A 144179-nucleotide genomic window follows, 5' to 3' on the forward strand; every position below is an offset into this window, starting at 1 on the left:
AGTGTGATGCTCGAAAGCGTGCTCAAATTAGCTCTAAGGATGAGACAGATAATTGTATCATAAGTGCCCACACCTTATCAAAAAGCCACCCTTGTACTCTTACCAGCCACGAAAATGGCGAGAAGAAGTAAGTGCGTCCCTCTCATCTCTTTCACTTGATGTTGCCTGGGAAGAGAATGTAATCAGCTTTTGGTGTTCAGTGGTTTTTATAATGATTCCTCTCTCTCTCTCTCTCTCTCTCCTCTCTCTCTCTCTCGTCTCTCTCTCTCTTCTCTCTCTCTCTCATTGTGGAAAGTATAACCGAGATGATCTAATAATTAAGGTTTGTTAGCAGATGATAATTGGGTTATATCCTGAATCTCGTGCAAGCTTGAACTTCAAGACAGCAAATTGAACACTTATAAGGTCACACCTAAGAAGTGCCTCACAAAAGATTTTAATGAAAAATTTTATTTAATTTACATAGGATGGAATAGAATAGAGGACATTGGTGGGAAGAGTGATTGGTTTGTTTATGTATAGCACTGAATATAAAGTAAATTTTTGCTTTCTAGTTTATATGAGTGAAGAATAACAACAGTTGGTTTTCAGTTTTAGTGAATAATCGTTGGAAAAAAGAGAATTCTTCAAAGGCAATAACCTTGTCCCATGCGATGTCCTTCAGTCATTTAACTTGTTTGCAGCCTTCTAGCTACTGTTGCTTCTTTCCCAGTATCACTCGATACCGCGGCCCTCAATCAATGACTAATATCTTGTGGTGTTTTCTTGATCCTGAGGCTTTGCGGTACTCTCCTTCATTTCTACAGCTCTATATACCGTGTTTGTAGATTGTTTTGCTGATTAGTTACGTATTTGATATATATATCTATATATATATATATATATAATATATATATATATATATATATATATATATATATGTGTTATATATATATTATATATATATATATATATATATATATATATATATATTAAGCATTGCTATGTGTGTACCCGTGTATTTGTGTCCTGATTTATATGTAAAGTGAGAAAAGATGTAGGTGGAAATTTCTAAGATCAGAATTTGCAGTGGTTGATTTTAGCAGACGTTACAAAGTTAGGCGGTAGCATTGAAGAGAGGCTGCAGAGTCCGTCAAAAAGAAAGTGACAAGAAATTAAAAGCAAACTTGAAATTTTGAGGGTAAACGGAAGTCAGAAAGATGGAGAAATGTATTTAGTAATTTAGTATAGATGATGGTGGAATGTAGTCGGGAGATTGGCAAGGGTATTCAAGAGTAAACATAGCGGTCGATGGTAGGATAAGCGAGGGTGAAGCCTAGGAAAAAGCAGGATTCTGTAAAAGCTCTGAGCGCCTCAGTTGCGTGATCGGTATGGTCTTGACCTGCCACCTTGGTGGCCGCGAGTTCGGTTCTCGGACATTCCATTGAAGTGTTGGAGATGTGTATCTCTGGTGATAGAGGTTCACTCTCGACGTGGTTCGGAAGTCTCGTAAAGCCGTTGGTCCTGTTGTTGAGTAACCACTGGTTCCATGCAACATAATCATACAAACAAACAAACAATAAAAGCTCTGGAGGAGAAGAAGAATATCTTTGGAAGTGAAAGTTTGGATGTGTGTTGTTATTGTTGAATAATTTATTCCCTATTGAAGTGAAGTGTGGGCTGAATACAGAGATTGAAAGAAAAGTTATATTAATTGTTTGTGTAGTTTCGTTAGAGTAAGAAAACCTGAGCTGCTTGGAAATGTTCAGAAAGGACAGAGACATAGTAAACAAGATCATCAAAGGTGACGAGTTATATAAGACGGATTTGAGATGGGTTGGTCATGAGGTATGGATGGAGCGTGATAGGTTGATGAAGAAACTGGAAATATTTTGATAATGAAGTAAGCAGTGGTCAGTTGTGGTGAAAGAAGAAATAAAATGATAAGGCTTTACTAACTAAGAAGTATGAGAAAGCGTGATGTATGAAGGTGAGGTGTTGGGTTGAATCACTGATGACGAGCTTTGTCTGTAGATACCTTAAGTTCCTTCTATTGTGGAGGCTTTATGAATTGGAGGTTCATCTTAGCCTCAGAAATCATGGGATGAACATTGAAGTAACAGTCATCCTTTACACATGTGGAGCTACCTGTATTAATTGACAATGGTTTAAAAGTTCTATATATATATATATATATATATATATATATACTATATATATATATATATATATATATATTGTGTGTGTGTGTGTGCGCGCATGTGCATGTGTGTGTTTGTGTGTGTATATGTATATATGTAATAACCATAATGCACTCTTATATTCTCAGTTTTTTCATACATTCTGGATATGCGTGTCATTGCAAAGTCTAAGATATATATGGGAAAGAATATGAAGCAATTCAGACGTCTGTAGCAGGATTCGAACTCTCATTGAGAGTATCAGTACGAAGCCACGTACCCACGTACGTACTCTGGATGCGGGTCTGATTCCTGCTACGGACGTGAATTACTTCTTAACTCTTCCATTTGGTTCTTACGCAGTGGTGTCATTTCAGATTGTTAGCGGGGGTAGGGGTAAGGTAGCGAGTGAAGTGAGCCCTATCAACTGGGACGACAGTGTATATCCCTGAGAATTTTTTGGAAATTCGTGCCCATTTTGGAGCATTTTGAAGCCATATAAGATTCACCCTGTAGTGAATTTTATTATTATTATTATTATTATTACTAGCAAACTTACCCATCTACGATGGGTGATAAAATACGGGTGCAGAAGTGAAAAGTTTATATGTACTATTTGTTCAGCAATATTAAAATAACGGTGATTTTTATACATACCTACTACAGAACCTCTTTGTACACAATATTATCAGTTTGTCCACAACTTAATTTCAAGTTGGCAGAGTCAGTTGCTGTGCTCATCGCCACATACAGTTGGCCATGCGTGAACATGGGTGACGGCAGAAACACACCAGCACAATCCAAAGTCTGGCCCTGCGAATGGTTGCATTGAATGAGAAGGCCAGGTTGATGGGAAACTGCCTGCGCCGTAAGTGGAATGGAAACTGGTTGTCCGAAGGCATCAGAGGAATCCGGGGGATGAACAGATGTTTGCCGGTGTGAGGGCCCGTTGCTATCACTGCTTCGATGACGTGGGAGTTTAGCTCCATAACGGTGTACCTCGTTCCATTGCAATGTCCATTGGCAGGATCGAAATTCCGAAGCAACATTACCGGGCAGTACTTCTTCAACGTTATTTTGTGCACTGGCAGTCCCGATGGATTTAAGTTACTCAAAAAATCTTGCGGATATTGATGATTATTTTCATCTTCTATTGTGTCCGAGCTGAAATATTCGCGACTTGCTCCGGGGAAGTTGTACAGAAATTATGTATGAAAAATCGTAAAGTAACTAAGTCTACGGGAATAACCAGCCTCGTTTCACGGCCAGAAACCGCTCCGTTTCAGGGAATCCCTTCTCAACCCCACCCCCTACAAAGGAGGGGGTTAGGTTGGATGGAATCCCATTACAAACCATCTTAGGGGTCCTCACCATAACCCTGAAAAGTTTCATGCCCATCTGACCAGCCGTTTGACCAGCCGTTTGGCCGTGATTGAATGACAGACAGACAGACATTACGCCCATTATAGTATGATTATTATTATTATTATTGTTATTGTTACTATTATTATTATTATTATTATTATTATTATTATTATTATTATTATTATTATTATTTCAAAGGCTAGGGGGGCCAACCAAATCTTTGGGAGGAGTGTCTCCAGGGGGACAAGTGTCCCCAAGCCAACAGGCCGCCCCCCCCACCCCCCCCCCCCCCCCCCCCCCCCCCCCCCCCCCCCCCCCCCCCCCCCCCCCCCCCCCCCCCCCCCCCCCCCACCCCCCCCCCCCCCCCCCCCCCCCCCCACCCCCCCCCCCCCCCCACCCCCCCCCCCCCCCCCCCCCCCACCAATGATGCCCCTGATCTTAGGCTTTGTAATTGCAAGCGTATTGAAAGAGTGAAGAAGTTATGAGGGCATATGGTTATTACAATTACATATATATCTAGTAGAAGTTACCCCAGTAGATTCTATGAGTATTACACACGTGTGTGTATGTGTGTTTATTGTATAATTGTAATGTACCACAAGTTATAATTCTCGACTGTATCCTATGTAGTTGAGACTTCGACAGGGTATGCTGGGTAACAGTACAAACCAACAGAAGTATGAGGCTATCTAACCTCATTTGTAACAGAGGCCAGTCATTTAACAAATCTTGCTTTTCCATGCAGATGAGTTCACACTTTTGTTATTGAACCCGGACAAGCTAGTTTCCTTGAAATCTGTACATTATAGCTATAAACTCGGTAATACTTCTTTCTAGTATATTAGAATAAACTTACTTTTTAGCACCTATCCAACTGATAGTATGCAAATTTAGTTGTTCTGTTCATTCTGTTCATAGTTTATACATCTGTACTGGTTTCCAATGACAGAGAGAGATGGAGTTCTAACTTCTCTGGTGACTGAGGTCAGTGCTGAGTCACAAATAAAGTTATGACTCTTGTTCCTCTTGTCAGGTGCTAATGTTTTGTCACACACTTATGTTTATACTGTTCCCTGACATATATATTGTGTATTATATATACACCAGCCAGGTTGAAGTTGTTTTAACTAAAGTTTATATTGGTCTGGGGTTTGCCTTGTTTTTCAATTCCTTGATAAAGTTAAGTATATCTTAGTTTAACCAGATCACTGAGCTGATTAACAGCTCTCCTAGGGCTGGCCCGAAGCTATTAGATATATTGACGTGGCTAGGAACCAGTTGGTCACCTACAGCTTATTGTGGGATCCGAACCACATTATATCGGGAAATGAATTTCTATCACCAGATATTAATTCCTTAGATTCCGTGTTGGCAGAGCCGAGTATCGAACTCCGGACTACCGGATTGGCAGTCGAGAGCGAAAACCACGCGTCCAGCGAGGAACTATGATACCTTCCATATGTATATCACGCATTCATGTGATTTAAAGAATTAATGGACACCATGTGCCTCTTTCAGTCTTTTGAAGAGCTCTCTTCCCATTCCTGAATATGTTGTTAAAGAATATGCCAGTACCCTTGCACAAGCCCATGAAGCCAAAGAACGCCTCTGGTTTCTTTGTAAATGTCGGGGTGATCAGTTTATTCCTAGATAAATGATAATAAAAATTCAGTTAGAAATGGGTTATATTGAGCACGGGCAGCGAAGCGCATTCATAGACACTTCAGCATGACTAAATTGGAAAATATTAATCACATGATAAATTTACGAAAAAAGTTTTGAATCTCATCGGCCATTGGAAGGTAAAGGTACACCACGAGGTTATTGCATTGAAGAATGGGAAAAAATGTTTCTCAAGTTCTGAATTAAACATAATGATAGTGTGGACTGTCTAATTCAGAGAAATCTTGGATCGTCGACGCGTATCATTGAATTGTCAGCTTATCTAACAAATGTCTAGTTCGAAAAATGACTTTTGACTTAGTTTGTAGGCTAAATGAACCTTTATCATCTACTGCGGTGAACATTGCAAAAATAACGAGAGGTGTGCATTCCAGGGAAGTATATATGTGAATATAGTATAGAGAATAACTCAACGCAAAGGCAAATATAGAAAAAAATATCCAATTTTCCCAAGATGAAGTGTTAAGAACATACACCAGATGAAAGCTGACAAATTTCGTGTATTATGCATTACTAAATGAATGTCTTTAGGTAGAAAAATGAATGAATGAATGATCAAGTTGCATTCAGAGATAAACTAAATAAACCTTAGATTGTGGAAATAGTAATTTGAATGACAAAAGATTAAAAACTACTAAAGAGAAATGGAAACTTAAAAGCAAGATTTTATGTAACATAAATTTTCCGGATGGGCCAACTATCAACTGTAAGCTGTGCTTCATACATTTCATTTAAAATCTTATTGATATTGTTAATCCACTGGTTGGTACCATTTCTGATAAGAGTATAATGTAGATTTTATAAATAATATTGATATTGTAGATTTTATAAATGAAATAATTATTGTAGACCTAATAAATAAAAAAAATCGTGTTCAAGTTACTAGTGATTTTAATTATCTGAGTTTTGATATTTCATTATTGAAGATTTGTAAGAATTTTTATCAGATACCTAGCAGAGAGTAGACAGTTGGGTGACCATTCACTAAGGAAACTTTAATGAAACTGATTAAAATGTGTAAAAAAAAAGGTGTAAAATTATAATGCAACGGGAAATATTACTCTCGAACTTTGACATGGCCATGGGAAATCTTGTCTAGTTTTAAGCATATTGTACATCATTTTTTTTTTAAATAATAAACTCATCCCGCGCAGTGTAAATGATTTAGGCACATTGGAAATATTTAGCCAGAGAAAAAAATTTAAATTCTGTCTTTGGCAACTGAGAGAATTATTGTCGCCAACAAAATTCACTAAGGAAACGAAAAGTGACTGTAGCTTATCTTTTTGGATTCCCCAGCACATACTAATCATAGTAAGTTTAAACTTACAGTATTCAGAAACGTACTAACATACCAGCCGCCTTCGTATATATATATAATATATATATATAGTATTATATAATATATATAGATATAATATATTTGATATTTTATTTTGTATTAATATATATATATATTATTTTAGTTATAATTTAATATATTAAATCAGATAGTATTAGATATAGATATAGTTATATATATATATCCGGATTATAATATACATAAATATAGATATATAGATATCGATATATATATATCTACTATATAGTATATATATATATATATATATTAGATATATATTATATACATATATATATAATCTTTTTTCTGTCCGATGCAGTAAAGAAATAAGTTTTTACATTCATGTTTTTGAGAGCATTTTGTGTAAGTATCTATGAATATATTGATGAAAAGGATATAGTTAGGAATGCAAGTAAGATATTAAAATATCCTGATACTGTGTTAGACGACGTATAAAGACGTTCTAATGATAATAACCGAAACATACAACGCAGATCTCCGCTTCTCTACCAAGCAGTAGTGATTTCAAAGATATTCAGCATCTGCTTAAGAAGATTATCTTCAAAGTGCCGTTAGGAACAGTAATTCGATGAAAAAATAAGTACTTACAAAGATATATCCTGCAAATAATAAATATGTGTATATCAAAAAAGTCATGTGACAGTTTTTGCCATGAATCGAAAAATGAATAGAAAATAGAATATAGATTAGCTGTGCAAAATCAACGATATGTAGGTGCCAAAAAGCTAGTTTCTCATTATGTGTTGGAGAGAAATACAATTGAAATAGGTTTTTATGAAATAAATCTTTTGTAGGAATATGGGGAGGTAGTTTGTCTTCGGTAAGTAACAAATATATGAGGCCGCCTGCAGGAGAAAGCATGATTTGTGTTATAGCACTGACGTACATCATAAATGGGGTAAGGTCTCCTGTTCTTATCAAGTGTTAATACTGTTTAACTCCTGTTTACTAAGTTCGTTTGCACTGTCATTCAATGTACAAGATTTGTACCTACTCTTCCATTTTTTCCTGTGGTACATCTGCTTCTGTTTATATAGCTCATCCTTCTTGTTATATGAATTCCCTTAAATCCTGTGAGTTTTTTTTTTTTTATTAAGTAATATAATTTTTTGAGATATTTTGGTGGCTGTGATCAATAGCGGTTATGACAATTAATACTTCAAGGAAATTCCATGGTAGTGAATTGTGTGTCCTTCCATACCACAGAAGAAACAGTATGTTTTTGAGAAAGTTTCAAAATTTTGTACCCTTTAAGACCTAACGAGATACTCTCTGAAAAGCCTCAGTAGATCTTAGTGTCGTCTATGACTGATTACCCAAAAGACCGTAGCTATAGTTTTCTGTAAAAGAAAGCTATAGAGATAGCTTTGTCTGTCTGTCCGCCCTCAGACCTTAAAAACTACTGAAGCTAGAAGGTTGCAAATTGGTATGTTGATCATCCACCCTCCAATCAATCAAGCATACCAAATTGCAGCCATTTAGCCTCAGTAGTTTTATTTTTATTTAAGGTTAAAGTTCACCATGATCGCGTGTCTGGCACCGTTATAGTTGCCAACAACAGAGGCCATCACCGTTCCTTGCTGAAAGTTCCATGGGCCGTGGCAGCGATTGTCATACAGCATTACACGCTGTACTGAAAACTCGATTGCACCGAAGAAACTTCGGTGCATCTATTCATTGTATACTAGCGATTTCATTGTTGGCCTAAATTGAGAGTAAAAATGAACATCATATTCTTGTTGCTCATGTTTGTTCCCTCTTATGTGAAATAAATTGCTCCTAGTTGTAACAGATAATTGAAACGAATCAGTAGGACAGGCAGTCAGTGAGCTTTGAGGCTTATCTTCAGCAACTGGGAAACAAAATAGATATTTTAATTCTCCAATATATCCTTCTTCATGATACTTTGCATTGGCATATTGTATGTAAATGACCTTAATTTGTTTTAATTATACGTGACGATTACTTCAAGCTGTCTTTTTCACATCGCTTGAGATATGTGTTATCTTTTGTTACCAAAAAAACAGACACTTTATACCCCCAAAGGTTAATGGTAATAAATGCTAAAGATTTTTCTTCACTATTTATAGAATCTTGTTTTCCTATGGGTTGTGGCCTCCCGAGGGCCTTGTGTTTTAGACAAATTGTTCAAAGTGCGGTAATTATTGACGTAGCCCAAGGCTTTTTCATAAGCTGTCTGGCAACGAGGAACTAAACCATTGCCTTTAGTGCCCGTATCTCTATAAGTAGTACAGGCTACTCGGTTTCCAGTGCCTCAACACCCACGTTCTGGCAAGGTGTCGCGTTGTCACACAGACCTGCACCAGATGTCTTTCTTTTTATTCGCTGCAAAACTTTGAAATGGTCTCTTTGCTAGTTTTAGATGTAAGTGCCAGAACTTGAACAAAATAAAAACAAGCTCTACTGCTTTGCTTCACGAGCGCTTACATCTGGATATTTGTTTATTTTTTATCATTTTAGTGATAAATGGACGTAGTATTACCTTTATTAGGACTATCAACTTGTATTATAAGTGTTGATTACTTAAGTACCTAGAGTCCACGTTTCAAAACTTTTTGAACCGTGTGTACATATTTCATTTTTCATTTCGCCGAAGATTGAGACCCTAGTTTCTCAAGTTTTCAAATGTTCGTCCTGTTATTATTCGTCGTTATATTTTGCTTGACTTCGTTTCCAATGTAGGTATCAGTTTTCCTGATCAGGTGCTTGATTGTGATTCTCTTCGAGGGGTTTTTCTCATATATAGTTGCTTTTGGAGCTCAACTTGTTGAGCCTTGAATGCCTATCTGACCTTCAAGTTCTCTGTCAACCACTTGGAAATGCGAAGTAACAGAAAAATATTTCTGGGAAATATAGACTAAGGACAAATAAAACGACCAGTGAAAGGTATAGGGGCAACTTGCATATTTCAGTCTTCACTTTTATTGGAAAGGAATTGTAGCAAGTTTTGTTGTGTTAAATCATTGCTGCTGAGCCCCGTAAGAGATTCTGCAATATAGAGGAACAAATTTAGGACGACACTGAAACTGTACATATACTAATGTAAGTTTTTGCTATTCGGTGCATTGTAATGCACTGTAAACCAAACACTGAATAAGTAAAAACTGACGTGAATAGATGAGTAACGGTAACCTAAATTAAAAATCGCATGCAATAGTAGCTTAAAACCTATCCAATTATGTCAGAAATATTTATAAATGTAACTAAATGCAAACCTTGGAGCAATGAAGGATACATGTTGCAGTTTCAGTAATCCTAGATGTTTTCCCCAGTACTAATGAGGACACTTCTCTTACCAATATTCATTAGGACAATATATATATATATATATATATATATATATATATATATATATATATATATATATGTGTGTGTGTGTGTGTGAGTGTGTGTATATTGTGACGTTTATAGAACGCCTCGCCTTCCCAGCAGTTTTTTTTATTAATTGTATTTATAAAAGAAGCAGCCATGCCTTCTCCTAAAGCAACTGATGTTGGGAGAGAGCATGTCGTAGTAGGCTAGAGAGACATTTCCGGTCTGACGGAAGCTTAGGGTAAGAGAGGCAAGTCACAAGAGTAGCTAGGCTTCGAGATGGATCTTAGGGACCTCTACAATAAGACCTCTTTTTCCTTCCCAATTTGCTGGCTGTTGTGATCACTTTTCAGGCAGTGCCCGAGGCGGTATTTGGAAGCCCCGTGATACCAAGACAATAAGGATCTTCCTCGACTGCAGTCTGTGACCCCGGACGGATGTCCAGCCGGCCAGCCTCCCACACTTAAGCCTATCGGCTCGGTGTACTGGCGGGCACGAACCCCAGACCTGAAACAAAGTCAGGCCGCATTCTTCCACAACGATACACTGAATATTGCATCCAGGTACGTCTAAAAGTGTAAACTCCAACCCAGCACCTTTTACTACCATACGACTCTTGCTAATTTCACTTTCAAGTCTCATTTTTATCCCTCCTACATCAAAAGCCCTTTGTCCTCATCGGGCCACGTGCTCCCCTTTGTGACTTGTTAAAGACTAAGCCTTCAGTGCATACCTCAGTGAAACATTAGAGTTCCTTCCCCCAGTGTTAGAGAATTAATTATCCTTAATCAAAGCAAGAAGTCATTTTTTCTTTTATCTTGTGTAATCTGGGATCCTTTTCCAGATTCCCTGAGTCACGTACGAAGTCTGTCTGCCCGCAAGTGTTGCATTCCCGCAAGTTTATGAAACCAGCTTTATCAATTCCATTTTGAGCCATCTAACATCCATTTGTGAGAAATTATAAGTCCACGTGGTGACCAATAGCATTTACTTTTCTCCAGGCCAGTACGAGCCTTTTGTAAATAAATAGCTATAAAGTAACTAGCTGAGTTTCTGGCGACCTATTCCTCTAGATTAAATATTCATTATAATCAGTTTTACGGTAAGTTCAATTAATTTCATCTTGTCCTCCCTCAATTATTTCTGTTTACATATCGAGCCTCTCTCAAGGCCGGGCTCATACGTAAAATATATATATATATATATATATATATATATATAATATATATATATTATATATATATATATTATATATGTATGCATACATATGAACAAGGGATAGGAATGCCCGAATATAGGCATCAGACAGGAGATCAGACAGGAATACTCTTGATTACATTAGATTACATGTTTATTCCCAACGTTTCATGATCCATGATTACATCATTAGGGATTCTAAAATTAAAAACAAAAACATTGACAATAAAATTTACAGAAAAATATGCACAAAGGCAAAGTCAGCACATAAGAAATGACAATCGACCTAAACATGAAATTTTACACAAAGGACGCAGAGGAAACCGGAAAAATACTGAGAAATTAATTAAGACAAAGAGAACATATGAGAAATAAGTAAAAATATTTTTATTGATAATTTAAAGTGCTAAAATGTTAAAATATTATGAAAACAAATAAATAAATAAAAAATTATTAAGCGTTTGGAGCCAACCTGTCAGTAGTACACAAATACAGAAAATGAGGTGTTTAAAAGAAAAACAAAACAAAAGCATTATTATTGCTACAGGGATAAAGGAACAACTGAAGTCTGAGTGTACAATTTCGGAAAAAGTTGTTTTATAATCAACACCTCGAGTATTGGTAGTTCTAGTTGGCTTATAGTTCGTCCAAATATGCAGAAATCTCTGCTTACAATGAAAGTTTTACTAAATTTCGTGTGACTTCTTATTTTGAAGTGTTTGGGGTTGGAGATTTTTGCCCCAACAAAAACTTACCCATATGAGAATAAATTCTTACTTTTAGAAGCCTTCGAGTGGATCCCACATAAATCCCCGAGTTACACTTCGGACACGAATACTTAAGTACCACTCCGGAGAACATCGTAGCACAAAGCTGATCCTTAAGATTAAAAGTAGAGCCAATCGTTAAGAATTGACAGAAACAAATTTAACATTCAATTCACCAATATGTTTTTAAATTTTGCTAGTCAATTTTGTTCTAAAAGTGGACATCATGACAGTATGGGAACTTTGTGTCAAAATGTAGTTTTGGTGCCGTGAAAGTATAACACAGAGTGAGAAACCTCCTGTTTAGTATTTTATTGAGGCTTTTGAAAACTATCTTTGATGGAAAACAATTGTGTTCAAAATATCTTGTGGTGAGGGAAAGGGACCTATGAAAGTCATAACAGAATTAATCTTGCAATTATAACAGCAATAACTATAAAAATTGGCAATCAATCCTGTAAAAGTGTATTTCCTAAAAATCTTGGTAGTAAAATTACTGTTGTCTGGTGACCAGGATGTCAAGAAACGCCAGGTCGATTGCCCTCTTCCTTTTCAAGAGTAAACTTGAGACTGGGGTGGCAAGCATTAGCAAATTCCCAAAAGGAATCTCAAGTCGTACTCTCTTTGGAAGAGGGCAAAGGTTTTGTCAACATACTGTACATAAAAAAGAGGATGGTAACTGAGAAGACATTCGTTCAGCATCTTAAAGCTATTGGAGAACGTAAGTCCGAGTGGTGAGCCCAAGCCATACCATCAACCTGCTTGTATACTGTATTATTAAAAAGGAAAGCTGTAAAATAATTTCAATTGTCTCACTCACAGGCACATAAGTAAAAAGTGACTCAACATCCAAACTGGTCATATAGAGATCAGAGTCCTTTAAATTGACAAGAATTGTTAATTGTGTCAATATTCCTGGTTAATGGCTCAAGAAGCAACCAGATACTTAGCAAGTTTGTAGTTGGGGGTATTAATAGAGACAAGAGATGAGGGTCCTTAAGGAAGTATTAGAGGTGGTGGTGGATTGCGGAATTAAAGAGGAGGGAAGAGGGATTTGCTGTGACGTGATATTGGCAGAGGTTTTGCTTGTTTGCTTTAGTAAGTATTGTCATGATCTGGGTTAGGGTAACAGTGGTAAAGCCAAGGTGCCAAGCGTCCTGTCTAGCTTTCAGTCATTCCATGCTTGAAGTGGAGGGGGCCCACCTCTGATTCGAACTTGCAGAGAGGGCAACCATGGTAAAAAACAGAAAAAAAAAAATGTTTGCCAGCACAATTAGCATAAATACGCTTCTGTGAATGGCAATTTGCTTGATCACGGCTAGGTGAGCTGCAAAGGGGTACCGTGCTTATGATCTGCAAAATTTGGCTGGGTGACCGAAGCACCAGCTGTTTTGGCATTACTCTTGGGGAGAAATATACTTCTGGACTTTGTAATGTTGAATGTGATCCCAAGAGTGTAGCATGTATCATAGAGAACTTCGTGGTGGTCACTTAGGAGCTTTTTGAGATCCGTTGAGCAGTCATTCCAGCTGACATTGTCAACTGGGTACTGCTCAGAGGGTATCATCACTATTCCAGTGCAACTGTTTAGGTAACAAAACGTGAGTGATTGCGTCTTGTTAGGAATTTCACCATTCCTACCTGTCTGCAGGCACTTTTTAAAGGGGTATATTGTTCGCATAAGGAGCAGTCGGGGTGGGGGGGGGTGATAAATTACTTGTCCCACTTCTGGGGTCCAAAGGGTGGTTGATGGAGAACATTTGAGTGGGGTAGGAGATAGTGAAGGGAACGATGCTAAAATTTTTAACGACTCCGATTTGAGTCGCAGTACTGCATTAAATTTCTTATTCCGATATGAGTCCGATATTGGCATTGAATTCGTGGTTATTTTCAGACCCTGTAGTTGGTTAAGAAACAATTACTTTATGAATAAAGGACATTTGTTTACCACACATTCAGTATGAACATGAATAATTCTAGTCATAACATACAAAAACTGTCATTTGAAATGAAGTTGAATCCATTTTGTTAAAAAAAAGGGTTCTACTTAAAATTTTAAGATTAACATTAAAAAGGAACAATTTCTTTAAGTAAATATTTTGAAAATACCTATTCATATTCACGTCCCTATAGTGTAAGAACATTAGCATTACTCTGGTTTCACCTTACAATCTATTTCTTTTTGGTCAGTGAATAATTAATCCAACACTTAATAACCTTTTGCTTTTTACAGAAGAGGGTGGTGCAGACTGATGCTTTTGAGTGAAAAGTACCATGATGTGTGTATGTATCAACTAATCCCCATGAATCACGTTACATTTGAAAGGTTTACCAGCTAAAAATGGCTGAAAACAAATTCAAACATTGGAATTCCAAAGAAACTAGGAGTTGAAGACTTATAAAAATATTTTTGAGAAGAGATGCTGTAGGGCTTGTTGGTGTTTCATGGTAGAACCTTGTGGCTCATACGGTTGTAGAGTAATCACCAAAAATGACTTGGTGGAAAGGGAGCATAAGGCATCATGCCAAGATGACAGTTGGCATGGTAAAAGAGGACAGGAATGAGGAGATTTCTGGGGGAGTAGTCTGGCTCGAGGTCTCTAAACTAACTAAGCCAGAAAAGCCCAAAAAATCAGGGGACTGATTGTGAGCAGGGTCATTCTCCAACCCCATAGGATTTGTTTGATTTCCATTATTGGCCATATGGGCCTGGGCATATGAGAGGGAACTATACAGTACACTCCTTGAGAGCCCCGAATGAAGTAGGTAGGGAAAAAACAAAGGATAAGGACGCTGTTCCATTTGGCGTCTAGGAAGCTGTTAAAGACTGATCCAAAGTTTGCCTTCTACCCCCTTGCAGCACGGACGCTCACACCTAAGAGATAGGAGGGTCAAAGGAAGAGGATTGGTATGATAGAGAAAGAATAGTGATAAAATAAAGATTAAGAAAAAACCAAACTGGAATTGGTTGAGCATAGGACCAAAGCCCAAAGCTGGAGCTGGGTCCAGGTGGAGGCTGAATGGTCGCCTCTGCCCCAGCATCGTGGTCTCTAGTACCAAAGCTCTCCACAACGACAATGTTGCTTGGTATGGGATGTGGTGTATATAGTTATGTTTATATGTTTGTCAGGATAAGGAAAACTGGAGGATATTTCTGATTCTTTATTTTGACGTCTTACACTCGCGTACTGCTGGTTTGAAAAAAGTAGTGAGGACATGATAACTAGAAAAAAAAAATGTTAGAAAATTATAACAAATTAATTTAGGCCAATGACGATGCGATAATAAAAATAAACCATGTTATAAAATAGCAGTAGAGACTGATTTACAACGAAAATGGGCTATCATTCAGGTTTAAGAATGGTTCTTTAAACTAAGCAGCACAGTTTTGGAAATATGAAAGACTCTCAGCTTAGTTATGTTCATATATTTACAGATTTTTTTCCTATAGCTGACTGGTACCTCTGTGTTGAGTAACTCGGAAACAAAGATTTTTAGTGCTTTAGTTGATATATTCCAGAACAACCTGGATCTCTAATGCTTACAAACAATGACATGATTTTATTTAAAATCTGTAGTTTCAAGTCAGTTGGTGATAGGTATAATTAAAATGACTGTTTCAGGTTTTTATTTTATTTTATGGTCATTGTTTGTAGAAATATAAGGGAAATTAAATTTAATACATTGTTCCTGTGTTGGTGGTGCCATAGCAGTTGTGAAGATTAGTTTTAGACATTTTTTACTTTGTTTTTTTTCCAGAGGTGAGGTGTTGATGATATTCTACTTTTCAGCATAGGGTTTCCCAGACACAACATCTATGAGATTTTTATGACTTGGCATTAAAGTTCTTACACAAAGTAAGTTTATGTTAACATTAAAATTAGTATGAATATATCCGTTGATATGTTCATATAAATCAGTGTCGATTCACTTGAGCAAAATACGAGAGTGAGTGGTGAATGAGATGACTTACATTATTTATTCCTGGATCTGTGCGTCTGACTTGAAGGATGGGAAGAATTGTTATCAGCCGCTAAATTTGTGCATATTGCATTTATAAGGCATTTATACTGCTCCCAGAACCTGTTTTTAAAATCCCGCAATCTGATGAAATTTGAACAGCAGCGTTTAACTGAAGGCGTTATATGTACAGTTAAACTATATTTCAGATATAAGGGTGAAAGAATTCCTCTGATACTGAACGAAGGATTTATCAACCTCAATGGCTTCATGATGCTTAATGTATACCAAAGTCAAGGGTGTTCAGGCAAATCTTAATATTTTATCGGAAGACTGTCATAACATGAGAATTGAAGAAGAAAGGGATAGACTGGGACTCTTACCCTAGATGACTCCCTGAACCCCTAATTGACATATGTAATAAGAGAGATGTTCTTCTGAATAATCGCCAATCCTCCTCCGAGGGTAACTTTCTTCCGAGTTGTGCCGAATTATTAAGACATTTTGGTTGGCATCTCCACGGTCAGGCTCGTTGTGCTGCCAGTAACTCTTGAGCATGTCCACGGGGCGTCCGTCTACCCAGATCCAGTAGCCTTCGTGACCTTTCTCTGTCCCTCCGATCCAGTATTCACTCACCCCTGATTGAGTAGTAGTGTGGTTATTGTTATTTTTGTTGATTTTTTTCATCAATATACATTGTCAGATTCGATCACCTTGAATACTTTTAAGTGGCTTGGACATTTCCATCAGCTGGTGAAGGAGAATTTATTTCGACTGAATTAATAATTGAATTTCTTAGTCCATTTGTATAGATAGCTTTTGATCGTTGTACTATGAGCAAGAAAACTGAAGATACGGTTTTCATTAACTTTCGTTCATCGAATTTCCCATTTGATTTTTACTGAAAAGACATAATCACGCTAAATTTACTCTTGAATATGAAAATACAGCGCAAATTATATAAGTTAAAACTGCAAAACAAAAACGTTCAGATGCTTGAAAAATTGGAATTTCTCGGGTGGATTCGTTCATAGAAATCTGGAAGATAGAGTGGGTGATAGCTGGTTGTGTTACTCCGTATCACAACGACAATATTTACTCGGTTTTCTCACTGAACAGGATTATTTTGCATCATCATAAGCAGCAATGGTCATTATTTTAGATTCTATAAATTTATGTTTGTATTCCTAAGGTTTTAAAGTTAGCAAGCTTCAATGGCGGTCAATGTTGTGACAGCTAAAGCTGCCCTCACACTAGGCCTTTTTTTCTCGAGCAGCGAGCCGTTGCTGCCGAAAATCGAAAACCGCGAGCTGTTAGCTCGAGATTTTAACTTTCAGACAGAACGGGAAGCAGCCAGCACGAGCCGCGACCCACAGCGTAGTGTCAACAAACAAGATGGCTGCTGCTGATAGGACGTACTCTCAGACCTTTGGCTTCTCTTCTCCTGAGCCACTCTTGAACCCACAAAAGTTTTTTGTTACTCTTGCATTTATGTAAGTTTCCGAGAAATACACCACTGCAGCACATTTTGCCACAGTCCGACGATTTCTGGCCGGCATGATGATATCAGCTGATCAGTTTTGTTTACTTTTTCCTACAGCTCCTCGAAACCACAAGTTCCTAGTGTGACGATACAACACTTTAGCTCGCGAGCATCAGCTGGATGCTGGCCAAAACCGCGAGCAAGAAATGACTAGTGTGATACCAGCTTAAGGTAGGTTTAACAAATCTAGTAAATCCGAGAACTTTGGCGAGAAAGCACAAGTCACTGGATACTGGCTTATGTAACGGCTTTCACACTTGAATGACTGACGCTGACATGGTTTGAATGCTATTAGTTGTTTACAAAGCTACTGTCATTAAAAGGAAATTTTTATCAAGGTTAAAGTAGCCTGTCAACTCGAAGATTTTCTGGCTATGCTCCCATTACAAGGAGTTGGGAGTTAGCCTACACAGCTTAAAACGGCTGCTTACTTTGCCGCGAGACTGAAAGATATCCCAATGCATCAGGATTTTTTTGCAATAGATATAGAGTTATTTGTGGCAATAAATATTTTTACAAGCCCCCTTCAAGTTTTATCTAGTATAGTGAAGCGCAGTCTTGGCAACCATATCACTGTTTCCCAGTAATCTGTCAACAGACTCAACACTCTTTCCTCCCATTTCCCATCACAAGTCCACCACCAACGCTACAATTCTTTCTCTCTCTCTCTCTCTCTCTCTCTCTCTCTCTCTCTCTCTCTCTCTCTCTCTCTCTCTCTCTCTACTTCTTGAACATATTTTAAAAATATATTATCACTCAATCTCTCAAAGTAAATATATGAATGAAGTAGCTATAAATAGGTCTATGCTTTCTCTCTCTCTCTCTCTCTCTCTCTCTCTCTCTCTCTCTCTCTCTCTCTCTCTCTCTCTCTCTCATAATGTTGCCTTCATTCCTGCATTGTTCCTCATGGATTCTACTGGTTATTGACCAAATATTACTGCATACAGCTATAAATGATTACAGGAATTTAACAGAATCTTTATGGTTTAAAGTTACTGGAAATCTAGATGGCAACAAACACGAGGACTTTCTTGAAGCTCTGCCCGTTTTCTAGAGTTGCCATGTGTGGTATTATTAAGCAATTGGCGTCCGAAGATTTCAGAAAACTGTATCTTCAATTTTCTTGCCGATTGTACGTCAAGCAACATCTGTTCAAGACGCTATGCAGTATGAAACGTAGGTTATTTTAATGGTAATTTCTTAAAGTGAGTAATTCTAGTAATGTTGCATAGTAAATACCTAAGAATGAATTTTTTCTTTTGTCAGATCTGCTGAAGACAGGTTTCAACTTGTAAATGGTTCTTTAATTATATAAATTGTTGAAGGAATATTTTAGTTATTTTTGCTTTCGCTAGTGTAAATGCATCCAAAGGCAGTAAAAGATCTGTAGTACGCATATCTTTTATGTAGCGGATGTTTCCGTTATTTTAAATTTTCCACTTTGTACCTGAGAGCTAGTTTAAAATTCCATCACAGGTTTGTTAGATTTCATTTCTCACCTATTAGCGAAACGTGATTGAATATGAGATGGTAGTCGTCGGGAGCTACGTCGAACACTGCGAGGTCCGCGGGGAGGCTGGTGGTCCCCATAGACATGCAGGATGACCTCGCTGCTGGCCAGGATTCGATTGTGTCGGAGAAGTAGTAGCACTCTGATCCCAGAGCGATGAAAGGGTCAGGGCAGCTTCCTGAAGGAGAAGTCAATCTTGCTCAAAATCTGATTTGGGTACAGTAAAATGTGTCCCACCTGTCTCTTAAAGCCCCGTCCACACGGTCGAGCTTTGGTTGACGAACTTTGTCCTTTGTGACGTCAGAAGCGGAGAAACAGCGAGAAAATTCAGAAACTCATCCCCTGTTTCTCTGCTTCTGACGTCACATCGAACAAAGTTCGTCGAGCAAAGCTTGGCCGTATGGACGGGGCCTAAGAAAGGGGTGACTTATCCTTCATCGTGTGTTCTTTGGTTGTATGTATCATGACTATGTTTTTGAATTTATATAGCGTCTCATTTTGAAATTATTGCAAACTGATCGAGCTACTTTTAGACTTTATGACATTTGACAAATCTGGTGCAAGGAGAGAAACCAATACAAATAAGACCCGGCAAAGGGATCGTGCAAATGAATCTTGTCAGTTTTGATCCTACGGCTTTTGCTAGACTTACTTCTTCTCTAAAGGGGAGACCCAATATTTTTTGTGTATTTGTAACCATAAATTTTCCGTCCAATTGGATTAGCGAGGATTACAGCCTCATATGTAACCATTAGATTACCTTCAGATAGGGTTACAGCTTCAATGTGGGAATAAGCTGGAGATTTCTGTTTGTTGCTTTCTTGTTAATTCTTTCAAAGTTAGGAATCCCACAAAGTCTGTAACATATGTCTAAACTATAATATAATATATATATTATATAATATATTTATCTATATATATATATATATATATATATACTATATATATATATATATATATATTATATATATATGATGTATATATATATGTAATGTATAATTATAGGGTAGTATATATATATGTTGTTATATATATATGTATGTATATATATATGTAGTTTATATATATGTAGTATATATATATATGTATGTATATATATATGTATGTATATATATATATGTTGTATATATATATGTATGTATATTATATATATATATATATATATATATAATATATATATATATATATATATATTATTTCTTTATGGTATACCAATGAGGCCCATCCTCACCTTCTATGCTACTATATATATATATATATATATATATATATATATATATATATATATATATATATATATAACTTAGCTTCGTAGTTCTTGCCCTAATAAATTAAATACTATTGCTACACATATACATCAAGCGTTTAATTTGTAATGCTTCGTAAGAATATAGAATTTTTACAATCAATTCTTAAATGTCAGCTGTCAAGAAAACTACCGAGAGGTTTGTGTTCGTCGATTGTTTGGATATTAAAGGATATTTGTAGTTTAATGCATGTATATGAATCACGGTGATGTGATATATTTATACATATATATATAGAATCTAATGGTCACTCATTACCAAAAACTTTTCTAATTGTAATAGCCATAATTCGGGAAGTTAAGGGGGTATAGTATGGCTATTGAAATAACGCAAACACACACACACACAAACACACATATATGTAAATTACATAACCGCTTAGATATAGTGATAGAAGTGTGTTCATAGGGTTTTGTTTATTGAGGTCAGGGTCCATTGTAATGTAACAAGAAATTGTAGATGTTTAATTGTTAAGTGATTACACACTAGAGAAGACTGAATATTCTCACCAGCAACAGCTGCAGCCACGAAAAATGCTAGAAGCAGCAGCAGCGATGACGTCCCTTTCATCTCTCTTGATTAGATGCCGTCTGGGAAGGGAATGTAGAGAGCCAGTGCTGTCTAATTCTTCTTATAATGATGCTTGGGTCTCCCTCTCTCTATCTGTCGATAGGGTTGTTAACAATCGTCTGTCCTTATTCACTGGACACCTTATAAACAAGAATTTCTCTCTCTCTCTCTCTCTTCCCTCTCCTCCCTTCTCGTCTCTCTCATCTCGTCTCTCTTCTCTTTCTCTTCTTCTCTCTCTCTCTTTCTTCCCTGTTAATAGAAAGTTTGTAAAAAGAATATCTGTAGAATAATTGTAGATTGTCTCTTGATAGAAATTTTGCTAATTAGTATTCTATTCTGCTTGAAAATCGCTATATGTTACAATTGATATAGAATTTAATTTTCGGTAGTTACCAGATGATGCATCAAAGTCAGTTGAGGTATAATTGGGTTTGCATATATATATATATATATATAATATATAACTATATATTAGTATATATATCTATATATTTATATTACATACATACATACATACATCCTATAATATATATATATATATGTATATATCGTTACGTAATGCCGGAATTTCACTTAGAAAATAATTTTTAATTGGAATTTCAGTGTGGTTTGCTTCTTGGAGCTAGTGGAAAAACGACAAGAAAGAAAAACGATATCTTTCACAATCTCGTTTCTTACAAGTATGCAAGGCTGTAGCTCCCCCAACGTTTGAGTACAGTTAAAACTGTCGGTTAACAGTTACTCCATCTCACTTGCCAGGGTTCCGCACCAAGACTGAACAAACCTTTTGAATTTGTTCCCGCTCTCTCGGAAGAGACTCCAACAGAATTTTTTCTACTATGGAGATTCTTATCTCATCTCATCAGATTCTGGTTGACACCTTACGAGCACACAGATGCGGAGTCATAAAGAGTTTAAATCATGATCTTACTTATTTTCCACTCAGTAATTTTAATTACCATTAGGCTCATACATACTTCAGTACTACCAAAGCCTTTTAATGGTACATACTACTAGAGTTTTACACGCGACTACTTACTTATTCACATAAATAACAACACTAGTAATTGATTCACACATGAAAATGAAGTGGAGGAAAAGCAAAATAAGAATCTACACATGCAACAAAAACGAAAAAAACAATAATGAATAAGCGATTAAGAAAACAGAGACTGATCTTCGAAGATAAAAGAAATTATTCAAGCTAATACCTACCAGCTAAATATACATACAAAGACTGATTAATAACGACAAAATGGGATGCGTTTATGAATCACCAAATCATTTCATGTCCCTGAGAACAGAATCCTAACTACAGACTTCACACAACTATGATGAATTTATATTAATGCAAAGGACTGAATGTATCTTATAATAGACTCTAAAATAGTCAGAGTTTAAGCTGACTTGAATGCAACAAAAAACTGCATCTTTATGATTACATAACAAAAGTAGTGTATCAAACAGAACTATGATTATGATCATGCATATTATGCATGTCTAGAATAGATTTTTGTCAAACATTCTGCTATTTACTTCAGGCACATCCCTTAACTTAAACAGTACATAAAATGACTTAGCTTAACTCACAAGATGATATATCTAAAGCTATAACTTTACTAGGGGGCACTTAGTCTCCGCCATTCCATAGGGAATTTAATTTGCCCTTGTTATTATTTCAAAATTATACTTAACTGTGAAACAGTATGTTGGGCTTTACACAAGAATGCACTTGGTCCTTGTTAGAAATGGGTGATGTTTGTTAAAGTGTGATAAAATAGAAAAATAATTTCTTCTTGAAAAATGATTACACTTGGTATTAAAATGGTCAAAAGACTCCTGAATTCCATGTTTAAATAAAGTTACAGAATCCTTAGTTGTCAGCTGATCAGAATTCTGAATTGCCTGATACAGCTACATTCATTATTTGAACAAATAACGCAACTTTGTCATGACAAAACCAACTCTAAATTGCTTCAAAGAAACATCAGGAATATATCACGTCTTGTAAAAGTACACTAACTGTATGTGCTGTAATTACCTTTGTATCATATTTAGAAATGTGCAAAAATATAAACATAAGAATCTTCAAAAATTAAACGTAAACATTACTGCAATGTTTCTTGAGGATTTCTCAAATGTAGCATTTAGGAAAAAATTGCTTGTGCCAATTAGTTAGGCACCAACGAAATTTCGTATATCTGTGAATTCGTGCAATTCGAATCGTGTCAGATTGAGGACTGACCGTGTATATATATATATATATATATATATATATATATATATATATATATATATATATATATATATATATATTGTTACGAAGTGCCAAGTATCTGGTTACCATGCATCAAATATTACCTCACCAAAAGCCAGACACCTGAACCCTCATAACACATTTAAACGACTGAATACTCTAAAGGCAACAGTGATCCCTTACCACTTACCAGTATTGCAGAAAATCAGACTGAGTTCATCAAAACAGGTGTGAGGTAATCTTGTAAGTAATTAAATTAATCAAAGGGCATCACTCCTTCAACAACTTTCAAACTCTAAGTATTTCCCTGATTTCAGAAGTCTAAGTACTTTCCTGGTTCTAAGTCACTTCAAGAAAATTGAAGGAAAGCAAATCAATTACCACTCTGTCTCTACCTATCATGAATATAATCACAATTAAATATATTTATACTGGTGTAAGATAAAGAAAACACTTATATTATTAAATTCAAAATTTATAAGTGAAATTCACAATATCAGGGAAAATTACTGTTACTTGAAAACAAAGTAAAGTTTAATTAATTCTTGAATCAAACTAAGTAAAACTAAATCAAAATTAATTTATCACAAAATTCAAGAAAATTAATTCAATCAAAATTCAAAAGTGTTAGGCAATAACTGAAAATTTGAAATTAATTCACAAGTGCTAAACAACAATAAAACTTGAAAAGAATTCTAAGTAAATGCAAATCAATTCACAAGTGTTAAATTTAATTAAATGTGCAATGATAAAGCAATGAAAATAACTAAGTCAATTAAATTGTGAATGCAAATGAAAATATAAAACAAAAAGACACACTTCAATAAGAAAATGAATAAATGCACAAACAATGGAACAGACACAAACACAAAAAATATCAGCAATGTGTAAAAGTGTAAATCTTTTTCATTCAAAAACACTAACCAACAGTTTTTACCAAACCTTCGTAACAGACAACAGTTCCTATCAATTATTAGTTAAACACACTCCCTATCCATTATTAGTTATTCACTGTTCCTAACAATTATTAGTTGCAACTAATAAAAATATACAACACTTTACCTTGGTATACCAGTTTCTTTCTCTTTTCTTGTAAATTACACTTTCACAAAAAACCCAGGCGCCGTTACGAAATGTTTGTTCAGATTCCACAAAAGAAATTAAATAAACTAAATAAATTCTAAGAAATATCAAATATACAATTCTCACAAGTTATGAGTGACCAAATTTACGTTACGTTAAAATAATCTCGATGTCGAGTGAGAGAGAGAGAGAGGGAGATCTAACTGCCTCGAGGTCTTAAGATCGAATGCAAATCTCTTCCTTTATGGAAATGACAGAGCAGATGTCTCAAAACGTTCTAGGCACGAAAGCTTCTCAAAAGTTCTGAAATCTGACGCAATCTTACACACATAATGTGCAACATCCACGTGGGACTTGGCAAATACATACACGTACAAGACAAGACTGCTCAACAGATACGTACCCGATTGAAACGGAGGGTAAACGATAATTAAGATTGACATGTTTTTGATGACAACGAGCTCGCTATCAAACGCGCTGACAGAGCAGGGAAGCAAACGGATCTCGCAGACTCTAATTTTAAAGTGCTGACATAAAAGTTAAACATTTGCAGCTTTGAAAAGACAAGGATCTCTCTCTTTACGTTATATATATATTCTTTTACAAGACGTTAATGCGAAATCTGAACACACATTTTAAAACATCCTATTCTAAGCTATCTAGGAATCTGAAAAAATGTTACACAATCTATAAGACATTTCAAAGAGGGGAAAACATGCATTTTGAAAGTAGCAATATATAACCCTCTTACGCCGATTGGACGTATTAAACGTCGAGTCAAAATGTCTCCCGTATGCCGATTGGACGTATCATACGTCGGCTCAAAAAAGTTTTTTTAAAAATTCGCGGAAAAATACTTATAGGCCTACCAGCCAAAGACTTTTGTATCACGCGCCTTGGGGGATGCTGGGAGTTCACGGATCAAGGCGTTGTTTTGTTTACAATCGCTACGCAGGCGCGCAAGCGCGAATTTCTTTCTTATCGCACTAAAAAGTATCAGTGACACATCTCGGAAATTATTTCGTCACTTTGACATAATTTTTGCACCATTTCAAATTATCCTTTACATGAAGTATTATATATGAAAATGTGCACAATTTCATGTAAAATACAACAAAAAAATACTCATGATTGTAGCTTTTATCAATTTTGAAATATTTTCATATAAATAACGATAAGTGCAAAAATTTCAACCTTCCGTCAACTTTGACTCTACAGAAATGGTCGAGAAACGCAATTGTAAGCTAAAATTCTTATATTATAGTAATATTCAATCATTTGCCTTCATTTTGCAACAAATTGGACGTCTCTAGCACAATATTTCGATTTATGGTGAATTTATGAAAAAACTTTTTCCTTACGTTAGTGCGATAACTCTTCCGATAAATTTTTTCGTGCGATTGTCCTCATGTTTGCACCCTTTTAAATTTGCCGTTACATAAAGTTTTATATATGGAAATGTGCGCAATTTCATGCACAATACAACAAAAAACAACCCATGGTTGTAGCTTTTATCAGTTTTGAAATATTTTCATATAAATAACGTTAAGTGCAAAAATTTCAACTTTCGGTCAACTTTGACTCTACCGAAATGGTCGAAAAACGCAATTGTAAGCTAAAACTCTTATATTCTAGTAATATTCAATCATTTACCTTGATTTTGCAACGACTTGGAAGTCTCTAGCACAATATTTCGATTTATGGTGAATTTATGAAAAAAAAAACATTACGTTCGCGCGGTAACTCTTCCGAAAAAATCCGAATTTTTTTGTGCGATTGTCGAAATGTTTGCACCATTTAAAATTAGCTGTTACATAAAGTTTTATATATGAAAATGTGCGCAATTTCATGTAGAATACAACTAAAATTGATTGAAGGTTGTAGCTTTTCTCTTTTTTCGAAATATTTGCATATAAATCACGATAAATAGAAAAAAAACCACGTTCGGTCAAATTTGACTCTACCGAAATAGTTGAAAAACGCAATTGTAAGCTAAAACTCTTACGGCCTAGTAATATTCCGTCATTTTTCTTCATTTTGAAACAAATTTGAAGTCTCTAAAACAATCAATATTGTGATTTATGGTGAATTTTTGAAAAATATATTTACCTTCACTCCGCGCGCCGATTCGCGGCCGCAAGTCTCCGAAATACGTACATCGCATTATCCTAATATTTGCTCCTTTTCATATTAGCCTTTTTATAGAGTTTCATATATCAAAATGTGCGCAATTTCATGAAGAATTGAAGGTTGTAGCTTTTTCCATCTTTGAAATATGTGCATATAAAAAAATATATATATTAAAATTTCGACATTCGGTCAAATTTAACTCGTCCGAAATGGTCGAAATCTGCAATTCTAATCTAAAACTCTTACAGTATCGTAATATTCAATCATTTGTCTTAATTTTGAAACAAATTGGAAGTCTCTAGAACATTATTTAGAATTACGGTGAATTTTTGAAAATAAAATTTTTTTATGCTCGTGCGTTACGAATTCGTACATCATTTTGTGATAATATTTTTATGGTGTTGCTTTTATTGTTTTACTATGTATTATATATCAAAAGGATTGCAATTTAGTGTACAATACAACGAAAAAAAAAGTAACTCGTTAGCTTTGACCGTTTTTTGCACAGCGTGATTTGAATACAATTATCTATGAATTTTTTTTTTTTCGTTACCATATATCGCATTATTTACATATGATAATGATATTATTTTTCATTTCTGATGATTGCATACTAAACTTCAGGCAATGAAAAAAAAATGAGCCAAAAATGAACTCTTAATCTTCAAAACTAAGCGCGCTGTGATTTTTTGAAAAAATTATTTTTTCCGGTTCTGCGCTCACTCCAAACTGGCGCCGGCATACAGGAGAGGTTTTGATTTTTAGGGCTTCGGTGTAAGAGGGATAATATACCTCCCCCCAGAAGATTTTTTATCACGGTGTTGAATCCAACGATTCGCAACGAGATAAATAATCAGCAACTACATTGTTTTTGCCACTAATGTGCTGCACTCTTAAGTTATACTGTTGCAGGCACAAAGACCACCTGGTCAGTCTTTGATTATGGTTTTTCATTTTCTGGATAAATGACAGTGGATTGTGATCAGAAAACACTACAATTTCTTCATTCCTAGGTCTATTCACATACACTTCAAATTTTTTCAATGCGGTGATTAAGGCTAAAGTTTCCTTCTCGATTGTCGAGTATACTTTCTGATGTTTTTTCAATTTTGTAGACATGAAGCATACAGAATGGTAGATATTATTTTCATCTTCTTGAAGTAGAACAGCTCCAACACCACAGTCTGACGCATCAACTTGTATCACAAATTTCTTGTCGAAGTCTGGAGCTTGAAGTACTGGTCTTGAAGTTAAAATGGCTTTTACCTTCTCAAAGGATTCTTGACACTCTGGAGTCCAAATAAACTTAGCTTTGGGACTAGTCAAGTCTGTCAGGGGAGCTACTACGGCTGAGAAATTTGGGCAAAAACGACGATAGAAACCAGCCATCCCCAAAAATCTCTGTAGCTGTTTCCTGGTAGTAGGTGGGGTAGCCTTACGGATACCTTCTACATTAGCATTTACTGGAGCAAGAAGGCCTTTCCCAACTTCAAAACCAAGATACTGTACAGTTGCCTTTCCAAACTCACTCTTCTCTAAGTTGATTGTTAATCCTGCTTCTTGTAGTTTCTTGAAAACTTTCTTCAGAATCTTCAGATGTTCTTCCCACGTTGTAGAGTAAATCACGATGTCATCTAGGTATATACCTACTCCTTCTATTGATCCTAACAGTTGATCCATCACTCGTTGAAATGTTGCGGGTGCATTCATCAGACCAAACGGCAGAACAGTATACTGATATAGTCCAAAAGGAGTAATAAAAGCTGACAGCAGCTTCGCATTCTCATCTAAGGGAATTTGATAATATCCTTTCAACAAGTCTATCTTGGAAACAAACTTGGCTTGCCCAATATTATCAAGTAACTGATCTATAAGAGGCAAAGGATAATTATCAGCCACACTGATAGAATTCAGCTTCCTATAATCAGTACACATCCTAAATGAACCATCTGGTTTCTTCACTAACACACATGGAGAACTGAAGTGACTTGAACTGGGTACTGCTAATCCATGTTGCAGCAAATACTCAACTTCCTTCTTCAAAACATCTCGATGATACGGTGATAAGCGATAGGCTCTTTGCTTGAAAGGTTTTCCATCTTCTTGAATCTTGATTTCATGCTTGGTCAGATCAGTACGTCTAGGCACATCTGAAAAAATTTCTGGAAAACTTCTAATTACGTCACTTAAGTCTTCACCTTGTTCAACACTCAGATGTTTCAATTTATCCTCCAAATTTTCCAAAATTGAAGAATTATTCATCTTGCTTGCAGCTCCCAATTCGTAGCCATCATCGTCTTCTGTAGATAAAGTTGTCTGGGTTACTGACACAGTTTCAGTTATAGTTTCTGAGAAATAAGGTTTCAAGAGGTTCACATGTATCTTCCTTTGTCTTCTTCTTCTTTCTGGTGTTTCAATCACATAAGTTCTATCACTTAACTTCTGAATTATCTTGTAAGGACCTTGAAATTTATTAGTGAGGGGAAATCTCTTGACAGGTAAGAACACTAACACTTGTGGACCAACACTAAAACTTCTTAGCTTAGTCTTAGCATCAAATCTCCTTTTCATTTTCTCTTGACTCATTTTCAAGTTTTCTAAAGAGAATTTTCTAATCTCTTTCAACCTCTTCCTTAAGTTCTTTACATACTCTGCTTGGCTTTCCTCTTGATTTTCTTCCCAATTTTCTGCAAGAATCTTCAACGGTCCTCTCACTTCTCTTCCAAAAATCATCTCATTAGGTGAACATCCCATACTTTCTTGATAAGCATTCCTAACTTCAAATAACATTAATGGTAAACCAACATCCCATTCTTTTCTTGACTCAGAACAATACTTTGTCAGCATACTTTTCAATGTCTGGTGGAACTTTCCAAGGCACCTTGAGTTTCTGGATGATAGGCAGTGGATAACTGTTGTTTCACTCCTAACAAATTCATCACATCCTGGAATAACTTTGAAGTAAAGTTTGTTCCTCTGTCACTTTGTACTATTTCTGGTATTCCAAACTTTGAGAAAAACTCCACAAGTTTTTCAGCAACTATCTTGGCATATATGTTTCTAACAGGGATTGCTTCTGGATACCTTGTCACAGGACACAATGTCAACAAATACTCATTACCTTTCTTTGTCTTCGGCAATGGTCCAACCATATCTATAATCACTTTGCTAAAGGGTTCTCCTCTAACTTCTATAGGTTGTAGGGGGGCTTTCTTGATGGTTTCATTCGGTTTTCCAGCTATCTGGCAGGTATGACACTCACGACAGAACCTGCTAACATCTCTGTGAAGTCCAGGCCAGAAAAAATATTTCATGATCTTCTCCACAGTCTTCCTGATTCCCATATGTCCAGACTCATGAGCTACTGCAATCACTTGCTTTCTCAACGGATATGGAATCAAAATTTGATGATATTCGCCCCATACAGCATCTCCTGGTATATCTGTAGGTCTATACTTCCTCATCAGTAAACCTTCCTTCAGATAGTAACAGGTAGGAGTTTGTTGCATCTCTTCTCGATCAACAACTCTGAAGAACAAATCAGTTAACGATGCATCCTTCTTCTGCAAGTCCATCAGCTTCTCTCTTGTCACTTGACCAACTTCAAAGGTTGAATTCTCAATATCTGCTAACTCAGCTACTGTAGTTTCACTACTGTCTTCAGCAACACTTTGACTACTCGGAGTCTCTTCAGGAACATCAGGTTCTTCTTCTTCGTCGTCGTCGTCTTCATCTTCTTGGGAAATCTCTTCTTGGTCAGCACTATGGGAAACTTCACTTCCCTGGAATAATTCTTCTAAGCACAAAGATCCTTCACTTGATCCTTCTTGAGTGTGTAAATCCTCAGTTTCTTCACTTACAGTCGTAGTCCTCTTCATACTTCTGGTAGTTACACAACTAGGAAACAGGTGGGGGTTATTCTTTTCCAACTCTTCTGTAGGACTAATCCTCAATGGTTTGTCTGTCACTACAGGACAAGGAATAAATGGCACACCACCAACTTCATTCCCCAACAGAACATGTATACCTTCCACAGCTAGTGAGTCCTTTACAGCAAAATCAACATTCCCTGTCACCAATTCACATGACAGGTGTAAGCGGCATATAGGAGTTACTTCCTCTCCTCCTATACCCTTCAAAATAACTGAATCTCCTGTGAGACTCTTCTCCAACTGAGGGTGAGAACCACGTACTACCACACTATGGTTACTCCCTGTATCACGTAATATCTTGACTGGTACCTGCATACTTCCTTCTTGAGTTGACAGCATACCCTCATAGATATATGGCTTAAAAGCCTCCACACTGCTTAACCACTCACTGCTTGAGGTAACATTTCCACTGGTTGCTAAACATTCAGCTTGTTTAGTTTCATTCTTCTCTGGAGTCTGATTCTTTCCCACACTGCTCTTCGTAGTTTGTTTCACAACTTGACTAACTGGTTTTGACTGCTGTTGATTCCGGTAACACTCTTGACTGTAGTGTCCTACTCTTCCACACTTGAAACAGACAACATTAGGTTTCTGTAACTGTCTTGAAAAACTGGATGAGGATTTCACATTAATTTGCTGAGCTGTATTACCTTGTGTACTCTTAGTAGTATCACTTGAAGGTTTCCCATTAAATTTGTTCCTGTTATTTGGATAAGACTTAAAACCTGGGCGTTGTTGACTCTGGTACTTGACATTGTAATTACGTTTGCTACTGATTATATTGTAATCTTCACTAAGTGTAGCAGCTTTGTCAAGTTTTTTCACTTCTCTCTCTCTTAAATAGGCTCTTATATGTTCAGGAATTCCCTTAAGATACTGTTCAAGAACAAGTAACTCTTTTAACTCATCAAAAGTTTAACTTAGCAGCTTCTACCCAACGTTTGAAACACCTTCTCACTTTGTAAGCATAATCTAAGAAGGTTCCCTTCTCATCTTTTCTCAAGTTTCTGAATCTCTCATTGTAGTACTCTGGGGTCATCTGGTAAACTTGTAGCACACTGTGTTTAAGTACCTTGTAGTCTTTACACTGATCAGCTGTTAAAGCTAGATAAGCACTTCTCCCTTTACCAATCAAGACACTTTGTAGCAAAACTGACCATTTATCCTCTGGCCATCCCATACCTGAAGCCACTTTCTCAAAGTGATCAAAAAAACTCATCTGGAGCTTCTTCAGTAAACTTAGGGATTAACTTCTGTACTCTCACTACATCAAATACAGGGTCTTGATTACCTTGGTTAGGGTTAGACGGTGTTACAGGTAATGTGGATCTAGCTCTTATTAATTCCATTTCCCTTTCATGTCTTGCGATTTCTCTTTCCTCTTTTATTCTTTCTCTTTCCTCTTCTGCTGCTTTTTCTTCTTCTCTTTCTCTTCTTTCTTGTTTTTCCCTGTCTATCCTTTCTCTTTCAGCTTGCATTCTCTCTCTTTCAGCAAGCATTTTTAGCTTAATCAAATTCTCTTCTGCTTCAATGCGTCTAAGCTCTAACTCTGCATCACTTTTCTCTTTCTTTTCTGCTTGCTTATTTATGAGATCAGCACGTGCTACATCAACAACAACTCTTGAGCCAATTCTAACTCATCTTCAGCAGTTATTCTACCAGAGTTTATCAATGATTCCATAGCAATACATCTTATTTGTGCCTTTACCATACTAGTAGACACATAACCACCACATGCCTCTGCTAAAGCGCTCCACTGTGCTTGAACTAGACAAGAGTGGTTTCAGACAAAACTTGGACGGAAGGAGCTGCTAAAAATTCCTGAACATTGAACTGAGCCATTTTCCTCTAAGTTATCAATTTACAATTCAATACAATAAATGCAAAACAAAACTATATGGTCACTCTCCTAACAAAATATATTCCTAACACCACCAGTATATTCTAGAGTGATAATGAAATCTGCTTTCCCGGGTCTCTGGGCACCATTAAATAATGTTACGAAGTGCCAAGTATCTGGTTACCATGCATCAAATATTACCTCACCAAAAGCCAGACACCTGAACCCTCATAACACATTTAAACGACTGAATACTCTAAAGGCAACAGTGATCCCTTAACACTTACCAGTATTGCAGAAAATCAGACTAAGTTCATCAAAACAGGTGTGAGGTAATCTTGTAAGTAATTAAATTAATCAAAGGGCATCACTCCTTCAACAACTTTCAAACTCTAAGTATTTCCCTGATTTCAGAAGTCTAAGTACTTTCCTGGTTCTAAGTCACTTCAAGAAAATTGAAGGAAAGCAAATCAATTACCACTCTATGTCTCTACCTATCATGAATATAATCACAATTAAATATATTTATACTGGTGTAAGATAAAGAAAACACTTATATTATTAAATTCAAAATTTATAAGTGAAATTCACAATATCAGGGAAAATTACTGTTACTTGAAAACAAAGTAAAGTTTAATTAATTCTTGAATCAAACTAAGTAAAACTAAATCAAAATTAATTTATCACAAAATTCAAGAAAATTAATTCAATCAAAATTCAAAAGTGTTAGGCAATAACTGAAAATTTGAAATTAATTCACAAGTGCTAAACAACAATAAAACTTGAAAAGAATTCTAAGTAAATGCAAATCAATTCACAAGTGTTAAATTTAATTAAATGTGCAATGATAAAGCAATGAAAATAACTAAGTCAATTAAATTGTGAATGCAAATGAAAATATAAAACAAAAAGACACACTTCAATAAGAAAATGAATAAATGCACAAACAATGGAACAGACACAAACACAAAAAATATCAGCAATGTGTAAAAGTGTAAATCTTTTTCATTCAAAAACACTAACCAACAGTTTTTACCAAACCTTCGTAACAGACAACAGTTCCTATCAATTATTAGTTAAACACACTCCCTATCCATTATTAGTTATTCACTGTTCCTAACAATTATTAGTTGCAACTAATAAAAATATACAACACTTTACCTTGGTATACCAGTTTCTTTCTCTTTTCTTGTAAATTACACTTTCACAAAAAACCCAGGCGCCGTTACGAAATGTTTGTTCAGATTCCACAAAAGAAATTAAATAAACTAAATAAATTCTAAGAAATATCAAATATACAATTCTCACAAGTTATGAGTGACCAAATTTACGTTACGTTAAAATAATCTCGATGTCGAGTGAGAGAGAGAGAGAGAGGGAGATCTAACTGCCTTGAGGTCTTAAGATCGAATGAAAATCTCTTCCTTTATGGAAATGACAGAGCAGATGTCTCAAAACGTTCTAGGCACGAAAGCTTCTCGAAAGTTCTGAAATCTGACGCAATCTTACACACATAATGTGCAACATCCACGTGGGACTTGGCAAATACATACACGTACAAGACAAGACTGCTCAACAGATACGTACCCGATTGAAACGGAGGGTAAACGATAATTAAGATTGACATGTTTTTGATGACAACGAGCTCGCTATCAAACGCGCTGACAGAGCAGGGAAGCAAACGGATCTCGCAGACTCTAATTTTAAAGTGCTGACATAAAAGTTAAACATTTGCAGCTTTGAAAAGACAAGGATCTCTCTCTTTACGTTATATATATATTCTTTTACAAGACGTTAATGCGAAATCTGAACACACATTTTAAAACATCCTATTCTAAGCTATCTAGGAATCTGAAAAATGTTACACAATCTACAAGACATTTCAAAGAGGGGAAAACATGCATTTTGAAAGTAGCAATATATAATAATATATATATATACATCTCCCCGAATACAGGGGAACACTGCACCCACCCCCCCCCCCCCCCCCCACCCCCCCCTCCCATGCAATGTTGTATATGTATTATACAATATATATATTTAATATATATATAATATATAGATATAATATATATATATATATATATATATATATAATATATACACACATTGCAGTGTTCCCCTGTATTCGGGGGATGTGATGTATATATATATATATATATATATATATATATATATATATATATTATATATATATATATATATATATATATATATATATTGCAGTGCTCCCCTGTATTCGGGGGGGGATGTATACCGGAACCCTTCCCCCACCCAAAAATAGCTAGAATCCACGAATAGTTGAAACCCCTATAAAAATGCTTAAAACTGCCTATTTTGTTAGTTAAAACTCAAGAAGCATTCATCGAGGAAACGTATATCTTCTGGCTACCAGTGGATGAAGTAGGCAGGGGATGACTGGAATGGCTGGTCACACAAGGGCCATGATGAAATGATATGTAGTGAGGCTTTAATATGGAGTGTCAGCTAGAGTATGAGCCCAAAATGGAATGGCTCATGGGTAACTTGCTTAGGCCAAGGTACTGGGCTTGATGAGTCACTCTCAATGCGTTATGGACAACTGGGTCCAGAGATACCCACCCATGTTTATATCCCCGTCTGTGGCCACCAACTTGGATGTTTTCCAATCAGCGGCATCTGTTGTCTTATCTTCAAAGAAGACCCTTGTTTAAAGCAAAAGAAGGGCATTGCAAGGGAGAGAAAGGTTGGAATGGGCTGAGTTACTAGGTGCAAAAGGCAAGGATCAGGTCAGATCTTGAATAACCCACTGATAGGTTGAAAGGGGTCAGCTGTGGGAGTGGAGGTTTTAATGGTGGTATTGTGACCCTAAGGGAATTGATGCAATGGAATGAGGGTTGGTGGGAAAGTGGAATCTGTTCCCTTTCCCATGTGTTGTGACCAAATGCAGGTGACCTGCTAGTTGGGTGCCGTGAAGCTGTAATGAAAGCTAGAGGTCGTTAAAGGTGGTTATACGTAAATGGAATGAGACTTTACCAATAGTTTTAAGGGATGGTCAGCTTCTTTGCCTTGTCTGAGACGTCATTAAGGGTGACAGAGGAGTTCTCAAAGGTGTTGCAATCCGTGCTAATGCTAGTTAGAAAATCCTGAGGGAATTCTCGAGGAGTGTTCTAATGTTGACCTGTTGTATTCTATATGACTTGAGAAAGGAATTTTGAAAACGGGAGAAGGTGTCGAATCTGAAACTGATTTATAGTGACACTAAGCTGATATACGGTGACATTAAGTTGTCGTTCCCATTGCAAGTGAGATTCTTGGGGGGGGGGGGGGGGGGGTTTACGACTTATTAGACAGCTCTCTAATTGGAGCTAATTTTCCACTGGCATTATTTGTGCCACTCCTATCTAAATATAAAAAACAGCCCTGGGCAAAACACTTGAATTTGAACTACAAAGAAACATTTGCTTCTCCCTTTTTACTCTTATTTTACTTTTATTAGAAAAATAAAAAAGTTAATTGAAAATGCGGTGTCATGAAGTGACGTATTCAACAAAATATATATATATATATATATATATATATATATATATATATATATATATATATATATAGTATGTATGTATGTATGTATGTATGTATTTATGTATGAATATATATTTTTTTATTTTAAATTACAAAAATTTGATGATCACATGAACAAAGTTACATCCGCGAAGGAAAGAAGAAACAATGAGATGCTAAGTACTTTCGTCTGATTATCAAGACATGCTGATGGGTCAGGGAGTTGGACAAAATACGCTGGTATGTTAGGCCTTAGTCGCCTGCCTGAGAAAAACTTTTGGAACGTTAATGCTTAGGTTCTAACTACTTATATGACCTTTATGCCTGTATTGCCAATATCCTGGACTCTCTCAAAAGACCGGGTTTCAGTCCCATGGAGAGTTAGAAGTTTATCTCTGTGAAACATGTTCCCATGTGTTCATTTCCATCATATCTCACAGACTGTGAGGTGTGATGCACAATAACAATTTTAGAAGGTGATTTTAAAATCATTCAAATTTATAGGCGATTTTCAAGATTCTAAACAAAGTCGATAAGTACCTGCCCTTTTTAGACGTGTTTGTTCACTGGATGATGAAATAAGTCTTGTAAATTTCTGTTTTCAGGAAAAGTACTCAAACGAATAGGTACATATATTTTTATTCTTATCATGACGATAAAATAAAAAGTAACGTTCTGACCAATTTGCTTTTAAGACCGTTTCGAGTTTGTGACTCTAGTTTCATTGACCAGGAAATTGAATTCTTGACTACGAGTTTCAGAAAGTTATGTTACCCCAAGTGTTTTTATTGACAAATGTTTTTGTAGAGTCAGAAGAATGTTTTATAATCCAAGGGAACACTGTTCAACTGCTCATTTTTAAATGCCTTCCTCTTCCGTATAATCATGACCTGAAAAAGTTTCTAATAATCTTAGAAAAGAAAGACATGGGCACAGCGTAGGTTTTCAATACCCTAATACTCTTGAAAAGAAAATGATCAAAAACAGTTGCAGAAAACCAAACACCGATGTTGGTGTCTATGCTATAGTGGGTAAAAACAGTGACAAATGCTATTTTAGTGAAAGTGGTCGTTCTCTGGAACTGAGGAAACGTGAACATATTGCAGCTTACCGTCAGGTTAATGTTTACAGTGCCATTGCTAAGCACACTTGCGATTCTGATCATGCCATTGACTTCCGGGGAGTGCGGATAGGACCACTAGGAAGATTGTGGAAGGGGCTCTCATAACTTTAAATGGCATTTTGGATAATTTACTTTTGAGTGAAGAGATTGGCAAAAGGGCCAGAATTAAGAACTTCAGAAATGTGTACAGCCTTCTTCAATCTCATACCCACCCCTCACCCGTTCCAGAGTCTGATCTACCAACTACTTTTTTGGAGAACGACTCTCAAGATTTCATTCAAGAAGAACACCAGCGTTTTGTCCCCCTCGAAGATCACAGAGGATTCGGGAAAGGAATACGACCCAATGACTTTTTGTCATATTGTATCCTCGTTTATCATTTTTGTTTGTTTATATTTATTTCTTTTTCTTTACCACTGCTGTGTCTCTCATTTAGTTAGTGACCAAGTGCATAGAAGGATGGACGAAAGCTTTAAGCATTGTAAATATTTCTACAAACAAATATCGTCTTGATAAACAAGCATATGACTGTGGATCCTTCTACTGATTACTTAGAAGCACGATACGTTGTTTTTATATTGCATATACATACATTATATATATACATATATATATATATATATATATATATATATATATATATATATATATATATATATATATATGGCAGAATGTTGTTTTGCAATACCATCATCATCGTCTCCAACACCACGCGACACAAAAGTCCCTGTGAAATTCTGCTAATCATGTTTTTTCATATGATTTCACTGCCACAAATCTCCACTCACTTCCAGCCTACCTTCCCCAAGTCCTCATCCTGGTAGGTCTGGGTGTTTATATCTATTTAAGCTCATTTTTGTTACCCTCGGTCCACTCAGTGTAACTCCTGTTTACGCATTGCCGCTGTCAAAGCGTGGGAATTTTAATGATTTGAGATGTCTTATCATGGCGCCATTCAGGGAAATCCGTTTTTTCAAATGAAAGTCCATTTGTGGACTTAACAAGTGCCAGTTGTTTTCTTTCATGAAGAGGCTTTTGTTTTACTTGTATTGATATCATTGGGAAACTGGCGTATGTTAGGATGACTTTTTACAGGTTGGAAGATTTCGTTGTAGCTTTTGTTCTGAAAAATTCATTCTCTAACAGGCTTTGATACCGTTGATGCAGCCATTGGTTTTTAATATCTATCATAGGGTATTCATGCTTGCAAAGTCGATTGAAAAATGTATTATTTGATTATTGAGAACTTTCTTAACTACAGTAATGTAATATACCGATCTTAATCAAAGTTGTATTAAGATCATTTAAATTTCATTATATTTTCCAGTGCCTTCAACGAATCGTTATCGAAAATGGGATGTGCCAATGTAAAAACAGAGAGAGAGAGAGAGAGGAGAGAGAGAGAGAGAGAGAGAGAGAGAGAGAGAGAGAGAGAGAGATATGAAAAAATAAAATAAATATATAAAGTTTATCGTATATTCAATCTCATACGCCGACCTTAAGAGCTTGTCGTATGTTGAACCTGTACAATTTCTCAAGATATATACTCTGGGTGAGTATTTTCATTTCTAGTCTGACATTTCTCTTCTGTGCATAAATTATAAGATTTTTGATGAGTTAATGAAAATCTAAGTAGGTGATGACGAACCAACCCTATCAAGGGAAAAACAAAGAATGAAATGATTTGCAAGTGAACGGGATATACATAAATTTTTTTTCAGTGTATTATATATACTGTCATTATATATTGGCGTCTTTAAGTTCTTTAAAGTAGGGTTAACTTAACAGTAGTTATATTATATATTTTAATCTTTATTTTTTTCTTTATGCTTCTTTTACTCCATAACTGTTAAAGTGTCTGAGACATTTTTCTTCTAATTCACAAATCGTGCAATATTCCTCCTGCCTTTCCTCTCAACTTCATATCTACTGAAAGTTCTGGCATCCCTCCTCCTGCAAACTCTTGTTGCGTTATTATCCACTCCATAGCTCCTGCGAGGTTGATTGTGCTTTCTCCTGTACTCAAGAAATCCTATTGCATATAATTGATGATCTTATAGACCAAAACAGAGTATCAACAAGAACACTATGGAATTAGAAGTCTTCATAGTTAGAATTGGTTGCATGGTATTCTCCCTTTCTCTTTGGTTCACCCCTTTAAAAAAAAAAGAAAAAAAAAAAGTCATACATGATATTAATTCACCAGTCCCTGAATAACTGCACCACTTTTAGTTTTTATTGTTATCATTCAGCTGCCTTTCATACTACCGTCCTATTCCGTAACTCTTTCTACGTTACGTACTGTCTTTTATCAGTTAAATTAATTGAAAAGTCCTATAAAACTCTCTTTTGCTTGTGATTTTTCTTCTACATTACTACGGCGACACTTTTGGTGTCCCACAAATTTACAGCTTAATTTTCTGTTTCTTCTCCTAATTTTCCTTATCATTCCTCTTGCTGACTCGCATTATCGTTTTGTCAGGAAAACTAACAAAAAAGTGAGCTGTTATAAAGACTGGAATACTACTACAACAGCTTGTTGCTAAAGGAAAACTAAACAAAGAAATGAGCTGTTACAAAGACCATAATCCTACTACTACAACTTCTGGCTAAAGGAAAACTAAACAGGAAAGTGAGCTGTTACATAGACCTTAATCCTACTACTACAAATTCTGGCTAAAAGAAAACTAAACAAGAAAGTGAGCTGTTACAAAGACTTGAAACTTACTACTACAACTTCTGGCTAAAGGGAATATTTTCAGCCAAATATCATGATAAATATGCAACTCTGTCTTCTTGACAGAGCCTCTTATTCGTTTCCAAAGACCATTGTGTGAAGTAAATGGGCCTGCACCTCTAACCACAATAAGTTTTTCTAATGAGCATTTGATACACAAAACATCTTCCTTGCGGAGAGAGAGAGAGAGAGAGAGACGAGAGAGAGAGAGAGAGAGAGAGAGATTCGCCTTATCATACCTACATGCTTTTGGTGGGTATCATTTCTCTCTCTCCCATCGAATAAGAAATAACACTTTATGTTAAGATTTTATTGATTATGTGATTGATTAATGATACTCATCCAAAACTCTTCATTGAATCTGTATCTCACACTTAATTTATACTCTCTCTCTCTCTCTCTCTCTCTCTCTCTCTCTCTCTCTCTCTCTCTCTCATATTTAAGACCCAGAGAATACAGCGGAAACAATTTGGTTTCTCTTCATACTGTTTCACCTTCCAATCGTCTTTTTTATGTATTTTGTATCTTAAAACGTTTTCTTAAACGCAGGAATCCATACATAAAACATTAAATTTTTCTTTCCTTTTTCCCCTACATCCACCGTCAGTTTTATGCTTTTTGATATTTAAAATTAAAGGTGAACAAGACTGTTCAAAGCTCTCATACCACAAAGAGACTTTCCAGGATGAAGAAGAGTTTCACGTCTTTCAGACGAGGAAATAATCTTAAGGCAGCCCTGTACCCATTGACAGCAGAAACAGAAAGAAGTTTCTGTGTTCTGAGAAAAATCAAGATCATTATCTACTGAACAGAAATTCTGAGTGGAGAGAAATCCTGTCGACGACACCAATCACAGCAGACGGCTGATTTGCTCTTGCAACACGGCTGACAAAGATCTCCCGTGCCTCAGTGGCGTGATCGGTATGGTCTTGGCCTACCACCTCGGTGGGTGCGAGTTTGATTCTCGGGCATTCCATTAAGGGGTTAGAGATGTGTATTTCTGGTGATAGAAGTTCACTCTCGACGTGGTTCTGAAGTCAAGTAGAGCCGTTGGTCCCGTTGTTGAATAAGCACTGCTTCCATGCAACGTAAAAACACCATACAAACAAAACAAACAAACAAACAAAGATCTCCTGAGGTAGCCGGGCATCTGAAAGAGAAAGATCACTCTCTCAAAAGAGATGCTGAAAAGACTCAGATTCTTTTCTAGGACTTTTACTTTTATGAATCAAAGGTCATCAGTATGGATTCTGTAATGCAAACTCAGCAGTTACTCTCCTCTCCTATCATACTTAGTATATATAGTCATCCAAGGAATTTTGGGAAATGTTTTAATTTTTTTGTTGTTGACATCCATAAAACTTTTAATAAGGTCTGGAATGAACGTTATTCAAACAATTAGTTATGGTCCTCATTCCTTGTAATATCTAGTGGTGCCTCTCGCGAATCTGTTCGCATCCTTAACCCTCTACTTCGGATTCGATCTCATCCTCTCCACCCCGCCCCCTCATTTAACTACCGACGATTCTGTTCGCATAATTCTCAACCTCTACCTTTTTAGCGCCCTCCAGATGGTCACTTTCATTTTAAATTATTATTGTGTAATCAGACAGAATGGGTTAATTTTTTGTATTTTGCAGACAAATTTGTATAATTTTCCTTTTATTGGCTTCGCTGTACAGGTCCAGACTTCTTCAGTATTCTTCCATCTTATTCTGAAATTATTATTTCGTAGTCACAGGCCATCTTTTTAACATATCACAAACCTCTCCCTTTTTATTTAGGCATGGCCCTTCAAGTGTAGGAGACTGTTCCCATTTCTCAATGCATACATTGCATCAACGCCAGTGAGCGTAACAGTCTTCTAAGAAACCAACCAAATATTTTTTCAGATTTGAATTACTCCTATGGGATTTTCACTTCCAACCACACAGTTCTTGAACGTTTATGTGGGTGTTCTTTTACATAGTCTTATAGTTTATAAATACCATGATAGAAACTCACTCCTTCAGTCCCCATTCTGTACTAGACTTTCGATCCTTTATAGTATTGATTGCCCTAGAACTTTGGGCTTCGTCTTAGTTTAGCTACCTTCCTATTAATGTTTTCATTCTGAAAAAACTATCCTTCACTTGCAATCATTACCATTTATGTTTCATCAGAGCTATCGTGTTGAAGTAATCAACAACAGTGAGCAGCAAACCAGTCCCTTTGGTTTTGCATTTGGTGTAACACAAGACAAAACTGTGAACATTTTATGATTCTAGTCAGCCAGCATGACGTTAAACCCGTGATCACTGTTAATCTGAAGGAACTAAAGTTAAATTAGATTAGAAGCAATTCTTCCTGCAAAAGATTCAGAGCAAGCCTAACGTTTGGGAAATGTCTTCCCTAGTGAATATTATAGTGGTGTTAGGAAGTTACTATTAGACTGGTAGATACAAAGATTTAAAAGACTGGAATTTTACCAATGCATTGGAACATGAACATATTTTTGTTGCAAGTAGGAAGAATGTCTTTATTATTTTTTATTGTTAGTTACCACTGTACTTTTCTAAATGACTGCCTTGACACCCAGCTGGCAGATGTAGAAGTGTCTTCTTTCACCCACCCAGTCCCCAATCCTCCTTCGAGGGACTTTTTCACTTCCCTCGTACCAGATGATAAGGGCGTTCTGGTTATCAGTGACGTCAGGTTCATCTGGGCGCCAGTAACTCTGGAGCATGTCTATTGGGCGTCCATCAACCCAAACCCAATAGTTCTCATGACCTTCATCAGTTCCTCCGATCCACCATGTTTCATTTCCTGTGGGTGAATAATAGTTTATCGTTCAGTATTCTGTTCCATTGGCTCTTTTTATCTCTTGCTTTAGCCATCTGGCACGTTTTCTGCTTGAAGTGGAGTATAAGTACTCATTTAAAAATAAATAGGTGAACCTGTTGGAAGAGTCGTGGATATGAATCTCATTTAAAAGTTCTTTGGTACAAATCTTCTTGCCCAAAGTTACATTCTTTCTTTGGTGATGTTGCCATTCCTAAAACTGCTACCATTACCATTAGACTATGCTGAAAGGTAATATTATTAATTATTATTGTTAAATGTCTTGATATATTTTCATATACTTACATATCTGTAGACTGTCAGGATACCTTAATACTATTCTAGAAAATGATGAATGTTGTTTCATATATATATATATATATATATATATATATATATATATATATATATAATATATATATATATTATATATTCTTCATATATTATATATATATATATATATATATATATTATATATATATATATATATATTCTTACATATTGGGCACGGCCGTGTGGACCTCAATCGTAAAAATATTAGAGGAAAAAAATGGAAAATAGCGGGCTTTTGACTTACCTTAGATAACTGTAAAAACGATTGATTTGGTTCTGGGAGGTCGCCAGGAAACTCAGCTGATTAATTTACATTACATTTATTTACAAAAGTACATGGACTGGCCTGGGATAAAGGCACGGCATAGAGCCACGTGGGCAGAGAGCTGTATAATGTCTGGATCGCTCCTATCTCTCACAATATGGAAAAACTGGCCACAATCAAATCTAATTCAATGCAGGTTTCCAAAATTGATGATAGGTATCTTGCGTTAAGGAAGCTCTTGCGTGCGATGAGACATGACACTTGACTCAGCAAAAATCTGGAAAAGTTCCCAGATTAGATACAATCTAAAATAAGGACTTCTTCACTATATTTCAGCTACAAGGGCAGTCACTTTTATTTAACACACACTGGGGAGGAACTCTAGTGTTTAAATGAAATATTCAATGAAGACTTTGTTTGTCTGGGACTATCACAAAAGGTGGCATGTGGCCACTAGGCAGGGAAAGGAACAAAGGGATGTTCATTTGAGAATTAGGAGTTTGAATTGGAAAATGTGGAAGAGTTTACTTGACTCGGAGGAAAAGAACTGGCAATGTGGCTGTAACTCAAGATGTATCTCGATACCTTATGTAGTGGACCTTTGTAGAATATGGCGTTGGCTTTGTCCGAGGTCAGGGCGCCAGTTAGCCCCTTTGTAGGCCTATGGGCAGGCTGGCTTGGATGTCTGACCTGGGTCAAGGTATGTGCTGGACTGAGAGTGTCATCGGGCGCGAAGCTTGGGTTTTGGGGGCAGCTTCTCCCCTTCCCCCCTGTTGGCAGGCCATCCTGGGAATAGAGCATATTCCCCCCCTGCTAATAACGGAAAATGACGATCTCTGGCCTGCTTTGTGTTTCCTGCCTTAAGTCAGCTGTTTAGGAGAAAAAATGGCTGCTCTTCTAGCAACTGAATAATTTAAATGACTGCTGGGTAGGCGATTGGGTCAATAAACGTAATAGCTCCCCCTGTTAAGAAGGCATTCGCTCCCTTTCGGGTGTGAAGGCCTTGGCTAAATAAGTTGATCGCCTCGACTACCCAGTTCTCCTACTCTAACTGAGGTTTTTAGAGCAGCGATACGGCTAGCTACAATGGCCCACCTAATTTATAGGTGGAGATGCTAAGTGTACTAACTAACTGAATTAATTAACTGTAGTCTACCCAAAGTGAGAACTACTGGTTGTCTGTGACGACCAGGCTACTCTGTAAGGTTACTTTGAAAATTCTACTTTCTACTACCCTAATGCCTTGGTACTAAATTATTAGCCTAACCTACTCATTACAATTAATTAGAGATGCAATCATTCCAGAATGTGGTACGCACTGCAGAGGTTTAGCGACCTGAATTGTTAAAATACATAAGATCAGTTAATGATGCATGAGGGTGATGAGTGATTAGTAGGGTACCAGGATGGAAATATAATGAGGTAATTATGACATTTATGTGAGGGTTAGCGACACAAGTTCTAGGGGGTTAGAGAGTTAGTCTACTGGCAGAGATCAGGCTGGCTACCTTCTCTTGGTAGGTGCCAGGATCACTCTGCAAATTAATGTGACACTGTACCTAGGGCACAGGCGTGCCCGTGGTGACGGGAGACAGAGGCTCCTGTCTCTTGTGGAAGGCTAAGCCTTGTGGAGATTGGACAGTGTCCACTGCTGGTAGCTTGCTAGGGCACCTAGGCCAATTCATGGAGTGCCCTATTACGTTGCAGGTTTTGCAGCGGAACTGTGAGTGATCAGTCTCCCTCCTTGGTGACGGGGGAGACTGTTGGTGGCCGCACTTCTGGGAGGAAGTAGGATTTTGATGGCTCCTTGCTTTGGAGTAATTTGTCGTGGGGTTAGGACCCTTAGGTTTTTTAAAATGAGAAGGGCACTTCAAATCTTGTCCCAGGAGGAGGTTGTAACCTCCTGGAATGTAGCTTGCAACTGCAAGAGTACATACTTTGGAGAGGTTAGGTCTTGTGACTCTCAATTGGACAGTGGGAAGCATCAACTTAATGTGGTTGATGCCTTCAATTGTGATAAGTTGGCGCCTATTGACGCTAGCCCCGTGAGGGATTTGGTCTTCCCGTATCAGGGAGATTGAGCCCCAGAGTCATCAAAGGCTCTGACATGGCTTGGGGGATAATGACCTTGGAGGGGTGCAATGGTTATAGGGCCCTTAGCTGGGGGGGCCTAGCGAAGATGAATTGGTAACTGCCATTGCGATGGCGGGAATATTGTGATTAGCGCACCCTCCGTTATTTACTGACATGTGACCCTTGCGGCCACAGTCCCGGCAGAACTCGTTCCAGAACTTCTTCCGTGGCACTGGATGATAAGGCCGAGATGGCACCACAGGTTGCGAATCTGTGGGGTCACCAAGGCTTGCAGTGTGCTCTGGCACAGGTGAAGAGTTCTTTCTGGCAGTGATTAGATGTGGGGAGGTTAAGGTATACTCCTTTGAATTATCCTCGGAAACAAGTCCGAGGTTGTCTAGTTGGCTCACTTCTTCCGAAATGGAGGAGGCAGGCGGTGAAGAGGTAAGAGGCTGGGATGATGCGGAAGAAATTTCTAGCTCTAGCACTGGATCAGGACCAAGCTTACGAATAGAAAGGATGTTGGTGACATCGGAGGCACTAGCCTCTGAATCCAAAACGGAGGTTTGGTTATCTGGCATGCTGCAGGGGTCTGGTGCATCTGGTAGTGGGAACTGTGTCCAGGGGAGATACGGCTTTAGGAGATCTCGGCCCAATATGACCTGATAAACGTCATGAAATTTATCAACAACACCCAGGGGGCACAATGTGGTTTCCCTGGTCTCCTGGTCCAATAAGGGCATTTGCACCTTCAGAAGGACTGAAGGCACAAAATAGAGGTTACTGTCAATCCATTTAAACTGAATGGCTTCGTCCTTCTGGATTTTGGCACCCCTAGGCAATGCCTTTCTTGAAATGAGGGAGACCTGGGCTTTGGCATCGGCCATGACGTGTACCCACTGGTAGGCTGTAGGAGACTGTTCATCAGGGAGGGCTACATGGTAGCCTTGGAGAAGTTCACCCAGGAAGCTCTCATCCCAAGGTAGGGATCGACTAGGGCACTGGTCGGAATTCACAGCATGCCCACGCACACAACAAGGGGTGCAGAACCTCCGCAACCACCTCTTACCGGAAGTCCAGCTCATGGTCTGGGGCTTGGAACCAGGGGAAGACATTTCCCTTAGGCTGCAGTAGAGGCTTGGATAAATTTTAAAATGATGGCCAGGAATAGTACAGGATGGATGGGAGTGCCTACTTGGTAAGGTGGCACTCACCTAGAAAGGTGTTCTGCGAATGAGGTAAAGTTCGTGATGAACAAGGTAATGTGTCTGAGAAGACTGGGTGCTCTGTGGCACTTTGGAAGTGTCCCATAAATGGTTGGCAGTTCGAAATGGCACCTTCTAAGGAAGTGATGAAATATGAAAGTGTGTGCTGTGTAAGTCACACTTAAGGGCGTTCTTAACTTTGGGAGACGCAATGGTTGGGTGATCCGGGATAGCGGATACACTAATGAAATGGGTGTTCCGTAAGACGGATACGCAGGTAAATACAGGCAGTCCCCGGGTTACAACGGGCTCGGCTTACGATGTTCCAAGGTTAAGGCGCTTTTCAATTATATTCATCAGAAATTGTTTCCAGGGTTACGACACATGTTCCAGGGTTATGACGCCTACAATACTCATCTGGCAGAAGAAATATGACACCAAAAATGCAAAATAATCAATATTTGAAGTTTTTTTTTGTGAAAAATGCAATAAGAATGCAGTTTACAGAGTTTTCAATGCACCCAAAGCATTAAAAGTAAGGTTTTCTTAGGATTTTTTATGATGTTCCGGTTTACGACGATTTTCGGGTTACAACGCGTCTCAAGAACGGAACCCCCATTGTAACCTGGTGACTACCTGTAGCTACCTGTACGTTTGTACAGGTGCATGGCACTTATGGAGGCGTTCCTTGGATAGCACTAGTAGAGTGCTGGTATTGCGGCACTTATGGAGGCGTTCCTTTGTTGAGTGTTCCGAAGGAGCACTGATCCTTGTACATGGAAACACTAATGAAATAGGCGTTCCGTAATGGCGGATACGTGCTTGAATGGCTACCTGTACCTCCTGTACAGGCGCACGGCACTTATGGAGGCGTTCCTTGGACAGCACGAGTAGTGCTGGGATAGCGGCACTTATGGAGTCATTCCTTTGGTGATTGTCATGGTAATTGCTTTATAGCAAAGAATTATGAGTTAAAGGAAAGGAAAACGCATCTTCGAGAAGTTCTGCATCACAGAGGCTTTCGCGCACGTATTGGAGGTGCCTGTTCTCATGATTGTTCTAGAATCGGCAGGATTGTTGGGGAACTTGACAGGCGCCGATGGGACGTGAGGAACGCCGTAATTTCTGATGTAATACTTCATCCAGATTCTTCTAAGAAGTTCTAGTAATCTTGGGAGTCTGTGACGTTCGTGCTCCGCCTCCCCCGTAGGCCCCGCCCCCAGGTCACCGTATAAATACGACTGACGAAGTAGCATGGATGAGAGATCATCAGTAAGAGTCACAGATCAGATTATCACTGAGAGCCCAGCAGCAGAGATCAGAGATCATCAGAGAGAGATAAGAGGAGAAGAAACAGACAAAGGATCAGAGAGAAAAAGTCGCTCGAGAGTTGGTCTAATTCTGGTCAAGTCGTCGTCAGGATTGGACGACCGAGTTATTTTGACGTTGAGCAAACTTTCAGAGAAGAAACGTTCTACAAGAGGTTTTGGGGAGTTCCTGGCCTTCAAGTATTAAGAGTAGACATTGTTTTCTGCAATACGGTGGCAAGAAGGTGTCTGCAATTAGACTTCTCCTTCTGTGAAGCCATCGCTTCGAGTCGCAAAACTGGCCGGCAAGTACTTTCATTACCCCAACGTTTCCCCAGTTTATGCAGTGTAAGATTTTACCTTTTTTATGTAAATAGGAGATACCATTCTGCATTTATCTTTGTTAACAAGTTTGTAAATAAACCTTTGTTGTGTTAGTGTTTCTTTCTATATTCGTATCCCCAGTTTCAACTGTTGGTGTTGAATTCTTTTTGTTTATCATTATATCGAACCTGGAGCGGACCTCTCCCTCGGGGATCTCTCTCGGTCCGTAACATTTTGTGGCGACCTTGCTTGGGCTATCAGCACTGTAACAGTTTGAAACAGGGAGAATATAGAAAGAACCAGAATGAGTGAGATAGCGAATGAGTTTATTGAGTCAGGCAAGCTCCTAGGTCTCAAGGGGAATGATCTCCGTGAGTATGTTGAAAGGAAAGAAAGAGAAAAGTATGAGAGAGATGAAAGAGCGGCTGAGAGAGAAGTGAGGAAAATGCAGCAAGAGGTAGAAATGTTGGTAATGCAGCAGGAAGAAAGAGAGAAAGTGCCTATGCATGAGCAGGAAGAAAGAGAGAAAGTGCCTATGCATGAGCAGGAAGAAAGAGAGAAAGTGCCTATGCATGAGCAGGAAGAAAGAGAGAAAGTGCCTATGCATGTAGCAGGAGAAAGGAAGGAATAAAGTGGGCCTATTGGGGCCATGGCAGGAAGAAAGGAGAGAAAGGGCCTATGCATGAGCAGGAAGAAAGAGAGAAAGTGCCTATGCATGAGCAGGAAGAAAGAGAGAAAGTGCCTATGCATGAGCAGGAAGAAAGAGAGGTGCCTAGAAAGAACGTATGCACGAGTTGGAAATTGCTCGGTTAAGCCGAAGTACTCGTAACAGTCGGACAGGTGAAAACGCAAACGGAGCTGATAGGTTAGGCATGAGTGCAGTGTTGAAATTAGTACCAAAGTTTGATGAGGAAGATGTAACGATATATTTCATGTGTTTTGAGAAGGTAATGGAAAGAGTAGGTTCTCCAACCAAAAGAAACGTGGACATTATATTTACAGTCAGTTTTGAGTGGTAGGGCATTGACTGTGTATAGTTGCATGTCTAAGGAGGAATGTGATGATTATGATATTGTGAAAGAAACTGTTCTTAGCGCATACAGCTTAGTACCGGAGGCATAACGTAAGAAATTTAAAAGTTTTAGAAAGGATGAAAATATTACGTATGTAGAATACGTGTGGCAGTAAAGAAACACAGACTTGGTTTTTTCTTCTTTACTTAAAAAAATAATAATATATATAATGGATACACACACACAACGATCCTTTGGTGGAGAGGTAATGCCCTACCACTTACCACTCAAAACTGACTGTAAATATAATGTCCACGTTTCTTTAGGAGAACCTACTCTTTCCATTACCTTCTAAAAACACATGAAATATATCGTTACATCTTCCTCATCAAACTTTGGTACTAATTTCAACACTGCACTCATGCCTAACCTATCAGCTCCGTTTGCGTTTTCACCTGTCCGACTGTTATGAGTACTTTGGCTTAACCGAGCAATTTCCAACTCGTCTGTTCTTTCTCTCTTTCTTCCTGCTCATGCATAGGCACTTTTTCTCTTTCTTCCTGCTGCATTACAGGGCTTGACTTCAACTAACCACACATACTCCCCACTCTCCAAGAGAACATCTTAAATAATCATTGACAATCAACAACAAGTAATATACAAACTCAATTAGTCATAAATGGTCATTTACACCTCTTCCTTAACAACCCACAACAACAGAAATACCTTTATACTTAAACTGTCCAATTAAACCCAAACAGTAATTAACAGTTTCAAACAATAATTATACACTCCCCCTGAATTACATTCACATATATTACAAACTCTAGCTCATCTAAATCTTGTTGAATGTCTTGAAATCGCGTTGCACTCAGCAACAGTGTCTGAATCTTCCTCTTCCCCCTCATCTTCATGAACAGGAAGCTGTATAAGAAGCTCCTCATCCTCAGCATCAGTAGTTTCCTCACTCAATATCAATCCTTGTGAAGAACACGAACGAAGATCTCTAATATGGCATGGAACTCCATTGACTTCAACAGCTTGTTCTGAAAAAACTCTCGTAACCTTGCCTCTTTCAAATTGCATATTGCATCGCATGTTGGGTGGTTTTACCCACACTTCATCACCTGCTTTGTAGGGGCCACTCACTGCCACTTTGTTCATTGTGCATGGATCCACTCCTCGGGCCCTCACAGGGTAAGAATACAGCATACTGACAGGGGCCGTCGTTGAGTCGCAGTCATCACGAGGCATCAAATTATACAGATATACAGCCTCTGCAATGCTACAGCCTTTCCTTGCAGCAATGACTTTAACAGTTCGATGGCATCTCTCAGCTATACCATTTCCTGATGGAACATAAGCACATCTAAAATTAAGATGCACGCACCACTTTTTTGCAAAGTCAGCAAATAGTTTGCTGCAAAAAGCAGTGTCATTGTCAATTAACAATTCCTCCGGCGCTCCTCGTTCATAGAACACTGTCTCAAGTTGCCCGATGATGCTCTCACTGGTCTGAAAATGGAGCGGACGCCAGATGGCAAATAGAGATGGTCCACAATCAATGAGAGTAAGATACGGCCATCCATCATAGTGAGTAATATCCATGCCAACTCTCTGCCACACTCTATCCACTTCCAGACTACCCTTCTGCCACTTCACTGGGGCCTGGTCTATTGACTGGCATGCCTCACAACATTTGACAACAGCCTGTACTTGCCGCCTGGTAACTCCTGGATAGACTTTCTTCACAAAATAGAGAGTTTTTCTCACACCTGGGTGACCAGCAGCATGATGGATCTCCTTAATTCCATCACTAATGGCAGGGACAACAGAAGCACACACAAGTTTTGCATCTTGGTGACATGAACCAAGGTCCCTCAGCCAGCGCTGAGGTACACGTGTCAAACTGTCAGCTTTATTATTGGCAGAAGACACAAGTGTAATAGACAGCTGGAGGTCACACTCTTCTATCAATGACAAGACTATTCTTAGTCTTCTTCTGATGAGCATTTCACTTGCAGCCTTAGTCTTCAATCTGCTTTTTCCTAAAAGTCTATCTGAAATCCATCTATGCACAGTAGATGAGTCAGTCATTAATTCCACCTTTTGTATCTTCCAAGCCAGTGCAAGACTCAATCCTTTAATGACTCCATCTAGCTCAGCCATATTGATGTGGCAAGAGTCGTCTTTCTGCAGCCAGCTGGCATCTTCCACAATGGAACCATTTACTTCCACTGCGACACCAAGTGCAAGAGATCTAGCATCCACCCAGATCTTGAATTTGTCACCGGTGACATTCCACTGTCCTCTCACAGGGTCATCCTTCTTAACCTTCTCCAGAAGTTCCTGCAAACACATTTTGATGTAATCATCATTAATGACGTCGTCCCATCCTTCAGTGACTTTATTGACTCTTCTCTTGATGAATGCTACCGCCACTCACAGCCATCCACAAACAGGGTAATGGCCTAACAGTCTACCACAGTATGAGAACACTGCTTGCCGAGTCAATTGTCTTGGTGCATCGCCCAGGTCATTGTCCCTTTTCCAAAAAAGACTCTCCTGCTCCCCCCAAACTCTCAGGCCCAATGCTCGAGCCCTTTCAGCAAGTCTTTGGTGTGGCTTACTTACTAGCCCAAAATTTCTAAGATGCTCCTCTACACAGCTGGCCTTAACAATATCTTCATTCACCAAGATGTCATCAATATTGGCTGATGTTCCTTTTCTTACAATTGGGTCCTGAAGGACACAGTTTAAAACAGATTTCATTACCATTGGAGCAATATTCAAGCCAAACCCCAGTCGAATCAGGCAATACCTCTGGCCTTTGAAATATACAGTCTGGTATGGCAACAGAGACTCATGGATTCTTATTTGCAGGTAAGCTTTAGCCAAGTCTACTACAGATACATTCACTCCTTGCCTGCGCCACTCACGTAGTTTGTCTGAGCACACATCCGAGTCTGCTGTAAATGCATCAATGTATGTATTCAGTTCTCTGAAGTCCAGTACAGGCCGCACCTTCTTTTTATTTTGCTGTACAACGGCCATGAGGGGAATAAGCCCCTTAGCTGGTCCATATTTATTCTCATCATAAGGAAGCAGCCAGCCATCATTCACCCATCTTTGTAGCTCTGATTCATACAGGTCCTTTGCCTCCTGAGGTACAGAATATGCCTTTACTCCATTCTCCAGGATGCCAGGCTCCTTGCCCTCAGACCATTTCCATGTAGCTAAGAAACATTTAATCACAGGATCATAAATTGCACTAAAATCATGCTCATCCACCCCACCATCACATCAGCAGCTGCAGAAAAGAGTGTCTTCCATTCCAAATCATACACCACCCTGGGTACGTCTGATACAGGTGCAGTGGAGGCGTTCCTTGGACAGCACTAGTAGAGTGCTGGAAATGGGCGTTCTGTAATGGCGGATACACGGGTAAAATGGCTACCTGTACAGCCTGTACAGGTGCAATGGCACTAATGGAGGCATTCCTTGGTTGCACTGGTAGCCTGCTAGTGTGTCCCATCAAACGACACTAAATGCAGCATACTCGAATATACTGAAATGAAATGGCACTCTGTTCGTGGCAGAGGAGAGAAAGTAAAAAGGGGGGAGTACTTCAGCAGCCAGTCGATGGACAGTGTCACAGATTAGTGGCACTGTAAAATGGTAGGGCCTGTGGTGCACTGGTGGTGGCCAGTCCTAGACAGGTAGGGGCTTCCTTGTATGGAAGTAATGAGTTTGTGTGGGCACACTGTGCAGTTTGTGCTTGTGGTATACGCAAGTCTTTTGTAATAAAAAAATGGAAAGGACCACTCGGGCAACGACAGGTAACAGTAAATTAAAAATGCTCAGTCCTTGGCTGAAGTACTCGGTAAATTAAATAATGATTGCAAGACTGTATTGGACACAGGCGCTTATCACACTCAGTGTAAATGAAAGTCACAAGAGACTAAGTAATGGTAATGCTGCATGCGTAAGTAATGAATGTAGTACTCTTGGCTTTTTTTAATAATAGGTTCTCTCCCTCTCTCTCTCTCTCTCTCTCTCTCTCTGAGAGCGTAAAAATTATATATGATGAACTCCCTTGTATTTATATGAACTAATGATTGTAGTTTAATATGACCCAACTTGCGTTGAATGATTTCCTTACGTGAAGTTTAAGTTTATGAAAATAGAACGCGCTAGCAATTAACGATTTTTACGTTACTGGTAGCGGCTTGCACTAAAATGTGATTTACAATGACGCGTTTACGTTAACAATTCTTTTAAGTTAATTTACGTTTAAGATTTATATTTACCTTACAGAAGGTAACTAGCTCCCTGTGACAAGTGAAATGACGGTAAGGATGTTAAAAAAATGTTAGCAAAACATTTGTAAATGAAAAGGTTATGTTAAGTACGAAGTGAAATGCTAACTTTCGTTTAGCGAGCGAGTGAGCGATGCTAAGTGTAACGTGCGGGAGGTGAGCAGACCGAGCCAGGCTGCTACATGCGATGGCAAATCAGCTGATCACTTGTGTAAAAGTGAGAGCGATTTACAACAAAATGCTAATTTGTTATTGAAAGGAAAACAACATGAAATTTTCTGGCAGAATGATAGATACTAGCATGAAGGTTGATATTATTGACGTTAAAGCACCAAGATTTACGTTATTCGGCTTAATTTGTTGAGATAACGCTTTAGGTGATGAATGCTTTGCTTTGTGTGAACGAAGTTTGGCTGGCAGCCAGGACTGGCCGCGCATGCGCTCTGAGCTAAGAGAGCACTGTGGTTACCAACACTTGACAAAAGAATTGTACCCTTCTTTTCACGTAACTTTTAGTAGAACACTCCTAACTAGCTAGGCTTGCTAATACAGCAATAAACCCTGGCAAAGCACTTCCTAGTTTTAACTAGTACTTTCTGGCATCTATCTTCCCCACACGTGTCGTGCAGACAGGCTGATACAAACTCTTAGGCGCTTTTGCTGTTACACACTAATACCTCTTACTTAGAGAAATAGTTATTTAAACACTTCTAAAATAACTCCTTAACGTACCTTAAGCTAACAGTGGTTATAAGAATAATCATATTAAATGAATGATATGCCTTACCGTGAGTCTGTGTGTCTCCTGCTCATGTATGAATGCTTTCGTTCGATTTACGCTTTCTAAAAGTCATTTACAGTTTACGTTTTTAAGGGGATAATGCGATTTACAAGCTTTTAAACAGGCCTGGGGTTCGATCCTCGGTTAAGGTCTGCCACTCTTATGTATTGGGGCACGGCCTTGTGGACCTCAATCGTAAATGAAGGAAATATTAGAGGGAAAAAATGGAAAATAGAGGGCTTCTGACTTACCTTAGATAACTATAAAAAGGATTGATTTGGTTCTGGTAGGTCGCCAGGAAACTCAGCTGAGTAATTTACATTACATTTATTTACAAAAGTACATGGACTGGCCTGGGATAAAGGCAGGGCATAGAGCCACGTGGGCTGAGCGCTGTATAATGTCTGGATTGCTCCTATCTCTCACAATATGGAAAAACTGACCACAATCAAATCTAATTCAATGCAGATTTCCAAAATTGACAATAGGTATCTTGATAATAAGGACTTCTTGCACTATATATCAGCTACAAAGGCAGTCACTTTTGTTTAACACACACTGGGGAGGAACTCTAGTGTTTAAATGAAATATTCAATGAAGATTTTGTTTGTCTGGGACTATCACAAAAGGTGGCATGCGGCCACAAGGCAGGGAAATGAACAAAGGGATGCCCATTTGAGAATTAGGAGTTTGAATTGGAAAATGTGGAAGAGTTTACTTGACTCGGAGGAAAAGAACTGGCAATATGGCTGTAACTCAAGATGTACCTGGATGCCCATAGGCCCCTTTGTAGGCCTATGGGCAGGCTGGCTTGGACGTCTGATCTGGGTCAAGGTCTGTGCTGGACTGAGAGCGTCGTTGGGCGCAAAGCTTGGTTGTTGGGGGCCAGCTCTTCCCCCCCTGTTGGCAGGCCATCCTGGGAACAGAGCATATCGCCAGCAAGAGGTTCACAGGATAAAAGATCTTGAGAGTAAGCCTAAGAAGTACCTAGCTAACTACACACTTCCTTTTGGGATTCGTCCCTAAGGCTTAAAGGAGTCCTTATCCCCCCCCCCCCCCCCCCCCCCCCCCCCCCCCCCCCCCACTACTAACGGAAAATGACGATCTCTGGCCTGCTTTGTGTTTTCCGCCTAAAGTCAGCTGATTAGGAGAAAAAATGGCTGCTCTTCTAACAACTGAATAATTTAAATGACTGCTGGGTAGACGAGGGGGTCAATAAACAATAATATATATATATGATATATGTGTATGTGTGTGTGTGTGCAAAATCTTCTATCTCCGAAAGTTCTTCACCGATTGCTTTGAAATTTTGACACAACATTGCTTTCGAATACATGCGTGTGTTTATAATGGGGTTTCATCCTACCTCCCCCCTCCGAAGGGGGTGGGGGTGAGAAGGGATTCCCTGAAACGCAGCTGGTTCTGTCCGTGGAACGGGGCTGGTTATGCCCGTAGATTTAGTTACTGTACAAATTTATCATACATAATTTCTGTATACATATGACTTATCATTTGGAAAGGAATACTATAAGGTAAACATCAAAGACATCAAAGAGGGTGGAGTTTGGGGAGGGGGATGATAGAGAAAGAATGAAAATCAGAGGAAGTGAGAGAGAGTTTTGACGGGGTGTAAGGGAGAAGGAAAAGGAAGAAAGACAGAGAGAGAGAGAGAGAGAGAGAAAGAGAAGAGCGGGTGTTTTGGAGGAGAGAGAGAGAGAGAGAGAGAGAGAGAGAGTTGGTATTAGTGAGAAGAAAGAGGGAACGAGATAGTGATTGTTGGATAGAGAAAGAGAGAGTACGAGAAAGGAGCGAGAGGGACAGGAAGAGAGAGAGAGAGAGAGAGAGAGAGAGAGAGAGATGGGGGCGGGTGGTATTCATGAGAAGAAAGATGGAAAGAGAAAGTGATGGTTGGAGGGAGAAAGAGAGTGTAAGAGAAAGGAGCTTTCTTTTTTCTTGCTTTTTCATTTAACCAGACTGAACCACAGCAACGGTCCAAAAGTTCTTCACCGATTGCTTTCAAATTTTGACACAACATTACATTCGAATACGCGCGTGTTTTTGTAATGAGATTTCATCCTACCTCCCACCCTCTGAAGGGGGTTGTGGGTGAGAAGGGACTCCCTGAAACAGAGCTGGTTCTGCCCAAGAAACGGGGCTGGTTATACCTCTAGACATAGTTACTTTACGAATTTATCATACATAATTTCTATATACATATGACTTATCTTTTAGAAAAGAATACTATAGGGTAAACATCAATGACATCAAAGAGGGTTGACAGAGAGAGAATGAGAGGGAGAGGAAGTGAGAGAGAGTAGACGGGGTGTTGGAGAGAAGAAAGAGGAAAAAAGACAGAGACAGAGAAGAGAGAGAGAGAGTTGGTATTAGTGAGAAGAAGAGGGAAAGAGACAGTGATTGTTGGAGAGAGAAAGAGAGAGTAAGAGAAAGGAGCAAGAGGGAGAGGAAGAGAGAGTACAGGGGTTGTTAGGTAGGAGAAAGATGGAAAAAGTGAGTGAGAGAGGGAGACAGACAGAGAGAGAGAGAAGAATCATTGTTTGGGAAGAGAGAGAGAGAGACCTTACCTTACCTTACCTTACAGACCTTACATCTTGTTCGGGTTGCCCCAGGTCCCTGAGTATGAGGCACCTCTAATGTCTACCAGAGAGTTGCTATTACATCTTCCTGTATATTTTGCATCTTCCAATCTTGGATGGTCTGGGATGCAGTTTAGATATTTGTCGAGGTTATTCTTAAACACATCTACGATCACTCCTGTTATATTCCTCAGATGAGCTGGCAACACATTGAATAGACGCTGCATTATTGATGCTGGTGCGTAGTGGATTAATGTCCTGTGTGCTTTCCTTATTTTTCCTGGTATAGTTTTGGGCACTATTAATCTACCTCTGCTTGCTCTTTCTGATATTTTTAGCTCCATGATGTTTTCTGCCATTCCTTCTATCTGTTTCCATGCCTGAATTATCATGCAGCGTTCTCTTCTCCTTTCTAGACCATATAATTTTAAGGATTGTAGTCTTTCCCAGTAGTCAAGGTCCTTAACTTCTTCTATTCTAGCTGTAAAGGACCTTTGTACACTCTCTATTTGTGCAATATCCTTTTGATAGTGTGGGTACCATATCATATTGCAATATTCAAGTAGACTACGAACATATGTTTTATAAAGCATAATCATGTGTTCAGCTTTTCTTGTTTTGAAATGCAGTAACAACATTCCCATTTTTGCTTTACATTTTGCCAATAGAATTGCTATTTGATCGTTGCATAACATGTTCCTATTCATCATCACACCAAGGTCTTTAACTGCTTCCTTATTTGTGATTGTCTCATTATTAGGTCCCCTATATGCATATAGCTTTCCTTCTCTGTCTCCATAGTTTATTGATTCAAATTTATCAGAGTTAAATACCATCCTATTTACCTCTGCCCAATCATATACTTTGTAAAGGTCTCTTTGTAGCGCGTTCCTATCATCACAAGTAATTTCTCTACTTATTCTTGTGTCATCGGCGAAGCTACTCACTACCGAGTCCTTAACATTACTGTCTATGCCTGCGATCATAATAACAAACAGTAATGCAGCTAACACCGTACATTGTGGCACACCGGAAATTACCCTAGCTTCATCCGATTTCTCATCATTTGCAATAACTATCTGTTTTCTGTTGTGTAAAAATTCATTTAACCATCTTCCTACTTTATCCACTATATTATGTTTTCTAATTTTCTTCGCTAATATATTATGGTCTACCTTGTCAAAAGCTTTTGCAAAGTCTAGATAAACCACATCTGTTTCATTTCCGCTTTTCATATTTTTGTATATGTTTTCACGGTGGACTAACAGTTGGGTTTGTGTACTTTTTCCGGGTACGAAACCATGTAGTCCTATATTAAACAGATTATTTTTTATTAAATTTTTCATAATATTTTTCTTCATTACCCTTTCATGCACTTTCATAATATGTGATGTTAGACTCACAGGCCTATAATTACTTGCCTCTAGTCTTGATCCACTTTTGAATGTAGGGGTAATATATGCTAATTTGTGCTCATCATAAATCGTGCCTGTATCTACACTTTGTCTTAATAATATTGCAAGTGGCTTTGCGATAGAATGAACTACTTTCTTTAACAAAATAGCAGGAACTCCATCAGGCCCTGCTGCAGCTCCATTTTTAATTTCATTAATAGCCTGCATAATATCAGCTTCATTAATATCTATGTCAGCTAAATATTCACTATTTTCATCCCTTACTTCTATATCATTATCTTCATTATCTATTCTAGGGGTGAATTCTCTCTTATATCGTTCTGCCATTATGTTGCAAATTTCATTTTTTTCATTCGTTAATCTCCCTTCAATTCTTAGAGGGCCTATTTCTATTCTTCTTTTATTCATCTTTTTTGCGTATGAGTATAATAGTTGGTAATAGTGAGAAGAAAGAGGGGAAGAGACAGTGATGGTTGGAGAGAGTAAGAGAAGGGAGCTATCTTGTTTCTTTGTGTGTTTAAGAAGTGAGAGAAGGACAGACAGATCGAAATCAAATGTCTTTATTACAAATTTTTAAACAGCCTTCTCGTCCCTAAGTTCGCTGTACCTATTGTTCCAAAAATGCCTTTTTTTTTTTTTTTTTTTGTCAGTCTTCCACTAATACATAAAGTCTTTTTATGAAGTTTTATACAAAATCATCAGTCGCCATATTCTGGCTGTTAATGTAAAACTAATACCAAGAAGCCTTTTAATGAATGGCTCTCTATTTAAATGTAAAGAAAAGCTAAGCCCTCTAACGAACTCCGGTGTAATATAGAAATTCACTTGCCCCAGATGTGACCTCGGGATTATGTCGGTTGCAGACGGAGGTTGCTGAAGGTGAGAATAGATTCTCATCGTGGTGTTAGTTACTGGACAGGGGTTGAACTATCGTACCCTGAATTCTGTAGCGTTCAGGTCATTTTTATAAGTGTAAGAGTGATATCAAATATGATTGATGATTTTGAGATGATGGGTGGAGCCTAGAGCCATCAATTTCTGACGATTCTTGAATCATTGTTTTCCAACAAATTGCTCCTCATTTAAACTCCCAGCCCTCTGCCACGCCTCTGTACCTGTCGAGAGCGTTCCTGGAACCCCAAGATGCCCTTCGTTGGCACTCTGCTTTCTTTCTGCTTGATAAATAGGTGTACCTTTTCTTCTTTATTTCAGTTTTTAATTATTAATTTTAATTTTTTGACAACTTCTAATTTTTTATTTTATTTTTGTCTGAATAATTTAATGTTTATCATTTCGTTTTGTCTTTTTAGCCTTGAAAATGGGACAATTGTGGCCCAGAAACGTCGGCGATTGTAATAAAGACATTGGATTTTATCTTGTCTGTTCTCCCATTTCTGATGTTGATCGAATTCATAGCATCTACCAGCTTCCTGTGGTTGTGTATCCCTTAAACGCCGATTGGACGTATTTATACATTGACTAAAATTATCTGTCGGGTGCTTGATTGACGTACGATACGTCAACTAAAAAAGTTTTTTTAAATATTCACGGAAAAATAGTTATAGGCATACTTGGCAAAAAATTTTAAATCACGCGCCTTGAGGGATGCTGGGAGTTCACGGATCAAGCTGTTGTTTTGTTTACAAGTATTACCCAGCTGCGCATGCGTGAATTGCGTTCTTCTCGCACCAGCAAGCATCAGCGATGCGTCGTCCGAGAGCGATCTCTTGACGCATTCGTGTTTTGACGAACTTTTACGTGTGTTTAAGTATTTGTGGTGATACAAGACATACATAGAGATGTCCCAACGTCGTCTGGAGCGCGAAAGGCACGTTTTGCCTTTTAGTCGGGATCGTGTGAGGCGTGTTTTGGACTTGAATGCTGGAGAGGGACCAAGCACCCAAGATGGCCCAGCTTCCCAACGCCGTGGTGTTATGCAGCCTCGTGTGGCCGAAAGTGTCAGAGAACTACATCGTGTGCCTTTTACAACCCCTAGAAAGCATTGGGGTGTCTTGAGGGGCATTTGTAGACATTTGGGAGGCCTCCAACAAAAGGGCATTGACGAATACTTGTTGGAGCTCGATCGAGAGCAGGTCGTAAGTCCTCATTTTGATGGCAGTTGGTCATCTAGTGACGAGGACATCACTCCCGATGTAAGTGATGATGAATATTTGCCCCCAAGTGAGCTTGAATTTAGTGGTTTTAGTGCATATGAGGGGGAGTCTGGGGAGGAGGAGGAGGAGTTGTCGAGTTTTGTTGTTGGGGACAAAACAGAGAGCGAGGGCGAAAGCGAGGGAGATGGGCCGGGGAGGGGGGTATGAGTGCAAAACCGTGCCCGAGCAGGTGCGCATGCACTTGCATGTGCCCGTAGAAGGTTGCAACATCGTGCCAGCCTAGGTGAAGGCCGTACGCCTGAAAGTGACGAAGGGTGGTCGAAGGACCCCACCTCACCTAACATGCACCCATTCACGGCAGCACCTGGACTCACCGTACCTGCTCCTCTCACTGCTCTGGGGTTCATTCAGCTGCTCCTGACGTGGGAATTGGTAGAACACCTGGTAGCAGAGACGACGGACTACGCTCGGTACTGCCGTGACGAACTGCGGATGACGTTGTCGTATCGCTGGCAGGGTTGCAACCTCACGGACATGACACAATTTTTGGGGCTCCACATTTTTTTGGAATGATGCCTGCTGCCAACGTCAGGCAATATTGGAGGCAGAATTTTTTTTTAAGTATCCCCAATGTGCCCGGCATTATGGCCTGTGATAGTTTCCTGGCGTTGGACAGGTATTTCAATGCTTTCAACCGAAGGGCCATACCCTGGAATAACCCCGACCGCCTCATGTTAGTCCGCCCAGTGTTGGATTACATTCGTGAACGGTGCCAGTTTCTCGTGGTTCCTGGTAAGAACATTTCTTTGAATGAGGGGATGATGCCTTACAAAGGGCGTCTTCTCGGTGTATTCCGGGGTCTTCTCCACGCTGCGTGACACTGTCTTTGGTCTTGTGGATCGTTTCTGTAACCAGGGATACCACCTGTTTATGGATAATTATTATAACTCTGTATCCCTGGCCCAGGAACTGTATGAAGCAGGTGTGCACGTCAGTGGTACCCTTTGGTTGGTGCGTGGGGCCCTGAATGTCTTCAAGAGGTATGCTAGCCAGCTGCAACATCTGGCAAGAGGAGAGACAGAGTGGCGGCAGAAGGGAGATGTCTTCATCATCTGTTGGAAGGGGGTCCGACTCATCCCCATGATTACGGCGAGTCATGAGCCCATCCAAGAAGAGGTCGTTCAGCGGAAGAAGACACGTCGGCAGGGCCGAATTATGTATGAGGAGTTTCTTGTCGAGCGGCCTACCGTCATTGGGCACAACAATAGTCACATGGGAGGAGTTGATCTCTTTGATCAACTCATCCAGTATTATCCCTTCGCCAGGAGAACCAGGAGGTGGACACAGAAGCTCCTCAAATACATACTTCAGTTGGCCCTCCAGAATGCCTACATCCTCTACTGTGGGTACAATTCAGATCTCTGGAGGTTGTCCCACATCCAGTTTCTCGAGGTGGCCAGGAATGCCCTCATAAACTTTAATCCTGATGAGTGGCCTTCCATCACCGCCCCCCAGCCCCAAGCTCCAGATCTGCCCCTAGAGGAAAGGGCAGATGTTAGGAGGGCCAACCTCGGTCGTCCTGCTCCTGCCGCTGCTGCCGCCACCCCTGCTGCTGCCACGCCTGCTGCTGCCACGCCTGCTGCTGCCAAAGCCCCTGCTTCCACCGCCCTTGATGATCCCACCCGCGCTCAGATTCCGACTTCCCGTTGGATACTGGACCCTGTGTGTCGGCTGCAGCCAGGGGATCACACATTGGACCTCCTACAAGGGCACAGGCAGAAACAGTGCCGGGGGTGCCATATGAATGGCAGAAGGAGAGACACCCAGTACGTCTGTCGTGCCTGCAATATAGCACTTTGCAGGATCGGGGAGTGTGACTGCAAGTACCACACTGTGGTCATATATTGGAGTGCGCCTGCCCAAGGGACAATGGAGGGCGCAACAGACTGCCGAGGGGCGGCGGCCCGTTAGTAGTAACGGCGCTCGTCTCCCTCCTCCTCCTGTACCTCATCATGTTGAGAGGAAAAAATGCAAGACTTTAATGGAGGAGGGACAAAACAAGAATAGAACAAAGAGTCAGGATTACGAGTGAGTATTCTGCATTGATTTTATATTTAGTTTTATATTTATTACAAGTTTTCATATATCTGTATTGGTGTTTTGTATATTATTTAGTTTTCTGCCAAAACAAAAGTTTTTTTTGTAATGTAGCTATATATATATAATATATCTATTATCTATATATATAAATATATAATGAATATACTATAATTACATAACATATTACATATATATATATATATATATATATATTAATATATATATATTATGATATATATATATATCTATATATAATACTATATATATATATATATATTATGTATTATAATAATATTATTATATTGACGATGTGGCGCAGAGTATCTGGTTCTGGCTACCATTAATACTTGGTGCATGAAATAGTCAAAGATCTGTGTCTGGACACCATTAATATTTGTTAACCCAAATTGCCAAGTATCTGGTTACTACACTTACCATTTGTACTTTCTAATACAAGAGACCCGTTTATTCCTGGGTCTGGGACACCCTTTGTACTTAGGGCACAGTTCATTCAAGTACCTGGTTGTTACTTACCTCACTACAGACAGACATCTGACCCTTCATCACAAATACTGAACGACTGAATACTCTAAAGGTAAGAGTGATCCCTTTTTTCTAACTGAACAGTCAAGAAAACAATCAGTCTAAGTTCATTAAAATATGTGTGAGGTAATCTTAATTAAAGGGCATCACTCGTGCAAATTCAAATTTAAGTATTTCCCTGATTCTGTTTTATTTGTGGGAAACGTCACAATTATCACTCTATATTTCTACCTAGACAAACAAAATATCATGTTGGTGGTTCAATGAAATTCTCATATAAATCTTAAATACAAAAATTTATTTCTAAATTCAAAATTTATAAGTGAAATTCACAATCTCAGGGAAATTGTTATTACTTGAAAACAAAAGTTTAATTAATTCTTGAATTAATTATTAAGCAAAATTCAATCAAAGTTTATCAAGAAAATTAATTAAATTAAATCATAAAGAAATAATTAAATTTGAAATTAAATTTAATTAAATGCAAGTTAATTCAAAAGTGTACACAATAGAATACTATTCAAACTAATTAAACAAAATAAAGACAATGCAGAAAAACGTAATGCATAATATGAAAACAATTAAAGCATTGACAGTACAATCATTAAGCATATAAAAAAATGGAATATGTGAAAAGAACAAAGCAAAAGATAAATGTTTAGAAATAATAAAACGTTGAAGTGCACTTCACAACATTTGTAAAAATACCTTATACACAGCTGCAGCGTCAATCAAAAGGCCTGTTACAATTTTACACTTTTTCACTATTTTCTTGGCGCCTTCACAAAATTCAATAGATACAAAACTATGTTCAGATTCCACAAACAACACATATATTACTAAGAATTATATAAAAATGAGTGACCAGCTCGTTACGTTAAGTGACTGAGACAGCCTCGCGAGCGAGCGAGAGAGAGAGAGATTTTTAGAGAGAGAGAGAGAGACTATAACGCATGCCGCTCTGTCTCAAAGCGAAAGAATGAATGTTCTCTCATCCATAAGCGTATATGCTATTAGTCTATAGTCGAAGGTGAAAACATATTACGTCATCTCTATAAGAATGGCTAATACAATGCCTCTTTGACTGCGCTCACATAAGGCTATGAATAAGGCTCTTTTGTTCTATTCACAGGCTCGACCGCGATAAGAAAAAATACGCTTACCTAATCTATTTACAAGGGGCTGGATAACATTGCGGCTTGGGGGTCTTACGCTTGTTTTGCGCCGATAAAGAAATCACCTAGCTAAGACATTCTCAAAGTTGGAATACGACTCCCTTGCCAAAGGCTTATGAGCTTTCACTCTCTGTGTGTCTTACGTACTTCAAAATGAAAAATGGATCACTCAAGGCATGTTATCTTTAAATTTGGGAAATCTGAACACAGAAATAAACATTTCATACCATGATACACAAGTTCTGATGTGAATTAATCATATTACCACAATTATAATTGCATTCCAAACTTACGTTATAAGATTCCTCCCCCCAAGAGATTAGTTATTCCGGGGTTGAATCCAACGATTCACAACGGGATAAATAATCGCCAACTACATTGTTCTTACCAGATATGTGCTCAACCTTTATATTATACTGTTGCAAGCACAAAGACCACCTGGTCAGTCTTTGATTATGGTTTTTCATCCGCTGTATGAATGACAGTGGATTGTGATCAGACAACACTAACACTTCTTCATTCCTAGGTCTGTTCACATACACTTCAAACTTTTTCAATGCTGTGATTAAGGCTAGAGTTTCCTTTTCAATAGTTGCATAGTTTTTCTGATGCTTTTTCAGTTTCGAAGACAGGAAACACACAGGGTGTAGAAGGTTATTTTCATCTTCTTGAAGTAGAACAGCTCCAATTCCGCAATCAGAGGCATCAACTTGTATCACAAATTTCTTATTAAAGTCTGGAGCTTGAAGCACGGGTCTTGAAGTTAAAATGGCTTTTACCTTCTCAAAGGATTCTTGACATTCTGGAGTCCAAACAAACTTAGCTTTGGGACTAGTTAAGTCTGTCAAGGGAGCTACTACGGCTGAGAAATTTGGACAGAAACGACGATAGAATCCAGCCATGCCCAAAAATCTTTGTAGTTGCTTCCTAGTAGTAGGGGGGGTAGCCTTACGGATACCTTCCACATTAGCATTCACCGGAGCGAGAAGGCCTTTTCCAACTTCAAACCCAAGGTACTGAACAGTCGCCTTCCCAAACTCACTCTTCTCTAGGTTGACTGTTAGTCCTGCCTCTTGTAGTTTCTTGAAAACTTTCTTCAGGATCTGCAGATGTTCTTCCCGCGTTGTAGAATAAATGACTATGTCATCAAGGTATACACCTACTCCTTCTATAGATCCTAGCAGTTGATCCATCACTCGTTGAAATGTGGCCGGCGCATTCATCAGACCAAATGGCAATACAGTATACTGATACAATCCAAAAGGAGTAATAAAAGCTGACAGCAGCTTAGCATTTTCATCTAAGGGTATCTGATAATATCCCTTCAATAATTCTATCTTGGAAACAAACTTGGCTTGCCCAATATTATCAAGTAACTGATCTATAAGAGGCAAGGGATAATTGTCAGCCACACTAATGGAATTCAGTTTCCTATAATCAGTACACATCCTAAAGGAGCCATCAGGTTTCTTCACTAACACACATGGAGAACTGAAGTGACTTGAACTGGGTTCTGATAATCCATGTTGCAGCAAATACTGAACTTCTTTCTTCAGAACATCTCGATGATAAGGTGATAGGCGATAAGCTCTTTGTTTGAAAGATTTTCCATCCTCTTTGATCTTGATTTCATGTTTTGTCAGATTAGTACGTCTGGGTACATTTGTAAAAATCTCTGTGAAGCTTCTAATCACTTCACTCAATTCCTCACCTTGTTCAACATTAAGATGTTTCAGTTTATCCTCCAAATTTTCCAAAATTGAAGAATTATTCATCTTGCTTTCAGTTCCCAATTCATAGCCATCATCGTCTTTTGTAGATGAAGGTGTCTGTATTATTGACACAGTTCCAGTTCTAGTTTCTGAGAAGTAAGGTTTCAAAAGGTTAACATGTATCTTCCTCTGTCGTTTTCTTCTTTCTGGTGTTTCAATCACATAAGTTCTATCACTTAACTTCTCAATTATCCTGTAGGGACCTTGAAATTTATTTGTAAGGGGAAATCTCTTGACTGGCAGAAACACTAACACTTGTTGACCAACACTAAAACTTCTTAGCTTAGTCTTTCTGTCATAGTTCCTTTTCATTTTCTCTTGACTCATTTTCAGATTTTCTAAAGTGAATTTTCTAATCTCTTCCAACCTTTTCCTTAAGTTCTTCACATACTCTCCTTGGATTTACTCTTTATTTTCTACCCAATTTTCTGCAAGAATTTTCAAAGGTCCTCTCACTTCTCTTCCAAAAATCATCTCATTAGGTGAACATCCCATGCTTTCTTGATAAGCATTCCTAACTTCAAATAACATTAAGGGTAAACCAACATCCCATTCTCTTCCTGACTGAGAACAATACTTTGTCAGCATACTTTTCAATGTCTGGTGGAACCTTTCCAAGGCACCTTGAGTTTCTGGATGATAAGCGGTTGATAACTGTTGTTCCACCCCTAATAAGTTCATCACATCCTGGAATAACTTGGAAGTAAAGTTCGTTCCTCTATCACTTTGTACAATTTCTGGTATACCAAACTTTGAGAAAAACTCCACTAGTTTCTCAGCAACTATCTTGGCAGATATGTTTCTAACAGGGATCGCTTCAGGATATCTGGTAACAGGACACATTAATGTCAACAGATATTAATTTCCTTTCTTCGTCTTCGGAAGCGGTCCAACCATATCTATAATCACCTTGTTAAAGGGTTCTCCTCTAACTTCTATAGGTTGATGGGGGGCTTTCTGAATGGTTTCATTAGGTTTTCCAGCTATCTGGCAGGTATGACACTCTTGACAGAACCTGCTAACATCTTTATGAAGTCCAGGCCAGAAAAAATATCTCATGATCTTCTCCACAGTCTTCCTGACTCCCATATGTCCAGATTCATGAGCCACTGCTACCACTTGCTTTCTCAATGGCCATGGAATCAAAATCTGATGATATTCGCCCCATTCAGCGTTTCCGGGTATATCTGAAGGTTTATATTTCCTCATCAGCAAACCTTCCTTCAGATAATAACAGGTAGGAGTTTGTTGCATCTCTTCCTGATCAACAACTCTGAAGAACAAATCAGCTAACGATGCATCCCTCTTCTGCAAGTCCATTAGCTTCTCTCTTGTTACCTGTCCAACTTCAATAGTTGAACCATCAATACCTGCTACCTCAGCTACTGCAGTTTTACTACTATCTTCAGGAACACCTTGACTACTCGGAGTCTCTTCAGGAACAAGAGATTCTTCATTTTCTTGGGAAATCCTTTCTCGGTCAGCTCCACGGGAGGCATCACTCCCCTGGAACAATTGTTCTAAGTTCAAAGATCCTTCACTTGATCCATCTTGGGCATGCAAATCCTCAGTTTCTTCACCAACAGTCGTAATTCTCCTCATACTTCTGGTAGTTACACAACTAGGGAACAGGTGGGGGTTTTTCTTCTCCAACTCTACCGTAGGACTAATCCTCAACGGTTTGTCTGTCACTACAGGACAAGGAACAAATGGAACACCACCAACTTCATTACCCAACAGAACATGTACACCTTCCACAGCCAGTGAGTCCTTTACAGCAAAATCAACACTCCCTGTCACTAATTCACAGGACAGGTGTAAGCGGCATATAGGAGTTACTTCCTCTCCTCCTATACCCTTCAAAATAACTGAATCTCCAGTGAGATTCTTCTCCAACATTGGGTGACCACCACGTAACACCACACTATGGTTGCTCCCTGTATCACGTAAAATCTTGACTGGTACCTGCACACTCTCTTCCTGAGTTGCCAGTGTACCCTCATAGATATATGGCTTAAAAGCCTCCAAACTGTTCAGCCACTCATTGCTTGAAGTTACATTTCCACTGGTTGCTAAACATTCAGCTTGTTTAGTTTCAGTCCTCCCTGTAGTCGGATTCCTCCCCACATTGTTATTAACAGTCTGTTTGACCTGGTCACCTCTTACTATTTGACCAACAGGCTTGGACTGTTGATAATTCCAATAACACTCCTGACTGAAGTGTCCTGCTCTTCCACACTTGAAGCAGACAACATTAGGCTTTTGCAACTGTCTTGCAAAATTAGATGAGGATTTCACATTAGTTTGCTGAGGAATATTATTACTTGTAGGTTTCCCACTTATAGGATTGTTCCTGAAACCTGGATGAGACTTAAAACCTGGGCGTGGTTGATTCTGGTACTTGACATTATAATTACGCCTGCTACTAATTATATTGTAGTCCTCACTCAGTGTAGCAGCTTTGTCAAGGTTTTTAACCTCTCTCTCTCTCAAATAGGCTCTTATATGTTCAGGAATACCTTTAAAATATTGCTCTAAAACAACTAACTCTTCTAACTCTTCAAAAGTTGTAACTTTAGCTGCCTCCAACCATCTTTTAAAACACCTTCTCACTTTATAAGCATAATCCAAGAAAGTTACTTTTTCATCCTTTCTTAAGTTTCTGAATCTTTCATTGTAGTACTCTGGGGTCAACTGGTATACTTGTAGCACATTATGTTTGAGCACCTTATAGTATTTACACTGATCAGCTGTTAAGGCTAGATAAGCACTCCTCCCTTTACCAATCAAGACACTTTGTAGCAAAACTGACCATTTATCTTCTGGCCATCCCATACCTGAAGCCACTTTCCCCAAGTGATCTAAGAACTCATCTGGAGCCTCTTCAGTAAACTTAGGGATTAACTTCTGCACTCTTACTACATCAAATGCAGGGTCTTGATTACCATGGTTAGGGTTAGACGGTGTTGAAGGTAATGTGGATCTAGCTCTTATCAATTCCATCTCCCTTTCATGTCTTGCAATTTCTCTTTCCTCTTTTATCCTTTGCCTTTCATCTTCTGCAGCTTTTTCTTCTTCTCTTTCTCTTCTGTCTTGTTTTTCCCTGTCTATTCTCTCTCTTTCAGCCTGCATTTTCAGCTTAATCAAACTTTCTTCTGCTTCTATGCGTCTGAGTTCCAATTCTGCATCACTTTTCTCTTTCTTTTCTACTTGCTTATTTATAAGATCAGCCTGTGCTACATTCAACAACGCTTGAGCTAGTTCTAACTCATCATCATCAGTTATTCTACCAGAGTCTATCAATGCTTGCATGGCAATGCATTTAATTTGTGCTTTTATCATGCTATTAAACACATGACAACCACATGCTTCTGCTAGAGCACTCCACTGTGCCTTAGTCAGAGTAGTTTCAGACAACACTTGGATGGAAGGGGCTGCTAAAAATTCCTGAGTATCGAATGGAGCCATTTTTCTCAAATACAATTCTTACAATAAAATGCAAAAACAAATATATGGTCACTCTTCTAACAAAATATATTCCTAACACCACCAGTATAAGCTAGAGTGATAATGCGATTTGTTTTCCTCCCTGGTTTCTGGGGCTCATTGACACTTGGTACATAAAGTGCCAAATATCCCGGGTCTGGGCACCATCAATACTTGGTGCTGAAGTGGCGCAGAGTATCTGGTTCTGGATACCATTAATACTTGGTGCATGAAATAGTCAAAGATCTGTGTCTGGACACCATTAATATTTGTTAACCCAAATTGCCAAGTATCTGGTTACTACACTTACCATTTGTACTTTCTAATACAAGAGACCCGTTTATTCCTGGGTCTGGGACACCCTTTGTACTTAGGGCACAGTTCATTCAAGTACCTGGTTGTTACTTACCTCACTACAGACAGACATCTGACCCTTCATCACAAATACATGAACGACTGAATACTCTAAAGGTAAGAGTGATCCCTTTTTTCTAACTGAACAGTCAAGAAAACAATCAAAGTTCATTAAAATATGTGTGAGGTAATCTTAATTAAAGGGCATCACTCGTGCAAATTCAAATTTAAGTATTTCCCTGATTCTGTTTTATTTGTGGGAAACGTCACAATTATCACTCTATATTTCTACCTAGACAAACTAAATATCATGGTGGTTCAATGAAATTCTCATATAAATCTTAAATACAAAAATTTATTTCTAAATTCAAAATTTATAAGTGAAATTCACAATCTCAGGGAAATTGTTATTACTTGAAAACAAAAGTTTAATTAATTCTTGAAATAATTATTAAGCAAAATTCAAAGTTTATCAAGAAAATTAATTAAAATAAATCATAAAGCAATAATTAAATTTGAAATTAAATTTAATTAAATGCAAGTTAATTCACAAGTGTAAGATTCAAAATGTACACAATAGAATACTATTCAAACTAATTAAACAAAATAAAGACAATGCAGAAAAACATAATGCATAATATGAAAACAATTAAAGCATTGACAGTACAATCATTAAGCATATAACAAAATGGAATATGTGAAAAGAATAAAGCAAAAGATAAATGTTTAGAAATAATAAAACGTTGAAGTGCACTTCACAACATTTGTAAAAATACCTTATACACAGCTGCAGCGTCAATCAAAAGGCCTGTTACAATTTTACACTTTTTCACTATTTTCTTGGCGCCTTCACAAAAACCAATAGATACAAAACTATGTTCAGATTCCACAAACAACACATATATTACTAAGAATTATATAAAAATGAGTGACCAGCTCGTTACGTTAAGTGACTGAGACAGCCTCGCGAGCGAGCGAGAGAGAGAGAGATTTTTAGAGAGAGAGAGAGAGACTATAACGCACGCCGCTCTGTCTCAAAGCGAAAGAATGAAAGTTCTCTCATCCATAAGCGTATATGCTATTAGTCTATAGTCGAAGGTGAAAACATATTACGTCATCTCTATAGGAATGGCTAATACAATGCCTCTTTGACTGCGCTCACATAAGGCTATGAATAAGGCTCTCTTGTTCCATTCACAGGCTCGACCGCGATAAGAAAAAATACGCTTACCTAATCTATTTACAAGGGGCTGGATAACATTGCGGCTTGGGGGGTCTTACGCTTGTTTTGCGCCGATAAAGAAATCACCTAGCTAAGACATTTTCAAAGTGGGAATACGACTCTCTTGCCAAAGGCTTATGAGCTTTCACTCTCTGTGTGTCTTACGTACTTCAAAATGAAAAATGGATCACTTAAGGCATGTTATCTTTAAATTTGGGAAATCTGAACACAGAAATAAACATTTCATACCATGATACACAAGTTCTGATGTGAATTAATCATATAACCACAATTATAATTGCATTCCAAACTTACATTATAAGAATATATATATATATATATATATATATATATATATATCTATATCTATATCTATATATATTATATATATATAGATATATTATGTATATATATATAGATATATATATTTATATAGGATAGTATATATATATATATTTCTATATATATATTTATGATATATATATATTATATATATATATATATATATATATAATATTTAATAATATATATATATCATATATATATATATATATATATATATATATAGATATATTATATATATATATATATATATATATATATATATATATATAGAGATCTATATATATACATATATAGATATATCTAATATATATAGATATAATCTTATATGATATATATATTCTATATATATATATATCTATATATATATCTATATATATATATATCTATATAGATAATATATATATATATATCTATATATATATCTATATATATATATATATATATATTTATATATATATCTAATATATATATCTATATCTATAGAATATATACTATATATATATCTATATATATATATCTAATATATATATATACATACCTATATAATATATATATATATATATATATATATATATATCATATATCATATATATATATACATATATATTATATATATACATACTATATATTATATATATATACATATATATATTATAATATATATATATATATATATATATATATATATATATATATATTGGTATTTTTTGGTAAACAAAAAATCTAACATTCTAGTGATATTCCATCATTTACCTTCATTTTGTAACAAATTGGAAGTCTCTAGCACAATATTTCGATTTATGGTGAATTTTTAAAAAAACTTTTTCCTTCCCTCCGCAAGCAGTATCTCGGCTGCAAATCTTAGAAATGCTTGAGTCACTTTGTCGTAATTTTTGCACCGTTTTATATTAGCCATTACTTAGAGTTTTATATATGAAAGTGTGCGTAATTTCATGTAGAATATAAAAAAAATAACTCATGGTTGTAGCTTTTATCATTTTTAAAAAATTTGCATATAAATCACGATAAATGGAAAAAATTCGACATTCTGTCAACTTTGACTCGACCGAAATGGTAAAAAAATGCAATTGTAGGCTAATACTCTTACATTCTAGTAATATTCAATCATTTACCTTAATTTTGCAACAAATTGGAAGTCTCTTGCACAATATTTCGATTTATGGTGAATTTTTGAAAACTTTTTCCTTCCCTCCGCGTGCGGTAACTTGGCCGCAAATCTCAGAAATGCATGAGTCACTTTGTCGTAATTTTTGGACCATTTTATATTAGCCATTATATAGAATTTTATATTTGAAAATGTGCGCAATTTCATGTAGAATACAACAAAAAATAACACATGGTTGTAGATTTTACAATTTTGAAAGATTTGCATATAAATCACAATAAATGGAAAAAATTCGATATTCAGTCAACTTTGACTCAACCGAAATGGTAGAAAAACGCAATTGTAGGCTGACTCTTACATTCTAGTAATATACAATCATTTACCTTCATTTTGCAAGAAATTGGAAGTCTTTAGCACAATATTTCGATTTATGGTGAATTTTTGAAAAAAAAACTTTTCCTTCCCTCCTCGCGCGGTATCTCGGCCACAAATCTCAGAAATGCTTGAGTCACTTTGTTGTAATTTTTGCACCATTTTATATTAGCCGTTACATAGAGTTTTATATATGAAAATGTGTGCAATTTCACTTAGAATATATAAAAAATAACTCATTGTTGTAGTTTTTATCATTTTTAAAAAATTTGCATATAAATCACGATAAATGGAAAAAATTCGACAATTGGTCAACTTTGACACGACCAAAATGGTAAAAAAACGCAATTGTAAGCTAAGACTCTTACATTCTAGAAATATTCAATCATTTACCTTCATTTTGCAACAAATTGGAAGTCTAGCACAATATTTCGATTTATGGTGAATTTTTGAAAAAAACCTTTTCCTTCCCTGTGCGCGGTATCTCAGCTGCAAATCTTAGAAATGCATGAGTCACTTTGTTGTAACTTTTGCACCGTTTTATATTGGCCATTACATAGAGTTTTATATATGAAAATGTGCGCAATTTCATGTAGAATTCAACAAAAATAACTCATGTTTACAGCTTTTATTATTTTTCAAAAATTTGCAATTTAAATCATGATAAATGGAAAAAATTCGACATTTGGTCAAATTTGACTCGACCGAAATGGTCAAAAAACGCAATTGTAAGATACGACTCTTACTTTCTAGTAATATTCAATCATTTACCTTCATTTTGCAACGAACGGAAAGTCTCTAGCACAATATTTCGATTTATGGTGAATTTAAAAAAAAAAACTTTTCTTTCCCTCCTTGTGCGGTATCTCGGCCGCAAATCTTAGAAATGCTTGAGTCACTTTGTCGTAATTTTTGCACCATTTTATATTAGCCATTACATAGAGTTTTATATATGAAAATGTGTGCAATTACATGTAGAATGCAACAAAAATAACTCATGATTGTAGCTTTTATTATTTTGAAAAATTTGCAATTTAAATCACGATAAATGGAAAAAATTCGACATTTGGTCAACTTTGACTCGACCGAAGTGGTCGAAAAACGCAATTGTAAGATAAGACTCTTACATTCTAGTAATACTCAATCATTTACCTTCATTTTGCAACAAATTGAAGTCTCTAGCACAATATTTTGATTTATGGTGAATTTTTGAAAAAAACTTTTTCCTTCCCTGCGCGAGCGGTAACTTGGCCACAAATTTCAGAAATGCTTGAGTCACTTTGTCGTAATTTTTGCACCATTTTATATTAGCCGTTCCATAGAGTTTTATATATGAAAATGTGCGCAATTGCATGTAGAATACAAAAAGAATAACTCATGGTTGTAGCTTTTATCATTTTTGAAAAGTTTGCATATAAATCACGATAATTAGAAAAGACTCAACATTCTGTCAACTTTGACTCGACCGAAATGGTCGAAAAATGCAATTGTAAGCTAAACCTCTTAGAGTCTAGTAATATCCAATTAATTACCTTCATTTTGCAATAAACGGGAAGTCTCTAGCACAATATTTCGATTTATGTTGAATTTTTGAAAAAAAAAAAAATTTTTTACGTCTGTGCGTTACGATTTCATGCATCACTTTGTGATAATATTTTCTGTGTTGCTTTGATTGTTTTACCATTTGTTTTATACCAAAATCATCGCAATTTAGTGTACAATACAACGAAAAAAAGTTAACTCATTAGCTTTAACCGTTTTGCTCACAGCGCGATTTGTATGCAATTATATATGAAATTTTTTTCCGCCCCGTCATATATTCCAACATTTATATATGATGATAATATTTTTTTTCATTTCTAATGGTTATATACTAAACTTAAGGCAATGACAAAAAAAGGAGCCAAAAATGAACTCTTAATCTTAAAAACTAAGAATGCTGTGATTTAAAAAAAAAAAAAAACTTTTTTTTTTTTTTTTTTTTCGCTTCGGCGCTCACTCCCAAACTCCGCCGGCATTCGGGAGGCACTTTCGGAAATACCGGCTTGGCGTTTAAAAGGTATACATACATACATACATACATGTGTATATATATATATATATATATATATATATTATATATATATATATATTTATAAATGACCATGCCCTATTTCTCAAGGTAGCAGGCCAGTGGAAGTCAAAATTTTATTTGAATCTTAATTTGGTCGTTCTTAGTGGGTATTTAGGTATTTTCCAGGATTTTTTTTTATTACATTGACAGCTATCTTTAATTCAGATGCAAAGTTCTTTAGCGGGCAGCATTTTACCTTTATTTGATTTTGAAGAAACTTGGTAGGCAGATACCTAGAGGTATGATGATTATTTTCACAGAAGGTTTCTTATCTTCACATATTTGGCCAAGTTCATAGGTCATTTTGAAGTTATAAATTGTAATTTTAAGGGTGTAACTTTTATATCATTTTGATGATACTTATTACATGGGGGGGTGGGGGGGTAATCATTTTCCCCGAACAATTTTATTTTAACATATTTTTCGAGGTCTAAAGTCAAAGAAGGTCAAAGTTTGACTTTTTTCTAATTTTGACAGAGCTAAATACCTGATATGGAGAGCATTTTTCCGAAGTGTCTATACCTTTGACTTTTTTCAAGGTCACAAATCGTTTTAAGACAAAATCGAGAACTTCTCAAAAGCCCAGAAGCTACAATAGTTGGAAGTCTTTGGTATTCGGTCTTTTTCAGGATGTATAGTAATTAAGTTTTAAGGGTTAAACAGCGAGTGAATGGAGAAGGGCTATTTCAATCCCCTTGTTAAAGCTGTCAAAACCTCTGTTACCTTTTATAAGTATTTTGACAGTTTATTAATTTCATGATTTCAAACATTTTAAAAAGTCATAAGATGCAGTGTTTATATTTTAGTGCAGCTGCATCGTGCGATGTAAATGACGAATTGTGATGTCTGGTGCCAAAACATATAATTTGAATAAAAGTTATTCCATCTTCTTTCCTTGAGTTTAAGCAATATGTGCGCACACGTTCTAAAATCCTTTATGTTGGGGATTTCACTGTACACTTGAATAAATTAATTCTTCCTGGACCATGTGCCCGAGATCGCGTCCTTGTGACAATTTCTGTAGCTGAGATATTGGTTAAAGGAATGGAAGGACATGTTCTTTTGTCAAAAAACTCCTCCAAAGCTTGAGTTTGACTGCTTGGCATATGACTATGAATTATGGTTGCTTCCTCTCCAGCCAAAGAATTCAACTATGGTTTATTTTGACTCCTGAAATTAATCGTGTGTATCTGTACTCAACGTCTTGCAGCTCAGTCCACAAAGTTCATAGGGTATTTTATGATGCATTTATAATAATCATAGACATTCATTTAAGACAAAGTGCTTACTCCAAAATCTTGATTGTTAATGGAGCATTTAAGAACTGTAGTACATTGAGAAATACCTAGTAATGAGCATCCTGTTAGTATCAAAGTATTTGTACATTAAATTTCATGCAAATCATGGGACAAGTTTTCTATTGGTCAGTTTCAAAATTTTGAAAAGTTTATTGAAATGCATAAAAGATTGTTAGTGTAATTTTAGTCCATATTGGAGAAGGTAATCGTCCTATCAGTTTGATTAGTGCTAGTAAATATTTTTATATTCCAATTATATGTGTGAATGAATTATAATTTAATAAGTTTTTTAAAAGAAAGTTTTGATAGGAACATGAATATCAACATAAGATTTTTTTTAAACTTGATAAATTGATTTGGAAAGAATTATGTAACAATACAGTGGTTAGGTACAAGTACCATTCGAAAACAAGATTAGTAGGTACAACGTTTGGTACACAACACCTTTAGAACTAATACTCGCATAGTTTGTGAAGTCAACAATAATAATTCTCATCTTTTGTAGGGAACTTTTAATTGTATAACTTCAACAATATTGGGTACTTCATAAACCTACACAAAATCTCATCACCAGGTCATCGAACTCTACTGAACACATACTGCGTAATCATCCCTGTAGCATGCGCTCTGGTGCGTCCTGGATAATGGGATCCTTCGGTTCTAGTGACCTCTTTTGCCTCATCTATCCAAGCCTTTCTATGTCTGGTCTCATTTTCTCCAACACCTTTCAGTTATACACTTTTCAGCAACCTGTGATCACTCGTTCTCTTCTCATGACTGGACCATCTCACACTACTTTGATCCATCCTTTTACCTTCACAAAACGTCTGTGTATCTCTATATTTCTAACCTATCAATGCACAGATCATTGTACTACCATGCAAGCAGTTGATGTCAGCAGCATCATCGTTTTTTTCTCAATCGCATTTACCATCCAAATTATGTCAGCAGCCATACTACACTGAAAGTTCCATTCTTCCTTTGATCAAGTAAAACATAAATTCCTCTTCAATAGAGGAGTTCCTGAAAAAAATCCCTTCCTATAAAATCCCCACTTTGGCTTCCATAAACAATTCAAGTGTGTTCCCAGTCTTTTGTATACCCTCAGCTACCTTTCGTGCTTAACTTTTATCATCTTACCATCGTCCGTTATTATTTATCCCAAGTACTTCTACTAATAATCATTTGCCTCCTTTCTTCGACCATCCATGATAACATTGACTGCTCCATCTTCTGCGTTCCAGTTACCCTTAACCTTATTTTTTCCTGGCTACACTTAAAGACTATTGACAGTTAATGACAAATTCCCTTACCTAGAAGGGAGACGTAGTGGAATACATGGATGAAGTCGCCTGGGAAGTAATCAAACACTGCCAAATCGACGGGCAGGCTGGTATACTGGTATGCCAAGCTCTGGCAGGCTAGCCTGGCATCGTGCCAAGATGCACCTTCGCTGGAAAAGTAGTAGCACAGGGAGCCCACCGGAATGAATGGATAATCACATGCTGCAGAAATAAAGGCATAAGCAAACTGATAAGTGCTTCAGATTAGTACTCTCTCTCTCTCTCTCTCTCTCCTAGAAAGCTTGTGTTTTTGTGATTGAAATAGACATAAAACAAATAACAGTGCCCCGTACGGGATATTGTAATATAGGCAGACAATATCTAAAGGGTTTTGACTGCCCTTTGGTCCGGAGTCAAATCTCTATCTCTCATGCTGTCCCCTCATTTCTTTCATCCCTCTATATTCTGTCCAATCCCTTATCAAACTTCACTTCTCGCTGTCTCTACCCCTGCCAACTCGCCATGGGCCAGCGTGCAGGGAATAGCCCACACACTCCCCTAATGAGTTGTAACCACAGGCGAAATTCAGCAGTTTCTGTTGGGTCAGCGGATTTAAATCAAGGCCCAACCACGCAGTCTGATTTGAGTACGTCTCTCCCTTCCAACCTTTCTTACTTAAGAAGTGCTACGAGAAGTAAAACTCGGCACCTTCGTTCAATATTTGGTGTTTGCGCTTGGATGTCAGTGACGTATGCATGTGGAGTCGTTACGTTGTATGTGTGTGATTATGTCCTGAACGTCCCGAGTCTGTTATCGAAAGCAGTCCTTGTTTTCTCACCGGCAACAGTGGATGCAACGCAAAAGGCCAGGAGAAGTAATCGTGCCCCTTTCATCTCTCACTTGGGAGCCGTCTGGGAAGAAAGTGTACCAGGGCTGATGGTATCTACTTTTTATACTAACCCCTCTCTCTCTCTCTCTCTCTCTCTGTCTCTCTCTCTCTCTCTCTCTCTCTCTCTCTCTGTGAAGTGCGTATAGTATGAGAGATATTGCCACATGTAGGATCTTTAGAGAAAGTAACTTATATTATCGATATTGGTTATTTCGATATTTTTTTTGAAGGATTTTTATGTCAACCTTTATTTTTTTTATTTTTTAAAATTCTCTTTGAATTATTGCTTTTACCCTGTCATCTCTTTCGCTATTCTTTGGCATTTTCAGTTACTACTAAATTACAACTGTTGTTATCGTCTCAGCTCATTGTTCGTCATCTGCGGGGGGACATATCCCTCCCTTTTAATTCAGGGGTGGGACTAGTACATGTCAAATGTCAGCCGCCCCGCCACCCACAAACTTTTTTTCTCCACGTTTTATACAACAGATGCAGGACATGAGGCTATTGATAATATGAAATAAAATATATACTAAGCACAACTAAGTATAAAAATAAAATATATATATATTATGTAATTTGTCATTAGGTTCGTGGACATATTAATTGCTAATTTAGATTTTGACTGATATAGCCCATTTTTTATGTATGAAGTCGGCAAACGCTGCAAACGCATCTAAGCAGCACCCTTCATTAGGGATGCCTTAGTGTTCATGAACTTTTTAATATTGATAACGCCTCTGGAAAGTTCAAGCATCTCTACCTAAATATCCATGCTCAGGATGAAAACACACCAAACCCTTTACGGCTGAAGCCAATCTGCTCAACTCGGTGGTTAACTCGTGGACCTTCAGTAAAGTCTGCTTTGATAACTATAAACTACCTCTGGAAGCCCTTCAAAAGGCAGCAAATGACTTACTTTGGTATTCGCAATTGTTTGTTAAAAGGAAATTGTCTTTGGGCTCTGCTTCTCTGCCTGCTCCACAAGTCCTAGAAAATCTTAATAACAAGGCTCTTCAAGGTTCAAAAGTTAAAGTAGCTGCAGTAAACCTCAAATCTCTTTATACAGAAAGCAAGTTGAAGAAATGTTTTGAAGTTGCACAAAAGATATTTGAGGAGTGTGAACTAGAACTCGTCTCTCTCCCTCACAAGCGCAAGATCCAAAGAGACCTGATGATGGTTCACGGGAATATACTCCCAGTTGTGCCCGTTATGCAGAGGAATATTACAGATTAGAGTTTTTCAAAGTTGTTACTGACAGTGCCTCAGAATATTTAATTGAGTATTTCACTTCTTCTGATCTCACAATTTATCGCGACGTAAGTGAAATGCTCTTGACTGGGCCATTCAGAGGTGTCAGTCAAGAAATGTCCAGAACTTTCTGATTCCTTAATTAAAGCAGGAAATTTATTTCTTCCATAATCAGTTCAATGGTGCATCTGCTGAAGAATAATAAAAGGCTTTTCCAAATATAGAGCCTGAAGGTCGAAGAATGCTCCCACAGGTCGAACACTTGCTGACTTCTTTTGGTCTCTCTAGGAAGTTCACGTGAGGCTGAACGTCATTCAGATCACTTAGGCGCATGAAAACTTAGCTGCATTCCACCATGACCCAAAAACGGTTTAACCATCTTTTGATCTGTCATGTACACCAATAAGGTCACGCTGCACTTGATCCTCAATACATAATTAATACATTTATAAGCAGTGACGGACACACAAGCCAACATTTTTGGTAATTTTTAATGTACCCATGTTGTTTGGCTATATCTAGAGGTAAGCAAAAATACTTTATTCCTGGAAGGGGTGCCCACAAATTAATTGCCTTCATGAATCTCTATCCTATGAAACCTATAATACACTGCACCATAAAACAATAAGCTTATTTTTATCCTTATTACTTATAATGTAAAAGTTTGTAATATTAAATACTAATCACAGTCTCTACAAAGTTAAGTGGAACTGTATATTGAGGATGTCACAGCAGATTTGTACCATATTTTCGCCAATTTGTAAATTGTGGACATAGACTTGTTGACTGATTAATATTGATAAATCATTCATCCTTTTCTCTTAATATCATCTCTATATTCATATTTACATGGCATTACAATACACCAAATCATGTGTAGGCTCGCTTCGCTCGCCAATATTGACCGTATAATTTTCAGAATGACTGCCCCCCGCTTATTTAAGAGACCTGGGTATAAATTCATAAAACCCTGCTAAGCCTACTTGGGAACTAAATCGGGAGTTAGTTGGTTGATAAGCTAGTTGCGTGCTAAACAGTATTCTTAAAACCCCTTTAAGGTCTAAAAGTTAGGTGCTTGCCGAGTTCCTTACTATGCGTTGATGAAGGGCCGCTCTAACATCTTAGTAGGCAACTAAATCCGTTAGACACTTGCCACTGACGGTGGAGAGAATGAGTCTTTCGAGACAGGGGAACCCCATTGGAGGTATTTGATGAAGCTGAATTACTAAAGAGATATAGATTTTCACGACAGGGTATAATGAATATCATTGAATTGATAACATCCGATAGAGAACACCATACAAGAAGAAACTATGGTCTCCTGCCATATCAACAAGTTTTAATTCAGTGTTACGCAACAAGAAAATTTCATAAGGTTGTAGGAGATCCACTTCAAGTAACCCAACCAAGAGCTCTCCGAGCCAGTCACTGAGTTTTTAACTGATCTTATCTAAGTACAGTGAAAAAAATTTAACAACGCAAACAACAAGCAAGAATTTAGTCAAGTGACATTAATTCATATTAAATTAATGAAATATCATCAGTAAACCTATCTGACAGAGACAAAGAAAACAATAGAAAATTAACTTCTGCAGTTGAATCATAGGAAAAGTTAATTGCTCTTATATATGGTATCATTTGATATCTATTATTTACCAGTAGGGCGCCGTAAAGGCGATAACTCGTGAAGCTTCAAGTTAAACCATCAAAGGGTTAACATCATTTAAATGTGAATTTTTGATATTTTTAAAGTACATCTTATATGGGATGAAATTTAAAGACATAATGTTTTATCTGGCGAAAGAATTTTTCTTTTATCTTCAATACTTTTGGAGATATTAGCATTTGAATAGCTTTAGGGCAGGGCGGTACCGGGCCACTAGAAACGAGCCCGTATACATTGTAAACATGCACAATGCATTATAGATATCTAGTTTGCTCACCATCATAATCATCTAGGACAGACTCTTCATCTTTGTAGACTGATTCCCCAACAGCCGATTCTATTCCATCGTATCTGTAAAACCTGGGGTCTCTTCCTCACACAAGTCGAGGATCTTTGGCTGAGCAGCATTGGGCTCATTAGGAGGTTTGCCCCAGGGGGTTAGTAACGACAGTGCATCTCATACAGTGCACGGTAGGCATTACTTAAGGTGCATTACAGCGTTCCTTTGGCCCCTAGCTGCAATCCCTTTCATTCCTTTTATTGTACCTACTTTCCTATTCTCTTTCTTCAACTTACTTTTCATACTCCCCCAACAATTGATTCATAGTGCAACTGCAAGGTTTTCCTCCTGTTACTCCTTTCAAACTTTTACTGTCAATTTCTGTTTTAGCGGTGAATGACCTCATTGGTCCAGTGCTTGGTCTTTGGCCCCTATTCTATATATAATTTAATTCAATTAGTTTCCCGTCTCCTGTCAATTTGTTACTTTTATTTGCTTCCATTAAGCAGCCTTTTCATTCGCTTTTCAATCTCGAAAGTTTATTTTCATACCCTCCGCCGTTCTCTCGACATGCGGATATATATCTACCTCGATGTTGGGTTAACGTGAATATTCCAAGCCTCATTTTCTTTTTTTTCTTTTTCTTTTTTTTTAATTAACGCTCTTGTGCTGAGCGTCGATGACATCCTTGAACCCTTTGTATTTATCAGCCAGGCTTTCTTCTTGGAATTAGCTGGATTTTCGTGGGCGTATGTTACTCATTACTATAGATAAGTGCTACAAACAACACTGTTGCGAACAAATACCAAACCTCATTCAAGTAAGGTCTCCCCAGCGTGTCATATGAAAGGAATACTGGATACTTAAGTCAGTATAATGCTAACTAGCTAGCAAAGCTGTTAGCAAGCTTTTATAAATACCCACAGCCCTCTGTGGGTATTTATAAAAGCTTGCTAACAGCTTTGCTAGCTAGTTAGCATTATACTGACTTAAGTATCCAGTATTCCTTTCATATGACACGCTGGGGAGACCTTACTTGAATGAGGTTTGGTATTTGTTCGCAACAGTGTTGTTTGTAGCACTTATCTATAGTAATGAGTAACATACGCCCACGAAAATCCAGCTAATTCCAAGAAGAAAGCCTGGCTGATAAATAGCGAAGGCGGCCAGAAGGATATTATCCAGGTCAAGTTTGCGCCTTTGCCCAACGACATCTCGTTTTTATTTTAACCTATATACAAGATTGTTTTACAAAGTAACAGATTTGGCAGTTGATACGGCTTGCGGACGAGAAAAATGTTTACATTAACAACGCCCAAGCCCACGTTTGCAACTCACTAGTGTTCCTATCACCAAGTACCTACTACCACTCGGGGCAAAAGAGGTACAGGTGGATTTTACGAACCCGACCAAAATAATACCAGCAGGAGAACCGACCCCAAGACAAACGACCCTCCCACCTGGATCACGAGCACCCTGTTATTTCATTAACCATAGACGCAAACGAAACCATTCATTTATTCTATTTGTAATTCACTGTCAATGTAAACCGTGCACTTCTGTTGCAGGGTTAATGACATCTAACCTCCCGTCAAATATTTCTGTTTAGTTGTTTGTATTACTTTATACGTCATAAGTATATTATTTATATATAATATATAAAGTATGTGCCCGTACGATCGAAGCTCCAAACAAACATGATTATGTTTAGTACAGTATCTCTGTTAAGATCAAACTATGTACTAGAGATATTTTTTGGGGTATCTCCTTAAGTCAACACCACACTCGTTTTCTTTACTACTTTTGATAAGGGTGAAACAGAAAATGAATTTTCAGGGGTAACTTTCCTATCACACCAAAAATTAACGACAAACTAGGAAAGAATAAAAACAAAATAATTACAGCAGCAACGCCAAGAAAAATGCGAGATATAAAGACGCAAACTTCCTGTTTGTAGGAGAAAGATAAGAAAAAAATAGAAGACTTACTACACAAAACGTGGAAGGCAAGGCACAATTAATTAAAAGAGCTCAGGAACGAGGACTTGGCAGCTTTCGAGGTGCCGATGCAGAGAAAATATCTTCGAGTTGGTTTGAACCACCTGAACAATCGATTAGGGAAATGCTGCAAGTTGCAACAATCCTTCAAAACTGTTTTTAAATAAAGAAATGTTTATGAATATGAATTACGTAAAAGTATCAAGAAAATAAAAAAGAAAACTACAAGTTTATGTGGTTTAATTTCTTTGCACATATTTTAAAACCCCTAGTCTCGGTGTTATAAAGGCAAATTACTGTTTACATATTATTAGTATCTTTGGGTAATATGATTATTGTTACTAAATTAATATAACTCGTCGGCTGAATTCTGTTCAAGACTCAAGACATCCGGCTTCCAATAGAATACTGTTGGCACCAAGTAATATTTTTGTAAAGTGCAAGTAATAAATTTTCTTTTAATTCTGGTTGTTTATTTGCGTAGCCTTCCACACACGATTAATCTGTATGTTTACTAGTACTGCACTACAGAGCCCATGGATGACGCATGATACATTCATCCTAATATTTTACTATAAGTTGTTACATTGTACTTACTGTTTTATTCTTCTTATTATATTATTTTAGTACTTATTCAGGACCCTCCATCAAGCCTGCCTATTGACCGGCCCTAAACTTTTACTAACAACCCCGCCCCCACCAAAAAAAAAAAAAAAAAAAAAAAAAAAAAAACAAGTATACTTGTGAGTAGCCCGGGCTAGCCTAATAGGTTAAGCTTAGCTATGCGCATTTTTTTTAAATAGAAGTATTCAGATTAACACGCTTACGTTAAAACGATATAGCTGAAATGGGGCTGATTCAGTGATTGGTATATTATCTAGCAACTAAACAACAAGGGATACTGTTGCAGAAATAATCGGCGATAAAACATCAATATTGCGGTCATAAAAACTAGTTGGCAATCAAACTACCCAAATGGAACAATAAACCCTAATCAGATATAATGATCAATAAGGAGTTCATGAATTGTCAAGTATGCATAAAGAGGAAAAAAAAAAATCTTGTAACAAAAGAATCCACCAATACACCTTCGTCAAAATATAGAATTTTTAAAACATCGATAATAACCAATATCGATAATATAAGCTACTTTCTCTAAAGATCCTACATGCGGCAATATCTCTCATGCTATACGCTATTCACAAGAGAGAGAGAGAGAGAGAGAGAGTTGGGGGGGGGGGTTAGTATAAAAAGTAGACACCATCAGTCCTGGTACACTTTCTTCCCAGACGGTTCCCAAGTGAGAGATGAAAGGGGCACGATTACTTCTGGGCTTTTGCGTTGCATCTACTGTTGCCGGTGAGAAAACATGGACTGCTTTCGATAACAGACTCGGGATGTTCAGGACATAATCACTCACATACAACGAAACGACTCCACATGCACACATCACTGACTTTCACGCGCAAACACCAAATATTGAACGAAGGTGCTGAGTTTCACTTCTCGTAGCACTTCTTAAGTAAGAAAGGTTGGAAGGGAGAGACGTATAGAAATAAGAAGGACTCTTAGAGAATGTTTTTTAAAATCCTAGATTTCCAAGTGGCGTCAACGTGTGCAAAGGCAAAGCCGAACTATGCAGTGAACGGTTTGACGTGATATTGATGATCGTCTGTTATTCCAGTGGAAGTTTTGAGCACGTGGGGCTCATACATAATTATTGACCCTTAGAGGGTGTTTGTATGTGATATATACGTATAATATATATATATATATATATATATATATATATATATATATATATTTACATAATATACATAAATATATAAATATGCATAATATGTACACGTATATGCATACGTCTGTGTGTGTATATATTCAACATTCCCTAAAATAAGAAACAAGACACGATGTCATTTCATTTCAGCCTTCAAAAATCCTTTGTTAGATGTAGGCCTTCTAACCTCCGCTGCTCTGTGCCACTGTCGTTGATGTTGGTCCAAGTCATCTCGCTAGCGTTTTTTTTTTTTTTTTTTTTTTTTTTTCCCCTCGGTTTCTTGTGTATCCTCGGAACATCCAGAAGGTTGTTCGTGACCTCCATCTGTTGTCTGTCATCCTGGCAATGCGCCCCGCCCAGTTCCACTTGAGCTTACTGATGGTTTCAAGGATATCCTTTATACTAGTTTTTTTTTTTTTATCCATTTAGCCGTTTTTCTATCCTTCCAAGTTAGATCTAGCATAATTCTCTCAAATGCCCTCTGCACTGTTCGTCATTTAAGGGAAAGAGATTCCAAGTTTCGGCCCCATGGGTGACAGTGGGGAGGATGCACTTATCATAAACTTTTCTTTTTGAGATGATGGGAATCTTCTTATTTTTTAACGCTGTACTAGCTCTTCCAAACGCCTGCCAACCGAGGGTTATTCTTCTTTTTATTTCACTCTCTTTGGAGGCGTCGTGTAGAGAGATTCGTTGTCCAAGTTAGATGTAGTGGTCACTTCCTCAATTCGCTGATTTTCAATTTCAATTATGTCATCTGTATTTTCAGTGTATTTATTGCTCATGACTTTGGTCGTATGGAAGTTCATGTGGAGGTCTTCTGATTTGCTTGCTTCATTTAGCTTGGTGAGCATTTGTTGAAGCTCTTCTTTGGTGGGGGCAACGATAATGATGTCATCAGCAAATCTTAATTGACTTAGCAATTCTCCATCTATTCTTATTCCCTTTTCTTGCCAGTTAAGTTGTCGGAAAGCTCTCTCCAGCAGGCAGTAGTCAACTCCCTGTTCTTCCAGCGCCGACATGACCTCCTCCTCAGTTTCGACAGAGTCAAAAGTTTTGGTGTATCTACAAGAGCTACTACTGGTGGGATTTTATATTCTTTTGTTTTCTCAATGATCTGGTTTACTGTTTGTAGATGGTCAATTGTGGAGTAGCCTCTTCTAAATCCTGTTTGTTCCCTTGGCCAATTTTCATCAAGCTTACATGCAATTCGATTAGTGATAACTCTGGTGAAGAACTAATCAGTAACATTAAGGAGGCTGATTGGTAGTTGGCTGTTCATGTTCTCCCAAACTATTGTTGGCGGGTTCAGATTTCTACGTTTTTTCTTGAGGTTCTTCGTCTCTTCAGAGAATTTGCTGTTGTCAGAGATCTTCTGTCCTGGAACTTCTTTGCTACTTCTTTCAATGGGATAATGATGTTTTTATTAAAGTTTTCAAGATCATTTTCATTACTGTTTTGGTCTTCTAAATTTTCAAGAATTATGTAGTGGTTTTTTAACTCTGAACTGTAGATTTGAGAGCTTCAGGTATTTTGATATGTTCTGGTCATGAGAAGAATAGCTTTTGTCTTTCTTGTTTGGTGGTTATTTGGATTTTGCATCTTACCATCCTGTGATCACTGCCTATGTTCACTTGGTTCAGGACATCAACATTTTTAACTGTATTATGTTTGTCTACAAGTATGTAGTCTATTTCATTCCGTGTTTCATGGTTTGGGCTTCACCATGTCCATCTCTTGTTTTCACTTTTTTGAAAGAATGTGTTCACGATCTTGACCTTGAAGTCATGTGCTACAGCAAAACTGATCATCTCCCCTCTTCTTTCTTTCTCCATCTCCAAATTTCCCAACACAATCTACATTCCCTTGTCCAGTTTTAGCATTGAAATCCCCCATTATGATGTTGAAATGGGCTTTATTATTATTTAGAGTGGTATATAGGCCATCATAAAAGTTATCCAGTTCCTCCTGGGATGACACTGATGTGGGAGCATATACCTGTATGATTGTTGGTCTGTACAGTTTTGAAATTCTAAGAGTGACACTAGCTATTCTGTCAGATGTGAACTTCTCAATGTTGCTCTGTAAGTTTTTGTTTATGAGAAATCCAACAAAATTTTGTTTGCTTTCCTTACCATTGTTGTAAGGCAGGTGTCTGCTTTTAAACATTTGAATTATCTCATATGGTCTTCTCATGTCAGAAATTCCATTAATGTCCCAATTGATGTTTTTAATCTCTATTTCGAGGCTGCTAAGGTGTATATCTTCAGAAAAGGTTCTTACATTGTATGTAGCAACATTGAGCAGTGTTTTGAGGATGGGTAGTTGCTTGTACAGCACGCAGTCCCTCCCTACCCAAATCAGACTGCGTGGTTGGGCCTTGATTTAAATCCGCTGTCCCAACTGAAACTGCCGAATTTCTTCTGTGGTTACAACTCATTAGGGGAGAGTGTGGACCATACCCTGCACGCTGGCCCAAGGCGAGTTGGCAGGAGTAGGGACAGCGAGAAGTGAAGTTTGATAAGGGATCGGACAGAATATAGAAGGATGAAAAAAATGAGGGGACAGCATGAGAGACAGATTTGACTCCAGACCAAAGGGCCGTCAAAACTCGTAAGATATTGTCTCCCTATATTACAGACAATACCCCGTACAGGGCATTGTCATTTGATTTATGTCTATTTCAATCACCAAAACACAAGGTTTCTAGGAAAGAGAGAGAGAGAGAGAGAGAGAGGGAGAGAGAGAGAGAGAGAGAGAGAGAGAGAGGACACTAGTCTGAAACTCTTATCAGTTTGCTTATGCCTTTATTTCTGCAGCATGTGATTATCCATTCATTCCGGTGGGCTCCCTGTGCTACTACTTTTCCAGCGAAGGTGCATCTTGGCACGATGCCAGGCTAGCCTGCCAGAGCATGGCATACGAGTATACCAACTTGCCCGTCGATTTGGCAGTGTTTGATTACTTCCCAGACGACTTCAGCCCTGTATTCCACTACGTCACCCTTCTAGGTAAGGGCATTTGTCATTAACTGTCAATAGTCTTTAAGTGTAGTCAGGAAAAAACAAGGTTAAGGGTACCTGGAACCCGGATGATGGAGCAGTCAATGTTATTATGTATGGTCGAAGAAAGGAGGCAAATGATTAGTAGAAGTAATTGGAATAAATAATAACGGACAACGATAGAATGATAAAAGTTAAGCACGAAAGGTAGCTGAGGGTATACAAAAGACTGGGAAGACACTTGAATTGTTTATGGAAGCCAAAGCAGGGATTTCATATGAAGGGATTTTTTTCAGGAACTCATCTATTGAAGAGGAATTTATGTTTAACTTGATCAAAAGAAGAATGAACTTTCAGTGTAGCATGGCTGCTGACATAATTTGGATGGTAAATGCGATTGAGAAAAAAACGATGATGCTGCTGACATCAACTGCTTGCATGATAGTACAATGATCTGTGCATTGATAGGTTAGAAATATAGAGATACACAGACGTTTTGTGAAGGTGAAAGGAAGGATGAAAGTAGTTTGAGATGGTCCAGTCATGAGAAGAGATCGAGTGATCACAGGTTGCTGTAAAGTGTATAAATGAAAGGTGTTGGAGAAAATGAGACCAGACACAGAAAGGCTTGGATAGATGAGGCAAAAGAGGTCACTGGAAACGAAGGATCCCATTATCCAGGACGCATTAGAGTGCATCCTACAGGGATGATTACGCAGTATGTGTGCAGTAGAATTCGATGACCTGGTGATGAGATTTTTTGTAGGCTTATGAAGCATCTAATATTGTTGAAGTTATACAATTAAAAGTTCCCTACAAACGATGAGAATTGTTATTGTCGACTTCACAAACTATGCGAGCATTCGTTCTACAGGTGTGGTGAACCAAACGTTGTACCTACTAAACTTGTTTTCGAATGGCACTTGTACCTAACCACTTTATTGTTACATAATTCTTTCCAAATCAATTTATCAGGTTTTAAAAAATCTTATGTTGATACTCATGTTCCTGTCAAAACTTTCTTTCATAAAACTTATTGAATTATAATTCATTTACACATATAATTGGAATATAAAAATATTTACTAGCGCTAATCAAACTGATAGGACGATTACCTTCTCCAATATGGACTAAAATTACACTAACAATCTTTTATGCATTTCAATAAACTTTTCCAAAATTTTGAAACTGACCAATAGAAAACTTGTCCCATTATTTGCATGAAATTTTATGTACAAATACTTTGATATTAACAGGATGTTCATTACTATACTCTGTTTTTTTCCATTTGTCCATCCACCTGTGGTGATTGCGCATGGTGACACTGCGTCCCGGGCTTTAAATAATATCCTATTTCGAATATTAATGGTGTAATTCGCATACAGTAAATTATTAAAACACTTTTCAGTTGCAAATGTATGTAAGATATCCTTTTATTTGCCTAAAATTTAAACACAGCATAACTATTTAAAGACCAGGACACAGTGTTACCATGCGCGACCACCACAGGCGGATGGACAGATGGAAAAAACAGAGTATAGGTATTTCTCATTGTATTACAGTTCTTAAATGCTCCATTAACAATCAAGATTTTGGAGTAAGCATTTTCTCTTAAATGAATGTCTATGATTATTATAAATGCATCATGAAATACCCTATGAACTTTGTGGACTGAGCTGCAAGACGTTGAGTACAGATACACACGATTAATTTCAGGAGTCAAAATAAACCATAGTTGAATTCTTTGGCTGGAGAGGAAGCAACCATAATTCATAGTCATATGCCAAGCAGAGTCAAACTCAAGCTTTGGAGGAGTTTTTTGACAAAAGAAAATGTCCTTCCATTCCTTTAACCAATATCTCAGCTACAGAAATTGTCACTAGGCTGCGATCTCGTGCACATGGTCCAGGAAGAATTAATTTATTCAAGTGTACAGTGAAATCCCCGACATAAAGGATTCTAGAACGTGAGAGCACATATTGCTTAAACTCAAGGCAAGAAGATGGAATAACTTTTATTTAAATTATATGTTTTGGCACTAGACATCACAATTCGTCATTTACATCACACGATGCAGCTGCACTAAAATATAAACACTGCATCTTATGACTTTTTAAAATGTTTGACATCATGAAATTAATAAACTGTCAAAATACTTATAAAAGGTAACAGAGGTTTTGACAGTTTTAACAAGGGGCCTGAAATAGCCCTTCTCCATTCACTCGCTGTTTAACCCTTAAAACTTAATTACTATACATCCTGATAAAGACCGAATACCAAAGATTCCTAAATATTGTAGCTTATGGGTTTTATGAGAAGTTCTCAACGTTGTCTTAAAACGACTTGTGACCTTGAAAAAAGTCAAAGGTATAGACACTTCGGAAAAATGCTCTCCATATTCAGGTATTTAGGTCCGTCAAAATTAGAGAAAAGTAAAACTTTGACCTTCTTTGACTTTAGGTCTTGAAAAATATGTTTAAATAAAATTGTTCTGGGAAAATAATTACCGAACATGAACTTGGACAAATATGTGAAGATAAGAAACCTTCTGTGGAAATAATCATCATACCTCTAGGTATCTGCCTATCAAGTTTCTTCAAAATCAAATAAAGATAAAATGCTGGCCGCTAAATAACTTTGCATCTGAATTAGAGATAGCTGTCACTGTAATAAAAAAAAATCCTGGAAAATACCCAAATACCCACTAAGAACGACCAAATTAAGATTCAAATAAAATTTTGACATATATATATATGTATGTAAGTATGTATACACACACACACACACACACACACACACACACACCACAAGAAGCTGGTAGATACTATGCATTCGATCAAACATCAGAAATGGGAGAACAGACATGATAAAATCAAATGTCTTTTATTACAATCGCCGACGTTTCTGGGCCACAATTGTCCCATTTTCAAGGCTAAAAAGACAAAACTAATTCATAAACATTAAATTATTCAGACAAAAATTAAATAAAAAATTAGTTGTCTAAAATTTAAAATTAATAATTGAACACTGAAATACAGAAGAAAAGGTACACCTATTTATCAAGCAGAAAGAAAGCAGAGTGCCAACGAATGGCATCTTGGGGTTCCAGGAACGCTCTCGATAGGTACAGAGGCGTGGCAGATGGCTGGTAGTTTAAATGAGGAACAATTTGTTGAAAAATAATGATTCCTTGGTATTAATTTTACATTAGCAGCCAGAATATGGCGACTGATGATTTTGTATAAAACTTCATAAAAAGACTTTATGTATTAGTGGAAGACTGAAAAAAAGGCAGTTTTGGAACAATAGGTACAGCGAACTTAGGAACGATAACTTTGTTTAAAAATTTGTAATAAAGACGTTTGATTTCGACCTGTCTGTCCCTCTCCTACTTCTTAAACATACACATGCACAAATAAATGGTATACATATACATACATACATATATATATATATATATATATATATATATATATATATATATATATATATATATATATATATATCCCGGAACCAGTACCACATATATGAACCTGTGACCTAAAAAGTGTAAACTGTAAAGGAAAACATATTTGTTGAAATGACCACCAAATCTCCAGGGTACCTTCCTACCAAGTTACATAAAAACCTTCCTACCAATTTACCTAAAAATCAGAGGAAAAATAGACAAGGAAACCAATAATCATAATGACAATGAACTGATCTTGCTGTCGTTTTTGATGGAAAATACAAGTAGCCCAGTTCTTCAAGTATAAGTTATAGCATCTAAAAACTGGAATAATTCTCATGTCAAGTGAAAAAAAAACGGGATTTTAATACCAGGAAAGATGAACACACAAGGGCTGTTGCTCAAAATGATGAAATGAGCGTAAATGCAGCACACTGTTCGAGGAAAACCCACTGAATGAGCTTTCAAAATATCAAAATGATAACAAATGTAGTGACGTGAAAATTAAGGGAGCAGCTGAAGAAGCCGAACCGAAAGCAATCTCCGACATCTTTAGAAATAAATCTTGCTCTAAATTAGATGTTGTAAATGAAAAGAATGTCCTTAAACAAAGAAGACTGAACAATGCTGTCAATGAGTACTATACACAAATAATTCCCGAGAGCCTACCAGCTCGAAAACGTTATCCGTTTGACCCAGTTCATCAACCAGTGCTTATATGGATTAAGGATAGGTACTGTTGGTGCATATATATATATATATATATATATATATATATATATATATATATATATATATATATATGTAATATATATATATATATATATATATATTATACATACATTTGGTGCATATATATATATATATATATATATATATATATATATATTGTTATGTGTATGTATGTATAGACACTTGGTGCATACACACACACACACACACACACACACACACACACACACACTAGCTGTACCCGGCCACGTGTTCCTGTGGCTCAGTCTGGTTAAATGTAAAACAAAGAAACAAGAAAGCTCTCTTCTCTTACTCTCTCCAACCATCACTGCCTCTTCCCCTCTTTCTTCTCACTATTACCATCTCTCTCTCTCTCTCTCTCTCTCTCTCTCTCTCTCTCTCTCTCTCTCTCTCTCTCTCTCTCGCACTCCTCCTCCCAAACAACCATTCTTCTTTGTCTCCCTCTCCTACTCACTTTTTCCATCTTTCTCCTACCACCCCCTAGATGCTGACCCCTTGGCATGGGTAGGGGGCTTAGGGACCAGCAGCTGGGCCATGATGCCTGGTGGGGTTGCTTTCTCACTGGTCCTTGGGGCCCAGCTGCTGATCCAACTAAATTAGTCAGAACTTTTCCTTCTTTCTGCAATTTTTTCATTCTTATTACATCCTTCTCCTTCATGTAATATTTTTTTTACTAGCATTTTGAATTCATTATGTGGAATTTTCCACCTTTGCTTAAATTTACTGGACCTGGTAAACAGAAAAGATATCATAGCTGGGACTGGGTTTTATATCTGAATCTAAATAGTGGGAACCGTGGCAGGACCATCAACTGCCCGATAATGTTTGGACCTGAGTGATATCTGGCGGAACTATTTTGCAGGGCTGGACCACGGATTCCAGGGGGGTCTAGTTTTGCAGATAGGACTCTCGGCATTCTGTCCGGTTTGCCCATAATGTGATTAGGGTGGGGATGGTTGTATTCTGGTAATGCTCTCAGTCCTATCAAGCGGTTTTGGCTTACACTTGGGCCACTCTAATCATGTTGTGCCATCCCCTGTGGGGTAGGGTAGGGACGCAGACATTTGGGAGTCAGTTCTCACTTATGCCATTAGTGGAAGAATAAAATCCATGAAAGGCTGATGATATCTTTTTAAGGTTTTCAGGTTTATCTATTTATTTTTTTAAACTTAAATCTTTATGAAATTAAAAAATAAAGATTCAAGTACCCCTGGACTTTTTGATGGCGGTGAATCGGCACAGTTAATGACTACTGGAACCTCCCCTGACAACCTTTCTCTGGAAAACTCAAAAAAACCTTCCAGTGTAATTACACTGAAACCCTATGCTCCAGTACGGAGTAAAAGGAAATTTAGTTAAAATATAGTATCTGAAATAGGACCTGGAATGTTTGAAAACTCGTATGATAAATATTTGACTTTTAATTTGGAAGACTGATTGTGACATTTTTAATGTATATAAAGATACTGTCAGGTGTTGTGGCCAAGAGCCTAAGATTTCTTCTGAGGGGCGAGGAAAGCTGACAGTGGAATCTGCCTCGGCAAAAGAAAGTGACAAACTAAAATCATTATCTCACCTTGGAGGAATTAAAGTGGAGTGTGCAGTGCATGGTTTTTGGAATTACTCCAAGGGCATGATATATACACCCCAGCTTGTGACGTACTCTGAGGAAAGGCTTGAAGAGTATTTAAGGGATCAAGGGGTAATAAGAATTGAAAGAATGAAGAAGATAAATGGAGTCCTAGTCCCACTTCCCAATTTAATTGTTACATTCAATTCCACTCAATTGCCTAGTATAGTGAAAGCAGCCTGGTTACGTTTCAAGGTTAAACAATATATCCCAAGACCGAGGAGATGTTTTTATTTTCAAGAATTCGGACATGTGTTGGGTCCTGTAAACAGAAACTACAAGGCAAGCCTGCTACTTGTGTTAAATGCAGTGAACCAGAGCATGGCATCTGTAGTAAGGAGGCCAGATGTATGCATTGTGGAGACAATCATCCATCATCTTCACTTAAGTGTGATGTATACATCATGGAAAAGAAATTCAGACATTAAGGGTGACTGAGCGTATCACATTTGGAGAGGCAAAAGAGAGAGTGTTGAGTCAGTACATTAGACCAGGAATATCCTTTTCCAGTGTTGCTGCCAACCGAAGAAGAAATATCAATGTCACCAAAGATAATGTTAATAAAAAACCAGTTACGACCTGTACTCGTGCCTCTTTGGAGGCGGCACTAGTGATTGCTGGCGCTCATGCCTCTTCGGAGGCTGCGCCAGTGATTCCTGGTGCTCCTGCCTCTTCGGAGGCCGCTCCAGTGATTCCTGGTGCCCCTGCCTCTTCGAAAGCAGTGCCAGTTGATTCTGGCACTCCCGCCTCTTTGGAGGCAGTGCCAGTGGTTTCTGGCACTTCTGCTTCTATGGAAGCAGAACCAGTGATTTCTAGTACTCCTGCCTCTCTGGAGGCTGTGCCGGGTAAACCTGCCACTTCCACCTCACTGGAGGCTGTACCAGCTTTAAATGGTGCTCTTGATCCTTTGGAGGATGCACCAATGTCCAACCTTCACACCCCTCCTCAGGCAGCATCAGCTTTGTCTGGTGTTCCTGAGACCGATAACCCTCTGAAAAGGAAGGCAGCCATAAATAATCGGTTTCCCTCCAGAAATAAGGAACAAGTCAGTAAGCTGAAAGCTCTTAAAAGAGGCTCTAATTTAACAGCCTCTAAAGGGAAGTAAATTCATTAATTTTCTACAGTGGAACTGTCAGGGATTAAGAGCTAAATGGGAAGAATTAAGGCTGCTCATATCAGAAGTGTCCCCTGTTTGTATAGCTCTGCAGGAGACAATGATTGGTAATAATATGTGCCCCAGCCCACGAGAATATACATCCTATCACTCCACGTATAATTTGAATATTGGAAGCCATGGTGGTGTCGCTTTGTTCGAAATGACACCCCACAAAATCCTATCAGTATCCAATCAGCATTGCAAGTGATAGGTGTGCAGATCCATTTGCAAAGAAAATATACAATATGCTCTCTTTATCTACCACCCCTAGTGAAGCCTTCCCCATCAATTAATTTAAATCTCTTATTCAACAGTTACCACGCCCTTTTGTTATTTTGGGAGATATGAATAGCAGAAGTCCTCTTTGGGGTGACATCATCACCAATCAAAGAGGAAGATGCTTAGGTTCCATCATAGAAGATGAAAATATGGGGATCCTCAACTCTGGGGAGTCTATGAATTTTCATGTTCAAACAGGCACGTTATCAGCAATTGATTTATCTATATGTTGTGATGACTGTCTTATTGACTTTAATTAGAGAACTATAAATGATAGATTTACCAGTGACCATTTTCCAATAGTGGTGAATGTAGCATCAAGTCCTCCATCTTCAAGGCTACCCAAATGGAACATTGGTAAAGCTGATTGGTCAACATTCCAGGAGCACAGCTCAATAGATGACTCTGCTGATGACTTTCCCTGTGTAGATGTCGCTCTTGACTTTTTGAATACAATAATGTTCTCAGCTGGTCTTCAATCTATACCTAGGACTTCGGGCAAATTTGTCCGCCGACCAGTTCCCTGGTGGACATGTAAATGCCAGGAAACTCATAGAACTATGAGATCTGCCTTCACCAGATACCGCAAACAAAAATGTGAGTATTATCATGTAGAATTTTGAAAAGCGAGAGCTCATTTTCGCATGGAAATAAAAAAAGCACGAAAAGAATCTTGGACGATATTCATATCTTCACTAAATTCGACAACTCCTCTGACTCTAGTTTGGAAGAGTTAGAAAAATAGCAGGCAAGTTCACTCCTTGTCAACCTCCAGTTATCAAGATGAATGGTTGCGAGGTAGCAGACGCCCAGTTAGTGGCATATGAGTTTGCTGATCATTTTGCTAATGTTGCGAAGAAAAATGATGATAGACCCTATTCAGCTCAAAGACGGATAATGGAACAGGTCGAAATTGATTTTAATACCTTAATAGACATGAGCAAATACAAACTGCTCCTTTTACTATTAGAGAATTTGAATCAGCCTTGAATAAATGTAATGAATCAGCTCCTGGACTGGACGATATAACATATGCAATGATTAAGCATACCCCTGAAAATACCAGACTTTTCATATTAAGCCTAATTAACAGAATTTACCGAGAACATATCTTCCCCAAGCTTTGGGAAAAGTTAAAATTACTGCCATTTGTGAAACCAGGAAAAGATCCATTCAAGACAGAAAATTATCATCCTATCGCATTAACATCTTGTTTGTGTAAGATCATGGAAAAAATGGTGAAGACACAATTGATTTGTGTGGTTTTCGGAGTATGCACTCCACAACTGATGTATTGGTACGAATGGAATCTTCAATATGTGAAGCTTTTGCCAACAAGCAGCATCACATCACTGTTTTCTTTGATCTAGAGAAGGCTTATGATACAACATGGAGATCTGGCATTTTGAGGGTCCTTTATGAATGCAACCTGAGAGGCAATTTGCCCCTGTTTATTAAGGCTTTTTTTTAAAAAATAGGATATTTCAGGCTCAGGTTGGAGCAACAATGTCAGATGGGTTCAATCAAGAAGAAGGAGTACCACAAGGAAGTGTTTTAAGTGTAACCTTGTTCGCCTTGGTAATCAATGGGGTTTCTAAGATAATTCCCCCAGATATAACATATACCCTTTTTGTTGATGACCTATCGACTTCCTTTGCAGCATCAAGGGTGGCAGTGGCTGAATGGCGCCTTCAGCTCTGCATTGATAATATAGTAAAGTGGGCTGAGGTTAATGGTTTTAGATTTTCTTCCAGTAAAACTGTAACTATGCACTTTTGTCGTATAAGGGGAATCCACCCTGATCCAGATCTATTCATTCATAGGCAGAGAATTCCATGTGTTGTTGAAACAAGGTTTCTTGGCTTGATTTTTGATAGCAAGCTGACCTGGATTCCACATCTGAAATATATTAAGGCAAAATGCTTAAAAGCAATGAATTTTCTGAAAGTCCTGTCTCACACTTCGTGGGGTGCAGACCGAACTCAGATGTTGAGATTATATAAAGCCTTGGTCTTTTCAAAATTAAGTTATGGGTGTGAGGTGTACACTTCTGCGAAGCCAAATAGCCTTAAAATGCTCAACTCAATTCATCATGGAGGAATACGGTTGTGTACTGGAGCATTTAAATTATCTCCCACCGAGAGCATGCTTGTAGATGCTGATGAGGTGCCACTGGATCTTCATTATAAGCGTCTGCTGGTTAGGAGCTGGTACAGATTCCAGAGGCTACCTAAGTCTTTAACCAGCATTTGTATGAGAAATGAAAGGTATTGGCAGTTTTATGAAAGTCACCCCAAGGAACCTGATCCATTTGCTTTTAGAGTAATTTTATTGTCCGTGAATTAAATATGCCAAGAATCGAGATTTTACCAGCAAAATACTCAGTTAGTCCCCCCTGGAACTTTCCAGAGGTAAAATTTTGTAGATATTTTAATTTTACCAAGACAGAATTGTCCAGTGAGGCCATGCGGTCAATATTTTTAGAACACTTTGCAACATGATAACGCCACTGCAGTTTTCACGGATGGCTCAAAGTCAGATGCTGGTGTCGGCTTTGGTGTAGCCTTCCCTGATGTAGAGAGAAGCAGCAGGCTATCATCAGTTGCGTCGATTTTTACAGCAGAATTATATGGAATTTTAAAGGCTTTAAAGGAAGTTTTAATTCGGAATGAAAGTAATTTTAATATATATTGTGACTCAAGAAGTGTTCTTCAGTCGCTGGAATCTTTTAACCCTTTAAACCCTCTGATTTTAGATATATTGGAATGGCTGCTTTTACTGAAAAGAAGAGGGAAAGAAATAAAGTTCTGTTGGGTGCCTTCTCATGTTGGGGTGGCTGGGAATGAGAAAGCTGACCAACTTGCAAAGTCTGCGGTCAGCTCCCCAGAACCCACAAGATGCCTACTACCATATCGGGATTTGTATCCTCTAGTTGGTCAGAGAATTGAAAAATGTTGGCAGTCCCAGTGGGAGGATATTTTAAATAATCAAAAAATGCTTAGTATCACGTCATCAGTGTCTCCTTGGTCATATCCGTATATGCCAAGGAGACAGGAAACGATGTTGTGCAGATTGAGGATTGGACATACAAGACTCACCCATGGGTTCTTGATGCCTCGTGAAAATCCTCCGTTTTGCGAGAACTGTACTGTGCCCTTGACTGTGAGACATTTGCTGGTTGAATGTCCCAGACTTGGGAATTTGAGACATAGGTTCCTGTCTTGGGGATGTGATAGAGGAGGTAATTTTATCCTATCTACAATTCTTGGAAAGGATTGTAATATAGAGCAGTTATATATCTTTATGAGGGAGGCTGGCCTCCTCAACAAAATTTAGACTATATAATAGAATATCTATGTAAGAGTTTATATATTTGAACAAATTTATTTCATATAAATATATTTTTAGATTTTTTATATTAAATTAATTTTAGATTTAATTCTACCTTTTATCTAAATTTATTTTGGTGTCAATAACAGAGATGTTGTGACACCAGTTTTTAACAGACATAATCAATCAATCATTCTCCTACCTGACACCCCCGGTACTCTCTCTTCCTCTCCCTTTTGCTCCTTTCTCTTACTCTCTCTTTCTCGGCTCTCCTCAACAATCCACTCTCGTCTCTCTCTTCTTCTCACTAATACCAACTCTCTCTCTTCTCTCTCTCTCTCTCTCTCTCTCTCTCTCTCTCTCTCTCTCTCTCTCTCTCTCTCTCTCTCTCTCTCTCAAACACCTGCTCTTCTCTGTCTCTCTCTGTCTTTTTCCTCTTTCTTCTCTCCAACACCCCGTCTACTCTCTCTCACTTCCTCTCCCTCTCATTCCCTCTTTGTCAACCCTCTTCTCAAACTCCATCCTCTTTGATGTCATTGATGTTTACCCTATAGTATTCCTTTCCAAATGATAAGTCATATGTATATAGAAATTTGATAAATTCGTAAAGTAACTATGTCTAGAGGTATAACCAGTCCCGTTTCATAGGGCAGAACCAGCTCTGTTTCAGGGAGTCCCTTCTCACCCCCACCCCCTTCAGAGGGTGGGAGATAGGATGAAAACTCTTTACAAAAACATGCGCGTATTCGAATGCAATGTTGTGTCAAAATTTGAAAGCAATCGGTGAAGAATTTTCAGACTGTTACTGTGGTTCAGTCTGGTTAAATGAAAAAGAGAGAAAAAAGAAAGCTCCTTTCTCTTACTCTCTCTTTCTTTCTCCAACCATCTTTCTTCTCATGATACCACCCTCTCTCTCTCTCTCTCTCTCTCTCTCTCTCTCTCTCTCTCTCTCTCTCTCTCTCCTACCTAACACCCCCTCTACTCTCTCTCTTCCTCTCCCTGTCTCTCTCGCTCCTTTCCCGTGCTCTCTCTTCTCTCTCCGACAATTACTATCTCATTCCCTCTTTCTTCTCACTAATACGAACTCTCTCTCTCTCTCTCTTGGGCAGAGGTAAATAGGATGGTATTTAACTCTGATAAATTTGAATCAATAAATTATGGAGACAGAGAAAGAAAGCTATATGCATATAAGGGACCTAATAATGAGACCATCACAAATAAGGAAGCAGTTAAAGACCTTGGTGTGATGATGAATAGGAACATGTTATGCAATGATCAAATAGCAACTCTGTTGGCAAAATGTAAAGCAAAAATGGGAATGTTGTTACGGCACTTCAAAACAAGAAAAGCTGAACACATGATTATGCTTTATAAAACATATGTTCGTAGTCCACTTGAATATTGCAATATGATATGGTACCCACACTATCAAAAGGATATTGCACAAATAGAGAGTGTACAAAGGTCCTTTACAGCTAGAATAGAAGAAGTTAAGGACCTAGACTACTGGGAAAGACTACAATTCTTAAAATTATATAGTCTAGAAAGGAGAAGAGAACGCTACATGATAATTCAGGCATGGAAACAGATAGAAGGAATAGCAGAAAATATCATGGAACTAAAAATATCAGAAAGAGCAAGCAGAGGTAGATTAATAGTGCCCAAAACTATACCAGGAAAAATAAGGAAAGCACACAGGACATTAATCCACTACGCACCAGCATCGATAATGCAGCGTCTATTCAATGCGTTGCCAGCTCATCTGAGGAATATATCAGGAGTGAGCGTAGATGTGTTTAAGAATAAGCTCGACAAATATCTAAACTGCATCCCAGACCATCCAAGATTGGAAGATGCAAAATATACCGGAAGATGTACTAGCAACTCTCTGGTAGACATTAGAGGTGCCTCACACTGAGGGACCTGGGGCAACCCGAACAAGATGTAAGGTCTGTAAGGTAAGGTAAGGTCTCTCTCTCTCTCTCTGTCTTTTTTCCTCTTTCTTCTCCCTTACAGCACGTCAAAACTCTCTCTCACTTCCTCTCATTTTCATTCTCTCTCTATCACCCCTCTTCTCAAACTCCACCTTCTTTGATGTCATTGATGTTTACCTTATAGTATTCCTTTCCAAATGATAAGCCATATGTATACAGAAATTACGTATGATAAATTTGTACAGTAACTAAATCTACGGGCATAAACAGCCCCGTTCCATGGGCAGAACCAGCTCCGTTTCAGGGAATCCCTTCTCACCCCCACCCCCTTTGGAGGGGGCCGGTAGGACGAAACCCCATTATAAAAACACGCGTGTATTCGAATGCAATGTTGTGTCCAAATTTCATAGCAATCGGTGAAGAACTTTCGGAGATATAAAATTTTGAACAAACGAACATTTACACACACACACACACACATATATTATATCTATATAATTCTATATAGTATATAATATATTTAATCTAATTTATAATATATATATATATATATATATGAAACAACTGAAGTTTCCAAAGCGCAGTTCATCATTTTCTAGAATAGTATTAAGGTACCCCGACAGTCTACGGATATATAAGTATATGAAAAATATATGAAGACATTTAACAGTAATAATTAATAATATTACCTTTCAGCAAAGCCGAATGGTAATGGTAGCCGATTTAGGAACGGCAAAATCAACAAAGAAAGAATGTAACTTTGGGCAAGAAGATTTGTACCAAAGAACTTTTAAATGAGATTCATATCCACGACTCTTCCAACAGGTGCACCTATATATTTTTAAATGAGTACTTATACTCTACTTCAAGCAGAAAACGTGCCAGATGGCTAAAGCAAGAGATAAAAAGAGCCAATGGAACAGAATACTGAACGATAAACTATTATTCACCCAAAGGAAATGAAACATGGTGGATCGGAGGAACGGATGAAGGTCATGAGAACTATTGGGTTTGGGTTGATGGACGCCCTATAGACATGCTCCAGAGTTACTGGCGCCCAGATGAACCTGACGCCCTTGAGGACCAGAACGCCCTAATCATCTGGTACGAGGGAAGTGAAAAAGTCCCTCGAAGGAGGATTGGGGACTGGGTGGGTGAAAGAAGACACTTCTACATCTGCCAGCTGGGTGTCAAGGCAGTCACTTAGAAAAGTACAGTGGTAACTAACAATAAAGAATAATAAAGACATTCTTCCTACTTGCAACAAAAATATGTTCATGTTCCAATGCATTGGTAAAATTCCAGTCTTTTACATTTTAGTATCTACCAGTCTAATAGTAACTTGGTAACACCAGAGAGTTGTCATCTTGAGAGATGCCAAAGTGTTAGGACACCGCTATAATATTCACTAAGGAAGACATTTCCCAAACGTTAGGCTTGCTCTGAATCTTTTGCAGGAAGAATTGCTTCTAATCTAATTTAACTTTAGTTCCTTCAGATTAACAGTGATCACAGGTTTAACGTCATGCTGGCTGACTAGAATCATAAAATGTTTACAGTTTTGTCTTGTGCTACACCAAATGCAAAACCAAAGGGACTGGTTTGCTGCTCACTGATGCTGATTACTTCAACACGATAGCACTGATGAAACATAAATGGTAATGATTGCAAGTGAAGGATAGTTTTTTCAGAATGAAAACATTTATAGGAAGGTAGCTAAGCAAAGACAAAGCCCAAAGTTCTAGGGCAATCAATACTATAAAGGATCGAAAGTCTAGTACAGAATGGGGACTGAAGGAGTGTGTTACTATGATGGTATTTATAAACTATATAACTATGCAAAAGAACACACATATAAAAGTTCAAGGACTTTCTGGTTGGAAATGAAAATGCCATAGGAGTAATTCAAATCTGAAAAAATCTTTGGTTGGTTTCTTAGAAGACTGTTACGCTCACTGGCGTTGATGCAAATGTATGCATTGAGAAATGGGAACAGTCTCCTACACTTGAAGGGCCATGCCTAAATAAAAAGGGAGAGGTTTGTGATATGTTATAAAGATTGCCTGTGACTACGAAATAATAATTTCAGAATAAGATGAAAGAATACTGAAGAAGTCTGGACCTGTACAGCGAAGCCCAGAAAAGGAAAATGATATAAATTTGTTTGCAAAATACAAAAAATGAACCCATTTGGTGTGACTACACAAAAATGATAAGTTAGAATGAAAGTGACCATCTGAAGGGCGCTAAAAAGGTAGAGGTTGAGAATTATGCGAACACAATCGTCGGTAGTTAAATGAGGGGGGCGGGGTGGAGAGGATGAGATCGAATCCGAAGTAGAGGGTTAAGGATGCGAACAGATTCAAGAGAGGCACCACTAGATATTATAAGGAATGGGGACCGTAACTAATTGTTTGAATAACGTTCATTCCAGACTTTATTAAAAAGCTTTATGGATGTCAAAAAAAAAAAAAAAAAAAAAAATGAAACATTTCCCAAAATTCCTTGGATGACTATACATACTAAGTATGATAGGAGAGGAGAGTAACTGCTGAGTCTGCATTACAGAATCCATACTGATGACTGTAGATTATATAAAAGTAAAAGTCCTAGAAAAGAATCTGAGTCTGTTCAGCATCTCTTTCGAGAGAGTGATCTTTCTCGCTGAGCAGCGACTCAGAAGCCCGGCTACCTCAGGAGATCTTTCTTGTTTGTTTGTTTTGTTTGTATGGTGTTTTTACTTTGCAACGGGACCAACGGCTTTACGTGACTTCGGAACCACGTCGAGAGTGAACTTCTATCACCAGAAATATACATCTCTAACCCCTTAACGGATTGCCCGAGAATCGAACTCGCAGCCATCGATGTGGCAGGCCAAGACCATACCGATCACGCCACTTAGGCACGGGAGATCTTTGTCAGCCGTGTTGCAAGAGCAAATGAGCCGTCTGCTGTGATTGGTGTCGTCGACTGGATTTCTCTCCACTCAGAATTTCTGTTCAGTAGATAATGATCTTGATCTTTCTCAGAACAGAAACTTCTTTCTGTTTCTGCAGTCAATGGGTACAGGGCTGCCTTAAGATGATTTCTTCGTCTGAAAGACGTGAACATCACTTCATCCTGGAAATTCTCTTTGTGGTTCGAGAGCTTTGAACAGTCTTATTAAACTAAATTTTTAATACCAAAAAGCATAAAACTGACTGTGGATTTAGGGGAAAAAGGAAAATTTTTTTAATGTATTATATATGGGTTCCTGCGTTTAAAAAAACGTTTTTAGATACAAAATACATAAAGACGATTGGAAGATGAAACAGTATGTAGAGAAACCAAATTGTTTGTACTGTATTCTCTGGGTCTTAAATAAAAGAGAGTGAGAGAGAGAGAGAGAGAGAGGGTGTATAAATTAAGTGTGAGATACAGATTCAATGAAGAGTTTGGATGACTATCATTAATCAACCAGGGAATTAATAATATTTTAACAGAAGTGTCATTTCTTATTCAAGGGAGAGATAGAAATGATACCACCAAAAGCATGTCAGCATGATAAGGCAAATGTATCTCTCTCTCTCTCTCTCTCTCTCTCTCTCTCTCTCTCTCTCTCTCTCCGCAAGGAAGATGTTTTGTGTATCAAATGCTCATTAGAAAAACTTAGTGGTCAGAGGTGCAGGCCCAATTACTTCACACAATGGTCTTTGGAAACAAATATGAGGCTCTGTCGAGAAGACAAAGTTGCCTATTTATCAAGATATTTGGCTGAAAATATTCCCTTTAGCCAGAAGTTGTAGTAGTAAGTTTCTAGTCTTTGTAACAGCTCACTTTCCTGTTTAGTTTTCCTTTAGCCAGAAGTTGTAGTAGTAGGATTATGGTCTTTGTAACAGCTCATTTCTTTGTTTAGTTTTCCTATAGCAACAAGCTGTAGTAGTAGTATTCCAGTCTTTATAACAGCTCACTTTTTTGTTAGTTTTCCTGACATAACGATAAGGCAAATGTATCTCTCTCTCTCTCTCTCTCTCTCTCTCTCTCTCTCTCTCTCTCTCTCTCTCTCTCTCTCTCTTTTCTTTTCTTTACACTGGCTCATCCCATTTTCGTTAACGATTCGTTGATGGCACTGGAAAATATAATGAAGTTTAAATGATCTTAATACAACTTTGATTAAGATCGGTATATTACATTACTGTAGTTAAGAAAGTTATCAATAATCAAATAATAAATTTTTCAATCGGCTTTGCAAGCTTGAATACCCTATGACAGATATTAAAAACCAATGGCTGCATCAACGGTATCAAAGCCCGTTAGAGAATGAATTTTTCAGAGTAAAAGCTGCAACGAAATCTTCCAACCTGTAAAAAGTCATCCTGACATACGCCTCTTCGTGAAAGCAGACAACTGGCACTCGTAATTCAAAAGAGAGCACGATAAGCGACGCAGGTTAAGTCCTCAAATGGACTTTCTTCATTTGAAAAAGTGGATTTCCCTGAATGGCGCCATGATAAAGCTTCCCAAATCATTAAAATTCCCATGCCTTGACAGCAGCGGCAATGCGTAAACAGGGGTTACACTGAGTGGACCGAGGGTAACAAAAATGAGCTTAAATAGATATAAACACCCAGACCTACCAGGATGAGGACTTGAGGAAGGTAGGCTGGAAGTGAGTGGAGATTTGCGGAAGTGAAAGCACATGAAAAAACACGGCTGGCAGAATTTCATAGGGGCTTTTGTGTCGCGTGGTGTTGGAGACGATGATGATGGTATTGCAATACATCATTCTACTTTTTTTTTTTTTTTTTTAAGCGAAAAGGACAGGAGCGACTTTGCATGATTGGATAAGCTTTAGTTAAAGGGAAAACCTTGAAGGAAATAGCGATCATAAGAGAGTACTGGACAGTTGATTGTTATTTTTATCATATTCGCAACGCATCTTTAGTGAAGCAACTGATTGTCTAAATATATCAATGCTGACTAAGACGAAGGAACTCCGCCTGAAGTTTCACAAACAAAACCGTAAAAGTACAATGGGTAGATTCAACCTTTCATTAAGTCCAATTCTATTGTAACGCAAAGCAAACAAACTAACTAAATGACAAGCTGACTACCTAGTCCTCAATTAATTGCTAGGTAATCAAGTAGATGACAACTTAAAATAAGGTTGAACAGAAATTCTATAATGTTAATCTGCAGCACTTGGGCTCAGTTTTCAGTAAACAGTTTTAATTCACATCCTGTCGTTTTCATCTTTTATTTAATAGGGGAATATCTATTTTCCACTGTAAAAAGATGCCATAATTGATCAATGGGATCACTACCACAATTATTTTTATAATTCAGAAGCTGAGCCCTATCCACATAGAACAAGCCCATAGGGGTCACCGACTTGAAATTCAAGTTCCAAGAAATATGGTGTTCACTAGGAAGAATTACGAGGCAATAAAGGGAAATACAGTGAGAAGAGATCTCGCTTATCCAATAAGACAAAAATAAATTAATATATAAAAATGTATTAAAATCAAATCAAAATAGTATTACGGTGATAGTGCATTGCATCTTCGAACTGGAGTACCTGACGTGTCCGAGCGAGGGGAAACTTTTATGTTAAACCCTGCACTCAGTGCTGGGTCTAATCTCGATGGACTGACGACCCTCAAGGCACTGGGTGTGGGGTGTATATCTGGGTAGGACTCCTAGGGTGCTATATCACCCTCTAATTGTGGCTCGATGGTGGGTATGGGGCCAACCTGGTCGAATGTTCACACCATAGTCTGATGGATTTTTATTTTACCCCCTCTGTTGATGACTCTTGCCTGATTAGGGATTCCGCATTAGGCTCTCCACTCGACCAAACACCGGGACACCAGGGTGTAAATACTGGTGGTGTAAATGAAAATCTAAGAGTTGTGTATTGTAGTAACATAAGTGATAAAGTCGATTTTGACATATTACATAATTACATGAAACAGTTTGGCAAGGTAGATAGAATAAAATTACGAATTGTTAAAAGTCCCATCTCTTATGAAAGTTACATAACCTTTTGCAAAGCTGAATATGCCTCCAAAGCTCTAGAGAATCTGGATGGTAAAAATGTCTTTGGTTCAGTTTGCCATGCGAAGTTGTTTAATATAAACAATTTGGAAGAGGAGGAGACAGACTATGTACCCAGCAAATTTGAGGTTGATAGCCAAAAACACCTGGCAAAAGATGACCCAAAATTGATTTGGCATGTTGCAAATTACAAACAGGGCAAAGAAAACTTTTTAACAGCATGCAAGTATCTACAGAGGAAGATTGGTGCCATTCCTAAAGGCAATATTAAAAGATATGGTAAAGGAGTCTTGATCAAAGCAAATAACGATATTCAGATTAAGATGCTATCAAAATTCCAACCAACTGAAGATGGTAATATTTTAGCTGTATCTCCTCATCGATCATTTAACATTAAACGGGGTATAGTTTATAGCAGGGACCTATATGAGTTTGAAGAGGAGAAAATATTAAAAATGTGGTCTACATATGTCATTAAAATGAGAAAATTGAAAGGCACTCAGCATGCCATTGAATTGACTTTCACCTGCTCCTACTTACCGGAATATTTTGATATAGACCACTCTCGGGTTTGGGTTAAGCCATTTAAATATCGACCAACCCAGGGTTATAAATGCTTTGAATATGGCCACGTATCAAACTCTTGTACAAAACCAGGAAAGTGCTTTGTGTGCTCTGGTAAACATGTAAAGGAAAACTGCAAAGCTGATAAACACTGTCTCCACTGTGCTGGCAATCATTCTCCCAATTGGAGGGGCTGTCCTCAATATATTTTCCAACAAGAAGTTGTAAACACTGCTCATAATAACTTTATCAGCATAGGAGAAGCCAAACGCTTGGTTCGAGGTGCTAACAAAAGTGCTGGATCCTCATTTGCTTCCACTGTTATGGGAAATAATGCCTTCCATCAGCATGCTAAACCCATCATTAAAAATAACATCCTCTCAGGATATTTCAACTTCTGTGGTATGTAATGAACTTCAAAGTAAAGTGGTAAAAGCTGTGATTGATGAACCTCTCCCTGACCTGCAAGCAAATGCTGTCTCAGAGTTGAGCTCCTCGGTTAAGCCCAAAGAAAAAATAAAATCTAGAGGAAATCTTAACAAATCTTATGACAGTTTTCAGTCACCCCCAAAGTCAAAGAAATGTAGAACATCCTCTCCTATAGAGTTTAAAACTCCAATTTCCAATAGATTCAATCCACTTGATGACCCCTTCCAGCCATTATCAACCTCAAAGCCATTGGAAAAGATGTCTCGGTCCTGCTCAAATTTAAGTGTGACAGACCTCTCCCCTCAATCATATGCAGAAACAGCTACTTCTGAAATGGAGGGAAAACATGCTGACTCACTAAATATAGTTAAAGATTTAGATAAATCTAATCTCAAACTGGAGAAACAGGATGTGCAGGAAAAATGTTCAAACTTCCCCTCATCTAATAAAAATAAAAGTCTCCCAGGCACCAGACTTAAGAGACTTTCAAATCCAAAAACATTCAGCTGTGTTACTTTGAAAACCCAGCTAAATAATGACTTGGCTGGGCACAAGAATCAAAGCTAAAATTCCAATTTAATATCTTGCAATGGAATTGCAAAGGCCTTAGGACTCGTTCTGAAGAGTTAAAATTACTGTTGAACCATCATGATCCAGATGTAGTTTGCCTTCAAGAAACTAAGTTTGGCAACTCATTATACAATCCAGGATTAAATTATAAAATGTTTGTGATGAACCCCAGAGATGGTGATCGAGCTCATGGGGGAGTTGCAATTATTGTTAAAAAGTCTTTGCAACATACAAGTGTTCCTTTGAACACAAACCTACAAGCAGTCGCCATTCGAGCATGCTTTGAAAAAGAGATTACTATTTGCTCTATTTACCTCCCACCTAGGTCAGAAATTACTTTGAATGATATTCAGGCACTAGCTAATCAACTACCTCCTCCTTTCTTACTACTGGGAGATTTTAATGCCCATAATAGTCTATGGGGAGGTGATACCTTGAATGCTGTAGGTAGAACCATCGATGATTTTATCTTAAATAATGATCTCTCTCTTTACAATGATGGTTCAATGACGTTTCATAACATCTACACCAATGTCTTTTCAGCTATAGATTTAAGCATTTGTTCACCTGCAGTCCACTTGGACTTCAACTGGTCTGTAGATGAACTGTTGCACGGAAGTGATCACTTTCCCATACATTTAAAGTATGCTAGAAACATACCTTCTGAATCCCCTATAAAGTGGAAAGAAAATGAAGCAGATTGGGGGAAGTATGAAGGAAGCTTTCAATTACATCAGGAAGTAGAGTCATTTGAGTCACACTTAGATGCATATGATTATTGGACCTCAACTATATTGGATAATGCCGAGAAATACATTCCAAAAACAAAGGGTAAACCAAGCAGGCCTGCAGTTCCCTGGTGGGACCAAACCTGTGGCAGACTGCGGAGAATAGTGAGAAAATGCTATAGGCAATTCAAGGCAAAACCCTCAGGAACAACGAAAACTACATACCAACGGGCCTTAGCCAAACAAAGAAAATATATTAGAAAAGCTAAAAAGGAATCTTGGCTCCACTATATAAATGGTATCAATTCTAAAACACCAGAAAGATTAGTATGAAAAAAGATTAAAAAGCTAAGTGGGAAATTTGTTCCATCACCTGCTCCTACTCTAAAAATCAATGATGTGCTTATTTCAAATCCAGCTGATGTTGCAGAAAAATTTGGTGAGCATTTTGCTGACATATCAAGCTCCAAAAATTACACACCACAGTTCAGTAAGATTCGAAATGCCAAGGTGTCAATTAGATTTAACACTGAAAATAATGAAGCATATAATGCTAAGTTCTCACTAAGGGAACTACGAGAGGCTCTCTCATCTTGTGAGTCAACAGCCCCTGGTGCAGATAACATAACCTACAACATGATTAAACATCTTCCAGAACATGCTAAAATATATCTAATGAAAATACTCAATAAGGTCTGGGAAACGGGCATCATTCCCCCATCTTGGAAGATAGCCATAGTAGTTTCAGTCATAAAGCTAAATAAAGATCCATATCAGCCCACTAGTTACAGACCAATTTCACTAACAAACTGTGTCTGTAAATTATTTAAGAAAATGGTGAACTCTCGTCTAATGTGGCATTTAGAGAAAAACAGATTGTTATCCTCTGTTCAGTTCGGCTTCAGGAAAAATCGTTCAGCCTTGGACCCTTTACTGAGATTATCAAATCAGATTCAGCAGGGATTTTCCAATTAATGCCAAACAGTAAGGGTATTTTTTGATCTGGAGAAAGCCTATGATACAACATGGCGATTTGGCATTGTTAAACGGCTCAATGAAATGGGAATCAGGGGCAATATGTTAAACTTTATCAACTCCTTTTTAAGGGACCGATATATTAGAGTGAGAGTCGGGAATAAGTTTTCTTCTTGTTATGAGACGGAAGAAGGTGTCCCACAAGGCAGCGTATTGAGTGATACCTGCTTTGCCATTGCTATTGATAATATTGTGAAATCTGTTTCCGCTCCAGTTAGGGCTTCACTATTTGTGGATGACTTTGCCATCTACGTCACCACATACGACGCTGTATCAGCCTGTAACTACCTGCAAAAGACAATAAATGTCATCAGTAAATGGGCTGATGAACATGGTTTCCGATTTTCTTCATCTAAAACTGTGGCCGTTCGTTTCACCAGATGTACCCGCAACGAAACTATCCCAAATTTGAAACTGAAGGATTGTCTTATTCCTTACAAAAAAGAAGTAAAGTTTTTGGGCATAATATTTGACAGCAAGCTAACGTGGCGTAGTCACATTGATTCTCTAAAAACAAAGGTTAAAAAATCCCTCAATATTTTAAAGGTGGTATCGGGATTCGACTGGGGAGCTGATAAGAAAAGTTTATTGAAGCTGTATGATTCCTTATGTAAATCAAAACTGGACTATGGCTGTCAGGTATATTCATCTGCCTGCAAGTCCAGGTTAAAGGAATTGGATGTAGTACATAATATGGGATTAAGGATATGTACAGGTGCTTTCAGGACATCTCCCGTTGAGAGTATTTACATTGACTCTCATGAACTTCCTTTAGATCTGCGAAGAGAAGAGCTTGGGTTGCGGTACACCATGCGACTAAAAAGCTCTCGAGAGAACCCCACACGAAAAATTTTAGTGTGACTCTAAAAAATTTGGTGAAAGATCTTCCAAACCTTTTCAAATAAGGCAGTTGGAATGTTTAAATGACATGGTCATTCAGCGCCAAAAAGTTGAAGAAGTAAAACCATCCTCTGTACCCCCATGGCTTATTCCCAAGATTTCCTTATGCTCTAAGAAAATAGACAAAAAACAACAGTCTGAGGAAGAGGTAAAAGCTAATTTTCTGGAGCATGACCGTAAACATGATGGGCAAGTGAAGATCTACACTGATGGATCAAAGTCTGATAGTGGAGTTGGGTGTGCAGTTGTGCATGGGAATGAAATTTACGAGGCAAAATTGCCTGAGTCAGCTTCCATATTCACTGCAGAGTTGTCAGCTTTAGTTAAAGCTTTAGAAATTATTCATAACTCGAATAAGAAAAATTTTGTAATATATAGTGACTCAAAAAGTGCATTAGATTCATTAAAGCAGCTGTATGCAATTCATCCTCTGGTACACTAAGCCCAGGAGTGGCTCTTTTGGATTTCGTGTCGCAGGAAATTGGTGTGTTTCTGCTGGATCCCGGCTCATGTTGGAATTCGCGGGAATGAGGAGGCAGACAGATATGCAAAGGAAGCGGCTGTGAGTAATTTGTATCAGATAACCAAAGTGCCACATATAGATATGAAGAGATCCATCAAGTCGTACATCTTGAGGAAATGGCAACAATAAAAAATATAAGCAGATAAGGAAAAGCATAGAAAAATGGCCCTCTTCTTTTCAAAAAGAGAGGAGAACAGAAATTGTTTTGGGGCGACTTCGAATTGGACAAACTAGGATAACCCATAAATTTATTTTAGAAGGTGGCAGTGCACCAGTATGTGTTAGGTGTGATGCAACCTTATCAGTGGAGCACATCTTGGTGCATTGTGTAAATTACAGAGAACAGAGGCAGAGATTCCACCTTGATGGAAAATCTCTTGCCGATGTTCTAGATGACAAAGCAGATATTTCTGCACTAGTGAGTTTTTTAAAATGTATTGAGATTTTTTATGAAGTTTAATTGGTGGCAAATTTTAACTCATTGATTTTATTTTGTTGATTTTATTTTATTTTATATTGATTTTATTTTTTATTTTTTGTTCAGTCATCATTTTAAGTACCTGATTATTATTAAAAATTTTATTTGCTGTTTTTAATAAAGGTTAAATGGTGTTGAATGGATGTATGCATGTCAGTTTTTTTTTTCTTATTTATGTATTTGGTTTTGTGTGTGTGTGTGTGTTTGTGTGACTTCGGCTGTGGGATTCTTTGGTTGCAGTGTGAGTGGTTTTGAGTGAGAGTGAAGGTTTTGGTTTGGTTGATATGTGATGTGAGATCGTCTTGGTCCTGGTTGTTGTGTGTCGTTCGATGTTTTTAATTGCAGTTTTAGTTGGTCATTTGTGTGAGGTTTTGATTGATTCATGTATTCATTCATCCAATTCATTTCATTTAATCAGATAATACTGCAGCGCTGAATGACCTTTGCAGGTCCCAGCGCTTGGGCTATGCCCTAAATTCCATAATCAATCAATCAATCATTGCATCTTCGCTTGAACTTTTTAAGTTCCAATTGCATCCTCAGGGAGACTCTTCCACAGTCTATAGGTGTGAGGGATAAAGGACCTCTGGAACTGAGAAGATTGGCAGCGAGACACATTTAGGAACTGCATACTGGTGTGACTGTTCAGCAAGTCTGATTGCTCTTGGCAGGAAAAGGGGATCCGGGATCAATTGTGAATGTGAAAGATCTCTGTTAAAATACAAGTTATGAAAAACTGAAAGACAGGAGACAATCCGTCGGCGGTGTAAGTTATAACTGCTAACATTAGGAAACAGAAACCTACCACTACGAACAACTCTATCTAAAAGAAATAAATCTCTGGTAGAAGTAGTCACACATACCAGTCTGGCAAAGTAAGGTCAAATGAACTAATACAGGTTGCACTGTTTGTATCACTGTTATAAATAAATGAAGCCTTTCGTACAATTCCTAATTTTTGCCCGGGATTTGCTGAAACTTTCATGAGATGTTTCTCAAAATTAAGATGCGAGTCCAAAGTTACACGGGGAATAGTTAAAGCTTCAGACTCGTTCAGCAGAATCCCATTTACCTCGATGGGAGGATGAGGTGGAAAATCTGTACGAGATCTGCTAATCAACAGTATTTTCGTTTACTGGAGTCAAGGCCCATACCCCAAATATTACACCATTCTCTAATTCGGTCCATGACATGACTGAGACTAAGGGCAGCTTCATTTCTAATACACGGAGACTTTACCGCACCCAAATTTGTCGCAGCATAGGCAAACTGAACAATCTTGTCTTCCAGGCCAATAACCATATCACTTATTTACTAAAAATAACAGCAGACCAAGAACACTACCCTGTGAAACTCCATACACAACAGGTCTTGGTTCGCTGAAGATCCCATCAACAGCAACTCATTGCTGGCTAATAGTAAGGAAATCTTGTGAAGTAAACCTAAAACATATCCACCCACTCCAAGATTCTGAAATTTATATAGGAGTCCCTTGTGATTTACTAAATCAAAAGCACCACTAAAATCTATTTGAATTGCTCTGCACTCTAAACTCCTATCAAGGTCCTCTTGTAAATGGCATGTCAAATCTAAAAGAGCATCGAAGGTACCTAACTGTTTCCTATTTGATTCCTAACTGCGCAAAGAAATGTAAAAGTTAGCATAAAATAAAAACACACATATATATCTTGCCGAGTCTATTCGACCTTACGGCACTAGTTTGAATAAAATAAACAAACAGGCAATACCCTTACCCCTTATTGCTGGTTATCCTTCTGCGAGAGCTAAAATGCTAACTGGGCTAATGAATCCTCGCAGATACAAAAATATACTTTTATTTCCCAAATTAGCTAAACATTAAATGGAACAAATGGATATAAAATGTAGTAAATAAAATAACTAAGTCTGACCCTCCAAAAAAAAAAAAAAAAACGTAAACTGTCATTCTCCTCTCCTGAATCAAATTAAGTAAACTTTTCCCCTAAATCTCTGTCAGATTAATTATGCATTTAAGTAGTCAAGTCGTTTTAAAGAACCCATTCTCTTGTATAATGCCATGAACCCATCTGAAACAAAGAGACATACTTATCATATCACCCCAATATGTAAAAGATAATTCAATGAACGTGTACACACTACAGTACTCTCTCTCTTTTCAAAGAAACTTTTTCAAAGTCTTAATAGTACACTACCTTGCGATGGGTGCACCTCGAGTCCTCCTCCAAATGTGTTCTATACCTCAACACCGGTAATTAGAGTGTGTCACCTTCTCTAGCACCTCGGACTATTGGACTCCATACATTACACATCCCAAACACACACACACACACACACACACAGTCACGCCTTTTGGAACGACACATCAACCGAGTGCCGCACCCAGTCTCACATCATCTCCTGAAGGGGTCGTCAAACCCATACTGCATAGTCACCAATTCCGACTCTTTTTCAATTCAGCACTCTTTGAGGAATCAAGTGCTTGTCCCTAAGCCCTCCTGTCACTAAGCGGAGAAAGCGGAGATTAACAATTCGCCACCACACCAGCAACTAGTATGTAATGTTCATAATGTTTGCAAGATAGCCCCCATAACACATATTTTGACTATCAGTAATGATATCATAAACACAACCACTGGAATTGTGTAGCGTTCGCCGAAGAAGAATGCATCCATCTCTAAGATAGGTGGAACTTGAACCACCTCGTGAGTCTATGTAAGTGTTTCACGAACACCTTTGTCGAATAGTTGTAGGCGCAGGCTGAACACGTGAACCAACTCGAAAAAACTCATCATGCGCCATTATTCAGCATCTGCGACCCTCGTAAGTGTATCCAACATCTCCTCGTTTTCAAAAAAATATCCCGTGACTTCCATGCAAGTACGTTTCGCACCCGCTCGTAGAAGATTGTAGGCTCCTGATTTGTCCCAGAACATATCCTGAGACGATCCACCGACAACATCTCATCCATTGTAAAGGCAGTTCATAGCATCGCTTCTCGTGTGTAGACTCGACCTCTGGTACTGTAAAACCAAGCCGTCACCATCGTCACCATGACGTTGAAGTTGGGAATCTCTAAATACATCGTGTGTCCGTATTTGAAAAGTCTACATGATCATAGAATAACTAAAGTCTTGCTTTACCACACAAATCTGTCATTAACTAATATACCCAATCTCATAGTCAATTATTAAAAATTCCTCACTAAACAAAATATGATCTTTACCCACCGAATCCTCACAAGTAATCCTATATCTGACAAATCCACTATAAAAAAACTCCCATAATGTCTAACAGCAAAATCCTTGTACTGTTTATATATTTAACCTCCATGAAATATAATGCCGAACACCCCTTCTATCTGACACATGTATCCCAATAAATTATACCTCCTGTCTATAATAGAAATGCTATATAAAGCTTAACCCCGATTACAAACATCTCTTGTAGGAAAAGAAAAAAAAATAATAATTTAACTTTCCCAATTACAAAAAGTACACAGAGAAAAAATATATATATAATCCAGCGCTTTTCCCCCATGTAAACGCAGTATGTATCATTACAGAATTTGCTGCCGCAACATATCCCATTGACCGGAATTGACCCCTTACATACATCCACATGGAATGTCATAATCAACATCTCTGAAAACAGTGCAAATCTCTGAGTAATCAACTCCGAAAGGAAAAATCAGTAACCGGTCTCATCACAGCATTATCAGCAATAATCCACCTGTGAATACATCAGGTGCTCAAATCGCACTATAGATTTGTCTAGTCAGACTTGCAACCTCAAAAACCGTTATTCTCTGAATAGCCAAAAATTTTTACACTGATGCTATATAACCACATTCCACAAAATTATCCCTAGGACATCACCAAAGGTACCCAAAAATTGTCCTTGTAAACATAACTCATTCATGATTCTATCACAAGTATATAAAAACTGCATAACCACCTCGTCGGGATATAAACCACATAAAACCACAATTCCCCATTATATACCGCCAAATATAACCACCGGTGAAATAAAATACAACCTCTTCACAGAAACCCATAAAACCCCAATAACTCCCTCTTGGCTTGTAAAACCTCAGATCACCGCCAAAAAATATAACCACATAAAAAATCCACCACCAAAGATTATAGCCACAAAAAAAAAAAAAAAAAAAAAAAAAACTCAACCCCAAAATCCACCACCCAAAAAACTGCAAAAATTCAGCCCCAAAACCCCATACACACAGGAACTACCACGTGCTTATCATAATATTTCTCAGCTTAACCAAAATTTGCCATAGTTTCAACCCAATTTTTCACGTAAAATATTTACCTCTGAATCTTACGCCAAAATGCCGCAGTTTGCCCATAATAAGAAAAATAGTAGAAGAAATGAAAGAGAAAAAAACCATTAAACACATTTCACCATCAATTTGCAAAAACCAGAAAAAAAAAAGTGCAACTGCGCGACATTATATTAGTTACCACAACCAACTCTTTTCAGTTTTGATGTGTGTGTTAATTTCGACCGACCTGTTTTTTCCTCTAAGACTACAAATCTGTTTCCAATCTTTTCCTCAATGACTCTAAAAGGACCCTCAAATTTCGGACCCAATTTATAGTTTAGCTCATTTCTCACATTGATTTTTAGAAATACCTTGTCTCCGACATTGATCTTGGGATCAGATGTTTTGCTATTACTTCTTTCCAGCATCTCTCGAGTCGTAGCCTCGAGATTGTGGCTGAGACAAGCATGTCTCTCTCTCGCTGTAGATGTTAATGATTCGATTGTATCTTCCCCATGATGAGGTATAGTTAACAGATCGAATGTGCCTCGTGCTGGGCAACCAAACAAAGCTTCAAATGGAGACATTTTAATGGAATCACTAACCATAGTGTTAATACTATGTCTAACAATATCAGTATATCTGTCCCAATTTTTATCATTACCACCTACAGTCTTCCTGAGAGCTTCGAGCACTTTTTAGTTTGCTCGTTCACACAACCCATTAGCTTCAGGTGTGTATGGAATAATTGTTACTTTCTGTATCCCCATGTCTCGGGTGAGACATATCTGCAAATGATACCATTGAAAAATGCTATAGCTACTTCTTCAGCTGTTTTATGCTTAAGTGGAAAAATTTCGACTATCCTTGTAAGTTCATCTATTATTACTAACAAGTACTTATCTGCATATCTAGACTCACAAAAATTTCCTAGGATATCCATATGTATTCTCTGAAAAGGTCTACTTGGTATCGGATATGACCCTAATTTGCATGAAGTTATCCTTACAGGTTTGCATGCATTGCATACTGTACAGTTTTTCACAAAATTTTCCACATCTTTTCCCATGTTTTTACAAATATATTTAGCATGCACATTATTATACGTTTTTTCTATCCCCAAGTGTGGACTACTGAACCTGCAATGTCGTATATCCAAAACCACTGGAATTAGGACTTTCGGAATTACGATCTGTTGTATCTCCTTTACTTTCACTAGTTCTCAATTTATATTTAATTTTCCTGACCAATAGATTACCTTCTAACTCTAAATCCGAAAAAGGTAACTCATAACGTTTCCTGACTAATTTCCCTCTAAGAAACGATTTTGCGTCTGCCAAAATTTCATATTCATCCTGCCTTTGCTGTATGAGCCCCGTATCCCATTGTATAGACTCGCTAGTGACTAGCGCAACTTGAAATCCTTCCATGTCATAAAAACTTCTACTAAGGGCATCCGTTACTACATTTAATTTGCCTTCTATATATTTGAGCTTTGCAATGAAATCTCTGAAAGTTAGAAACCATCGAGCTCTTTTAGGTAACAAATCAGGCTTATTACAAAGATCTAACAATGGCTTGTGGTCTGTAAGGACTTCTACTTTATTCCCCATCAGTAGCATTTTAAAATGAACCAAACTTCATACTATTGCAAAGGCTTCTTTATCTATGGTAGCCATTGATCTCTCATTGCTGCCCTTTGTCCTGAACTTCTTGCTATAAAAGGGTATGGGATTGAATTTCCCATCAAACTTTTGCATAAAGGCAAGCACCTATACCCTCCTGACTGGCATCAGTCACTAATGTAAATGGTTTGCTGAAATCTGGAAACTTCAGAACGGGGGGATTCATTAACGCGTCTTTAAGCTTTTGAAAACTCTCAGACTGGGGTTTCCCCCATTGAAATTGAACGTCTTCAGCAATATATCTGTTAGGGCGATACCCAGGAATAACTTCATTTCTTTCTTTGATCTCGGGGTGCGAAAAGTCGCTATTGTTTTGACTTTATCGTCATTTACTCTAACCCCTTCCTTGGATATGACATGGCCTAGATATGTGATTTGCTTTTTCAAGAATGAACACTTAGCTAGTTTGATTTTCAACCCTGCTAATCTAAGCCTCCTAAGTACTTCTGTAAGCACTTCCAGGTGTTGCACGATTGTGTCTGTTGCGACTAAAATATCATCCATATATTCAAAAACCCGTGCAAAACTGTGTTTGCCAACCTGGTAAAAGTCATTGTACTGCCTGATAAACCGAACAGCATTTGCGTAAATTCATAGTATCCCTTGGGCACTGAAAAAGCCATATATTCCTTACTATTCTCACTAAGAGGGACCTGCAGAAAACCCTGCGCTAAATCAGTTGAGCTATAAATATTATAGCTCAAAAAGATCTGGTATCCACGCGACTGGATAATGGTCCGGGATTGTCTTTTCATTTAAACGTCTAAAATCGACGCATATGCGGACAGAACCATCCTTCTTAGGCACTGCTAACAAGGGAAAAATTATATGGGCTATTTGATTTCCTAATGACTCCTATTACTAACATTTTTCAACTTCGTCTTCCCATTTATTGACCTTCTTCTTCCCATTTATTGACCTTTTTCTCTACCTGTTCTCTGATTTTGAAAGGTATGCAGTATGCAGGAATATAAATAGGTTTTGTGCCATTCTCTAAGTTTACCTTATGTTCGAACACATTAGTCAATCCCAGTTTATCACCTTGTAAGGCTACTGTATCCCCAAATTCTGCCAAGAGCTCGCTTACCCCTTCAACATGCTCACTATAATCTGCATTAGCTAAATGTTATCTAAATATTAGTTTCCTTGATTGCATTTCTGCCTCTGAAAACTCAGATTTCCCCTCTACGATAGCCACTGAACCACTGTCACTACTCCAATCTTGGAGATCTAATACATATGTATTCCTTTGGTATTTCCTAACTGTACCATTACAGTTCAATAATTCTTACCATGTTACACCAGTTTTTGATACACTGTTCACTGATGCTCTTAGCTTCTCGCTACCCTCAATTACACACACATCCGCGGATTTTCTCACTTCCCTCAACTTTACTTTTACCATAGTCTTTGAACCTGGTATTAACACAACATCCTCTGATAAAACACCTTTATATTTGTGGTTAGTACCTCCCCGTTCCCCGATCCCATAAACATCACCACCCTTGGTTCTCATTACATCTACCCAGTGTTAGTATCAGTAACAATATCAATATTAGTATTAGTATCACCACCCATAATGCCCTTGTCACATTCACCAAAATTGTTACCACGTGGACTCCAATATCTCGCATAGCATCACCGCAGTTGTTCCCCATATCATCAGTGTGGGTTTTAATATTACCACTCCCCATAACCCCAGTATTATCACCATTAGAACTGCCAAACACATCCCCTTTTTCAATAATCTCCATATCCTCAGTTCTAATCACGTCCTCATAAGGAAGAAAAACACCGGGTATTCCAACTGTTATCCCATTAACACCCGCATGGATCGAAGTCTTGTGTCTCCTACATGCAGGAACCAAAAATGGTTCTATTAATACTCTATCACCAAGAGTAAACCATATTTGAACACAACCTAGGGTGTTTAATCTATGGGCTTGCACATCACACACCGTCTCCGTTGAGGGTTTCAAAGGGTAATGGGAGAACATGGATTGATACAAATTGTGATCCATCAAGTTTATACTTGCGCCAGTATCAATAAATACTGGGATATCAACGTCCTCCACTATTCCGTAAACTATAGGCCTGGGCTCTGGGGCATCCCCCACGAGACCACAATGGGACGTACTAATCATCTGTACCCTTTTTGTTGATCGGTCTTCCAAAAATTTTGCCGATCCCTTTGCCCTCTTAAGTGACCCGCCTGGGAAGTTCTCATATTATAACTCCTAGAACTTTGAGGTGTAGGCCTCGCATCTTTCCGTATCTGAGACGGACAAGATTGCCAATAGTGATCCACACTCTTACACATTCCACAATATTTAACACTACACATTTTGCGATGTTGTTGCACGACGTACCGGACGCAATATTGGATAGTTTTGATGAAAAGATTGAACCTACATCAGACGAAGAATTACTTTATGCCCAAACTCAGAAACATATGTCTAAATGTCCCACTGTAGATAGTACATTCTGTAATGGGACAGGCCTGAGAAATACGGTGCAAAGAGACAGAATTTTCTTATCCCCATTTGTGTGCGAAAGTTGAATATGATAGAAGATCGATCTATCAAAGGCAACGGCAGTTGCGTTGCTACAATGTATATGTAAGTGATTACATAATAAAAATATGGAATGTTATTCCATATATATAAAAGACTAAAACTAAAGAGGTCAACCAGATTGCTTGCAGGAATGTGATCAGACCAGAGACGCTAAGATGACGTATACCATAAAGTAGGCTAAGATGACGTGCCATCACCTGTGTTCATTCATTTGTTTTGAAACATTAGTCCAAGCTCCCTGCTTGAGACAACTACCGCGACCTATAATTCAAACGGCCTAATTGATCTGTAACGTGTCTCATTTTGTATGTATGTTCATATGTTTGAGCTACTGTCTGCTTCCTTTGTGACTTGTAACCGAGATGGTAGTGAAAAGAGAACAGAATTAGCCATCATCATTGGCAGAAGCGATCAAGCCATCGTCATTGGCAGACTGTACAATCCTATCTGATCTTCATCATGTAATCTCAGAGAATATAAGTATTTTTATACTTCGTGTTTTCTACTAAGAACCTCACATCATTGCCGAATCATCATGAGTTTAATACATCGGCGTCATAACCAAAGAAGATAATACCGACTTCGTAAGTGATCTACAAACCCCAAGACACTCCAATGAGTATGGAAGTGCATAACCAACCGACTTAGTGTAAGATTATCGCAAGTCTAACATAACCAACCGACTTAGCGTAAAATTATCGCAAGTCTAACATTACCTCATAGGGCGCCTTATTATACAAGGCAACAGCCCTAAAATTGGTGGCAGATTACCAGAAGAACTCTACAACGTCTTCCGAAGAAAAACCAGAATAATGAACAATATATCATCAGAAGTCAACGACGACGAAAGCAGCAGATTCTTCAAGCAACTTAGTATCATCGTTTAGTGAGCGACTTCAGAAAACAACAGGAACTCTTCAACGTCTTCCGAAGAACAACGAATAATGTATAATTACACAAGTCAACGACGACGAAAGCAAGAGATTCTTCAGGCAACTTAGTATCATCGTTTAGTGAGCGTTTTCAGTAGTGAATAACTTCAAGAGACAAACCCGACGTGTCCTTTTCCTACGGCAACGCAAGCTTCGTCTCTCATTAGAATCATTCAAGAAAACATCGTTAGTGAGCGTTTCCGGCACTTCAAGAAACAAACCGAAGGCGTCTGCAGCATCGGATCTTCAAGGGCTCGAATCATCCAAACAACGCGCACGGGGGAAACTGAAGCCAAACCAGGTCATCCGCTAAATAGAGAAGGAGGGCCAAGGGCACATCGTTATCGGAACACCGTGACTTCCCACAAAATCAAGCTAAGTACAACCTTTTTATTCATTTGGAGTAACTGAGTGTTTCCTTTACAGGTCGAATTTCGTTATTCCTGTGGCTAAAGTTACGAGACATTCTTAATCTTACTTTTTTACAGAAATTATCTACATCATTGAGATTTCGCTACTGCGACTTTTCATCTTTGAGTTTCTGTTTCCAGAAGTTCTACTGAAATATCATAATCATATACTGTGTTAAATTTATCATTTTGGGTGATTATTAATCCTTTACGCAAAAAATCATATTAAACAGTGAATATGCGTTTACGCAGTGGACGTCTGTATTTATACAGATGCATGGATAGGGTCGTTAGGTACCGTAGTGATTAGAAAACACACAAAAACAAGTGGAACACCCGTACAAATCTAGATAAATTAGAGGTAACACTATTTCGGGTCATGACAATAAATGCTCCTTTGCAAAGTCCTGATCGCAGTTTTAGCCTTGAGTTTTTTGAGTTATATAAAATATCGAACCTCAATGACTCAACTTAACTTTAAAAATACGGCTGGATTGCAAGGAATAACATGTCTGTAAAAAACTTTCATTAGGCTAAATGCACTGACCAGGATCCCTCACTATTTCAAATTTTAGCAAAGAATGAAGTAAACAACAGCAAGTACAAACAGTTAATATTGAATGCAGTAGAGATAACTTGTCTTAATATTAATCGCTCAGTTCCTAATAGTTCGTCATTCATACGTTCGTTGCTTTATACGTAACCAACAACAGAATGCTAAAAACACACAATACGTTGCCGATGGTAAACAGTAGCCCTAAATAACAGAATCAAATAAATCATGCTTATGCAAACTCGGTTACTGTGTCATCTAGTCAGACGGTCAGGGTCAGTTAAATCTGCCGAGTGTTCAAAGCATACCACATTCCACACAATCAGCGACTCTAGCAGAGTGGGGAAAAGCGATGTTGGATCATACATGCCAATACCTTTTTGAATTAAAAAGGAATTTTCCTATGAATATCACGACCGTATCAAGTAATCAGAGCAGGTTCTAGTAATTTTAATACAATCAGTAATTATAATAGTGGTGGATTAAGCCCGACTGTAAGCGCCGTAAAAATTAGAATATCTTGTTTTTATACCTTTAGTCCACGTAATATCCTGTATTTACGGACTCACCGTCTGTTGTTCGAACTTCCCTAATGAGAAGTCTGGATAAGCGAGCGCTTACAGATACCTCTATAGTTATAAAAAACATTGATCTGTATCTAGTGTAATTGTATGATATCCATCTAGGGGTATACAAAATATTATCTTACCTCCTGCAAAATAAGGCGTGTTTATCAAAGGAAAATTCTATAAACCTTCAAACATATTAAAATCCGTTTTGAAAAGAAAAAAAAAAAAAAAGAGAGAGTTAATCAAATAATAACTTATATAGAGGAACTATACATTTGTCTCATTAATCGTAACATTGTTCAAATGACCCAACAGAATTCTCCCACAACCGCAGTCGCAGTTTGCACGCAAAATCTCGAGAAGCATGCACCCTCGAATGTCTTAGTGTGTGTAAAAAGACCTTGCTGGGAAATGAAATTTTAATCCTTCCCGACACTCTGAAATATAACGATTTCCGTGAACAAAGCCCTAGAAACGGTTGACTCGCAGCAACAAGTTAATCTAGTAATCCACAAAACCTATACATATAAATATCGCATTTTTTTTTATAGTTGCTAATTTTTAATCGCACCAAACCAGTCGTAGATGAATCTCTCTTATACTCTATCTAAAGTAATATCCGTAAAGTCATTCAAGCAGAGGTGATTCAGCAGAAATTTTTTTTTATCTTTTATCTGAATACCAGGAAGTTTCTCCACTAGCGAGTGATCTCTGGGAGAAAACGGATGTCATTGAAAACAAAATACGGTCTAAGGACAAACATAAAGTTATATGCGTACCTTCGTATAGACTCCCAATCAAATTTCAAAATAGAGATAAATGACGAAGTTGAAAAATGTTAGTAATAGGAGTCATTAGGAAATCAAATAGCCCATATAATTTTTCCCTCAAACGTCATGCCAAAAAAGATCGGACTTGGCGTATCTGCGTAGATTTCTGTCGCTTAAACAAGGAAATGACTCCCGATAGTTTCCAGTGCCATGTACCGACGACATCTTATCTCTGTTAGGTTAGAATAAATTTTTTGGACTTACTTAAAGGCTTTTACCAGATACCATTACCTAAGTGATTGTACCTCATACACCGTTTTCAGCACACTCAGGGGACATTATCAATTTTTACGTATGCCTCCAGCTTACGTTGCGCCCCAATTACAATATAGTGTTTGGAGACTTTTAGGGAATACCCTACATGCCTATTGGTTGGTCTTGTAATCTTTTCTAATACCTTAAAAGTACATTCACACAAACTAGAGCTAGTGCTACAGAGACAAAGACAAATAATCTCAGAGTAAAATATCTAAATGTGAGTTTTTTAAAACCGAACATGTTTATCTAGGTTTTATGTGTCTAGTCAAGGTCTTAAAGTAGTCCATGGTAAGGTGTCGGCTATTCATAACTTCCGGTACCTATTAACATAAAAAGGGGATACAGCACTTTCGCGCTGTAGTGGGTATTACAATCGTATGTAATATGTAACTCTTCAATCATGACAGCTCCTTTAACAGATCTTATGAAGAAGGGCGTAGATTTATTATGGTCCGAAAAGCATCAACAGGCGTTCGATATCTTGAAAGCGGAATAATGCAGCTCACCTAACCTAAAAATCCCTGATTTAAATAAGGAATTTTTTTTTTTTATAGCAACAGACGCCTCAGACCAAGGGGTAAGAGGGGTACTACTTCAGTAATATGATAAACAGTTCTTTCCTATAGCTTTTTATTCACGTAAACTAAAGCCCTCTGAAAGTAAATATGCAGTAATAGGCAAGGAAGGGCTAGGTATCGTTAACTCACTAGTACATTTTAAGTTCATAATCTACGGCTATCCTATTAAAGTCCTTACTGACCATAAGTCACTTACCGAGTTTTTCAAAGGCTTTAATCACAGCCCCAAAGGAATTCGGTGACATATGATCATTCAGGTTTTGGAGCCAAGTTAAGATATCTACCTGGGAAAGCAAATATCATAGCTGACGCATTATCCCGCAATCCCGCACCATACTGCAAAGAACTATTAATTGAACTAAAAGATATAGTATCATCCGTGCCTATTGTTAAAACCATATCTAAACAAGAAAATTCCTTAACCGAAGAGATCGCGAGCATTGAATATCTGGGTTGGAGCGCAGAACTGTTACAAACTGAACAAAGCAAGGGTCAGCAGCAATAAGCAAAACAATAAACACTTCGAATGGAAATAGGGTCAACAATAAGCAAAACAATAAACACTTCGAACAGAGACCCTAAAGCAAAGTATATTTAAAGTATGTGTATCAGAATAATGTAATCAAATGTAATATGTAGGTCCGTGACGAGGAAAACCCGAAGAACACAGCAGATGACTAACGACCAGGTAGTAGTTATAATCTCTTTCATATCAATCGTCCTAAACTGGTTGCATTCCATCATCCAGGGTTCTCTATTATGTCACAGAAAGCCAAATCACTGTTTTACTGGCCTACAATGCTTACAGATATAAAAAGCACATAACTAATTGTAACACGTGTCATGAAAACAAGGGATATACTAAGATACCTGTCAGTTTAAGGGCCTAACCCGTGCCAAATCAATCCTTGAAAGAATATACGTAGAATTATTAACAGAGTTACAAGTCTGACAGAGGAAATAAACACCTCTTAGTGTTAATAGTTGCCCTGACACGTTATATAGAATTAATAGCACTAAAAACAAACACCGCAATTGAGTGCGCTAGGAATATTTATGAGTGCTAAATCAGTAAACATGGAATTCAACACATAACAATAATCTGACTCGGGTGGTGTAAATCAATAATAATCTCCTTAACTCGTTGTGTGAATTCCTTTCCATTATGAAAACCAATACCATATTTTATCAACCAGAGTTAATAGGTTTGGTAGAATAACGGATAAATAAAAAACTGTCAATGTCTTACGAGTTACATTCATGATATTGGATCCGAACTGGATTATAGCGGTTCTCGCGGTTTTAAATACCTTTATCATTCATATCTTGTATCTGTAGAAATGATACCGCAAGTAGCCTTATACGGTACGCCGCTAGAACACTTTTCCACATATTCAAGCCAACCATTAATTTATCAAATATAAAAAATAAATAAATAAAATAAATAAATAAAATAAAATAAATATGGATACAAGTGGAGTCGATATAATACACTCCGTAAGAAGTCGGAAGGGTTACAAATTATAACAAAAAAGGAATCACGATAAAATCAATAAGCAAAACGTAACCATATTGTTAATATCCAAATAATATATGCGTAAAGATTTGAACTCTAACTTAACGCTTTAGTAATGACAAATAAGCTAAAAGTTCAAACACATATCAAAACCTACTGACATATTGTCTGTCCCAGTGATTTATATTCGTAGTCAATGAAAAAAAAATAAATAAAATAAAATAAAATAAAATGAATAAATAAATAAATAAAATAAAATAAAATAAAAGAGATTTTAAAGTCAGGAAGTCTAGAAGTGAAAATGTATATCTATGTGAATAATCTTATAAAGGGCAAATAGTATATATAGAATTTGTATGGAAACCTTTTTTCACTAGTTTGAATAAGGAATATCTAATTTAACATAATTACATTTATTTACAATCATGCAGATTTCCAACATGAAACTAATATATTGTTCAATTTTGGTACTGTTTTTTTTCAGACATTCTTCTCGTGTGGGTGAAGTATTAAAACAAAAAATACCCAATTCATACAAAAGTCGTATTTATTACAGCAAGTAACGTAACTCTTAGCTGGCTGAGAGCAATCTCCTGCCAAGTGACGACGAAATCATTGCCGATTCATCATTGTTCCTTTTAACCTCAATAATCTGCTTGCCTAGGCTTCATCTGTGTGTGTCGTCTCGTGCTTGCAAAGCAGGTTGACTGGAGAGAGGAATGCTTAGCTCATGAACTTCACATGTGGTTCATAGGTCATGATGACATACATAGCCATAATCTATTCTTATCCACATTGCAATGCAAACTTGGTTAAGTAATTGCAATCGTTTTAAAATTAATGAACAAAATAAGCAAATAGAATTTCTATAACATCAAAATGAATTAATTTTTTTCTGAACCTCATAGACAATAGAGTCAATAATTCAGCTTATGACATTGGTAAATGGACATTTAGAAGTATCAGGTCATGTATATGAAAAATTTACTTGCAACATTAGCCTATGACAATTCAAGTAAATCACATTCATGGGAAAATGTCACATTTCTTGGAAAACCTAAAGTTTATATAGAAATTAGTTACATAGTGGGTTCTTTCATACGCATCTCCCTCCTAGAAATTAACCTCAGAGGATGCGCGCGAGAAAATTGAATATGAAACTTTTGTTAGGGGCACATAGGATCGGATTTTATCACAGCTTAATTTCAGTTAACATAGAGAAATACAGAATCTTGATTAATATTCTCTTTGACTCTTATGTTCCCTGGCAATCTCACAAATAGCTCCGTTTTCCACTTCTTTGTCTAGTAACTTACTACCAGTAATATCGAATTTTCTTTGGGATTCGTATTGATATCTGTTTATTTTTTATAATTATGGATATTTTTATGGTCATCATAGACCTGGATAGGTTCACTCATTATTAATGCCATGGATAAAAAAGTTTGTACAGCTGACTTTTGAATTCCATAAAATATCAGCGAATTCATGTGGGTTAAGTCTGGTCTTAATGGCTCTCTCCCTCCCGTATTTGATGTTCTGAAATTACTTTGCCCTTGTGACAAGTATAATTTCACTTGCAGGCTGATTAATGGAACCTGGTTACAGTATCCTGCAGTACGAAAGTTTCACATCGCAACTTCAAAAAATCGTTCGTCGCTGCGGACTACGGCAGTCAAGTAACAACCGCCTACAATGTGAAAGGAATAAGCACCATCATAAGTGAATAAGCTTATCCCATGGAATTCTTCGACCGACACCCGTATCCCGTCGTTAATCTCGTTTTAATGCGGAATGCTCTGGTGGCTGTCGGAAATCGACTACAAAAGGGACATACTTCCGACAATTACGACCAGAAGGATATTCAACTCTACGTTGCTGGCGAAGTACTCGTGCTGGGGGTGATTTTATTCATCGCGAACGTATTCGTGTGGCTTAGGATGCAGAGAACAAGTATGAGCGCAACATAGAACGTTGGACCCCGCCCAGGCAAATTTTCCCCTTGTTTTAACCATTTGGAATTGGCCATTTCATTTGGCTATAGGTGGTTGTCTGGAACTGTGTAATGGACGAAAAGTGGTTCGAACACTAGTTAAATGTGTAGTAGTATAACCTCGGTCATGTATCCTATATATAAATGATCATAAATAACAGAATCGAAATATATCTTTGCGTGTACTTAATAGGAATCTATTTAAAGTGCACATATATTAATCATAATTATATGAGCCCACCCATATACATATGTATAAACATAAATAAAATCCAAGGTTAGGCCTATAATCAATCTGTTACCTTTTATCTTACCAATAACTGCAGATATATAACATTTAGCATAAAAATCAACGAATTTTTATCAGTTAAAATAAGATTTTTATCATGTTAATCTTCATTCTATGCGATTATCAGAGTACATTAGTATTTTCTGTAGCATATGTATCTTAATGAGATGAAGTGAAAAACTGTATTAGTGTATATCACGTGATCACTATTATTTATCAATATCATTATGTTTTATATCTTATTACTTGAATCTGTATTTGTGTACACCATGAATTTTTTTTTACTTATAAAGTATTTTCTATATATCTATATATATTCACATAGTGTCTGTATCACACTCCTATAAGTCAAATGCAAGTCAAGCTTGAATGATATTCAGTGGTTGGTTTTGGTAGCTGACCGAGCTTTTATGTAAGTGATTACATAATAAAAATATGGAATGTTATTCCATATATATAAAAGACTAAAACTTAAGAGGTCTACCAGATTGCTTGCAGGAATGTGATCAGACCAGAGACGCTAAGATGACGTATACCATAAAGTAGGCTAAGATGACGTGCCGTCACCTGTGTTCATTCATTTGTTTTGAAACATTAGTCCAAGCTCCCTGCTTGAGACAACTACCGCGACCTATAATTCAAACGGCCTAATTGATCTGTAACGTGTCTCATTTTGTATGTATGTTCATATGTTCGAGCTACTGTCTGCTTCCTTTATGACTTGTAACCGAGATGGTAGTGAAAAGAGAACAGAATTAGCCATCATCATTGGCAGAAGCGATCAAGCCATCGTCATTGGCAGACTGTACAATCCTATCTGATCTTCATCATGTAATCTCAGAGAATATAAGTATTTTTATACTTCTTGTTTTCTATGAAGAACTTCACATCATTGCCGAATCATCATGAGTTTAATACATCGTCGTCATAACCAAAGAAGATAATACCGACTTCGTAAGTGATCTACAAACCCCAAGACACTCCAATGAGTATGGAAGTGGCATAAGCCAACCGGGGGGGGAACTTAGTTAAGATTTCGCAAGTCTAAAGCATAACCAACCGACTTAGTGTAAGATTATCGCAAGTCTAACATAACCAACCGACTTACGTAAAATATCGCAAGTCTAACATTACCTCATGGCGCCTTATTATCAAGGCAACCCTAAAATATATATATATTATACACACACACACACACACACACACACACACACACACACACATATATATATATATATATATATGTGTGTGTGTGCCTGTGTGTGTGTGTGTGTGTATAATATATATATTTTAGGGCTGTTGCCTTGTATAATAAGGCGCCCTATGAGGTAATGTTAGACTTGCGATAATTTTACGCTAAGTCGGTTGGTTATGTTAGACTTGCGATAATCTTAACACTAAGTCGGTTGGTTGGTAGCACTTCCATACTCATTGGAGTGTCTTGGGGTTTGTAGATCACTTACGAAGTCGGTATTATCTTCTTTGGTTATGACGACGATGTATTAAACTCATGATGATTCGGCAATGATGTGAAGTTCTTAGTAGAAAACAAGAAGTATAAAAATACTTATATTCTCTGAGATTACATGATGAAGATCAGATAGGATTGTACAATCTGCCAATGACGATGGCTTGATCGCTTCTGCCAATGATGATGGCTAATTCTGTTCTCTTTTCACTACCATCTCGGTTACAAGTCATAAAGGAAGCAGACAGTAGCTCGAACATATGAACATACATACAAAATGAGACACGTTACAGATCAATTAGGCCGTTGAATTATAGGTCGCGTAGTTGTCTCAAGCAGGGAGCTTGGACTAATGTTTCAAAACAAATGAATGAACACAGGTGACGGCACGTCATCTTAGCCTACTTTATGGTATACGTCATCTTAGCGTCTCTGGTCTGATCACATTCCTGCAAGCAATCTGGTAGACCTCTTTAGTTTTAGTCTTTTATATATATGGAATAACATTCCATATTTTTATTATGTAATCACTTACATAAAAGCTCGGTCAGCTACCAAAACCAACCACTGAATATTATTCAAGCTTGACTTGCATTTGACTTATAGGAGTGTGATACAGACACTATGTGAATATATATAGATATATAGAAAATACTTTATAAGTAAAAAAAAATTCATGGTGTACACAAATACAGATTCAAGTAATAAGATATAAAACATAATGATATTGGTAAATAATAGTGATCACGTGATATACACTAATACACACACACACACACACACACACACACACACACACACACACACACACATATATATATATATATATATATATATATATATATATATATATATATATATATATATATATATGTGTGTGTGTGTGTGTGTGTGTATTGTTATGAACTCTAAGAGATGGTGATGAGTTCAGAGGTTCTTTAATCCACTTTAAAGCCCTTACCACTGTGATAATGAGTAGGACTCATAACCAGAACACAAACCATTCAAAGTATTTCCTCAAAGAGAAGGATACAGAGACTAAACAAATACTTAATTATTTATTACAACAAAAATCTTATCATTACAAAGAAATCCCTTGAAAGCTGTACTTTAGGGAAGAAAAACTCATGATTACAAAATCCAAAAATACATTCGCCTAGCTAACTAGCATACTAAAGTAAAAGAAAAAGTTACTAGGGGGAGATAGAAAACACAGATGCACGGGTCGTTATGATAGTAAGAGACAAAGTAAGAAATTAGCCGGTAATTCTTCAGAAGCAAGCCGCATCACCAGTTTCTAAAAGACAATTAACAATCCTTCATTTAATGATGTTTTTTCAGTGAATCTCATCTTGTTTTCTTGAGGAAATGTTATTTTAACCCCCTTTTCCACCCAACAAGCTTGGGGGCCCCCAGTTGGGAATCGGGGTTTTGGGTGGGGAAATACCAGAAAAGTGTGCTTTGCAGCAATAATAATAATTGGGAGCACCTACAGATTCGCGGGTCCACTCGACCGCCGACCGAAATCGGCGGAAGAACACTAAAACCAGTATGGCGGCGATGCCAAAACAACAACAAACAAAGTAGGGAGCGACTACATATCCGCGACGATCGATTTATGTGTGCTGTCAGTAAGGTCGTAGCGGAACGGCGCTTCGCGCCTTATCCGCATATTTAAAGATTCTTGGCAAGCACGGCATGTACTGGCAAGAGGTAATGTTGCGCTGCGCGCACTAGCCACAGGGGTTACAGTAACCTAACATAGAAGCTGTATCCTCACCTTGCGAGGGAGGGGGGTTTGCTCCCCCTGCGACCCCCCCCCCCCCCCCCCAACTTCGCCACTATATTAAGTTATAGGAAGTACGGTGGACAAAAAATTTACCAAAGTATAGGCCTACTTACCAGAATATTATGGAGTTGGAGGATATAATAATGCAGCTTCCAATAGAAAATAATGTAGTAGTATCTTGTAGTCATTGTAGAACAGCTTAAAGTACGTTGCACATAGATATCCTACCCAGTTGTGTCTCCGTCGTCCATACTTTGGGACCAAGCTCTTCACATCCCTCCACCTTCTTTCTATGGTATTTGTGTGCACAAGGGTCACAGGATCCACAAAATTTAGGGAGTGGTTCACTTGCAAGTACTGGTACCCTAACTCCTGTAAGCAATTATAAGCCTTCCAGCAGTCGCTCACTATTGTCGTACCAGGCTCAATAAATTGCTGTATAATGGGCAGCAATGTTTCTGCTGACCTAAGCTTTACTGGCACTAAAAAACACTGCCTCGTTTCACGACATATACCACCAAACATCCACTGCCCATCAATAACCCTACCAACATTATATTTTCTCTTGCCAAATTTAGATTCATCGATCTCAACAGTCAGGCCCACACCACCAATCTTACCACTATTTCTCAAAACCCAACTTATTGCCACCTCTCGGCAAAATGAAGCCCAATTACATATTGTCGCTTGGGAAAGCTGCAATTCCGCTTCAGCTAAGTTATAAGAAAAGTTGGGACTACACCATAACTTAACAAACTTTAGATTAACTTCAAAACAGAGATGGGATTTGTCAAACCACGTTCCTTTAGACAAGGAAACACTAAAATTACATCGCTTACGCCGACGTCCTTTCGTCACTACAGAGCGATCACACCTAAAGGAGTTCTTGTTGTAGTCGATCCGACAAATAGCTCCACAACACTCGCAGTTTTTTTCCTTTAGAATTAAATTATGTCTTTGAGCATATTCAATTACAACTTCTATACCACCACTAGACAAATAATGATAAAATTCACCGTAACCCACATTACACTGCAAACAATCGGTAGGAAATCGAAGATCTCTGTCAAAATTAATCCCAGAAGGGCCAGCTACTGCCTCTGCCATAGCTACACGAAGACAAAAGGCCGGTTTTTCTTCATTATTCGAGTATTCAGTCAAACAGGATACCAGTGGACACTGGACAGGTAAACTTTATTACTCGCTGAAATGCTAGTGAAACCTAGTTTCGACTAAAGTCGTTCGTAATTGGTTATGAAACCCAATTATGTCATAACGATGTACCCACTCTCAGCCAATAATGAGTAACTGGAACTGCTTTTGTCTGCGTAAGAAACTAAGTTAGAGGGCTCATTAAAAGTAAAATCATTACCGTAGAGGAAAGAAACCTCTCTCCCGACTTAAGAAAAAATTCGAGGTTCAAAAACTTATGAAGCTCATTTTAATTCCACCCCCGTTCAATCCTCTCATATAATGCTATACTTTTTATATTTTTCTTTTCACATGCTCTTTCCATGTAGGTGATTATTTATTTTAATATCCAGTGCGGAATGCTTCTGAAGAATTACCAATTAGCCTTAAACCTAATTAAATAACACATTCGAATAAACATACATTAGGACTATGAAAAATGATTATCATCCCGTTAAGAATAATTAACTACTACTCCACTAATCCAATAATTCATAGAAAGTCGTCTCTTTAGTATCACAGCGAAGTGTCGTCTCCAACGGTCTACTCCAGTAGTGCAGCAAAGTAGGAGACACCCAACACAAGTCGTCTATAGGTGAGAATACTTATGATAAACACACACAGGGTCTGGGATCTTACCCTTTTCTTCGCCCCTGGGAGGCCCCTTAACGACTCCAGAGGTTCAGCAAGCTGAGGGCAAGGGCAATGACGGACGAGGTTCGCCTCCAAAAGTACGTAAGGCAAGGAAGGGCATCACACAACCCCGAAGTATACGCCTTGCAAAGGAAGGGCATCACACGATCCCTTACACGGACTGAAGAGACGCCCGCAAAAAGTACTGTTCATAGGGGGATGACAAGGAACACCTCCAAGATGCCGCCAGCTGCAAAAAGGTCGAGGGCGTCTTCAGAACATTATTCTTGTAAGCTGCCACAAACCGTCAAAAAATATAGGAGCTGGAAACCTCTCTATAGGGAGCCGTTAACTGCCGTTTCATCACTCAGAAGGTCCCCACATCACCAGCGGAGATGAAAACAAAACAGGTGACGAACAGCCGAAACACCGTCAATCATGAAAAGAAAGACATTTACATGGGTGACGTACCAATTAAAACTATAACTACCCTTTTGGGGGGGAGGCAAAGACCCCAAATCCAGCCTTCAAAAGAGATATGTAAACAAAACTGGACAAAAACAAACAGAAACTTACTTTAACCCTCTTACGCCGTCGATTGGACGTATTAAACGTCGAGTCAAAATGTCTCCCGTATGCCGATTGGACGTATCATACGTCGGCTCAAAAAAGAAAGTTTTTTTAAAAATTCGCGGAAAAATACTTATAGGCCTACCAGCCGAAAACTTTTGTATCACGCGCCTTGGGGGATGCTGGGAGTTCACGGATCAAGGCGTTGTTTTGTTTACAATCGCTACGCAGGCGCGCAAGCGCGAATTTCTTTCTTATCGCACTAAAAAGTATCAGTGACACATCTCGGAAATTATTTCTTCACTTTGACATAATTATTGCACCATTTTAAATTATCCTTTACATGAAGTATTATATATGAAAATGTGCGCAATTTCATGCACAATACAACTAAAAAATACTCATGATTGTAGCTTTTATCAATTTTGAAATATTTTCATATAAATAACGATAAGTGCAAAAATTTCAACCTTCGGTCAACTTTGACTCTACAGAAATGGTCGAGAAACGCAATTGTAAGCTAAAATTCTTATATTATAGTAATATTCAATCATTTGCCTTCATTTTGCAACAAATTGGACGTCTCTAGCACAATATTTCGATTTATGGTGATTTATGAAAAAACTTTTTCCTTACGTTCGTGCGATACTCTTCCGATAAATTTTTTCGTGCGATTGTCCTAATGTTTGCACCCTTTTAAATTTGCCGTTACATAAAGAGTTTTATATGGAAATGTGCGCAATTTCATGCACAATACAACAAAAGACAACCCATGGTTGTAGCTTTTATCAGTTTTGAAATATTTTCATATAAATAACGTTAAGTGCAAAAATTTCAACTTTCGGTCAGCTTTGACTCTACCGAAATGGTCGAAAAACGCAATTGTAAGCTAAAACTCTTATATTATAGTAATATTCAATCATTTACCTTCATTTTGCAACGACTTGGAAGTCTCTAGCACAATATTTTGATTTATGGTGAATTTATGAAAAAAAAAAAAATTACGTTCGCGCGGTAACTCTTCCGAAAAAATCAGAATTTTTTTGTGCGATTGTCGAAATGTTTGCACCATTTAAAATTAGCTGTTTCATAAAGTTTTATATATGAAATGTGCGCAATTTATCATGTAGAATACAACTAAAAATGATTGAAGGTTGTAGCTTTTCTCTTTTTTCGAAATATTTGCATATAAATCACGATAAATAGAAAAAAACCACGTTCGGTCAAATTTGACTCTACCGAAATAGTTGAAAAACGCAATTGTAAGCTAAAACTCTTACGGCCTAGTAATATTCCGTCCATGTTTTTCTTCATTTTGAAACAAATTTGAAGTGTCTAAACAATATTGTGATTTATGGTGAATTTTTGAAAAATATATTTACCTTCACTCCGCGCGCCATTCGCGGCCGCAAGTCTCCGAAATACGTACATGGCATTATCCTAATATTTGCTCCTTTGTCATATTAGCCTTTTTATAGAGTTTCATATATCAAATGTGCGCAAATTCATGAAGAATACAATAAAAAATAATTGAAGGTTGTAGCTTTTTCCATCTTCGAAATATGTGCATATGAAAAAATATATATATTAAAATTTCGACATTCGGTCAAATTAACTCGTCCGAAATGGTCGAAATCTTGCAATTCTAATCTACAACTCTTACAGTATCGTAATATTCAATCATTTGTCTTAATTTTGAAACAATTGGAAGTCTCTAGAACATTATTAGAATTACAGTGAATTTTTGAAAAAAAATATTTTTTTGCGTCCGCGCGTTACGAATTCGTACATCATTTTTGTGATAATATTTTTTCCGGTGTTACTTTTATTGTTTTACAATGTATTATATTAACAAATGATCGCAATTTAGTGTAAAATACAACGCAAAAAAAAGTAACTGGTTAGCTTTGACCGCCGTTTTCTGCACAGCGTGATTTGAATACAATTATGTAATGAATTTTTTTTTTTTCGCTACCATATATCGCATTATTTACATATGATAATGATATTATTTTTTCATTTCTGATGGTTGCATTCTAAACTTCAGGCAATGACAAAAAAAGGAGCCAAAAATGAACTCTTAATCTTCAAAGTACGCGCGCTGTAATTTTTTGAAAAATTATTTTTTCCACTTCCCCGCTCTCCAAACCAGGCCCGGCATACGGGAGACGTTTTGATTTTTAGGGCTCCGGCTTAAGAGGGTTAATGTGTGAAGTCCCAAAAGCATAGCAACGATATAAAATTAATCAAATAAGTTAACTCCATTACAGTATATATAATATCTATTATATATATATATATTATATATATATATATATATATATATATATATATATATATACATTGCAGTGTTCCCCTGTAGTCGGGGGGGATGTATACCAGAACCCCTCCCCCCCCAACCCGAAAATAGCTAGAATCCACGAATAGTTGAAGCCCCTATAAAAATGCTTAAAACTGCCTACTTTGTTAGTTAAAACTCACGAAGCATTCATCGAGGAAACGTATATCCATATATATATATATATATATATATATATATATATATATATATATATATATATATATATATATATATATATATATATATATATATATATATATATATATATACAGTGGTACCTTGAGATACGAGCGTCCTGTGATACGAGTGCTTTGAGACCCCGAGGTGGAATTCGGTCCAAATTTTGCCTTGAGACCCGAGCTGTGTCCCGAGATCCGAGTTGGTTTGGGGTGACGCCCCACCGCTAGTTGGCGTTCGCGGGCAGCATCAGCTGGGAGCATCTCACGAGCTCACTCGCACGTGTGGCGACAGATTTAAGTTGTGTTTTGTGAGCTGTACTCGTGTTTTCGCTGTTTTTTCACGAATTAGTGAACTTTTTACCTACCATCATGGGGCCAAAGAAAGTACGTGCAAAGGAGAGTGGCGAAAAGAAGAAGAGAATGCTGCCGATAGAGGTAAAGCGAGAAATAATAGAAAAACATGAGCGTGGTGTACGAGTGATGGAACTGGCCCGGGTGTATGAGCGTAGCAACATCGACCATTTGTACCATCCTAAAGCAAAAGGATGCCATCAAAAGTGCAAAACACTAAGGAACTACAATTCTGTCGCAATTAAGGACAAATGTCCATGAAGAAATGGAGAAGCTGCTCTTGGTATGGTTGAAAGAGAAGGAACTAGCGGGAGATACAGTGGACGGAGAGTTATAATTTTGCGAAAAGGCCTCGCGTTATTTACGGCAGATTTGAAGAAGGAAGAGGCATCACTTCAGAAGGGGAGCAGAAGACACGTTTAAGGCAAGTCGTGGTGGGGGTTCGATAATTTTAAGAAGAGAAGTGGCATTCATTCGGTGGTGAGGCATGGTGAAGCTGCGAGTGCCGATGTAAAGGAGCTGAAAGGTACATCGTCGAGTTCGCTGAGCTTATTGAGGAGGAAGGCTACATCCCGCACAAGTCTTTAACTGCGATGAGACGGGATTATTTTGGAAAAAAATGCCACGGAGGACATACATCACCGAAGGGAGAGCGAAGATGCATGGCATAACCAGCCCATGAAGGACCGTCTGACCCTTGCATTGTGTGCAAATGCTAGTGGTGACTGTAAAGTAAAGCCACTGCTAGTCTACCATTCTGAAAATCCTCGAGCGTTCAAGTCACACAAAATTCTGAAAGAAAAACTGCACGTAATGTGGCGCGCGAATGCAAGGGCATGGTTACGCGGCAGTTCTTTACAGATTGGGTAAACCTCGTCTTCGGTCCTTCAGTGAAGGAATATCTTCAAAAGAATAACCTCCCACTGAAAGCCTTATTAATTTTGGATAATGCTCCGGCCCACCCACCTGGTCTTCAAGATGACATTCTCTAGGAGTTCCAGTTTGTGAAAGTCCTCTACCTCCCACCCAACACGACTTCCATCCTGCAACCAATGGATCAGCAGGTCATTGCAAATTTTAAAAAGCTTTTCACAAAGCACTTGTTCCGCCGATGCTTTGAGGTGACAGAGAACACCAAGCTTACCCTTCGAGAGTTTTGGAAAGAGCATTACAATATCGTCGTATGTTTACGTATCATTGACTCGGCATGGCAAGAGGTAACGAGACGAACCTTGAACTCGGCGTGGAAAAAGCTATGGCCTGATGCTGTTTCAGAGAGGGACTTCGAAGGGTTCGTACCCCAAGCAACGGTGGAGGAGATTGTGTCCCTCGGAAAGTCGATGGGTCTGGAGGTAGATGAGGGCGACTCGTCAAACGAACTCGTCGAGGAACATGAGGAGGAACTCTCAATTGAGGAGTTGAAGGAGCTGCAGGTGATGCAACATACGAAGGCCCTGCAAGAGATTAGCAGCTGTAGCGAGGGGGAGGAAGAGCCGGAGGAAGTGATTCCTACAAGTCAAATTAAAGACATGTTAGCAATGTGGGAAACACTTTCGAGTTTCATTGAACAGAAACATCCAGAAAAAGTTTCGACTAGTCGTGCTTCAGCGTTATTTAATGACACTTGTTTGACTCATTTCCGGAACATTCTAAAAGGGAGGCAGAAGCAAAGCTCTTTGGATAAATTTTTGTTAAAGAGAAGCGCAAATGAAAGTGCCGAAAGTGATTCTAAAAGGCAGAAAACAAGTGCTGATTAAACTTACGTATCGCTTAGGTTAAGTTTTAAGTTTAAAGTGCATTTAGTATTTTTTCAAATTTAAGTTAAGGAAAGTGCAAATTTTTATTAAAGTTAAGGAAATGCAGTTTTAGTTTACATTTTAATGTTATCATTTTGTGTTCGAAAAAATGCTGTTTACGTAACGGGACTAGCCCCTCCCTGCTCCCTCCTCCTCCTCCTCCTCCTCCGCCACTCGACTCCGTTAGCCAGCCGCACTCGCCTGTCAGCAAGGTAAGATTACGTGTTCTTAACTTTTTGTTGTGTTACGTAACTTTGTTATTCATTGCTAAATTTTAGTTTTAGTTTACATTTTAATGTTCATTTTTCATTTTCTGTTAGGAAAATTCCTGTTTACGTAACGGGACTAATGTAGCCGTCCACCGTCTCCCCTCCCCCTCCGTCACTCGCCTCCCTTAGCTGCCCGCACGCGACTGTCACCAAGGTTAGATTAAATTAACTTTTTCTTTTCTTTATTTTACTTTAATTCTATTCATTACTAAAATATATTACTGTATAATTTTTTTGTACTATATTTCTACATTTATATGTGTGTTTTCTTCATTATTTACGATGGTTTGGGGGTATATTTCATAGGTCTGGAACGGATTAAATACATTTCAGTTAATTTAAATGGGAAAAATTGATTTGAGATACGAGTTTTTCGAGTTCCGAGCCCGGTTCCGGAACGAATTAATCTCGTATCTCAAGGTACCACTGTATATATATATATATATATATATATATATATATATATATATATAATATATATATATATATATATATATATACATATATATATATAACAGAATCACGAAAGTTAGGAACGTGATAAAATCCATAAATAAAGATAAATGCCACGAAGAAAAAATAAACGAAGGAGTCTGCGCGATCTTTCGACTTAAAAGTCCTTTACTGAAGCAGATACTGACAAAAATACGAGAAAAGACAATACAAGAAGGTTCGTATAACTGACAGATAGGGATTATAAAGGGATTAGTGCCTAGAATCGACACACCTGGAAGATAAGAAACCTTCCCAAACAAGCATAAACAAAGGTGCAATTAAAGGTTTAAGACAATCATCTCAGATACAATCTCCAGACAATTAAAGGATTATAGGTGACAGCTATTCGGAACCTGGTAAACAAAAACCATATTAACAAAAACATGACAGACATACATTACAATAAAATTTTTAATAACTCTAAGGCAACTGATTTTTATTTAAGTCAGTAATTATATATTTGAGGTCATTCTTAAACATGTTACAGATACAAGGGTCTAAATGAAAAAGGCCACGACTAACATTGAAATTACAATGAAAAGTAAGTTGTATTAAAGCAGATTCTAAAAGATTTCGTGATAAGACATCTCTTGACCGTGCAATTACTGAACTGTCAATCCAATTAATTCGGTGGTTGTTTTCACTTAAATGAATAAATAATGCATTTTATTGTAATGTATGTCTGTCATGTTTTGTTAATATGGTTTTGTTTACCAGGTTCCGAATAGCTGTCACCTATAATCCTTTAATTGTCTGGAGATTGTATCTGAGATGATTGTCTTAAACCTTTGATTGCACCCTTTGTTTATGCTTGTTTGGGAAGGTTTCTTATCTTCCAGGTGTGTCGGATTCTAGGCACTAATCCCTTTATAATCCTTATCTGTCAGTTATACGAACCTTCTTGTATTGTCTTTTCTCGTATTTTTGTCAGTATCTGCTTCAGTAAAGGACTTTTAAGTCGAAAGATCTCGCAGACTCCTTCGTTTATTTTTTCTTCGTGGCATTTATCTTTATTTATATATATATATATATATTATATATATATATATATATATATATATATATATATATATATATATATATATATATATATATATATATATATATATATGATATATATCTATATATATTATATATATATATATATATATATATATATATAATATTATATATAATATATATATATATATATATATATATATATGGGGATACAATCCACAATGAAGTAAAATCCTCTTGTAGTTTAAAATATATATATCTTGTACAGGATTAAAGCTTTCGACCATCAACTGTGGTCTTGTTCACTAAAATGTGATATGTCACCTCAAGGAACTAACGAGTAAGAGCACAAACATTTGAAAAAACAGCGGTTAGGTAACAAGCTAGTTCATATTATGAATGATCAGGCGGCTGAGCCCTCTTTCTTTCCAGAATTTGTCTTGATCTTCGTGGGGGAATGTTTCTATTGTCAACTGCTTGTTCTATGGTGGTTGGGTGGTATGTTGGAGAAATGACCTGAGTGGAGTAAACAGGAGAGGAAGCAGCATCGTTATTGGCACAAATATTTCTAAAGTTTGAAATTTTCCCTTTCCTACATATCTCTTCATAAATAGCTGTATTTTCTGTAATGCCAGTATTTCCTGCAAAGGTCTCGTTTAATGAAATTAACGCCCCTTCTACTACTCGTCTCAAAGTCCTGTCGTTACATGTAAAAACAACCTTTGTACCTTTAAAATTTATTGCGTGGTTTTTCTCCCATGTATGTTGCGCAATTGCACTGTATGAACTTCCCCTTCTGCAAGCAGCAACGTGTTCTTCCCTTCTCTTATCAATGGAACGTCCTCTTTCTCCCACGTAACATTCATTGCAATCACTACAAGGTATTACATATACTCCTACATTCTCTCTATTACCCGGGTTATTTTTAATGAGTTTCTTCTTGATTGTACTGTTGTACTGAAAAACTACGTTGTGAAGCCGTTCTTTTTTCCTTTAAGGCTGCCGCTTAGAAAAATTTATTAAGTTCTCCTATTAATAAGGAAGGAGGACAAGGCAGATGCCTTAAAATCTGCCTTTTCAGTTATATCATCGATCTAGCTTTAGATAGAGACTGTAGTATAAAAAACTTTGGGTAACACAGTTTAGTAAAACTATCTACCAAGAAGTTTATTTCGGCGTCAATGAACTGGGGATCACATATTCGGTATGCTCGAAAGAATAAATTGGTTAAAACGTTGTGCTTTACTTTAGGTTCATGATATGAATAGTAATGAATATAGGTGTTTGTGTGGGTGTTCTTCCTATACACTCTGAATTTAAAGTCACTACTCACTGTGTCTCTATGAACTACCATATCTAGAAAGGGAAGCCTATTTTCCATTTCCTTTTCCACTGTAAATTTAATAGAGGGCAAAAACCATTAAGCAACTCTAAAAACCTATGAAAGGCTTCCTCGCCGTGTCTATAAACAATAAAAACATCATCTACATACCTAACCCAAATTTCAGGCTTGATGTCTTCCGGTAGTGTGTCAACGTAAACCTTTTCGAAAAATTCCATACATAAGTTAGCCAATATAGGGGAGAGAGGTGAGCCCATCGAGACCCCGGATTTTTGTTGATAGAACGAACCATTAAACTCAAAAATTGTAGATTCAACGCAAATGTTAATCAAATGACAAAATTTATCTATGTGCATAGGTGGCTTGAAAATATTATCTGAGGCTAATTTCTTCAAGTTGTCGAGCACGAAACTCAGTGGTACATTCGTGAATAAAGAAACTATATCTAGACTGTACATAGTACCTATGTAATTCTTTTCCTTAATTTGATCCATAAAATCCATACTGTCCTTAATGTGAGATTTCGAAATTGTCCCTATTAATTTCCCCAAAACATCCGCTAACCATGATGACAGGTCCGACTGAGGATTGTTGCAGCTAGCGACAATGGGCCTTAAAGGACACCCCTCCTTGTGAATCTTGGGAGTTCCGTAAAAATAACTAAAAGACGGCAGTTTTCTCGCTAGCTTACTCAGGACTATATTTCTGGTTTCTTTTTCCACACCACTGCTAACTATGGCTTTTATTTTCTTGTTAAATTCAGACTGCAAATCGCTAATGCAAGGGGGTTTTGTTACTTTAAGGTATGTGTTACTATCGTTTAAGAGCCTGGCATTACAGAAAATACAGCTATTTGTGAAGAGATATGTAGGAAAGGGAAAATTTCAAACTTTAGAAACATATGTGCCAATAACGATGCTGCTTCCTCTCCTGTTTACTCCACTCAGGTCATTTCTCCAACAAACCACCCAACCACCATAGAACAAGCAGTTGACAATAGAAACATTCCCCCACGAAGATCAAGACAAATTCTGGAAAGAAAGAGGGCTCAACCGCCTGATCATTCATAATATGAACTAGCTTGTTACCTAACCGCTGTTTTTTCAAATGTTTGTGCTCTTACTCGTTAGTTCCTTGAGGTGACATATCACATTTTAGTGAACAAGACCACAGTTGATGGTCGAAAGCTTTAATCCTGTACAAGATATATATATTTTAAACTACAAGAGGATTTTACTTCATTGTGGATTGTATCCCCATTTACTTAGAGATACGACATAGTACCTGGCTTCTGCATATATATACATACATATATATATATATATATATATATATATATATATATTATATATATATATATATATATATATACACACACACACACACACACACCACACATATATATATATATATATATATATATATATATATATATATATATATATATGTATATGCATTGCAGTGTTCCCCTGTATTCGGGGGGGATGTAATCTATGTAATCCATTTATTTCTTTTTTAAGGGTAATGCATTAAGCTAACTCTTAAATGAAATTATAGTTATTTAACTTCATTTCAAAGTTAGCTTAACACTTTGGGAGCATGATTAGGGTCACGTTGAATGTTTAAATATAAATTAGCATTTATTAGCATTTTTAGTGACTACCAAATTTACACAAATCCTCGCCTTGCGCGAGGGGATCTGGAACCTAACCTCAAGTATGTTTGAGCTGAATAAAGGCCAAGTGTCAAGAGATTAAAAAGCTCACCTCACTATCTGGCTTAAGTTTATTGTATTATCATACCCTTGCCTGACTTAACAAACTTTCTCTTCTCTTTTTTTTACTTATATAATCCCTCTAAACTGAAAATGTCACTACTGCCCTGTGCCGTCTTACAGATAATGCAAGGAAGCTCACCTCCCACTGATGTATAGGGCAACAATGATTAGAAAGTTTTCATCTCATTTAACATAGCTGTTGCTCTAAATGATCATAAACCGCCACACCCCCTCATAACCCTGGCCACAACAAAGCAAGAAGAGGCCCCACCTATTGACTCGCACTTTGTACTTGACGTCTTTACTAATTAAACACCAGGATCTCCAGCGACCTACCTGCCTGAAATTTGAAATTCAACCAATGGGAGTCCTGTTGTCCTAAGGCCCTCCCTTGAGTATATTTCCACAGATTTAGATGAAGAAAACTGGCAAAGAAATGTCAGTCAACCAAAGAATTTAAACAGAGGAAAAAATCCTAGGACGACTAGGTCACAGCCACACATTTCAGGGGTGAACAACCAAGATTTCAGGCTTTGCACACCTTCAAAACACACTGCAAAACTTGCAAGTCGTTCTCCTTCCACTGGAACTGACCCATCCCAGTTCCATCTCCAGACAAGAGCAGAATATGCTAGGACACAACACAACCTGAATCACACGAGCCATAAATATTCGCAATGACATAGTTAAGGTAACACCAAAGTA

At 37.6% G+C, this 144179-nt stretch overlaps 4 protein-coding genes across 5 annotated transcripts in view; 2 read left to right on the forward strand and 2 right to left on the reverse strand.

Moving 5' to 3' along the window:
- LOC135225226 (uncharacterized) overlaps positions 1 to 180 on the reverse strand; it is a 165790-nt gene extending 165610 nt beyond the window's left edge. Inside the window, exon 1 of the mRNA XM_064264548.1 lies at positions 104 to 180. The gene's annotated coding sequence lies outside the window, so the exon portion shown is untranslated. The remainder of the gene's footprint in view (positions 1 to 103) is intronic.
- Positions 181 to 41914: 41734 nt separating this feature from the next.
- LOC135225227 (hepatic lectin-like) lies at positions 41915 to 78110 on the reverse strand. Its single transcript, XM_064264551.1, has 3 exons — positions 77990 to 78110; positions 77182 to 77373; positions 41915 to 42204 (listed from the first exon to the last, which is right to left on the reverse strand). The coding sequence occupies exons 1-3, from the start codon at positions 78042 to 78044 to the stop codon at positions 41954 to 41956; spliced, it is 498 nt and encodes a 165-aa protein (XP_064120621.1). The 5' UTR covers positions 78045 to 78110; the 3' UTR covers positions 41915 to 41953.
- Positions 78111 to 84480: 6370 nt separating this feature from the next.
- Positions 84481 to 101789, forward strand: LOC135225228 (C-type lectin domain family 17, member A-like). 2 transcript variants are annotated; one of them, XM_064264553.1, is made up of 3 exons: positions 84481 to 84593; positions 87831 to 88022; positions 101500 to 101789. In XM_064264553.1, the coding sequence occupies exons 1-3, from the start codon at positions 84542 to 84544 to the stop codon at positions 101748 to 101750; spliced, it is 495 nt and encodes a 164-aa protein (XP_064120623.1). In that variant the 5' UTR covers positions 84481 to 84541; the 3' UTR covers positions 101751 to 101789. The 2 variants fall into 2 exon arrangements, with proteins under 2 accessions (XP_064120623.1, XP_064120624.1); XM_064264554.1 differs by lacking the exon at positions 84481 to 84593 and adding an exon at positions 84596 to 84723.
- A 35025-nt stretch (positions 101790 to 136814) lies between these two features.
- On the forward strand, positions 136815 to 143623 carry LOC135225405 (tigger transposable element-derived protein 1-like). Its single transcript, XM_064264740.1, has 3 exons — positions 136815 to 136880; positions 137789 to 138422; positions 143595 to 143623. The coding sequence occupies exons 1-3, from the start codon at positions 136815 to 136817 to the stop codon at positions 143621 to 143623; spliced, it is 729 nt and encodes a 242-aa protein (XP_064120810.1).
- The last annotated feature ends 556 nt before the right edge of the window (positions 143624 to 144179 follow it).

This window comes from Macrobrachium nipponense, chromosome 13 (assembly GCF_015104395.2).
Source record: "Macrobrachium nipponense isolate FS-2020 chromosome 13, ASM1510439v2, whole genome shotgun sequence".
Lineage (NCBI taxonomy): Eukaryota > Metazoa > Arthropoda > Malacostraca > Decapoda > Palaemonidae > Macrobrachium > Macrobrachium nipponense.

Excerpts from the sequence above, each read along its gene's own strand:
- LOC135225227 (XM_064264551.1), bottom strand. The coding sequence starts at position 78,044 with ATGAAAGGGGCACGATTACTTCTCCTGGCCTTTTGCGTTGCATCCACT. Across the intron at positions 77,374-77,989 it reads CGTTGCATCCACTGTTGCCG|CATGTGATTATCCATTCATT; the intron begins GTGAGAAAACAA and ends TTATTTCTGCAG. Across the intron at positions 42,205-77,181 it reads CCACTACGTCTCCCTTCTAG|GAAATGAAACATGGTGGATC; the intron begins GTAAGGGAATTT and ends ATTCACCCACAG.
- LOC135225228 (XM_064264553.1), top strand. The coding sequence starts at position 84,542 with ATGAAAGGGGCACGATTACTTCTGGGCTTTTGCGTTGCATCTACTGTT. Across the intron at positions 84,594-87,830 it reads CGTTGCATCTACTGTTGCCG|CATGTGATTATCCATTCATT; the intron begins GTGAGAAAACAT and ends TTATTTCTGCAG. Across the intron at positions 88,023-101,499 it reads CCACTACGTCACCCTTCTAG|GAAATGAAACATGGTGGATC; the intron begins GTAAGGGCATTT and ends ATTCACCCAAAG.
- LOC135225405 (XM_064264740.1), top strand. The coding sequence starts at position 136,815 with ATGGGGCCAAAGAAAGTACGTGCAAAGGAGAGTGGCGAAAAGAAGAAG. Across the intron at positions 136,881-137,788 it reads AGAGAATGCTGCCGATAGAG|GAGTTCCAGTTTGTGAAAGT; the intron begins GTAAAGCGAGAA and ends GACATTCTCTAG. Across the intron at positions 138,423-143,594 it reads AGCGTTATTTAATGACACTT|ATAATGCAAGGAAGCTCACC; the intron begins GTTTGACTCATT and ends GCCGTCTTACAG.